Here is a 127,328-nt window from a genome sequence, read left to right as displayed (position 1 = left end):
AAAAAAAAAAAATGCAGATATGACTATATTTTAAGCTCTCAAATCATAAAATAATGAAATTTTCATTAAAATTTACTCCCCCACGTCATTCCAGAATGCTGTATGGATTTAAATACTTCTGTGAAAGACATAATTGGTTGTGAATCTGCACTTATTTAATTATTTTCCAAACATTGACAATAGGCTTTCAAAATGTACGGTGACAGCTTAGGAAAAACATCATATAATTGTGCATTACAGTATATTCTTTGACTACCGAAGTCACTATTTAGCTTTATGTGAAGACCAAATTAAACTTTATAGGAACTGTTTAACCAAGGTGGCACGGTGGCTCAGTGGTTAGCACTGTCAGCTCACAGGAAGCAGGTCACTGGTTTGAGTCCACAGTCCAAAGATATGCGCTATAGGTGAATCGAATAAACGGAATTGTGCGTAGTGTATGTGTGTGTGTGTGTGTGTGTGTGTGTGTGTGTGTGTGTGTGTGTGTGTGTGTGTGTGTGTGTGTGTGTTTAAATGAGGGTGTGTGGGTGTTTCCCAGGACTAGGTTGAGGCTGGAAGGGCATCCATTGTGTCAAACATGCATGAATTAGGGATAGGTGATATGGCATAAATCCAGTCTCGATTCATTTTTTTTCCATATTATTGATATATGTTTCAATATCAGTTGTTAATTCTTCCAGATTTAGAAGAGTACCCCAACAACAACTGAAGCCACAAATTAGAGGATCCATTAAATAGCATAAATAAGCATTACAGTGGCCAATCATTTTTGGCGGTCAAAAACTTGGTGCATGTCTAATATCAACACAGATTCCCATTGTTGCACATTTCTGCTGTGTGATTGGCTCTTAGATCAATACAGGGTAAACAAGATCCAAAGCTCTAGCTGGAATAGCTGGCGGGTCATTCCGCTATGGCCACCTCTGAAATAGAGACTAAGCCGAGGGAAAATGAATGAATGAATGTTTAACCACAAGGTAATATAGTGTCGTTACACTGTACTACTCACACTGATGTAATTTCAGTTATTAACTTATGTAGGAAATACATTTTTTTTGAATGTGCAAATGTCTGAACTGTGAATTTGCACATACAGTTGTTAGATTAACACACTGGAATTTGGTCTAAAATGTACAAAACCAGCATAAAATGCACCATGAAAGTAGTCCGAATTACCTAATTAATCTTCATGTGCATTTGTAAATAAAGCTGACAAATACTATGGGATTTCCTTTTTTTTCTCTTTGTGGGCATTTGGAGTTTCTGTGAATGCGAATTACCACAGCTTTGCTCAGTAACATTTGTTATTTCAATTCAATTAATTGCCCAGCCCTACATACAACATATTTTTATAAAGAAAATGCTGAAACTGGCATAGTTTGCCAAAATATGTACATTGAAAATTTACAAAGAAAACTAAATATTTAGAGAATTTCAAGCCTTAATTATACAAAAAAAACTATAAACACAGAAAAAATCAGTCCATAAGACTGATACCCTTTTTGAGAGGTTTTATGACAGCTTTGTGGAAAGGAAATTGATATTTTATTGGATAACTGGATAAAAAGTTGGGTCGACACAGTGGCTCAGTGGTTAGCACTGTTGCCTTACAACAAGAAGGTCGCTGATTCAAGTCCCGGCTGGGTTGGCATTTCTGTGTGGAGTTTGCATGTTCTCGCCATGTTGGTGTGGGTTTCCTTCAGGTGCTCCAGTTTCCCCCACAGTCCAAAGACATGCGCTATAGGTGAATTGAAAAACTAAATTGGCTATAGTGTAGGTGTAGGAACTAAGCTGTAGTAAAATAAATAATGAATGGCAAAAATGTCAGAATGTACGCGCTTTCACGTCAGTAAAACTTCATGTTACAAACCTGTATGATTTCTTCTGTTGAGCACAAGTATGTTTGCGAATGTGTCTTTTTTGTTGGTAATGAAGGTGATTTTTTTGAAAGTGAATCCAATGTTGTTTGGTTCTTGCTGACTTTCATTGTGTGAACAAAAAACAAACCCTTAAAACTTTGTCTTCAAAGCGCCATGTCTTGTGTTTTCACAGAAGAAAGACTAGAAGACCGATCTAAAACAACATGAGGACAAGTAAATGATGACAGATGTACATTCAGTGCATCCGGAAAGTATTGATAGCGCTTCACTTTTTATGTTACAGCCTTATTCCAAAATGGATTAAATTGATTTATTTCCTTAAAATTTTACACACAATACCCCATAATGACAATTTGAAAAAAGATTTGTGAAATTGTTGCAAATTTATTAAAAATAAAAAAGCTGAAAAATCACATGTTCATAAGTATTCACAGCCTTTGCTTGATACTTTGTTGATGCACCTTTGGCAGCAATTACAGCCTCAAGTCTTTTTGAATATAATTCTACAAGCTTGGCACACCTGTCTATGGGAATTTTTGCCCATTCCTCTTTGCAGTACCTCTCAAGCTCTATCAGGTTGGAGGAGAAGCAACGGTGTACAGCCATTTTCAGATCTCTTCAGAGATGTTCAATAGCATATAGGTTTGGGCTTTGGCTGGGCCACTCAAGGACATTTACCGAGTTGTTGTGAACCCACTCAATTGATATTTTGGTGGTGGGCTTTGGGTCATTGTCCTGCTGGAAGATGAACCGTCGCCCCAGTCTGAGGTCAAGAGCACTCTGAAGCAGGTTTCATTCAGGATGTCTCTGTACATCGCTGCATTCATCTTTTCCTCTATCCTTACTCGTCTTCCAGTTCCTGCTGCTGAAAAACATCCCCACAGCATGATGCTGCCACCACCATGCTTCACTGTAGGGATGGTATTAGCCTGGTGATGAGTGGTGCCTGATTTTCTCCAAACGTAACTCCTGGCATTCACTCCAAAGAGTTCAATTTTAGTCTCATCAGACCAGAGAATTTTGTTTCTTATGGTCTGAGAGTCCTTCAGATGCCTTTTGGCAAATTCCAGGCGGAAAGTGGCTTCCGTCTGACCACTCTACCATACAGGCCTGATTGGTGGATTGCTGCACAGATATTTCTCCTCTCTCCACAGAATAACGCTTAAGCTCAGACACAGTGACCATCAGGTTATTGATCACCTTCCTGACTAAGGCCCTTCTCCCCCGATCATTCAGCTTAGATGGCTGGCCAGCTCTAAAAAGAGTCCTGGTGGTTCAAAACATCTTCCACTTATGGATGATGGAGACCACTGTGCTCATTGGAACTTTCAGAGCAGCCGAAATTTTTCTGTAACCTTCCCCAGTCTTGTGCCTCGAGACAATCCTGTCTGGGAGGTCTACAGACAATTCCTTTGTCTTCATGTTTGGTTTGTGCTTTGACCTGCACTGTCAACCCTGGGACTTTATATAGACAGGTGTATACCTTTTCAAATTATGTCCAATCAACTGAACTTACCACAGGTGAACTCCAATTAAGCTGCTGAAACATCTCAAGAATGATCAGTGGAAACAGAATGTACCTGAGCTCAATTTAGAGCTTCTCTGCAAAGGCTGTGAATACTTCTGTACATGTGATTTTTCAGGTTTTATTATTTTTAATAAATTTGTAACAATTTAACAAAAAATCTTCTTTTTCACATTGTCATTATGGGGTATTGTGTGTAGGATTTTGAGGAAATAAATCAATTTAATCCATTTTGGAATAAGGCTCTGACATAAAAAAATGTGGAAAAAGTGAAGCGCTATCAATACTTTCCGGATGCACTGTGTTCAGACAAAAAATAAACAGCAAACCCTAAAACACCTAAAATCTTCGGCCCAATTCTGTTCTCGCTTGGCTGCAGACGCAGATGATTAACCACAATATGACCTCCACGTGTGCGAGAATGCGTCTCATCATTAAGTCCTAAGAATTGAGCCATATGGTAGATTATCTCATAGATAGCTTTTGACTAAAACGAGGTGTGAGTTTTAAGAAGAAGTGCTGCATTTCTTTTGTTCGCCCAGATTGGCACCTTCTCTGGTTCGCTCGCTATCTCAGCAGGAACGTTGAGAAACATCCTCGTACCGTCGTGATTAATTGCTCCATCAAAACATTGTGGCTCTCGGCACGAACCGCTGAGCTCAGTGCAGGCACTCGCTCAACAAAAGACAGCTTTTCCTTGGAAGACTTTCCGACATGCATTAGCCATCTTATGTTAAGTGGAGTGAATAAAAGAAACACGCTTTTGCCTTTCTTTACTCCACAAAATGTCTGGCTTTTGTTGCTGCAAGGCAAAAGAGAAACATCAACGGCATACAGGACACCTGACACGAATGAGAGCGTAATGCCTATTTAGGAGGGCCAATATAGGGCTTGTTCATTTCTAATTAAGCAATATTTACGCATGTGAATAAGGCCAACTGGCGGGATTTGGAAGGATCTGATGAATAATTCATAAGCGGGGAGAGTGTATGCATGGGGAGACAGAAGGAGGTCAGGAATGTGCCGGGCGACGGGGACTGGACTCAACCAATGGGCCACCAGATCCACTCATTCCAGCTCACTCCGACATATGCAGGGAATTAACTCGAGAGATGTCACATTGACACTTGATAGATGACTCTATTGTTTCTAATGGACTAGAATTAAATTTGTTGATTATATGGTGCACATTTGCATATGCATATACTTAAATATCTACATATGCTTGCATATTGATTATACACTACCATTTAAAAGTTTGGCTTGTGATTTTTGTATTTAATTCAGCATGACAGTAATCACATTGGGTTTTTTTCTGTTAGTCAAGGTATCACATTACAGTTTCTTGAAGACCAAGCTAGCCTATTAGAATGATTTCTGAATGTGTTCATTTAAACGTAGTATCATAAGCAGTAGGTTAAAGCAATAATCTTCAAGAAGCCATGGTGTATTTATAACAGCTAAGGGGCGTTGTTACTGTAGGCACAACACAGAGTAGAGTACCTAAGCCCCCCTGTCATAAACAAGCAGTTGTGTACCCACCTATAAATACTGCGCCATTGACTTTAGTCCAGGTTTCACAGTAGTTGGTCAATGGCACAGTCATTTTCTTTTGCCTCAATATACTAATGCACCTGAACACACCTGGTTTTTAGACCAGCAGCCCATGGACGAACAGATGGGTGCAAGTGCATTTGATTCTTAAATAAAAAGGTACTGGACGGTGGTGCAGTGGGTAGTGCTGTCACCTCACAGCAAGAAGTTCGTTGGTTCGAGCCTCGGCTGGGTCAGTTGGCATTTCATTTAGTGTTGGCGTGGGTTTCCTCCGGGTGCTCCACTTTCCCCCACAGTCCAAAGACATGCGCTATAGCTGAATTGGGTAAGCTAAATTGTCTGTAGTGTAAATGTAGTCTGTAGTCTAGTGTGTAAATGAGAGTGTATGGGTGTTTCCCAGTGATGGGTTGCGGTTGGAAGGGCATCCGCTGGGTAAAACATATGCTCAATAAGTTGGTGGTTCATTCCACTGTGGCAACCCCAGATTAATAATAATAATTCCTTACATTTATATAGTGCTTTTTGTAGACACTCAAAGCGCTTTACACAATGGGGGGAATCTCCTCATCCACCACCAGTGTGTAGCATCCATCTGGATGGTGCGACGGCAGCCATATTGCACCAGACCGCACACCACACACAAGCTGATTGGAGGAGAGGAGACGATGATGAAGCCAATTGGTGATGGAGCCAATTATGATATGGGGATGGTTAGGAGGCCATGATGGACAGAGGCCAGTGAGCAAATTTGACCCAGGATGCCGGGGTTAAACCCCTACTCTTTTTCGAAGAACATCCTGGGATTTTTAACGACCACAGAAAGTCAGGACCTTGGTTTACCATCTCATCTGAAAGATGGCGTTCACTGAGCAGTATAGAGTCCCCGTCACTATACTGGGGCATTAGGACCCACACAGACCACAGGTTGGGCGCCCCCTGCTGGCCTCACTAACACCACTTCCGGCAGCAACCTAGCTTTCCTATGTGGTCTCCCATCCAGGTACTGATCGGGCGCATCCCTGCTTAGCTTCAGTGGGCGACCATGTGAGAATTGCAGAGAGCTAGCTAAATAAAGGGACTAAGCCCATAAAAAAAAAAAAAATGGTGCTGGACGTGAATATGATGACTGCATTGGGGTGGAACTATCAAAAACACTTGTGTCACACCTATCATATTGCATCAGGTGTATTATGGGCCCTAAAAAGTTTGGCTGTGACATCTTCATCAGTTTGACAACATACATGCGCGTAAATTCTCAACACATGCAAATACAGAAATGAACTGCAAATAGCTCAGACCACAATGGAAATGTGTTGTGGGATCCCAAAAAAGTCATGTACATGGCTGATTCCAGTTTAGAGTGTTGTCGGAGATCTGAGAGGTGTGTTTTTTGTTTATTTTAACATCCTGATTGGACAGTTCCCTAGTGTTCGTATATATTTTTTCCTGTTGAGTTAGATAAGTTATCTTCATCCAGTTATTGCCCTCCATGAACTGGATTTGAAACCTGTGGTCTATGGGATACCTCAAGGGTCCATTTTAGGTCCACTTCTTTTTAATATATATACATGCTTACCATTAAAGATGGCAGTTATATCGAACCATTATTGGCTTGCTTTAGGGACACTAAGAAATGGTTATTCAGTAGTCTTCTTCAACTTCAACCGGAAATAAGTTGCTTTCTTAGTTGCAGGCCCACATCTTTGGAATCATTTACCTCTGGATAAAAAAATTTAAAAATAAATAAAATAATAATAATAATTATAATAATGTTGAAAATGTATCTTTATTCCAAAGCTTTTTAATAGTTTGTTTGTATTTTCATGTTTTATTATCAGTGTCTCATGGTTTGTATTAATTCCCGTTCTCCCCACCCCATTCCTGATTCTGATTCTGTACTTTGAGCTTTGCTTTGAAATACGTGCTATATAAATAATCTTTACTTACTTATTAAGAGTAATAATCTAATGACTTTCACAATTACCATTAAATGAAATATTTTTTTATGTTAATTGACATATTTTTGTTGTGGTCCACTTTTTACAATGTTTTTGTCATGGATTGGTCAGGCTCTCACGACCCCCACTCACGAAGATCACCATCACCTGACTTCTAATGAGCACACAGCTGCATCACATTCACGAGCACCAGATAAAAGCACAGCACTCCAGTCGCTCATTGTCCGGGCTCGTCTCGACGAAAGCGGACAACTGAGCGACCACTCAGCGTAGTCATCCTCAGCTAAACAAACGATTTACTTACCTGTTCTCTTTGTATTCCTCCTAGTCTTCCTGGTCCTCCCGAATCGTCCTGTCTTCCAGTCCTTCCAAGTCTGTGTCATCCTCTGTCAGCTGTATCTGGTGTGTGCTGTCCATCCTCGTGTATTCCTGTTACCCAGCCACGGAGGAAAAGACCCCAACATCATTCCTGATCCTCCTGGCTATCCTTCATGTGCTCCTTGTTGTCATTCAATAAACACCCTAACGTTTCCTTACCTCTGTCTCCTGTCCGCTTCATAACAGAAGCCCGGACCCATAACGACGACAACATGAGCACCCTCGATCACTTTCAAGAGCTGGTGGACCAGTTGAAGCGGATTCTACAGCCACCAGCTCCACTTTCCAACGCACCACCAGCACCGAGCACTTCCGCCTCCACAGTTTCTTCTTCGGCCCTTCCTTCCAGTCCCATGGCCCGACCAGCGCCCTACTCAGGCGGAGCGGGGGAGTGCAATGGTTTTCTGTTACAATGTTCCCTCATATTCGAAATGCAACCTTCTCTATATCCCACAGATAAGTCAAAGATCGCCTACATCGTATCACTACTCTCTGGACCTGCACTTAAATGGGCTGAGACGATCTGGAACCAAGCCGGGCCGGTCATGAATTCCATCACTACCTTCACGGAGTATTTCAAAGAGGTGTTTGGACGTTCTGATGGGGAAGTAGCCGCTGGAGAGCAGCTGTATCATCTAAAGCAAGGTACTCTATCTACACAGGAATATGCTCTCCGGTTTCGCACTCTAGCAGCTGCAAGTGGATGGAATGAGAGATCGTTGTTGACCACGTACCGGCTCGGCTTGGAACCCACTCTCCGAATCCAGCTGGCCACATTAGATGATACAATGGGTCTGGAGAGATTCATCCAACATTCTCTCCGATGTTCCGATCGTCTCCGTTCCTATCAACAGGACACCATCACCCCCTCGTCTGCACTCCTCCAATCGCCTGAGTCAACAGCCTCTCCAGAACCAGAACCCATGATAATAGAGTCTGGAAGACTGACATCAGCGGAACGACAGAGGAGGCTGACCCGGGGTCTGTGTCTATACTGCGGTGTCAGTGGACACACCCGTATGGAGTGTCCCCTTCGTCCCATTCGGACTTCAGTGAGTGTATTCAGTACGAATATTGAACAATGTAAACCACTTACTACCACCGTACAAATAACTACTGCCTCTATTTCTCTCCTTGTCACAGCCCTCATCGACTCCGGGTCAGCAGGGAACTTCATCTCCCAATCCCTCTGTCGTCAACTCCACCTCCGTACTGAGGCGTCCTCGCATATATACCAGATACAACCGATAACCCAGTGCACTCGATCTTCGACCCGTATCCATCGACAATGCGAAGACATCCTTCTTCAAGTGGGGCTGTTACATCAAGAGAGGATTCAATTTCTGGTTCTGGAGGGTGCAAATATGGACATCATTCTAGGGCGCCCGTGGCTGGTGAAGCACGATCCCATCATCTCTTGGGGCACAGGAGAGATAAAGAAATGGGGATCTGGATGTACACCTACCTGTTTTCCAAATCTCCCTCTTCAAGGTCGGAACCCCATTTCTTTGTTTGCAACATCGGTCGAGAGCCCTCCTGAGAAGCAGTCTATCCACATTCCTAAGGAGTACAGCTCCTTTCATGATGTCTTCTGCCCCAAGAGAGCTTCCCAGCTACCGCCGCATCGGCCATGGGACTGCGCGATCGACCTAGTTCCAGATGCCCAGTTGCCAAGAGGTAGGATCTACCCGCTCTCGCTTCCAGAGAATCAGGCAATGGAAGATTACATAAGGGAGGCTCTGAGTCAGGGGTACATACGTCACTCAAAATCACCAGCCGCCTCAAGCTTCTTCTTTGTGGCCAAGAAGGACGGAGGGCTGCGTCCATGCATCGACTACAGGGTCCTAAATAACGGTACAGTAAAATACCGATATCCCCTTCCTCTGGTACCAGCCGCTTTGGAACAGCTCCGAGAAGCTAAAGTCTTCACTAAATTGGACCTCCGCAGCGCGTATAATCTGATAAGAATACGTGAGGGGGACCAATGGAAGACAGCATTCGTGACCCCTACTGGCCACTATGAATATGAGGTCATGCCTTACGGTCTGGTCAACGCCCCCTCCGTATTCCAAAACTTCATTCATGAAGTCCTCCGGGAGTTTCTTCACCACTTTGTAATAGTGTACATAGATGACATCCTCATTTACTCCCGGAGTGAGGCCGAACATCGCCAACACGTTGCGGAGGTCCTACACACATTGAGAGAACATCACCTCTACCTCAAAGCGGAGAAATGCTCATTCCACCAGAAGTCGATTCATTCTTGGGATACATCATTGATCAAACCGGTATACGTATGGATGGGAAGAAAATTGAGGCTGTTCTATCCTGGTCAGAACCCACTTCCATTAAGGAGCTCCAGAGGTTTCTTGGGTTTGCTAACTTTTATAGACGGTTTATCAAGGACTACAGCAGGATTACATCACCTCTCACTAATCTCCTCAAGGGTAAACCCAAAGGACTGGAGTGGACCAAAGAAGCAGCCGCAGCCTTCCGCCTTCTTAAGAAGGAGTTCACAAGGGCCCCACTCCTGACTCATCCTGACCCAAATCTTCCTTTCGTGGTGGAAGTGGACGCATCCACCACCGGCGTCGGGGCAGTATTATCTCAACATCATGATACACCGCCCCGACTGCATCCCTGTGCCTATTTCTCTCGGAAGTTGAGCCCGGCGGAGCAGAATTACAGCATAGGAGACAGGGAGCTGCTAGCAATCAAGCTAGCCTTGGAGGAGTGGCGTCACTGGTTGGAGGGAGCCAAACATCCGTTCCAGGTGATCACAGATCACAAAAACCTCCAATATATCAAAGAGGCCAAGAGACTATGTCCACGTCAAGCCAGATGGTCACTTTTCTTCTCACGTTTTGATTTCTCCATTTCCTATCGTCCAGGACCCAAGAATCTAAGAGCAGACGCTCTCTCTCGTTTACACGAGCATCACGATCATGAAGAACTCCCAACGAAGATTCTTCCCGAACACATCTCCATTTGTCCGATCACCTGGAACGCTCCTCCAGTCGTTGCCACTCCGGAAGCCCCTGCTCCGCCGGGATGCCCTCCTCATCGGCAGTTCATACCACCTGAACACCGGGTAGATCTGATCCACTCCTTACATACCTCGCTAGGCACTGGACATCCAGGGATCAACAATACTCTCTCGCTAGTATCCCAACGATTCTGGTGGCCAAACATGGCAAGGGATGTGAGGCAATATGTTCAGGGCTGTAAGGACTGTGCCCAATCCAAGAGCCCACGTCATCTACCCGCTGGAAAGCTCCATCCCTTGCCGATTCCGAACCGTCCCTGGTCACACCTAGGAGTGGACTTTATCACTGATCTCCCTTCGTCAGAAGGTAATACCTGTATTCTAGTCATAGTAGATAGATTCTCAAAGTTTGTCAAACTAATCCCTCTGAAAGGTCTTCCCACAGCCTTTGAAACAGCCGACAATATCTTTAATCAAGTCTTCAGGTCATTTGGTATTCCAGAAGATATTGTGTCGGACAGAGGTCCACAGTTCATCTCACGTCTATGGAAAGCCTTCTTCAAGCTCCTAGGTGTGGCCGTCAGCCTCTCTTCTGGATATCATCCCCAAACCAACGGGCAGACAGAGAGGAAGATTCAGGAGGTGGGACGGTTCCTGAGGACCTTCTGCAGTGGTCACCAGAGCTCCTGGAGCCAGTATTTGGGCTGGGCAGAATATGCCCAAAATTCACTGCGGCAACCCTCCACCGGACTCACGCCATTCCAGTGCGTCCTGGGCTTCCAACCACCGCTCTTTCCCTGGGATGGCGAACCATCTGATGTCCCCGCAGTGGATCACTGGTTCCGGGAGAGCGAGAGAGTCTGGGACGAGGCTCATCAACATCTGCAGAGGGCAGTCCGTCGAAGCAAGGTAACCGCCGATAGAAGAAGGTCTGAAGAACCCAGATACACACCCGGACAAAAGGTGTGGCTATCCACCCGGGACATACGCATGCGACTGCCCTCTCGCAAGTTAAGTCCCCGATTTGTTGGTCCCTTCACCATCGTGGAACAGGTTAACCCCGTCACCTACAAACTACAATTACCCTCTCACTACCGTATTCACCCTACATTCCACGTATCACTCCTGAACCCTATCACGATCCTGTTCTTCCCTCCACAGAGCCTGACCACGAAGAGGAACCCCCTCCTCCACTGCTCCTAGAAGAAGGAGCCGTCTACGCAGTGAAGGAGATCTTGCGTTCCCGACGTCGTGGTGGCCAGTTGGAGTACCCTGGTGGACTGGGAAGGGTACGGCCCCGAAGAAAGGACATGGGTTCCCAGAGCTGATATTCTCGATCCTAGTCTCATGGTGGAGTTTCATGAGAGCCACCCTGAGTTCCCAGCGCCTAGAGGCAGAGGGAGACCACCACGGCGTCGGAGGTGTCGGCCCTCAGGAGCGGGCCCTGGGGAGGGGGGTACTGTCATGGATTGGTCAGGCTCTCACGACCCCCACTCACGAAGATCACCATCACCTGACTTCTAATGAGCACACAGCTGCATCACATTCACGAGCACCAGATAAAAGCACAGCACTCCAGTCGCTCATTGTCCGGGCTCGTCTCGACGAAAGCGGACAACTGAGCGACCACTCAGCGTAGTCATCCTCAGCTAAACAAACGATTTACTTACCTGTTCTCTTTGTATTCCTCCTAGTCTTCCTGGTCCTCCCGAATCGTCCTGGTCTTCCAGTCCTTCCAAGTCTGTGTCATCCTCTGTCAGCTGTATCTGGTGTGTGCTGTCCATCCTCGTGTATTCCTGTTACCCAGCCACGGAGGAAAAGACCCCAACATCATTCCTGATCCTCCTGGCTATCCTTCATGTGCTCCTTGTTGTCATTCAATAAACACCCTAACGTTTCCTTACCTCTGTCTCCTGTCCGCTTCATAACAGTTTTTGTGTACTTCCATATTTTGTGAGATTTTGTGTGGGCAAGCGTGTGTTTTTTTTCACTTGCAGCGTGTTTCTGCATTTGCATGTGTACTCTGCATTCATGTGTGTTTTCAAATTGATGATGTTGTCACAATTTGTTAGTGTTTTTCTATTTGCGTGTTTTTTTTTTCTTATAGTCAGCGTTAACTGAAAGATAAGGAGACATCTATTTGTTTATACTGTATGTTGATGAACTTACAACTGAAACAAAATATTGAGTTGGGGGCAGGGCTTTCTTTTTATACGTTATAAAAATAACGATAAGAGGGGCATGGTTATGAATATTGTGGCTGAAGTTGCCAAACCACAACTACAAAAGTGAAGGCAAATGGTCAGATTTGATCAGCATAGGCTCATTCTGAAAATGTAGCCCTATATACATTTCTGGAGATTGCGAATTATGTTGCCAGAAGTAAGTATGACTGCATTTCATCTTTAAAACAAACGTTCCCCTTCGGATGGGGAACTCCAATGCTATGTGGAAATTTCCACTATGGGGATTTCGTCAGAATCCAATCATCTGAAAGAGTATAAAAACGGGCCAATGAAATGCCAATGAGTTGGCAGCGTCAGCGTGCACAGCTGGCGTCAATGACAATCAGTCATGCTATAAAGACGCAGCCAGTGCCATGCTCGACATCCTTTCGCTTTCAGAGCCTTTCACGAAGCTTCTGAGAGAGTCTTTGAGGGTATCTCCAACCTGTGTCTACAGAGAGAGATCGAGAAGCAGCTTCTCCCGGTCCAGAGCGCGTATACGCAGTGGCAGATGGTCGAGCTGGGTATTTCTCCCTTGCCTGGCGTCCTTTGGGTCCGGTCCTCCAAGAGCGGTTTGTATATAGGAAAAAAGCTTTCCTAAAAGAGCAACACGGTCGTGCAGCGCGTCTTTTTCAAGACGTCACTCCGACCGTGCGTTTCTGGATGCGGTGGTTTCCTATCCCCGGATGATGGGCACGAGCACAGCGTTTCATGTCTGGGGGTCCAGCATGTAATGCGGTGCTCGCGGGCAGTGCATGCCATCACTGATGTCATGTCTGTTGCGCAGTTAAGATCGCAGCTCGCTCTTGCAAAAGAGCCACCCACCCCAGTTGTCCCCCGCACTGCGGTTGGCACTCGGGCAGATCTGAGGGTTTCAGTGAGAGTAAATCCGCCGCCCCCGGGCCGTGGACCTCTCGCTCCTCCACGCGCTCCATCCAAGCTTCAGGTGAAGAGAAGCGCTCCGTCCTTGGATGGTCGCTCTCTCACCTGATGACACCGGGGGTCAGATGTCCATCGCTGCATCGGAGGATGGGCTGTCATTGTCTGATGAGGATGCGAGCCCGCTCGCTCCCTCCCTCCGGGGTGGAGAGCGCGGCGTTAGCATCTAAAAAGCAGACATGATGGCCATGCTTTCTCGGGCTGCTTCGGCCGTGGGTCTGGTGATGGTTTATCCCCCAGCCCCGCGGCCGGACCGACTAGATGGGTGTATGTGGAGGATATAAGGAGGCAAGACCTTCAAAGCCTCCCGTCCCCTTCTTCCCGGAAGTGCACAGTAAACTCACGCTGTCCTGAGGGCACTTTTTTCTGCCCGATCTGCGTGCGCTTCCATCCTCACCATCCTTGGAGGTTGGGCTGTCAAGGTCTGACGAGGATTCGAACCCGCTCGCTCCCTCCGGGACTTTGAGCGCGGCGTCGAATCCAGAAGCAGACTTTGCGGCTGTGCTTCCCCAGGCTGCTTCGCCCGTGGCTCTGGAGATGGTTTATCCCCCAGCTCCGCGGCCGGACCGATTAGAGGGGTGTGATGTGGAGGATGAAGGCGAGACCTTCTAAGCCTCCCCATCCCCTTCTTCCTGGTTGGGCACAGTAGGCTCACGCAGTGTGCTGCGTGCGCCTTCCCCCTCACCATGCACGCTATGCCCTGGGAAGGACGATGATCACATCCGTGATCCAGGAATGCCACCTCAGGCTAAACCTGGTGATGTGCGTGACGTTGACAAAGTTCGCTTTCTTAACTCACCCATTTCCCAGGCTGGCCTGTTCGGCGACACTGGCAGTGAATTCACCCAGGAATTCACGCCGGTGAAAGAGCAGTCGGAGGCGATGGGCGAGGTCTCTATCGGCGGGATTGTATGACCGCTCCCCCCCACCGAGCCATCCACATCCGCTGCTTTTTCGCCGAGGACGCCCGCCCGCAGCTTTGCTTCGCCGCCCCGCCTGCGCCTCCGGCCACGCGGCTGCGCCGAACATCGCGCAGGCAACCAGCGTCCCCCGCCCAGGGCGCCGCTAAGTTCGGTAAAACGGACCGCGAAGCGTCCCTGAGGCGGGCCATCTGGGGAGGAGGGAATTTGCTCTTTCCCCGCTGGAGGGCGGGGCACGTTATTTAAAGGCGTAAAAAAAAAAAAAAAACGCCATCAAAATCCTCAGTGAAAGAGCACTTTTCCCCTCCTCCGGATGTGACAGCCCGAACACTGCCAGTCTGGGACGCTATGCCTTCCAGCTCGCAGGATCGGTGCATTTCGCCAATGGCTCATGGAGCACGAGAGCCCCTCCCAGCCCCTCTCCTGGAGTTTGAGTGCGAGACGAGAACATCTCCTCTCCTGCTCTCCTGTGGGACCCCAGCGCTCCCCGGATGAGCCCACTCACTCCACGCTGCCCCGCCGCTGGCACGTCAGCGATCGTGCGGGTGGGACCATTTGCGGGGGCTCTGCCTGCCTGGTTAGCGCGGGCCAGCCCATCGCAATGGCTCATCCATACGACCAGACTCGGCTATGCGATTCAGTTCGCTAAACGGCCTCCCAGGTTCACGGGCGACCAGGGTCAGTCCTGCGTCCGCCCCTGTCTTGCGAGAGGAGATTGCTGTCCTCCTGGCGAAGGATGCAATCGAGCCGGCCCTCCAGCCGAGATGGAGCGCGGGTTTTACTGCCCGCACTTCATCGTGCCCCCCCAAAAAAAAAAAAAAAAAAAAAAAAAAAAAAAAAAAAAAAGCGGTGGGCTATGGCCAATCCTATATCTGCACATTTTGAACCGCTGCCTTCACTGGCTGCGCTCCGAAATGCTTACGCAGATGCGCATCACGCGATGCGTTCGTCCTCAGGATTGGTTTGCAGCAATAGATCTGAAGGACGCGTATTTTCATATCTCCACACTTCCACGCCACCGGCAATTTCTGCGGTTTGCGTTTGAAGGTCGAGCGTGGCAATACAAGGTCCTCCCCTTCGGGCTCTCTCTGTCTCCGCGAGTTTTCACCAAGCTCGCGGAGGGTGCCCTCGCGCCCCTTCGGCTCGCCGGCATCCGCACGCTCAATTATTTCGATGACTGGTTGATTTTTAGCCCACTCTCGGGAGCAATTGATTATGCACAGAGACAAGGTGCTCCGGCACCTCCGCCCGTTGGGGTTTCAGGTCAACCGAGAAAAGAGCAAGCTCGCCTCCGTGCAGAGCATCTCCTTTCTCTGGTTGGAGCTGGACTCGATCACTATGGAGGCGCGCCTCTCACGAGAGCGCGCCGAGGTGATGCTGAACTGTCTGAGAGAGTTCGACAGGAAAAAAAGTGGTCCCCCTGAAATTATTTCAGAGGCTCCTGGGGCATATGGCATCCGTAGCCGCGGCCACGCCGCTCGGATTGCTCCATATGAGACCACTACAGCAATGGCTTCACAAATGGGTCCCCAGACGCGCATGGCACGCGGGCACACACCGAGTGACTGTCACTGCGCTGTGTCACCGCACCCGCACCCCCTGGAAAGGACCCCTTCTTCCTACGGGCCAGTGTGCCCCTAGGTCAGGCGTCCAGGCAGGCTGTCGTTTCGGCAGATGCCTCCAGTATGGGGTGGGGGGCCGTGTGTAGCGGGCATGCTGCTGCGGACCTGTGGAGGGGAACCCAGCTGCATTGGCATATCAACTGCCTAGAGCTGTTGGCAGTGTTTCTCGCTCTGCGCCGCTTTTTACCGGTGCTGAGGGAGCAACACGTGCTGGTCAGGACGGACAGCACGGCCGCGGTAGCGTATTCCATCCGGATGGGGGTATACGCTCCCGCTGCATGTCTCAGCTCGCTCGCCGTCTGCTCCTCTGGAGTCATACGCGGCTGAAGTCGCTGCTTGCTATTCACACCCCGGATGGGCTCAACCGTGCGGCCAACAGGCTCTCACGGCAGCTCCTTCCCCGGGAGAATGGCGACTCCACCCCGAGTCATGCGTAAGTATGCACTCCCCCCAGTGAGCCTACTCGCGCAGTTTCTGTGCAAGGTCAGGAAGGACGAGGGGCAGGTCTTGCTAGTTGCGCCCCTGGCCCAACCGGACCTGGATATCAGAACTCTCCCTCCTCGCGACGCCCCCCCTGGCGAGTCCCTTTGAGAGAGGACCTACTCTCTCAGGGACAGGGCACCATCTGGCACCCTCGCTTAGTTCTGTGGAACCTCCACGTGGGGTCCATAAGACGCGACGAGGAAGACTAAGGTAACCTACCGGTGGCGGTGGTTAATACCATCACTCAGGCTAGTGCACCCTCTAAGAGGCATGCCTACGCCCTGGAGTGGAGTCTATTCACTGAGTGGTGCGCTTCTCGCCGAGAAGATCCCCGATCTTGCCAGATCAGTGTTGTGCTTTTTTTCCTTCAGGACAGGTGGAGCGAAGGCTGTCGCGCTCCACACTGAGGGTTTACGTGGCCACCATCTCCGCTCATCATGATGCATGGATGGCGGCACCGTGGGGAGGCATAACCTCATCATCCAGTTCCTCAGAGGCCCGCCCCCCTCTCAAACCCTCTTGAGATCTCGCGGTAGTGCTACGCGCCTACGTGGGGATCCCTTCGAACCACTCGACTCAGTATCCTTGAGATTTCTGTCCTTGAAGACAGCTCTGCTGGTCGTGTTGGCATCGGTTAAGAGGGTTAGGTACCTGGAGGCATTTTTGGTCAGTGACTCGTGCCTAGAATTCGGGCCGGCCTACTCTCACGTTGTCCTGAGACCCCGGCCCGGCTATGTGCCCAAGGTTCCTACCACGCCGTTTAAGAATCAGGTAGTGAGCCTGCAAGCGCTGCCCGCGGAGGAGGCAGACCCAGCCCTTTCATTGTTGTGTCCTGTTCGCGCTTTGCGAATATATGTGGACCACACTCAGAGCCTTAGATCCTCTGACCAGCTCTTTGTCCATTACAGTGGTCGGCAGATGGGAAGTGCCGTATCTAAACAGAGGTTGGCCCACTGGATAGTGGATGCCATCTCCCTCGCCTTTGGGCCAGGGTGAGCCGTGTCGCCCGGGGGTGAGAGCGCACTCCACTACGGAGCATCGCATCCTCCTGGGCGTTAGCACGCAGCGCCTCTCTGACAGACATTTGTAGAGCTACGGGTTGGGTGACACCCAATACATTTGCAAGGTTACAATCTGCGAGTGGAGCCGGTTTCCTCAAGGGTATTAGGCAACCCTTGGTGATTGAGGAAACGATTCGGTTGAGGTGTCGAAACACGCTTGCTGCGCCACTCTCCCTAACCCGGAGATACGTGCGCTTTTTCAGCTTTGTCAGTTTAGTTCCCCATTTCTTTGGCGAACACTGCAGAGTTCCTCCGAGGCCCCCAGCACCTGACTCAGCGGAGGAGTCAGGTGTTGGCCCGTTACGTTGTCGGCATGCCCGCTGGTCAGCCCGCGTTCTGGGTATAGGTGCCTGCTATGTGTGATCCCCGCTGGCGATCCCATACGTTCACTCAGCCACGGTATAGTCCCCCCTTCTAGGGCAGGCTCGTGTCTTCCCTCCCCGCTAACCATCCTTATGCAAGGACTCCCCATCTCTGGGCTAGTCCATAGGTTGTCACCAGGTCTCCCCTCTGGGTAACAGGTGAGCTCCGCAGCGTCCTCCCTATCGGGACTGAACGCTTTCCCAACGTACTGTCGTATCAAAACCTATTTTACTGGGTTATTGCGACTCCCCGAAAAACATAACTGTTCTGAACAGGTAAGTGAGGGCCAGGGGACACGTTGGAAGACTGTGTCTCGGGGCGTTGTAGGTGCGCTCGCTCTACTGCGTGGCACACCCTTCGCCAGGGACGCAGTAAGGTTCTTTCGTTGTGGCGTTTTCCATAGATTTCCCCATAGTGGAAGTTTCCACATAGCATTGGAGTTCCCCATCCGAAGGGGAACGCTATGGTTACTAAAGTAACCCTTCGTTCCCCGAGGGGGGGAACGGAAATGCTATGTTCCTTCGCCACAACGATTGTCCCTTAGCTGTTGAGCGTGAAAGTCTCTTCAGCTAGAAAAGGATGTCGAGCATGGCACTGGCTGCGTCTTTATAGCATGACTGATTGTCATTGACGCCAGCTGTGCACGCTGACGCTGCCAACTCATTGGCATTTCATTGGCCCGTTTTTATACTCTTTCAGATGATTGGATTCTGACGAAATCCCCATAGTGGAAGTTTCCACATAGCATTTCCGTTCCCCCCCTCGGGGAACGAAGGGTTACTTTAGTAACCATAGCGTTACGGGGCTTGTATGTTTCTTTTCGCGCTAGCAGCTGACTGTCTTGCCAATCAGAGCTTTTTAAAAAACTATCGGTTGGGTTTAGGGAAGGAGGAGGGTGGGTCAGTCGATCGGTTAGTCAGTCGACAGCGGATCTTTTTACACAAAAAGAGCAGGCCTCTGGTGGATTTGCAAAAACAAAAATTCCCAAAAAACATAGCTCCTGGGACATACTGTATCTGGCGCTCTCCAGAAATGTGTAGAGGGCTACGTTTTCAGAAAAAGCCTGGGTTGGATTTGATTGAAGATTATCAAAGCGAATTTTTATTTCTGATGGATTAACTCGCATAAATTCATTGTTCACCTTAAGACTTACAATGTGCACTAGCAAAATAAAGATTGTAAATTTTGATTTCACGCAGATTTTAACTTGCAATGCATTTGAGCTCTTATGCTGCGTTCACACCAGATGCGGAAGAAGCGTCAAGTGAAAGTGATTTACATGTTAAGTCAATGCAAAGACGCAGCGGTTTCGCGCAAATGAAGCACTGCGAGTTGAGCATTTTGTGCTATTGACGCGTTTAACTCGCATTTCGCGCGAATCGCTCAAGTTGGACAATCAGAACATCAGCAGACATTCTGGCCGCGTTAACCTATAAAAGAGCTTTCCCTTGTAGGAGCGTCCAGTTTCCATTTTTCCTTTTTAATTTACCAACTGCATGTGTAAACTTTAAAGTGTAAAAATGCCACACAAATGAATACAATCACACTTTTTATTATGTATTTCACAACATTTAATACATACAGTACACATCTTATCATAAGCAAACAGTATAAAATAAAGTTTAGATTATATTAAATAATTAACTATATATAATTAAACTAAAAGGGTAGGCTAAATTAAAATGAGAGGGTAAACAAACAAGAGAAGTAAACAAGACGGCACTAAAATATAAATAAATAAATGTAAATATATTAAAATGCAGACACTACATTGAAGCTCTGGACTGGAGAATCCAGCAGACCGGGGAGCGCAGCCAAAGACCAGGCGTAGTTGTTGGTACGGAGAAAGCAGTCAGAGAAACAAATCCAACAGAGAATCCAGTTAAGAGATGGATCCACAGCAGCCACAACTCAAAATAGGCAGTGAAAAAGAGAGAACAGATCAGAGCTTGACACAACAGGACTACACAAATGACCACTGATGACTTGTTATTTAGCAAGAAGAAATAAAGAAATACTCACGTCTCTTCGGTCATTGTTGAATGAGACGCCGAACGGTCTGTTGAAATTTAAGCTGATGAGTAAACGTTGTACGGTGGTTGTCCATACATCCTAAGCCCAACCTAAAGCAACGACCGTTTATATGGCAACATTATGACACCGTTGTGACAACCTTCAATAACAACGTAGATCTTTCAACCTTTTTACAAGGTTGGTACAATGTTGTAGGAAGGTAATTACGTTAATGCAGCGTTTTGTGTTTGTTGGGTATGCATGGCTTCAAATTAATCAACGCTGTTTTTCAGCCTTCATAAAGCACATAAACACAGCTATTCTTGCAATAAAACCCATGTTAGCCATTTAGCGATGAAGCTACAGTCACCGGGCAGACAGAAGCCCCGCCCCAAAATGTTCACGCATCTATTTACGTGCGAATATTGCGATTTATCCGTACGTACCGCGTCTGGTGTGAACACAGCATACAGTTAGTTACAGTACAGCACCTAAGTTTTGGAACAGGGATATATTCTATAGGTGTATCTTTTATGCTCTTTGTGGCTGCAATGTACTTTGTTCCTGGTGTTTTTGTGCCCTCTGTAGGGCACCTGATATCTCTGACAGTGTTTTTGGTTGCTGTTCTAGGTCACCATCAGCCTGTGGACGTGTGCAGTTTCAGCTGTATGGGTCGTCTGCTGAGGTTCGGCTTCTCTGCCATGTTTGGTTTCGGTGGGCGGACGCTCGCTTTGGCAGAGAGACACCGCTGGATGCCACCCAGCCAGCGCCGCGAGTTCGCTCTCATTAAAACACTGGCAAAGCTCAAGTAAGCGCTCTCTCTTTCTCAGTTGTGTTGTCAGCTGTAGCTGTCTCTCATCTGGTGGGCTCCAAGGGACTGGCTGGTGCTCTATCAAATCTGGGATTAGTGTCAGAGCAGCCTGGCACAGCACACATGGGCACCGTCTCTTAGAAATCATCCTCTTCTTATCATAACACTCCATCTAACGTGTTTGTTCTCTTTCCTGGTGTCCGACTGATGGTGTTTGTGAAGACCTGAAGACTGTGAACTGTCCTTTTTAACCGCCAAAGAAGCTGACGATCATAAAAAGTGTGTATTTTCAAGTTTGTTTGTTTTTTCATCCTTCATCTCCATCCAACTTTGAACGTAATGATTTGAATGTTATTTTAAATAAACCACCCCCTGTTTAATTGGCCATTGGAAAGAGATCAGATTGCTGAAGGTCACCCAGCTAATGCTAATAAGGCGGGCTGCTTCACACTGAGAGCAACCCATACAGCTCTATTATTACTCAAATACAGATAATGGTTGTGATAAAAAAAAACATCTCTTCCTTTTACACAGAGCTGAGCAGAACGGAGATGGAGGAGACATTTGTGAGTACGGCTAAATTAGCAGAAGCTTCTTTTAGATATTAGAGTGTGTATTTGGTTCACTGGGCGGCTAATAAGTGTTTGCTATGAGAAACAAAAGGAGGTTTTCCTCAAGGGAGTGTTTAGTGGCCAAATTAAAAACCAAATTCTCCATTTGGGGTTCATTTAAATTTAAGGATGGGTTTTATTTGACTAGAGAATGAAGGACTGAAAATTATTCAGTAAAATATGCTGTAATCACAAATGACCCATGCAAAATGTAAAGGGTCCATCATCTATCAACACTAAGAAAAGTAACATATGAAACAATGCAGTTCAGCAGCTACAATCTGGATGAAAGTGCCCTGCATTGAAAAATAAAATGAAGTAATCCTAAAAATTGGTTAATTCACATTATTTAGAATAATAATTGGCAAATAATAGAGATAACATTTTCAAATAATTTAGATCAGATCAGAATATACAGGAGTTGGATAATGAACTGAAACGCCCAGTTTTTAGACCACAAATTCATTAGTATGGTGTAGGTCCTCCTTTCGCAGCCAATATATCATCAATTTGTCTTGGGAATGACAGACACAGGTCCTGTACAGAAGGATTTTGAGCCACTCTTGCAGAATAGTGGCCAGGGGCCTCATGTATCAACACTGCATATGTACAAAAACTTTGCGTATCCAGATTTCATGCTCACGTTTGGATTTACTAACAATGAAATTAATGTGAGAATGTGCGTTGGTCCGCGCCAACTTCATGTCTGGCATACGTGTATTTGTTGTGTGTGTTTGTTTTATTTCCATTAACCGCACGGGGTTAAGCCAGTCATCTTTGAGCCGTGCAATGGCAGCTGTATGGGACGGGATCATCCACATGTCTAACTGGTACATAAGGTTTCCATACCATGCAGTTGACCAGCCAAACATTAAAGCGCAATTTGCATCGATCACAGGTTTTCCCAATGTAATCGGAGAGATCGACTGAATGCACATTGCTATAAAGCATTATTTATATGCTATATAAGCATATAAAGCACATTGCTTTATAGTACTATTGCTATAAAGACAAATTTGCATACGTGAATCGGAAACATTTCCATTAAATAAATGTGCAAATAATATGTGATGCTCAAATGTGATTGGGCAGCTGAAATGCCGGTGACACTGCCTTGATAAGAGCAGAGAGGTGCTGCAATACCGCCCTAACAAAGTGTTCCTCTGATACATCTGTGTCTCCCACAGACACAGATACTACTCCAGACAGTAAAGTGTCGCCCGCAATTGAGGCAACTCTCTCCTCAAAGGGTGTTAGTTCAGCATTTCAACACTTTGATGGTGCGCCGCTGTTCTCCTCTTAACCTGCACCTTTATATCGGACCATTTCTTTTTTAATTCACTCACAGTGAGATGTTCAGACCTCACTACGTTACCCGCGTCAGCTAAACTCCCCCACTCTAATTTTTTTTTCTTTTCTTATTAATTGCGGAGGACAAACTTGCAAATAACACCGTTTATCTCCGGTCTACCTCAGATAGGAGCACCTCCAATTCACATTCTGTGAAGTTTCTCTTCTTTCTTGCTTTAGCCATTGCTTTTTCGTTTGGTTTTTACAAAGTAGAGTCATTACCATATTTATTAGGGGGAGGAGGCAGGGAGGGGTTTCGCGCTCGTGCACGTGCGCTCAGTTTCACGTTAATTCAGATGTACAAAAAGAATATGCGTGTGATTCTGCGTACGCAGTGGTTCATACATCTGATTGTTTTACTGCGTAACCTCATTTACAGCTTTGTCCGTACGCAATGTTTTAGTATGAATTCAATGCAAGTTTTTGTACATGAGGCCCCAGGTCACTATGTGATGCTGGTGGAGGAAAACATTTCCTAATTCGCTCACCCAAAACACACCAAAGTGGTTCAATAATATTTACTTTTATGTTCATCAAACCACTAGTCTTGCTGTATGTATTGCTACATTATCATTCTGATATACTGCACCGACTTCAGAATACAATGTTTGAACCACCAACACAATCTCACGGCAATTCGTAACTTTTTGATTTAGTGGCTAATTCGTACGAATTCGTACGCTCTAATTCGTACAATTTAGTACGATTTGCTCATCCGCCAATGACGGTTGGGTTTAGGGGTGGGGTTAGATGCCACGCCTCCTTTTTTAAATCGTACAATTTCGTACGACTGAACTCAAATTCGAGTACAAATTCGTTCAAATTAGCCACTAAACTGTCAAAACGTAAAATACTTACGTTTTCTCGTGAGATCAGGCTGGAACCACTGGGTGGACATGGTCCTCCAGAATGATTCGGTATAACTCAGCATTTTATAGAGTGCAGTTAATAACAGATCCTCTTTTCCATGCTCATTTTGCAGCTCTTTTACATTTCCATTATCTGTTTTACATTAAAGATATTTAATGGTCCGTTTCCACTGACTGGTAAAGGATGGTACGGTACGGGTCGCTATGGGTCACCTCTATCAGCCTTGCGTTTCCACTGCCTAAAGGGTACGAAGAGTACCCTTTTGGTGGGCATGGTGTACGACAGAAAGTTTCAGTTGACTTCATTCTTGCTAGAAGAAATCTCACTCAAAGTAAAGCTGTACAGGTCGTTCACATATTATATGAGAAGTCCTTTTCTCAAAACAGATGGTTTATACACATAAATACTTCTGTATAAATGTTCATTACTAACCTTTCTATTAACATGATTTGATTATAACTGCAGATCAATGATAAATGCAAAATAGCCTACTGTAACGGCTGTAATTATATAAAATAAACACATACAGCCCCTTAAGTCTTCGATATGTTACCAATTGCAGTTAAACTACACACAGCAGACATTTAGTCCTTATTTGGGTTCAAAAATAACAGGCAACGTGTAGCCTACAGTCAGAGCAAACCTCTCATATGTATTTTTAATCTTCATCAGCACATGTAGCCTCTTGTTAGAAAGTAATTTTGTCATTCCAAGTTCATAATAGTCCAAAAGGCGATGGTAATAGTTAAACATAGCAGTTTGATCATCTTTTAAGTTGCTGAAAGAATCATTTGCTCTTTTGTTTTTACCAACTGCTCCTTTGATTTTTTGCACTTCACTCTCAGATTTGTCAGTTTCTGAAAGGATTGGATATAAGAAGCACTTCAATAATCATGTGTACATTATTATCATCAGCTCAAGAAGTTCGTTATTTCAAATATAGATGCACGGCAAACGATCTTGAACTCCCTGAAGAAAGTGAAACTGCTCACACTTTTAGACGGCTTCGTAAAGCAAAAACAGGACAAGGCACTTTTTGGTTCTTGGCTTTGTGGCTGTACATCAAGACAACGACAAGGTTTGTTTGAGCTCGGGTCAACCATGCCTCGTTATTATATTTATATAGTATTACGATTAAATGTCTTGGCTGTATATTTAAAAATGGTGGTTTCTTTGATTTCATTCTCTTGGCTTGTGTATGCGTGAGTGACGTTTCTCTGTAAACTAATAGTGTTCAGCTACGCGTCTAGCTCTGCCTTTGGTGTGCTAGGTACCCTTTGCAAAGGGTACCCAAAAAGTGGTACAGTAAGCTTTTTTTAGGTACTTTTTGACAGTGGAAACGGCCATAAAAGTGCACCAAACCAAAACGTACCGTACCGCTCAGTGGAAACGGGCCATAAGTGCACCCATAGTGTATATACACATGCAGATACTGTAGATATAAATTCCGTCTCTCAATTGTGTGTCAGGTGAAGGTGACTGGCAAAGCAGAAATGGTCTGTTCCTCAATATCAGCATCATGGCTATTCCCTGCCTGTGCTCCATGGCCCCCAGAGGCCTGGCTCCAAACACCAGGTTAGAGACACGTTTTTATTATAGATATATTATGTTATAAATGTATATTATAATATCTGTCTGTCTGTCTGTCTGTCTGTCTGTCTGTCTGTCTGTCTATCTATCTATCTATCTATCTATCTATCTATCTATCTATCTATCTATCTATCTATCTATCTATCTATCTATCTATCTATCTATCTATCTATATATATATATATATATATATATATATATATATATATATATATATATTTATGTCTTTGGACTGTGGGGGAAATAGAGGACCCAGAGGAGAACATGCAAACTCCACACAGAAATGACAACTGACCCAGCAGAGACTTGAACCAGCGACCTTCTTGCTGTGAGGTGACAGTGTTGACCACTGAGTCACTGTGCCGCCCATCTTTCAAAATATATTATATAATTACCTACACACATTACCTATTAAAAATAAAGGTGTCAGAGGGAAACAAAATAGAACTTTTTCAGATTTTTACAGAAAAAAAAACATTTAAAGAACATTTTCATTAACAACTTTTTTTTTTACACTGTAAAGAACCTTTTGTTGAATAAAACTGTACTTCTTGGAGCCAATGTCTCTTCAATGCAATTAAAGAACATTTATTGTTGAGTACATATACTAAAGAATCAATATTAAATCAAACTGAATTGGGATCAGAATTGAAAATCTTTTTCAAATGGATTTAAATGGGTCACTCATTTCCCAATATCCTGCTCATCAGTGTCTTGAAATTCCTCCTTATTAGCAAAAATAAAACATTTGGTATCACTTTAGTTTGTCACAATTCACGCTAATAACTACTGATTATCACCTGTCTATTACTTTTAAGATATTAACTATTTATTAGCACTATTTTTTAGCACAATAAAGTATTATCTTATTCTACTGCACATCCATACCCAATACCTAAACCCAACTTTTACCTTACTAACTATTATAAAGCATCTAATTCGTAGTTTATTGAGATAAAAGTCTTATTTAATATGTTAATAGAGTGAATTGTGACTTAAAATAAGTCTTCCCAAAGATATGATGGTGACACGATGGCTCAGTGGTTAGCACTGTTGCCTCACCGGAAGAAGGTCACTGGTTTGAGTCCCAGCTGGGTTAGTTGGCATTTCTGTGTGGTGTTCTCATGGGTTTCCTCGGGGTGCTCCGGTTCCCCCGCAGTCCAAAGACATGCGATATAGGTGAATATAAGATGTGTGTGGGAATGTGAGTGTTTATGGGTGTTTCCCAGCACTGGGTTGCGGCTGGAAGGGCATCCGCTGCGTAAAACACATGCTGGAATAATTGGCGGTTCATTCCGTTGTGGTGACCCCTGATATTTAAGGGACTAAGCCGAAGGAAAACGAATCAATGAACAAAAGAAACTGATTAATGCTTAACTTTTAACAATATTAATTTTATTAGGACTGTATAATAAATCACTGCACCTAATCTGCTCAATCTACACTACAAGGAATAATTGCAACCAATAAGTCAGTTCAACCAAATTAGCCCAAGCAACCAAAAGCAAGTATTTATAGTACTATTTCTACGTAATGCAGATTCAGTGAGTTTGTTTACGTCTCATAGAGTTGCACCAATTCTTGTTCCGGTACAATCTAATCTCTGGCCTCAATCCTTCAGACGAAAACCCTAAAACAAATAGGATGGCTTGAAGTGGCTGAAGTGAGCGGGTCAGTGTGTCAGCCGTGTCTCCTGACTGCTTTCTGGCTCGTGTTCTTCCGTTTCGTGTCTGAAGAACGACTAGAGCGGGCCAGCGTAATCCTGGAGATTGGAATCAGTGGTTGGATCAGACTCGTAAGGTCAAAGCCACCTAACCGGACTAATCAGCACATAATTACTGTGATTAAAGGGAGTGGCCGGGTAGACTTAAGGGCTGAGCATCTGTCCACCCGTGTTCAACAACCCCCTCACTGTCCCGTCTGAACACACACACATACACACACACGCAAGTCCAGCCCAGATCGTCAGAAGTGGCATCTTTAGTGGGATGTCAATGCGGTCAATGGGTTCTCAGTGCAGGATATCATTTGTGTAAGAGTTGTTGGCTTGTTTTATTGTAAAAAACAAAATATCTAAGCATCCTTTAAACAAGACTAGTTCAATGTAATCAATCTGCTTAAAACATGAAGACTTTCTTTTTGAGAATATATCTTAAATCATTGTTAGTACTTAGAAAAAAATATATAGTACAAGATTTATTAATTGAAGAAAAAGTAATAGTTTACATGTTTACTTCTTAACCCTTTAACTGCCTGATCTACCAAATGGGTTACCATATTTTGACTGTTTTAAAGAATGACTGTTTTAAATAATGGTTTACACACACAGCATTGTTGGTTTATAAAAATAAAATAAAATTCAACAAGCATAATCCTGTTGCACTACTACACTTGATTTTGGTTTTATTGTAAAAAAATTAAAGACAACATGTTAAATAAGAGTCTGAAATATTTTTGGCATACTTCAAAAAATAAAGATGATTTACTATTCAAAAATGTTTTATTGTGCTAATTTTTTTTTTTAAATAAATTGGTCTTACTTTTCATATTTTCTGATTTTCATAGTATATGTATTAATTCCCATAAACCGACAAATCAACCATTTGGTAGAGGTTAATATTTTTAGAAACTATAGGATGTGTTGAAAAATAAATGCATTGAGTGTGTTAACTAGCAACATTAGGAGTTAAAATAAAATACTATCCAAACTTTTTTTTCTTGGTGGGGCAGTTAAAGGAATAAGGATAAGTTATAGTTGTAAATGAAGATTAATGAACTGGTATGATTTTATTCATACAATGGTCAGAATCAAGATGCAAACTTGGTTTATATTTACCAGTGTGATTTCTGGTCATGTCTGACCCAAATTTTTAATTGATCAGACTTTTCAAGAGCCATAGAAAAGTACTTTATAGTCCATTGGTTTAACTAGATTAAAAAAAAATTAATATTCCCCCCAAAATCTCTAGTGACAACTGCACATTGAGGTCAGATTACCAGCTCAGGTTTTTCTGTGATTTTCTTTCCCAAGTGTCAATTTAGAGAAATTGATAATAGTATAATAATTAGGATGAATATTGAGAATAGTATAATAATTAAACTTTTATAGGATACTATTTTAAATAAGGTGAAAATAAAAGGTAATAGCACTGCCCTTTTTTATTATTGGAAAAGTAATAATATGTATTAATTAATAAACATACTACAAGAAAACAAAATTGACTTTTGGGTGCTTGGACTAATTTTGTTTTTCCAATAATCCATTTTTTATTATTCATTAATTTAATTTAAATAGGGTGGAAAAGAAAAGGTAGTAGTACTAGTGCTCATTTTGCAAATTGTCGACAACATTACATAGCTGAAAATAAATAAAATAAATAACATAATAACATAATATATATATTGGTCTCATAGTCTAACAGGGTTGAGCTTATTCTCTTAATGAGTTATGGGTGTGTTTGGAGCAAAATGTGCATTTAACCAATCAGAGTCTCATCTCACAATCCCTTTAAGAGTCAGTTGCGTTACGCCATGGCGCATTTGCTATTTACATAGTGGACTTTGTAAGTGAAAAAACTGAATGCTTCACTTGCAAGAAAACAGTTTAACAGATCATCTGCAATGCAAGGATAAAGAACGAGCCTCTTCCATTTATCCTCTTTACTATACTTTTACTCTTTACTTTACTCCTTTACTCTCATGGATAAGGAAACGTTGGAAACTCACTCCACCGAAGATATCCATTAGCCTACATATTTTGTTTGTTAAGCACAAAGATTTGTTTCAAAGCTATTTCTATATTCAGTTCTATTTTCCAGCAAACTAATAAATGAACAATGATAATGAAGTGTGGTTATTAAGAGTTATATCCAAACACACGTCCTATTGTTATGCCCCATATAGTGATGCATACGTCTCTAAAACCAGACAGTTGGACAAATCTGAACTTGTTTTTATTAAAACAAATATAAATAATCATGTGACGCAGTGGGTAGCACAATCGCCTCACAGTAAGAAGGCTGGTTCAATCCTTGGCTGGGTCAGTTGGCATTTCTGTGTGGAGTTTGCATGTTCTCCCCATGTTGGTGTGGTTTTCCTCTGGGTACTCCGCCATAAGTCCAAAGACATGCAGTATAAAGGAATTGGGTAGGCCAAATTATCCGTAGTGTATGTGTGTGAATGACAGTGTATGGGTGTTTCCCAGTGATGGGTTGCAGCTGGAAGGGCATCTGCTGTGTAAAACATATGCTGGATTAGTTGGCAGTTCATTCCGCTGTGGCGACCCCAGATTAATAAGGGGACTAAGCCGAAAAGAAAATTAATGAAGGAATAAACTAAAATTAAAATGAAAAAGTCCCCAGAGAAGAGACTTGGAGGTAGTAGTTTTTATATTTATGTAGACAATAATAATTTTTGTAGCATTTTAATCCTTTATTTTTTTCATGTGTAAAGATATGTGTGTATTGCTGTACATCCTGTGTGTATTAAGCAATGTGTAAGTGTTTGGACCTGCATAGGCGCATAACTAGACTTTAGACCAGCTTTTAGTTGGTCAATGGTACGGTCTATTTCAGTTACTCAAAGTAGCAACGCGCCAACAATGCGCATTAACACTCCTCCTTTCTAGACCAGCACACCCATGAGTTCACAAAGTGCACAAATGGATTTGCTATTTGAACAATGTGGCACAAAACATGAAAATTACAGTTGTGCTGGTCTGAAAATAGCAACAAATCACGCCAAACGCATCTTGCGCCTTATTGAGCTGGGTATATAATAGGGCCCATTCATTTTTTCAACCTCCTTTTCACAATTTCAAAAACAGTTTATGATGTTTTAAAGTCTGTTGGTTTTTACGAGGGCACATGTATCATGTTTACATTGTAATACCCATGTCATTATACACATTTTTGATCCAAGAAACCATGTAATCAAGCATGCATGCTTATAAACTATAACAGATTAAATTAAGCATGTTCTGCCTGGACATATTTTTACCTTCAAGCTCTACTTTACATTGTCCACTGATGTGTAGATATGGGAGAATCTCAAGTGTGAGCCACATCTATTTATAGACCTGTAGTTTAACAGACAAGACACTGCTTTTATTAAATAAACAATTCCCCTTTCCTCTCGGCCATACGAAAAGATTCTGAGCTTATAATGCGACATTGTCTTTCTGTTTGACACAGATTCAGTGTGATCTGCGTACTGAACAAATGTTAGAGAGATAGTTCACCCAGAAATACAAATGATAATTTACTCACCTTCCACTTGTTTTCCAAAGCTGTTTGAGTTTGTTTTCAACTGTTGAATGAAAAAGAAGATATTTTGAAGAATGTGAAAAATGCATAGCCATTGACTTTTTGTTTTGCTACTAGTATGAATATCAATGGCAATCAGTTTTGTGATCAGTAGTAAAGCAAAACACTTACTGTAAGGATAGGAATCACTTGAGGGAGAGCACATGGTGAGTAAATAATTTTTTTTGTGTGTGCGAACTATCCCCTTAAATATAACTGTATCCTTTTTCTCACACCCCATGATGCTTTATGTGATTTATAAGAACAGCTTCCATTAAAATCATCATAGTCTCATTCTGAAAACGTAGCCCTATATACATTTCTGGAGATTGCGAATTATGTAGCCAGAGGTACGTATGGCTGCATTTCACCTTTAAAATGAACGCTACAGGGCGGTATGACGCTGTTCCTTTTCACGCTTACCAGCTGACCGCTTACCTTCATATGAACGGCTTTCCCTCTGTTTCCAGTTTGTCCAGTAGCTCGCCATGTACCTCTAGGGAGAGGAGTTGACGTAGTTGAGCGGTTCCAGTAAGTAGGTAAGACAAAAACAGAAGCCAAAACATAAAATAAACAAGTAAATAACAGGGTGAGAACGTGGTCAAATCTGAAAACGTGGTAAAGATCAGGTGAGGGCTTTTCTTTTTCTGGGTTCCTTTTTAAAACTGTCGGTTGGGTCAAAGGAAGTTGGTGTATAGGTCAACCAGTGCTTTTGAAAGCACTATTTGTTGGGTTTAGGGAAGGAGGAGGATGTGTCAGTCGATCAGTCAGTAAGTCAGTCAGTCGACAGCAGCCTCTGGTGGATTTACGTGAGAACAGCAGGTGCAAATGGCACTCGCGAGAGAAATTTGAGATGTCAAAAGATACACAGCGCCCTCTGGTGGATTCGCGAAAACAAAAACTGCAAAAAAAGCCTGGGATGTATTTGGCACTCTCCAGAAATGTATATAGCGGTACGTTTTCAGAATGAGCCTGATTAAAATATAAATAAATAAATAAATAAATAAATAAATATAAAAATCTGTGTTTTAAAAACCTGGGTCTAATTCAGTTCATCATTTGAATATTAAAAGCAACCTATTAGAATGAACAAATTACTATATTTATAATAAAATTACAATAAAAACTCTGAATGAGTCTTTCCGCAGCACTATTACATTCTTATATTGAATATTACAGTACTGTAGGGAATTCAGAGAAAAAAAAATTGTCTCAAGGAACGAAACTGAAAACTCAAAAAAGCTTTTGTCACAGATATGCTTGTGATACTATTGTCACGACTTGCTCTCTCACAAAGGCACAGGATCGCAGGAATTATCAAAAAACTCATTTATTTACAAACTGAACACTCACAAGGAACAGTGGAATCACATGCAGGACGACAGAGGAATTGACAATTCAGGAAGACATATAATAACAGATGCTGGACTGAACAAAACACAGGACATGATTAACTGATTACATACAGGGGTGACACACAAGTGAAATTAAAGAACACCAAGAATGGCGGGAAACAAAACAAAGGGATCACAGCACATGGGGATGTCACATGACAAACATGGAGCACATGGAACAACAATAACACAGAAATCACATGAGAGACACACAGAACCCTGACAAGTGTCAGGTTAACATACAAAACATAACATTATTTTCATTCGGCTTGGTCCCTTTATTTATCAGGGGTCGCCACAGCAGAATGAACTGCCAACTTTTCCAGCATATGTTTAACACAGCGGATGCCTTCTAGCTGCAACCCAGTACTGGGAAACATCCATACACAACTCATTCACACACATACAGTACGGCCAATTTAGTTAATCTAATTCACCTAAACCGCATGTCTGAGCCACCGTGATTCAACGTTATTTTCATGATACCATAATAAAAACTCAAACCCAAATGTATCACTAACTCAATTTTCACTATGCAAATGGATTATTTGTATCGCAGCCTTACTATTTATCATGATTTGTTTCAGATTTTTTGAATGGATGTTTCCCAAACAGGAAGTGCAACCCATAATTTGAGATGTGATAATTCAACGCTATCTCACAGCAATTCGTAACGTTTTGATTTAGTGGCTAATTCGTGTAAATTCGTACAATCTTATTCATACATTTTAGGATGATTTGCTTATCCCCCAATGACGGTTGGGTTTAGGAGTGAGGATTGGTGCTATGCCTACGTTTAAAAATCGCACATTTTCATATGACCAAACTCTTACAAATTCATACGAATTAGCCACTACACTGACAAAACGTAAAATTGTTATGTTTCCTTGTGAGATCAGGCTGAATAATTCATCAAACGCATACAAAAACAAACTTTTCCTGTCCAATACAGGCTGAACAACGGCAGTATGGCGCTGATATCAGTTGGCAACACCTCCAGGTCAGAGTTCATCAAGCACTTGAAGAGATACAACAGCACAAACAACCAGGTGAGGGAACTTCCGGAACCCACATCAGGCTGGAGATCCAGCCCACGCAAATGGAGTTAACAAACCTCACCAGCTTAAGCGGAATTAGCATACTGTCAAGTCAAATTAGTCACTGATTGTCAGCTTCCCACAAAACACTTTTCAGGCTAATACAGATTAGCCCATTTCAGAGCCGGTCTCTTCTTTTTTCCCTTCTTAAGCAATCCAATCTAGAGCTGTTTGTTAACCCACATTCTATAAATAATCAGTGTGGGTTGCGGCGCTGACCTACTGCTCTCCAGTCTCGTTTGAGATGTCATTGAGCAGCAGAGCAAAGCCGTGTGTCAATTTCAGGCTCTCTCTGCTGTACTATTGCCTGTTTTGAAAGAGCTTTGTGTGTGTTTACCTTGTTTACATGATGTAGAAGGCCATGAAGAAAGTCAAGGGTGTTTTAAATGTGTGTGTGAGAGAGAGAGAGAGAGAGAGAGAGAGAGAGAGAGAGAGAGAGAGAGAGAGAGAAAAGTGATAGAGAAACTTTGACTTTAAAAAATCTTTAATTTACATTAAAGTCTCAAAAGGCTAAGTACAGTTTCGACAAAATGTCACAAAACTGTCCGATCACCAAACATCACTAATCGAATATTAGCATGTCCTCCTCGCATAAGGTACACATAGCATAATCATCACACACTATTTAGGTTTAAACTCAAGTAAATTCCCTGTGAGTTGTAAAACTTACATTACCCTGATTCTAATCCTGGATTGAACCAAGAATTTTAAAAAAACTCTTAGAAAAAACAAAAACAAATCGAAATATTTAGATTTTCCCCTTCAATATCTACCCTGTGAGTTTTCCAAATTGATAGTTTTGCTTGATTAACAACAGAATTTGTGAAGATACACCCCTCTCTATGTTTATAAGAGAAATAGATGGAAAGAGAGAGAGAGAGAGAGAGAGAGAGAGAGAGAGAGAGAGAGAGAGAGAGGAAATGAATATGATATTACAAGACTTTACCACATTAGAACAAACACAATACGACTATAAATAATTCACTTCAAGTTACATGAAAGCATGTGCAATCCATAAGAAGGTAAACACCACACCATTTTCAGTCAAACAGCACTAAACATTGTTACAACACCAAATATTTTCAAAAGTGGCAAAATCAGTTGTTATCATTGCTTGTACTAGGGGAGCGCGGGGCACAAAGTAATGCGGGGTTAAATTTAACTCAGAGTTTTAAGGTATTTGCTCAGAGTTAAGCATGGCATGCTTCCCAGGTTTTCACCACAATGTCGCAGACGTCTTCCTGCAAATTATTGAAAAAGTTCAGCAAAGTTTGGATGAGAAACACAGGAGAAACCATTTTTGCAGCATAAAAGTATTTTTTATTACAGTCTATATATTTTTATTTTATTAAAAATCTGTGAAAGTATGAATGTAAGATCTTATATTGTTGTGATCACCGTCTTCTAGGCTATAGATGAAACCATTTTGAAAGATGTAAGAAACACAGTGACTGCTATTTTGAGGAAAACATGACACAGTGGGGTTAGTTGTAACAGGGTGTTACAATTAAGCCACACACTGTTGGACACCAATAACATGAACAAAATAATGTTTTGAATTTTGAGTGTAATGTTGAGAACTTTTTAAATAAAAATGTTTTTAATAGTAAATATTGTTTTAATAGAAAAAAAATACTTTATTGTTAATAATGCAAATAAATGCATTGTATAAAAATTGATAAATGGATAATAATGCAAATAGATTCAAATGTGTTTATCCAATAAACAAATAAATAAATAAACACACTGTGCTATGCAGAATAAAAAAAGAAATGAGCCAATTACTGAGGAAATATAGCTACTATTTAAAGTAAACTGAATTTAAATTAATTGTGTGTAATCTGCCTTTGTAAACATGTTACAACTAACCCCCTGTCTGTTACAACTTGCCACGCAGGTGGGGTAAATAGTAACATTTTTACTCCTGGCACTTTTGGCAATACTGCACAGAAACCATAGGTCCGGCGATCATAATTCCAGTGCTCATTTGTAGGAGAGGCTTGTGTGCTGTTGATTAAAAAAATATGGATTGTCTAACCCTATTACTTTGTTCATTATTTGACCAAAACCAAAAAGTGTTACTTTGTGCCCCGCTCTCCCCTATATTGGAACATACAACTACCTCTGTTCTATGTTGTGTTCCATTTTCCTTATTTCATTCATATAAACAGCCAGCTTAGCCTGTCCTGGCCTATTACCAAATTCAACAAATGACAAATCTTTTTTATCTTTACGTACTTAAAACCAGATTAAAACAACATGCATGCTGACTCGCTGCAGTCTGTAGTATGATGACATACTGGATAAGGTGCAATATGTATTGGACATGCATGTGCGAGCTGTTGTTGCTAGAAACGAGAATTATTTATATTAATTATTAAATTACATAGAGTGTTATTAACCTCTGCACCTACCCCAAACCATATGATTGTTGTCTATACCCCAACCATCATAGTAGCATAGGCGTTACAATGTTCACTACGTATTGTACCTGATCCAGTACATTATCATGCTACAGGCTGCAGTGAGGACATCTTGGGCTTATTGGAGAAATGTGCCCTAGTGTACATTTTTGAGAACCGAGAAACATGTGCGGGTGCAGATACAGTTGAAGTCAGAATTATTAGCCCCCTTTTAATTTTATTTTCTTTTTTAATATTTCCCAAATGATGTTTAACAGAGCAAGAACATTTTATTTGTTTTATTTCGGCTAGAATAAAAGCAGTTTTTAGTTTTTCAAAAAACATTTTAAGGTCAAAATTATTAGCCCCTTTAAGCTATATTTTTTTTCGATAGTCTACAGAATAAACCATTATTATACAATCACTTGCCTAATTACCCTATCCTGCCTAGTTAACCTAATTAACCAGGTTAAGCCTTTAAATGTCACTTTAAGCTGTATTATTTACTGTCATCATGGCAAACATAAAATAAATCAGTTATTCGAAATGAGTTATTAAAACTAGTTTGTTTAGAAATGTGTTGAAAAAATCTTCTCTCTGTTAAACAGAAATTGGGGAAAAAATAAATAGAGGGCTAATAATTCAGGGGGGCTAATAATTCTGACTTCAACTGTACATAAGGCTGAATTTTATGTGTAAAACAAACACTATGGGGCAAGACTGCTCACTGCTTACCTCCATATGGATGGCTTTTCTGGCTCACTCTGAATGGTTCAGGGTTCCAAGAGTCTGACGAATGGCAGTTCCAGAAACTAGAAAAAACGAAACGTTGATGCTAGAATGAAGTCTGATTCTAGTTTGCTTTTGAAAACACTATTGGTTGGGTTCATGGAGGTTTATATCAAGCAGATATATCATGCACAATGATCAGCCAACCGGCTTCTCTCATGGATGCACACGAGAAAAACGTTAATATGCACAGAAAGGTACACAGCGGCTTCTGAAGTATTTATTACAAATGGCATGTGTGAGAAAATGTACCCTAGTAAAGTATTTGAGATTATCAAAAATGTACAGTGTGTACACTAGTGGATTTGTGAAAACAAAAACTGCAAGCAGGCGTAGTTCAGGGTACATATTTGTTGTTTCTAAAAAAATGTATCCCTGGGCACATATTTTTAATGAGCCTGGGTTGACAAAGGTTTCAAACTAGTAAATTATATATATATATATATATATATATATATATATATATATATATATATATATATATATATATATATATATATATATATATATATATATATAAATATATATATGAAAAATAGTTTCTCTCTCATTGCAAAAAGGCTTTTAGAAGATATAGAGCTTATTATGGCTAAAACAAGTCTTATTTCTATAATGTGAGACCAAAAAATAAATTACATTTACAGATATATTGGGTAGCACTGCATGGTTTATGAATCCCTATACACTGAGTTAAGTCCAACTTATCATTAAATCAGAAATATCATCAGCAGAATCATTAAAATAAGGTTTTAACTCAAATAGGGGAGCAAAACTCATTGTTGTATGTAATGAATAATGAGGATTTGAGAATTATTTGAATGATATCTTTTAAAGAGTTTTGAGAATTATATCTTTAGAAAATTGCATACAGCATTGCAAATAAAAAAAATATTTTAGAATTTTTAATATACTATGGTACTGTAAACCAAACAAAACAAACTAAAAAGTTTAATAAAATGTAAAATTTTAAACAAATATTGTAGTATGAGCATTAAAAAATCTAAAATATTCTCATTCATTCATTCATTTTCTTTTCTGCTTATTCCCTTTTAAAATATTCTTATAGTAATCCAAATTTTGTTTATTAAAATATTGTTCTGTTTATTTATAAGTCGTTTAAAAATGCTTAGTTTCTTAGTATAGGCTACATTTTGTGAACAAAATTGACTATTATTATTTGCGGCGTGATGGCCAGGACATGTTTTATATGCTTAAAGACCAGTTACTAAGAGATTTATAGTCAAATAAATTTGTACTCATCACCCCATAAATGCAGAGAGCAGGAAAAAAAATCACGCAGCTGATGCACATTCCCTGGGTCAAACTTAACATCTTGAGGATTTTGGTCAGAGCGAGTTTTACATAATCAAAATGCTCATGCTATACATATATTAACATTTAATTTTCATTTAGTTATAATGTAAATTATTATGTAAATGATCCTTACATAATATCTGTGTTGTGGGGTATAATAATGAATGATAAGCCATTTGTTTCAATTGATGTCGTACCTGCTTATTTGAATAAAAGGAATATGCAATGGGTCGAAAGCCTAGTTGTGGCCTGATTCTGTGTCCAGGTTCACGCCAGGTCAAACTGAAACACACAAACATACACACGACTGAGGTGGACAGTTAAGGATCAGTTGTTCGTTACTGCCTCCTTGTGGTCCTGTATTAAACTACAGCCTCAAACATGGCAGATGTTGGTGACTAGAGCAAAACAGCTGCAAGGAGAGCATTGCAAAAGCCCAGAGAGCAAATACATTCTGAAACATAAGATGAAAACAAGTTTTAACAATCTATAGAATAGAAAATACAGTGACAGAATGATACAGATCAGATATAGATGAATAATTGTCCATAAAAAGATAGAGAGAGTGATGGAATGATGGAGAGAATAAAATAAGAGAACAATAAATGTCAGGCATAGATAAAATGAACATTAAAAATATGGAAAAATATAGAAAATTATGAGATGATTTAACAAATTAGGAATAACTGACAAACAGCAGAATATATACAGACAGACAACAGACAGACAGAACAGCAGATTAGACAGACAGAGAGAGTTGGTGTGAATAGTCTGCTAACTGTTGGTTTGTCCTCCTGCAGTTTGGTTTCTCCTTCATTGAGACTCACAGCGTGAAGGCGGTCAGACTCCGGCCAAGCTCTCAGAGCAGCTGGACTGATGACGTTTCAGAGGAAACGAAGAGAGCGATTCAAAAAGCACACCCATCATCTCCTCTGAAGGAACGTACCCCTGGAACATCGACGGAGATCTGCTGGACGTCTCGTCTGAGCTCCTCATCAGGTCAGCTTCTCCAGTCAAACAGCAGACACACATACACAAAGATCAGTCAGGACAGACTACAAGTCTGACTAATAATCACAACAAATTTATTGCGACACAATTGCAAAAGGCGTCGTGCTGTTTTAAACATGCAAATATAGCAATATCACTCATTCATTTTCTTTTCGGCTTAGTCCCTTTATTAATTAGGGGTTGCCACAGCGGAATGAACCTCCAACTTATCCAGCATATGTTTTACTCAGCGAATGCCCTTCCAGCTGCAACCCATCACTGGGAAACATCCATAAACTCTCATTCACACTCATACACTACGGACAATTTTAGCTTTCCCAATTCACCTATAGCGTATGTCTTTGGACTGTGGGGGAAACCGGAGCACCCGGAGGAAACCCACGCCAACACAGGGAGAACATGCAAACTCAACACAGAAATGCCAACTGACCCAGCTGAGACTCGAACCAGCGACCTTCTTGCCTACCCACTGCGCCACTGCGTTACCTATAGCAATATCAATAAGGACTAAATCACCATAAATATATTACACAAATACACAGAATCAGAACATTTCAACTGTCCACAGAATAAAACAGATCCCTATTTAGTATCATAACACAGTAATCTGAGACTCTCACTGGACATTTTTATGATTTTTCAGTCCCTTTCAAGATTTTTAACATTTGTGGTTTAAAATAAACGATTTTCACTGCAAAAAAATGCTCTTCTTACTTTTTTTTGTCCTGTTTCTTGTCCAAATATCTAAAATTCTTAAATCAAAAAAGCCTTTTTTAGACTAGTGAAAACAGGTCTAGTTTTCACAGATAATATATAAAAATTAAGTCAGTTTTTCATTAAAACAAGCAAAATAAATCTTTTAACCTCCTAGGGCTTGAGTGTCCACATATGTGGACAGCACATTTTAGCTCTTAAGTGGCTATTTAAAATACTTTAAATGTTTTACATTTTGTTACAGACATACGATGTCATCTTGCAACTCTTTTGCAGCATATGAAATGTCCCAAACCCTATTTTTAACTGTCCAGAATGGGAAAAAAATGTTGTTTTTACTCTTTGATAGTCAAAGTTATATGTTAAATATGCATTAAAACAGTCAGGAAAAAAGTGTTTCATGTAAATTTGGACCACGAGTCCACATCTATGGACATCATTTTTCTCTAAAAGTACATCATATCAAAAGATGATACTTAGATTTTGATTATAATTAGGCAAGGCAAGGCAAGTTTATTTATATAGCACATTTCATACACAGTGGCAATTCAAAGTGCTTTACATAAACAGGAATAAAAGAAACAAGTATAAGAGAAATAAAAACAAATAATAAAAATGGTAAAAATAAAATAAAATAAATGAAAATAAAAGCTGATAAAATTTTTTATAAAAGAATTAAAAAGAAGAGAAAAACATAGTAGTTCGATCTGTCGGACGTAGCACAGTGCTCATTCAGTAAAGGCACAGCTTAGGTTCCAATAAGCCCAAATAGCAAAGAGAAATAAAAATGCATGTAAAAAAACACCCTGGGCCCGAGGTTAAAGCAAAAACAAAGTTATTTCACTTACTCTACTGGCAGATTACTGGCTTGATTTTAAAGAAAAAAACCACTTAATGTTGACATTATTTCTGAAAAAGTAAGAATAGCATGCTTTGCAGTGTTGTGACTGCTTTTCTCAAAACATATGATATTGTATGCTTCAATTCTTGTGTTTAGCTGTGAAAATGCATAAAATCCTTGAACATTTTCCTTTTTTTTAATCTCAAGAATTATTGGAGGGACTGAATTTTGCTGCCCTAAAATGGCAGATTTTGCATTGGTTTTCTCAAAATATGCAGCTATTTTTATGCAGATATACACAAACAACATTAGATGCATATTATACACAGAGAACCATTGAGAAACTCTACCCTAAAACCTACTATATCACATCTGATACACCAAGGACACTAAATGATAAAGTAAAGAAACTCTTCAATTAGCGAAATCATTAGAATTATATAAATCATAAAGTATATTTATCAAATATGCTTTTTTGTATAGTAGATGTAATTCACTCCCCCACATTTAAAAGTAGCACTTGATTAAAATGTGTTTGCATAATCAAACTAAGCATTTACATCTCATCTTAGTAGACACAAATTATTAGGAGATTCTGAGTAATTAATGACATGTTACGCATTATATGCAAGTACTTTGCTGTACAGCGGTTGGACAATGAAACTGAAGCGCCTGGTTTTTGACCACAGTAATTCATTTGTATGGTGTAGGGACTCCTTTTGGAGCCAATACAGTATTAATTCATCTTAGGAATGATGAATACAAGTCCTGCACAGTGGCTAGAGGGGTTTTGAGCCATTCCTCTTGCAGAATAGTGGCCAGGTCACTATGTGATGCTGGAGGAGGAAAACGTTTCCAGACAAACTCCTCCAAAACACGCAAAAGTGGCTTAATAATGTTTAGGTCAGGTGACTGTACAGGAGATATTCAATTTGACTTTCTTAATGTTCATTAAACCACGCTGTCACCAGTTTTGCCATGAAACCTCCAACACTAAATTAGCCAGTGTTTCAGTTTCATTGTCCAAACCCTATATATAAATGCACCATTTTTTAATACTCAGTTTGAGTTTCGAAATTAAGCTTTAAGTTAAACTACTTAATTTAACTTTTTCATTTAAATCAACATTTTATTTTCCTTCCATTTTTTCATTATGTATCACATGAGCCATTTAAAGCTGGTAACATCACATCACGCCTCGAAGGCTGAAAGTCTATGGTGAATCTGCTGCCATTATAAATCACAGGCGCCTCTGAATATTTGAAATTTGCATTCAATTCTGAGATCGTACAATCGAGAAATCCTGAAAGCACTGGCTAACGGTAGTCAAGACAGCCACTGTGTGAATTCAGCAGATGAACTTCGGATGACCTGCGCAAACACAAGCCATGTTGTTTTAAAACACTCCAAACATTATATGAGCAGCATGAAAGTAAAGGAGTAAAGAGTAAAAGTAAAGTAAAGAGAAAGTAAAGAGGCCGAATGGAGGAGACTCGTTCTTTATCCTAGCGCGGCAGATGGTCTGTTTAACTGTTTTCTCACTAGAGAAGAGTTCAGTTTTTCAACTTACGAAGTCCTCCATGCCGATAGCAAATGCTCCATGGTGCGACACAACTGACTCTTAAAGAGAATGGGAGATGAGTCTCTGATTGGTTTAATGCACGTTATACCATTCCTCTTGCTAGAATAGTGGCTAGGTCACTATGTGATGCTGGTGGAGGAAAACATTTCCTGACTCGCTCCTCCAAAACACCCCAAAGTGGCTCAATAATGTTTAGATCGGGTGACTGTGCAGGTCATGGGAGATGTTCAACTTCACTTTCATGTTCATTAAACCACTCTGTGGTAAACTGAAATTTTTTTTTCTCCTTCCATATTTTCATTATGTATCACATGAGCCATTTAAAGCCTGATAAAATCACATGACATCTAAAGCTGAAAGTCTATGGTGAATCTGCTGCCATCATAAATCACAGGCGCCTCTGAATATTTGAAATTTGCGTTCAATTCTGAGCTCGTACAATCGAGAAATCCTGAAAGCACAGGCTAACAGTAGTCAAGACAGCCACTGTGTGAATTCAGCAGATGAACTTCGGTTGACCTGCGCAAAACACAAGCAGTGTTGTTTTAACACACTCCAAACATATTATGAGCAGTACTTGATAAAAAAGCTCAATTCATCTTCTTAAAGCTGCAGAAAAAGCGACAGAAGAATAAACAGAAGAGTGTGAGGTTCTGAGAAAGAGGGAGGGAGGTGTGCGGTTATCAGATAAATCTGTGTAATGTTTAAATGTCCTGACAGAAGTGTTTATTTTCCAGAGTTCACCCTCAGCTCCTCACACTCTTCGGATCAGACGTGGAGGAGGCCGAGGAGACGCCGGTGAAATGCAGCTGTATCTGAACACACACTCACACACGCACGCACAGAAACTGCACAGAGAAATGCTTTAACATGTATAGAGACCATTTTATGACAACACAAAAACACACACAGTACATTCCAGTGCATAAAAACTTAAATTAAACCAAAGTACATTTTTTTAAACATAAATTTGTATCATTTTTAAAAACTTAACTTAATAAAAATACACACAAAAAAAGCAATGTGCTTTTTATGCATACCATTCCCTGAACTGTAGAGACTTTATTTTTGTTTTGAATATTGTCATGTCGTCATATAAAAAGAGCAGTGATAAGCAACCCATCTAATGTGCTTTATCAAATAAAAAAAAGACATCCCACATTTTTAGTTTGAATTCCAACAGGATAGATTGTGTTTACAATCTCATTCATACACCAAAAAATCAAGCGATGATTAAATAAGCTGACATTTGATGTGCCGATTTTAGAATAATGAATTTGAAAATGTCACCAGTTTTATATATATATATATTTATATATGTATATATACAGTGCTCAGCATAACCGAGTACACCTCCTTTTGAAAATGAATATTTGATTAATTTCTCAGTGAATACAGGCAAAGTATTTTGGTGCATTTAAACTAAACAGATTTATTAAACAGATATATTTATTAAAATAATATTTTAGTCACCAAACATATTAAGAAATTGAAGGATAATAACATTTAATTCAGGCAAAATATTGCAAAAATTAATTACAACCTACAAAATTTCGACAAAAATTGTATTTTTTTTCTATTTTAAAAATTAGTATTTAATATTTTTCTATAGCCTATAAAATTGGCTGTAGTTTTTTTTTTTTAACTTACATTATCGTAAGTTAGTTTGTTAGATGAGATCCAGATCTGGCTTCAGTATAGACTAATCTAATGTACACAATATTGTATAGCTTATAACAAATATGAATTTAAAGGAGCGATTTCTGAGGGGTGTACTTATTTATGCTGAGCCCTGTGTATACTCTACCGTTAAGTTTGGGGTCAGTAGGATTTTTAAATCTTTTCAAACAAGCTTCTCCTGCTCACAAAGGCTGCATTTGTTTAATCAAAAATACAGTACAAAATGTAAAATTGTGAACTGTTATTAATACACTATAAAATAACTGTTCAATTGTAGGTTATCATTTAATTTAACATGTATTCCAGTGATTTTAAAGATGAATTTTCAGCTTCATTACTCCAGTCTTGATCCTTCAGAAAACACTCAAATATTAATTATTATTACAATTATTATTAATTGTATTAAAAGCAATAATGACTGGAGTAATCATTTCATTTAAAACTACATCCAATAAGAAAGTAGTTATTTAAAGTTTTAATAAATATTTAACAATTTAACTATTTTTTTTTGCATTTAACAAATGCTGCCTTGATGAACAGAATCCAAACTTTTCACCGGTAGTGTTTATATACAGTAGTCAACATTTAAAGTGGATAAAAATGGACAAGAATAGGTGTTGTTCAATAGTTTGGGAACAACTTTGATGAAAGATGTCGATCTTCAAATGTTGACTACTGTATATTGCTATAAGTAATGTTTAGTTTTCAAGTTTTATAACAGCACCCAAATTCATTCAGTATGTGATGACATTTAACATCATAATCAAGTTTGGGATATAAATCTAACCATCAAAAAAATAAATCACATTTTATATTTCTGAAATTTCACTTCATTGTTTCATTTCTTCTAAAAAAGAATCTAAAATGGCAATGTGTCCAATTTTGTTGTGTTCAAATTTTGTATTTCTAGATTTTATTTCAGTAAACAAGTTTATCTTTTAATGCTTAATAACACCGCACCAAATCATTCTGCATATGATTAGCAGAAAATAAATTTATAATACAATTTTTCCTTTAAAAATGATCTGTGAAATTATTTTGCTGTATCAGTTTACATTTGCAGCTTCAGCTTTGTTTTCATTCTATTTAGTATTCATTCATTTTCCTTAGTCCCTTTATTAAGCGGAATGAACCACCAACTTATCCAGCATATGTTTTACACAGCGGATGCCCTTCCAGCTGCAACCCAGTACTGGGAAACATTCATATTCACACACTACGGCCAATTTAGCTTACCCAATTCACCTATACCACATGTCTTTGGATTGTGGAGAAAATGGGAGCACTCGAAGGAAACCCACGTGAACATGCGGAGAACATGCAAACTCCACACAGAAATGCCAACTGACCCAGCCGGGACTCGAACCAGCGACCTTCTTGCTGTGAGGCAACAGTGCCAACCACTGAGCCACTGTGTCACCCCTATTTAGTATATTTTTCAATTAATTTGAGCTGCTAGCTTTTGTAAACGTATGCATTGATCATTTAAATGTAAGTATTTTACCACCTGAACACAAAAATGGGCAGTTTTTTTCCAGCATGTGCACATCCTGTTTGGGTTTCTATACTCGTGAGAGGTGACGATCTGTGTGTATTTGTGACTGTAGTGTCACACAACTGAACACACACACACATATTCTTCAGCGATGGCTGGCATCCAGACACATGCCAATCTTGTCAAGTCTTGTGTAGCGCAGCACAGACACACAACAGCAGCCTCCTTTGCTTCTTCTCCATGGCACCGAGCCAAAGCACGCAGAAAACCCTCGCTCCTCCATCTGGCGTCTCCGTTCCAACTTCTAACTACTCCACTCAACAGAGAGCATTTGGGAGGAGAGAAAATACGTGCCGTTTCCTTCTTTTTTCGTTGCAAGGAGAACCGATACCGCGACGACGCAAAGGTGTGAAAACCCCAACCGAAGCAATGTTCTGCTTGAGAAAGGGTGACGGAAAGTGCCAGAAAATCCTGTGTCACCTCTGTGGAGGGTACACTAAATCACGGGCATTAAAGAAAGAGTCTCTTTTCAGATACACACAGGCATAACCTTAGCGAGAAAAGCTACAGCAGTGCAGGTTCTCCTTTACAGCAGGCCAGCAGCCAATATGTTCAGTGATCGGAGGAAAACACTTAAAAAGGCTCCATTACAAAACCTAGTGAGCTGCCTTGTTGTCTACAGCCTACATAGGTTGCTGCTTTATTTTTAAGGGAGCATCCTCTAGCGGATTCATTTTGTAGTTAAAACTGATACATCTTTGAAGACAGGCTTTGTTTCGTGTCATCTTCATATGAAAAGTAAATTGGGAAAAAATGGAGAGGCACTAATGAATTTACTGATTGCAAATGGATTTAATGTTGCTATGGTAACAACAACAAAAATATAGTTGAAGTCAGAATTATTAGCCCCCCTTTGAATTTTCTTTTCTTTTTTAAATATATCCCAAATTATATTTAATAGAGCAAGGAAATTTTCACAGTATGTCTGATAATATTTGTTCTTCTGGAGAAAGTCTTATCTCGGCTAGAATAAAAGCAGTTTTTAATTTTTTATGAACCATTTTAGGGTCAAAATTATTAGCCCCTTTAAGCTATTTTGTTTTGACTGTATACAGAACAAACCATCATTATACAGTAACTTGCCTAATTACCCAAACCTGCCTAGTTAACCTAATTAACCTAGTTAAGCCTTTAAATGTCACTTTAAGCTGTATAGAAGTGTCTTGAAAAATATCTAGTCAAAATTTATTTACTGTAATCATGGCAAAGATTAAAGAAATCAGTTATTAGAAATGAGTTATTAAAATTATTATGTTTAGAAATGTGTTGAAAAAAAATCATCTCTCGTTAATCAGAAATTGGGGGAAAAACAGGGGGGCTAATAATTCTGACTTCAACTGTATATATCCATCTAACCATTTATTGGGTACTCATTGAAATACTAAGCACTCATTTGCTTTCTACTGATATTAAAATATAGGCATAACTTATAAATACAAAGTGTTATTACATGACTTTTATGACTTTAAAATATACAGTTGAAGTCAGAATTATTAGCCCCCCTGTTTATTTTTTCCCCCAATTTCTGTTTAACGGAGAGAAGATTTTTTTTCAACACATTTCTAAACATAATAGTTTTAATAACTCATTTCTAATAACTGATTTATTTTATCTTTGCCATGATGACAGGAAAAAATATTTGACTAGATTAAGTTAAATCATCTGCCAGTGGGGGGAAAGTAAATTGAATAAACTTCTTTTAAATAAGTTTATTTAGCTTGTTTTAAGGAGAAACTCACTTAATTTTGACTCATTTTTATTGAAAACAAAACTACATTTTTTTACTTGTCTAGAAAATAATTTTTGATTTGAATTTGGTGTTAATTTTGATACTTGGACTAAAAACAAGACCAAAACCTCAGAGTAAGTTTTTGCTGTGTGTTCACACAAATCTGTGGACATGACTACAACCAACATGATATTAGGAGGAAATGTAACTATTTTACATAATGTCAGAAAAGAGGCTAATTACTACAAATTCCTAAGATTTAATTTACACGAAAATGTACACATTTTAAAAGGAGTTGTGCCCTCAACTCCACCCTTAAACCTAACCATCATAGTATGATGAGCAAATCGTACCAAAATGTATGAATGAGATCATACAAAATCATACAAATGAGCCAAACATAGGCTCATTTTGAAAACGTAGCCTTATATACATTTCTGGAGATTGCGAATTATGTAGCCAGAAGTACGCATGGCTGCATTTCGTCTTTAAAGCAAATGCTGCGGGGCGATACGACGCCATTCCTTTATACGCTTACACGCGTATGGACAGTTTTCCTGCTGTTACCGGGAGCTCGCCAAGTACATCGGCGAACTTGAGACGCAGAGAGAAATTGATCATGACGATTGGGTTTGAGTCTGTCGAAGAACGGTTCCAGAAAGCATGTAAGACAAAAACAGCAGCCAAAAAATAAAATAAACAAGTAAATAACAAGGTGAAAATGTGGTAAAATCTGAAAACATGCTAAAAATCAAGTGAGGGCTTTTCTTTTACTAGATTGCTTTTTAAAACTGTCAGTTTGGTTTAGGGAAGTGGGTGAGTGGGTCGATCGGTGCTTTTGAAAACACTATTGGTTGGTGTTAGGGAAGGAGGAGGGTGGGTCAGTCGATCGGTCAGTCAGTCAGTCAGTCAGTCAGTCAGTCAGTCAGTCAGTCAGTCAGTCAGTTGACAGCGGCCTCTGGTGGATTTACGCGAGAAAAGCAGGCACGAATGAGAGAAATTTGAGATCTGAAAAAGTGTACACAGCGGCCTCTGGTGGATTCGTGAAAACAAAAACTGCAAAAAAAGCTCCCCCAAAAAAACGTACCTCCTTGGGCGTATTTGGCGCTCTCCAGAAATGTATATAGCAGTATGTTTTCAGAGCGAGCCTGAGTTGAATGAGCCACTAAATCTAAAGCTTAAGTTGCTAATACTATTGTAAAATTGTGTAACTGAAAGACCATTAATAAACATTTTAATAATGGTAAAAAGCCTACCTAGAAACTCTCCAGAAGATTTTATATTTACGCCTTCACGTTTTAATAATGCTCCCTAAATAGGCAGCACACTAGGTTTTCGAATGGAGCCGTAATATTCTATAGCGACAGTACATTCTGAAGTCTTTTTTTTTTCTCCATTGGGCTCGATGTCCCGAAGCGATTCAGTGAGCACATGTAGTATGATCCATACTCTAAAGTGCATTGCCTTTATCCTGCTGACCAAAAAAGCAGATTGTCTTCAGGGCTCTGTGATGAAGGTTTCCCAGCCGTTACAGTCAATGGCTGCAGGTTGTCATGAGTCAGAAGAGCTTTAGACCTTTCTATTATGACTGCTTTTAAATGTGGTGTAAATCCTGTATTATGACACGCTTTCATGCTTGGGCACATAGTCCCAACTGTCCCGTTGAAACTTCTCCTTCAATGTCCGTTTGAAGAATCCAAGCTGATGAGAAAAAAACAATTATTGTCAATAAGCAAATGTACATCTCCATTTTACACTTTGTTAATGTAGTTGTGTGCTCAAATCAACTAGGTCTGACTGACTATTGATTGTGTGATATATGCTAGAAAGCCTAATTTTAAGAAATAAAAACATCGATGACTGTTCTGTAACACTTTATTGGAAGGGGGTGTTCATAAGACTGTCATGAAACCTTTATATACGTCATGAATGTGATGAGATTTCATGCATGCTTATGACAAATGTAATTAAATGCCATTCGCTCAGTTATGACATTTCAAATGCAAAGATGACATTGTTTGTTATGAAAACTTCACATAAACAAATACACTCACTGGGCACTTTATTATGTACATCTTACTAGTATCATGATGCGAATCTCCCATTCCACCACATCCCAAGTGTGCTCTATTAGATTGAGATCTGGTGACTGTGGAGGCCATTTGAGTACAGTGAACTCATTTTCAGTAACTTTGTTGGAATTGGGTCCAATATACACGTAGCTGATTTAGAGCTATTTATAATTTTGTCTAGCTCTTCCTGTTCTATGATTTTAAAGCACTGTAGGTTATTTAGATTCAGAGGCGTGTTTACTGGATCTGAAGTATAAGGCGGTGCAGAAAGTTTAATATCTCCTATTTTCTGTCTAAAGCCTTCTATTTTATCACTGAAAAAAAAAATTCATGAAGTCATCACTACTAATTTGCGGTGGAACGTTTTGTTCCAAAGATGACCAATTATTTGTTAATTTAGCGATGGTGTTAAATAAGAATCTAGGATTGTTTTGATTATTTTCTATCAGTTTGCGGAGGTGCTCAGCCCTGGCAGATTTTAAAGCCCTCCTATAGCTGGACATACTGTCTTTGTATGCAATTCTAAAGACTTCTAAATTAGTTTTTTTCCATTTACGTTCCAGGGCACGGGTTGCTGTTTTGAGAGCGCGGGTATGACTATTATACCACGGTGTAGTTTTATTCTCTCTAGCCTTTTTTAGTTTGATGGGTGCCACAGTATTTAAAGTGCTAGTAAAGATGGCATCCATACTGCTGGTTACTACATCAAGGTCATTTGCGTTTGCGGGTGCATTTTCATGGTGAATTTAAAGGTGAATTTTCATGTTCAAGAAACCATTTTCATGTTCTATATATATATATAGATAAGCAAACTTGAAGCACGAGTAGAGTAATGACAATTTTAATGACGTATAGTTTGTTCTACTAAAGAAGTGGTCCGAAAAATATTCATGGGGCAATTATGATGGCTGCATGACAATCATGTTTATGACAGATTTATGACAAGTTAAGTGTAACTTGAGTGTTACCAAGTGTTACCCTTCAAATAAAGTGTTACCGATTGGGCATAAAAATTCCCCTATTATGCTTATTTTGCAGATATTACCTTTCATGTAGTGTATATAAGGCTTATGATTAAACAACCATTTCAGAAAACCAAACTCAGAAAAGAGCTGATGTGGTAATGTATATTATCAGAAAATGTCATTGTTTTTTGACCTTGGATGAATGATGACCTCCGAAACAAAATCTTTAAATTAGCATAATAGTGGCACTTTAAAAGAAATGTTTACCCCAAAAATAAAGATTTACTCTCTATCAAGTAACCTTTATGAGTTTCTTTCTTCTTTCTAGAACAGTGATTCTTAAACTTTTTTCACCAAGTATCACCTCAGAAAAAAATGTCCACCATAAGTACCAGTATAAGTACCACCATAATGACCAGTATTGAAGTACAATAGCGTAGTAGGCCTAATTAAGCAGCTACAGCTCTGCACTGTTCAAAAACATGGCAGATTAATTCTTCTTATTAAGAATATTTATTATTGTCAGCCACTTTAAACATTATAAATAGTTTGAACAACACTGCACTGTGCTTACAGGTAAAAAAATAAAATAAAAAATAAATGTTTAATTAAAATGTGCTTTTAAAAGGTAATTAAAATGGGCACTGTTCTTAAAAAGTAAAAAGAAAACTGCTGTACTTAAATGTTAAGTATTATCATATAGTAGCCTATTCATCAAAACCTGGAAATGTTCCTTGGACCTCATAAATATAGGTTATATTCTCATGTATAAACTTCTTGAGAAATTTTTAAATATACAAATAAATCATATATACATGCAACATATATCTTTAAAATCTAAACATTAACTTGTATTTTAAATATATGAATTGGATTTACATACCTAAACTGAAAATTAGATCTGCTTACTACACATTAGAGTAGGCTTTGTGTGTCAGAAAAGCAAGTGATTAAACCATACCTGTCAACATTGGGATATAAAAATACGGGATACGCCCCCAACAACCATTAAAAATATGGAGAGGACATTAGCTTCAAATGGTAGAATACACAACAAACATTAGACAATTGAAAATAAAATAAAAGGTTTAGCCTATTAAAATGAATTTATTAATAAAATCAGTGTTATCGTACGGGTCAAAGGGTTAAAAGTGTGTTTTTTTTTTTTACTTGAATTATTCAGCGATTCCTCCGCGTACCACTAGAAAGAAGCCTGCGTACCACTAATGGAACGTGTACCAAAGTTTGAGAATCACTGTTCTAGAATATACACTCCAAATTATTTATTTAAAATGAGCTGCAACAGCACAATTCTTGAGATTTTTTGGGGGGATAACTTAACTGTTTTATGTTCAATCCACTTAATGGTTAATATTTAACTTAATGGATTTGTGTTGGGACAGCATGAATGAATTGTGTAGAGCCCTGCATTTTTAAAGTGTATTTAGAAGAAAGTTGAAAACCTGTAACCATTGACTTCCACAGTAGGAACAAAAAGTACTATTGAAGTCAATAGTTACAGGTTTTCATCTTTCTTCAAAATATCTTATGTGTTTAACAGAAGAAAAGAAACTCAAACAGGTTTGGAACAATTGAAGGAAGAGTAAATGACATATTTTTTTATTTCAGGAGTGAACTATGCCTTTAATTCATAATAGATAAGCAAACTTGAAGCACGAGTTGAGAATACAGTTTTGAATTGAGCGAAGCATCATGTGATACTGTACATACCTTCCATAAAGTAAGAACAAGGAGTCCAAAAATGATCAGTCCAACAATCAGACTGGATACTATAATAAATATGCGCACAACTGGCCCAGGATTATGGCTGTACAGAGCCTCCACCATCACCTGCACCAATGCAAACAGTCAAGTAAATATCAAGCATCATAAGATTATTATTATTATTTTATTCCTGGAATTAAAGTATCAAAACTTACTCTAGCAGAAACGTCCTCCTGTAGTAAGAAGGTGTTTGCATCCCTCACTGGTGAAATAAGGTCTATAGATCCATGAATCATCATGACGGCGTGTCTGCCCTATAGGACATATGCATGTATTAAGATCATGCTTTTAATAGTTGTTTTTTTTCGGGGGGAGAAAGCATTTAATGATTTTAATTGTACGATTCAAGCCTGCTAAAATCTAGCTATTTCACTTTATGGGCAGATTATCTTAAAAATAAAATAAAATAAAATAAAATAAAAAATAAAACTATAAAATTTAAATAAAATAAAATAAAAAACCTATAATATAAAATAATTAAATAAAACTGTAAAGTAAAATAAAAAATATAAAAAATAAAACTACATAATAAAATAAAATAATATAAAATAAAATAAAATAAAAAATAAAACTATAAAATAAAAAACTATAAAATTAAATAAAAAACTATAAAAGTAAAATAAAATTAAACTTTAACGTAAAACTTAAAATGTAAATAAAACCATAAAGTAAAAAAAAAACTAAATAAAAGTAAAATAAAAGTATAAAGTAAAATAAAAAATATAAAAAATAAAACTATTAAATAAAAATAAAATAAAAACTGAAACTATAAAATAAAAAATTAAATGAAATAGAAAATAAATATATATAAAAAATATAATAAATAAAACTATCAAATAAAAATTGAATAAAAAAATAAACTATAAAAGAAAAATTTAATCAAAAAATTAATTAAATAAAAAAACTATAAAAATATTTAAAAAACAAAACTATAAAATAAAAAATAAAACTTTAAATAAAAATAAAATTGTAAAATAAAAAATTTAACTATAAAATAAATAAAACTATAAAAAAATTAAAAACAATAAAATAAAAAATTTAATAAAAAAATAAAACAATAAAATAAAAAAAATAACAAATAAAGAAATAAACTATAAAATAAAATAAATAATAAAGCTATATTAAAAAAATAAAACCTAAAAAAATATAAAATCAAAATAAAACTATAAAATAAAATAAAAATAAATAAAAAAAAATAATAATTGGCCAAATTTTGAAAAATACAGTACAAACTGCAAAGCAAATAAATAAATAAATAAATAAATAAATAAAGCGTTAAATATTAATATTTAACTTAATATTTTTATGGAAAACTGTAACACTTTTTCAGCATTTTTTCACTCACCGGACTCATCTGGAGAACCCTGGGATTGAGCTCCACCTCCATATTGATGGTCACCTCCTTTCCAGCCTCCAGATCCCCGAAGTGGCACTCCACACTCCTACAGGTCTGGTCTTCAGGACCACAGAACTAGAGAAAAGCCAGAGCTTTTAATAACATTCACTCCAAACACTGCAGAGCTCTTTAGTATAAGGGTTACTCTACCATTATGCGTTTGCTTTTTGGGGAGAAAAAGAATACAAGTTCCTGAATCACAGAAGCCTCCGGAACATCACAGTCATCAATGATGTGAATAGTATTGTTCCTCTGGAAGCAATGGCCAAGAGTTGACTGCAAGACAAAATAAAAAATAAAAAACATTTAAAAAATTGACTTATAAAGGGATAGTTCATTCATTTACCCAGCACACACTGTTTCTTCAGTTTTCTTTCTATTGAAGGATGTTGGAAAAACTGGTAATGACTTCCATTGTATTTTTTTACTCCAACTATGGATGTGAATATTTTTCACACATTATTCAGCATATTAATGTTTTGTGTTCAATGGAAGAAAGAGCGCATTAACGATTAGAACCACTTGAGTGTCAGCAAATGGACAGTTTCATTTTTGGGTCCCTTTAAGTAATGGGAAACAACATACATGGGTCAAGTATTAAGACTGATTCACCCATTTGTGCATTAGAATGTGTTCTATCTAATCATTTTAGCATTTATACACTATTATTATGAAGCATTACTTAATTTGTTCCATGCGCCGTGGAGGATGTCAGAACTGTTAAGGTAAGGTACAATACGTTTCAAGAAAGTATAAGTTACTTAATATGTTTTGAAACTTTTTAAAGTTGTGGTTTGATTTGTTTATTACCAATAATATTGGTTGTACAGTAGCTCTAAAAAGTTATGGTTTAGTGCAGGGGTCACCAATCTCGGTCCTGGAGGGCCGGTGTCCCTGCAGGGTTTAGCTCCAACTTGCCTCAACACACCTGCCTGGGTGTTTCATGTATACCTAGTAAGACCTTGATTAGGTTGTTCAAGTGTGTTTAATTAGGGTTGGAGCTAAAATCTGCAGGACACCTGATGACCCCTGGTTTAGTGTTACAAACTTCAAACCTAATTACTCATTTGATATCCAATTATCAAAGCAAGTTGGTCTCAGTAGTGTCAGATCTGCCATGAAATGTCTGTAAGTTGACTAATTCTACATTTTCATCAAAATTTTTCACCTGTGCACTTATTGATGTTATACTTTAAAGCATCATTCAATAGTATTATTCTGCATAAAATCGCATTAAAGGAGAAGATAGTGAAAATGTCCTCACGATTTGCTCACAATCAAGTGGTTCTAATCATTTATGAATTTCTTCTGTTATGATATTCTGAAGAATGCTGAGGGAGGAAGCAGCCATTGACATCCACAGTGGAAACATTACTATAGAAATAAATGGCTGGTTTCCCCCATATTCTTCAGTATTTCTGCCTTTGTGTTCAAAGAAGAAAGTCAAACAGACTTGGAAAAAGTGAGGGATGAGAAACTTCTAGTTGAAAGTTTATTTCCATGATTCAAAACAACATTTTCAGCATTATCACTTTCAATTGCCTTAATACTCCTTCAGAAATAATTATCATATGTGATTTGGTGCTGAAAAACATTTTGTTTTATTATTGATATTAAAAATAGTTACGGTGATTAATAAGCTTTTAATAATGGGATTTTAATAATATACATTCACCGGCCACTTTATTAGGTACGCCTTACTAGTACCGGGTTGGACCCCTTTTGCATTCAGAACTGCTTTAATCCTTTGTGGCATATATTCAACAAGGTACTGGAAAATTCCTCAGAGATTTTGGTCCATATTGACATGACAGCATCACACAGTTGCTGCAGATTTGTTGGCTGCACATCCATGATGCAAATCTCCTGTTCCACCACATCCCAAAGGTGCTCTATTGGATTGAGTTCTGGTGACTGTGGAGGCCATTTGAGTTCAGTGAACTCATTGTCATGTTCAAGAAACCAGTCTGAGATGATTGGCGCTTTATGACATGGTGCTTTATCCTGCTGGAAGTAGCCATCAGAAGATGGGTAGACTGTGGTCATAAAGGGATGGACACGGTCAGCAGCAATACTCAGGTAGGCTGTGTTGGTGGTCAGTTGGTACTAAAGACCTAAAGTGTGCCAAGAAAATATCCCCCACACCATTACACCACCACCAGCAGACTGAACAGGTTGTTTTTCATGTTGTTGATGCCAAATTCTGACTCTACCATCTGAATGTTGCAGCAGAAATCGAGACTCATCAGACCACGCAAAGTTTTTCTAATCTTCTATTGTCCAATTTTGGTGAGCCTGTGTGAATTGTAGCCTCAGTTTGCTGTTCTTAGCTGAAAGGAGTGGCACCCGGTGTGGTCTTCTGCTGCTGTAGCCCATCCGCAGGTTGGACGTGTAGTTCAAGAGATGTTGTTCAGAGATGCTCTTCTGCATACCTTAGTTGTAATGAGTGGTTATTTGAGTTACTGTTGCCTTTCTATCATGTTGAACAAGGCATTTGCACCCACAGAACTGCCACTCACTGGATATTTTCTCTTTTTCAGACCATTCTCTGTAAACCCTAGAGATGGTTGTGCGTGAAAATCCCAGTAGATCAGCAGCTTCTGAAATATTCAGACCAGCCCGTCTGGCACCAACAACCATGCCACGTTCAAAGTCACTTAAATCACCTTTCGTCCCCCATTCTGATGCTCGGTTTGGACTTTGGTCTTGACCATGTCTACATGCCTAAATGAATTGAGTTGCTGCCATGTGATTGGTGATTAGAGAAATTTGCGTTAACGAGCAGCTGGACAGGTGTACCTAATAAAGTGGCCGGTGAGCGTAGATTGTAATAAATATTATATATTGATATAAACTTTAAAAGAGCAGCATTTCTTTAACAGAAATCTTTCGCAATGTTATCGTCTTCATAGTCATTTTTAATTGATGTACTGCATCTTTGCTCAATGAAAGCACTCATTTCTCTTTTAAACAGTAGCGTGTGTGTGTGTGTGTATTCACCTGTATATCTGTAATCCTAATTAACTGGTGTTTGTACGGCACTAGCATCAGAGGCAAGCTGATCTTCACTCTCGCATCACGAGCTTTACTAGGTCCAATATTCATCACCTGCAAGTTCACAGAGATTTGAACCAAACAAACCATGTTAAACGATTCATTAGTGTTTAATGACACTGTTGTCTGTCTGATGAGCACTTAAATACCTTGTACGTATAATTGAACTTCTCAGGATAGCAGTCGACCGGCACAGACTCCTCTTCTCCAATCACAAATAAATTCGGAGAGACAAATCTGCAGATGAAGGGAACATGTTAGTCTTCTGGCGTCTGCTTTAGATGAATGAATTCCTCGATTCATAAACAAGACAGAAAACTCACCCGTGAACATTCATATCGACAGCATATCTCAAAGGCAATGTAAGAGCAGCCACGTTGTCATACTGAAGATCTGCATTCTCAAAGTTCTCACTGAAAAACACACAATTGATTGGTTCATGCTCACTATTGATTAAATTTACATCAGCTTCAAACAGTATCTGGATGCATAAACTTATTAAAACTTGTATTAATCATATATATATATATATATATATATATATATATATATATATATATATATATATATATATATATATATATATATATATATATATACACACACACATTCATACACACATACATATACACAGTTGAAGTCAGAATTATTAACCCCCCATTAGATTTTTTTTCTCTTTTTAAAATATTTCCCAAATTATGTCTAACTATGTTTTGAAAACGAAAAAAGCAGGGAGAGTAAAAAGAAGCTGTTTTGTGACTTCACAGCTTGTCAGCACACAAAATGTGGGATTATAAATTTATAACCCGAAGAGGCGTAAGGTCTGTTTAACATGTATGTTGTGAAATTTGCTACATATGTTTGTAATAAGGCAACAAACACATGTAAACTGCTGAATATAAAAGTGTTTAGCTCTTAGCACTTAGCTCTTACTGTCTTTTTCTGGAGTGAAAGAATGCTAATAAACTTAAAACTCATGTTTATGAAGAGGTTGATATTAATTCATTTAAAGAGGATATATTGGGCTTTTTACACTTGTGCTTTTCACCTTCCAACAATGCATACATTTCATTGTCCAAACATTTAAGGAAAGTATGCTTCATTACATACTTATTACAAACAATAAATTTGAGCATTACTGGATATATAAAATTTTGACTAAATAAATTGCTTAAATTGACAAAAATATACTACAATAACAGAAATTACCAAGTTTAATGATGGTAAATGCCCATATTTAATATAAATGCTAATTAAATGCAAAGTTTTTTTGAAAAATAAATATTAAATATCAATATTTATTAAAGTTTCATATGTCACAACCATATAAACTCAAAAAATGTTTAACTCCTTATTTAAAATGAGCTGAGACAACACGATTCTTGAGTTTGTTTGTTTTTTTGGGGTTAATTGTTTTATGTTCAATATGTTAATACTGAAAAAACCAAAAAAGTAAACTTATTTCATTTAAATTTGCACCACATGAAGGGATTGTGTGGAACCCAGCATTTTTACAGTGTATTTTAATGTGGCAATTAATAATTGAGTTGCATGATACATTGATTTACAACTTATCTGTTTGTACATTTGACAAAACCTGCATTTGACAGTTGATGTGAAAGAGAACCACATACAGCCGCCTTTCTGTGTGTCTGTGAGTTTAATAAACTGTACATCAGGAGTCTAAACTAACTATAAAAACATGCATGTGCTTGGTTTATTGTTGCTGGAGTAACTTAGGCATGAGCTGTAAATGCTCCGCCCTCTTCTGGAAATGGGGTGGGGAGAAGCAGTTCATTTGCATTTAAAGAGACACATCAAAAAGTGTTTTTGCTTCCACCTAAAAAGAGGCATTAACGCCATCATATAATTAATGATCTAGTATTTTGAGATGAAACTTCACAAACAGAATCCCGAAACATCTGAGAGCAGTATCTTTCATAAAATAAAAAAACGACCTCTTTAAAAATGTAAGAAAACGACTTGAAATACTTAGCCTTTGATAGCCTATCTAATGAAATGACATGCTAATTGGAGTTTAAATTCTTTTTTGGAGTCATTGTATGCATGTAAAAGATGTTTGCATCTTAATGACTTTAATTATTAGCATACAACCCTAATATACCCAAGATTTCATTATAGAACCTAATTATACAGACAATGTGTGTTGACATCCATTCCTGTGTTTTTCTCGTTTCTAACAGTAACACTGCATGCACACAGACCTTTGAATGCACTGTTTTAATGCCTGTTTGTCCTTTTGCGCTCCGACGATCAATTTACGGCCTTGAGCGGTAGCAAGATGTTCTCCACAAATGTTTACATTGGGCTCAGATGCGTTTGTGTAAACTCTCCATTGTAATGAATTCCTCTGATTCTCTTACCTCGTAGCGTTAATGTTAACAGTAAGGTCTCCCGCGCTGCTGTTCTGCATCACATCCAGCAAAAAGGTGATGTTGAGCTATAAAAAAAGAGATGTTTGTGAGAATAGATGACAAATACATTCATTTGTCTTCAATTGCTATAGAAATTCACCTTTGAGAAAGGAGGGATGTATAAATTCCCAACACTGCAGTCCAGTCCGATGGCCAGTTTATTCTCTTCCACAATTTCACAGCTGACGTATTTATCCTCCTGAAAATTATATCATATTATTCAAGCAAATGTGAAGGCATCTGGTGGTGTATAAGAAATTATGAACTGTAGTGGCAAAATGAAATTACCTCCAGCACTTTGATGAAATGCAGATTGCTGGGGAATCTTAAGTGAAGTTTGGGAAGAAAAGCATCATCTCCGGTGTTGAGCAGTGTGGTGTTTAACATGATACTTTTGCCATTACCCAGAGCAAAATATGGCATTTTGTTGTACGACCTGTTGGGAAAACCGATTAAAATTAGATCAGTTAGGTCAGATTTCATTTCAAATTTACTTCATGCTTTAATCCATACAATTCAGTGCAGGTTGGGTGAAGAGGAAGAATCAGAAAATAACTAATTACTAAAACGCTAGGGAAAAATCAGGGATTTCCTTGTCTATAAAAAATAAAATTAAATTAAATAAAAACATTTATGAATAAATAAAAAATATATAATATAATAAAATAATTAAAATCAAATCAAATAAATATATAAATAAAACTAAACAAAACAAATAAAAATAAAAACAAAAACAACAGAACAAAAAATAAATAAAAACAAAAACAAAATAAAATAAAAAAAATAATTAAAATAAATAAAAAGAATAAAAATAAAATAAATAAATAAAATGAATGAAATAAAACAAACAAAAAATAAATAAATAAATAAAAATTAAATAAATAAAATAATAATAAAATAAATAAATGAATAAAATATAATATAACAACAAAAATAAAATACATAAATAAATAAAATAAAATATAATAATAAAAATATAAAATAAATAAATAAAAATAAATAAAATGAATAAAATAAAACAAAAAATAAAAAATAAACAAAACAAATAAAATAGATAAAAATAAATGAATTAAATAAATTAAATAAATAAATAAATTAAATAAATAAATAAAATATAATAATAAAAATAAAATACATAAATAAATAAAAAATATATATTATAATAAAATAAAATACATAAATAAATAAATAAATAAAATAATAAATAAATGAATAAAATCAAATAAACAAAATAAATAATTTAAATACAAAATAATAAAAATAATTTTTAATATTTAAATAAAAAATAATAATAATAATAAAATAAATTAATTAAAAAATATAATACAATGATAAAAATAAAATACAAAAAATTAAATAACAAAATAAATAAACAAATAAATTAAATTAAAAAATATTTTATAATTGGCAATTATTTCTGTTTTTTTTTCTGTTTAATTATTGCTATAACTGCCCTAGATAGATTTAAAATATTCTATATTTTATTTTAGATGATTTTACCTCCAGGTTGTGTGAATATACACTATACACTATTTCTCAAGCTCAATTTATTAATCTGAGGTGCCTATATAAAACTGAAAATTAACCTGTTAATTATGTGTTTGATGTACAAAAAAATCATAATCCTTTTTAGTACATTATAATTAATATAATTAAAATATTGCAGTAACTTTGCAACTTCAATTTAGTTTAATATAAACATTTAACAAAATGTACTATTTTTAAAGAGTTTAAATAAAGCAATTAACTAAATGTTTAATTTTGCGATCATTAAAACTGTTTATAGTTTATTGTAGAATGTTTGCAAGACTCATTTGTCTAGAATTAAAAGAAAAAAGGTGTGTTATCCAGTTTTCCCTGCATGTGTTTGCATAGCTTGTGAACTGAGGGCTCAAGCCTGATGTTTCTCATCTAAAGGCACCAGGTGCATCTGGGAGAGTGACAACACACACACACACACACAAACACACACACACACACACACACACACACACATACACACACACACACGGCTTATGAATAATCAGATCATGTATTATCACCAATGGGTGAGGGGGGCCCATAAATTAGTTTGCATACGGCTCCGAACATGATCCAAAATGCTAATGTGCACACTCACGCTTGCGCCTCAATTGGGTGAGTCCAAGAAATGTGATGCATAAAATGCCTCGATATAAAGCTTTGGCTACTGTGCTCGCTGCTTTAATGAGTGTATTCATGAGGAGAACAGATAATCTGGAAAGTCCTCCTGTTAGTCACGAACAACACCAGCACAAGCTGAAGATTTACTGAGGCAGTAGTTGTTCACAACGCACTTGAAAAGAAAAACAAGTCAAGAACCGAGAAGTATTAAGCTGTTGCTAAGCTTAAGTTGTTGATCAACGATATATATGTACTGTACAATATCATGAGTTACTGTCATAAAATAATAGCAGTCTTAATGAAATAAATACTTAGCTGGTAAATATCCTAATCAGATTGTATGTCAAAATAGAATGATTAATATAAGAAATTCTTTCAGAATTCTTTCAAAATTTTCTTTGAGACAATTAAACCAATTTGAAGGCGGTTTTGTATAATAAAGACATTAAACATACATATAATTGTAAACTAATATCTGAATAGTCTTAAAAGGATAGTTCACTCCAAAAATAAATAATTCTGTCATCATTTACTCTCCCTTTACTTGTTTGAAACCTTATTGAGTTTCTTTCTTACTTTGAAAACAAATTTCCATAGGATTTTATGTCTAGTTTAAAAAAAAAAGAACTTTTTTTTTTCTAAATGAATCAATTGTGGGGCGACGCGGTGGCGCAGTAGGTAGTGCTGTCACCTCACAGCAAGAAGGTCACTGGTTCGAGCCTCGGCTGGGTCAGCTGGTGTTTCTGTGTGGAGTTTGCATGTTCTCCCTGCATTCGCGTGGGTTTTCTCTGGGTGCTCCGATTTCCCCCCAGTGCAAAGACATGTGGTAAAATTGTCTGCAGTGTATGAGTGTAAATGAGTGTGTATGGATGTTTCCCAGTGATGGGTTGCAGCTGGAAGGGCATCCACTGTGTAAAACATGTGCTGGATAAGTTGGTGGTTCATTCCGCTGTGGCGACCCCGGATTAATAAAGGGAATAAGCCGAAAAGAAAATGAATGAATGAATGAATCATTTGTTTTGAAAAATAATGATCGCTACCTTCTGGTGCTATATGGTGAAACTAGCCATTCATTCATTCATTCATTCATTTTCCTTCGCCTAAAAAAAAAAAAAAAAATTAAAAATGTAATAAATAAATAAAATAAAATAAATAAAATTATAAAAATAAATTAAAAAATAAATATAATAATAAAAATTTTATTTAAAAAAATAACAAAATGAATAAAAAAATTTAAATAAATAAATAAATAAAATCCCCCCAAATATAGCTCAGAATTTGATGCTGATGCACTTCTCCCCAACAGAATATTCCAAATTAATCTAAAGTTATAAATTCTTTCCAAATAGTTATTCAAGTCATCTGATGAACTTGTATTCATATTGCAATATAAATCGCAGAAAAAAAATATTGTTATGTTAGATTTTTCCAATATCATGCAGCCCTACCGCCAACTATTCCAGCATATGTTTTACACAGCAGATGCCCTTCCAGCCGCAATCCAGTACTGGGAATGAAACTAGCCAATAGTTTAATTATCATTAATTATCAATATTGAAGAATTCCCCCAATTACTGAGAGATAATTTTTAATGTGCATTTTGGAATATTGCATTTAAAAAATGCTTGATGGAAACGCCAAGATGTGCATACATTTAGAAAATGTGCGTAAAAAACATATGCGCACAACTAAGCATGATGAACTTAAAAAAACAAAACAGAAGCACAGTTACAGAATAACTTCAGTATGTGCATCAAAAAATAAATGTGATTTTGTTATAAGAGACCATGTGATGATAAAAATGGGTGCGATAGACAGCATTAACGGACAAACCAGAACAACCAAAGTGCACAACATCTGAAATGTTGTTCATTATTCATTCATTAATTCATTCATTCATTCATTCATTTCCTTTTTTGGCTTAGTCTCTTTATTAATCCAGGGTCGCCACGGCGGAATGAACTGGCAACTTATCCAGCATATGCTTTACACAGTGGAAGCCCTTCCAGCTGCAACCCACTACTGGTAAACACCCATACACACTCATTCTCATTCGCCAGCTTAGTTTATTCAATTCACCTATAGCACATGTCTTTGGACTGTAGGGGAAACTGGAGCACCCGGAAGAAACCCACAGTAACACAGAAATGCCTACTGATCCAGCTGGGACTCGAACCAGAGAACTTCTTGCTGTGAGGCGACAGAGCTGAGCCACTGTGTCACCCGTTTATTATACAAGAAATATATAATTTATTATAAAATAAAAAAGGCTCACGGTAGCTTCTCCTAAAGCAGCAAATTTCTTTTTTTATATATATATATTTGTCACCAGTTTATCAGGAAGTGATGATTTTGAAATGGTGCTTTATTGGTAAATCTCTTATGAAATATTCCAGACTTGCGCACAAGTTTAATTTGGAATTTATGTGAAACATAGCTATTTACTTCTAAAGAGTTTTTTTTTTCCTACTATGGATGTCAGTGGCTGCTTTCCCCCCCCAAAAATCTTCAGATTATCTTGTTTTGTGTTTAACAGAGAAAAGAAATTCATAAAAGTTTACAAAATAGTGAAGAAATTATATTTTTAGTGAACTATCCCTTTCAAAGTACAACCCTCAGCCTTGTTTACTGAAATATTTATTACAGTCAAGTGACTTTATCATTAAATTTACAAACATCTGCCAAAAGGGGTCAGAAATATAAAATATTCCTTCTATTTTGTTCTGACGCCACTTTTTTTCTTGTTTTATACACAAACTTACAACAAACGCAGTATTGACTAAAAATGATCTCTCAAAATTTGGGGAAATTTCTTTAGTAATAATAATAACAACCTGTCATAAATAAATATGACATTAGAAGCATCAGTAGATGGTGACTGTCTTGTTCATTTAAATGATGACAAACAAATAATTCATTGGTGCTGATCGCATTGTGGCCAATGTGCTGACATGTAGTGAAACTATAGACTTTGTATTTCCTGGAATTTCAGTTTGTGGACTTTTCCCGATCCCACCTATTGTCCAATCAAAGCAAAGGCAAAAACCCTGCAAAAATAAATCTTTCAAAAAATGTATAAATAAAAATGTAGATTTGGGTTACACAGTGGCGCAGTAGGTAGTGCTGTCGCCTCACAGCGAGAAGGTCGCTGGTTCGAGCCTCGGCTGGGTCAGTTGGCGGTTTTGTGTGGAGTTTGCATGTTCTCCCTGCATTTGAGTGGGTTTCCTCCGGGCGCTCCGGTTTCCCCCACAGTCTAAAGACATGCGGTACAGGTGAATTGGATAGGCTAAATTGTCCGTAATGTATAAGTGTGAATGAATGAGTGTGTGTGTGGATGTTTCCCAGAGATGGGTTGCGGCTGGAACGGCATCCACTGCGTAAAAATGTGCTGGATAAGTTGGCGGTTCATTCCGCTGTGGTTTATAACTGCACAAAAATCAATACGGAAAATCTTATCCTATGTTAAAAAAAAACAGTTAGCATAGGCCAGTTAAATAACTTACTGTGGTAAAACCAAATGAGCAGAAACCTGGAGGTTGGTTGAGCAGTTTTCCCAGGAACAATATCTAGCAAAGATAGTCTACAAAAAAAGGGAAATATTTCAAATCAGGACCTTGTGATACAAACCAAAGTTTTAGTACAAAAAAACAACTAAACAAAGACGGACAAAAAGCTGACCTTGTTTTTGACGATGTTGTCCAGTTCATCCTTCTGCTGTAAAATGGGTTTAAGGGCAGGCAAATTCCCCAAGTCTCTCTGCACCACACGATGGTCTCCAAGTTCATATTTGACCTCAAAATGAATGGGTGTGAAGATATCACGAACATCTTTCTGCATAGACATACAAACATAACCGATTTGATCATTGACTTGAAGGATTCATTCAAAAACAGATTTATTCAGTGAGTACGTTTACATGGACATAGATAATCTGATTTTAATGCAATTAAGACAATACTCTGATTAAGAGTCTACAATGTAAACAGCGATTTTTGATTACCTTAATCCATTTAAAGTCATAATCGATCAAATTAACACGTGGAGTATGCCTATTTTAGTCATATTATTGACATGTAAACATTGCAAACTATTACCGTCATGTAGGACTTTTTGCGACAGGATAGTCTATACACACACGGCTGTTTGACACTATACTCTGCACCTGCTGAGTCCGTAAAGGACCACAGACACCAGCATTGCAAAATGCAGTTTTTTTTCTGCCCTTCGACATGCGCTATCAAATTCCATTAAAACTACACTCGTCCACCAGTCCTTACTTCATACTCGCATCCAATACCTCAGTTTGTCACGGAGACATGCATGAAATGTTTCTGAATGAAAGTGAAAGTAACAAACTGCAGTTAAAGTCGACAAATTAAAAATTAAACACCCGAAATTACATGAAACTCCAGAGGAAACATATATAGCGTGGTGACACAATGACATTAATCAAATTATGTGCTATATCATGTAAAACGGGATCATGAAAGGAACATTCAAAAGGCAACTCATGTAAACACCTTAATCATATTATTGTTTTATTCAGATTAAAGCAAATAACTTGATAACTGATGTCGATGTAAACTTAGTCAGTGACAAACCATAAAAAAATTAAAATAAAATTCACTATAATAAAAAAATAAATCACAAATGTACTCATCTGGCTTTAAACTACTTTTGCTTGTGACAGAAGCAAGAGTTTAAAATTCAACTCACCAAGTTTTAACTTTGTTGAACTTTGAATAAAATCAATATCACTTTCATGATATTGTTCACACATTAATATTAATATAAACAAAAACCCACAAAGGAATATCATTATTTTTCATAACTGAAATTATACAGTCATTCTAACAGGATTCATGCTTGAACACAGAAAAAAAGGTTTGAGAGCGAAAAAGCAAAGTAAGTGACGTACTTGATGTCACTGCACACAATAAATATAGCACATCCCTATCTGTTATATTATTTCCCTATATTTTTCATCAAATAAATGCAGGCTGGGTGAAATTACAGTTGAAGTCAGAGTTATTAGCCCTCCAGAATTATTAGCCCCCAGTATATTTTTTCCCCAATTTCTGTTTTACAGAGATTTTTTCAACACATTTCTAAACACAATAGTTTTAATAACTCATTTCTAAGAACTGATTTCTTTTATCTTTGCCAGTACATAATATCTAACTAGATATTTTTCAAGATACTAATATTCAGCTTAAAGTGCAATTTAAAGAGTTAACTGGGTTAATTAGGTTAGTTAGGCAAATCATTATATAACGATGGTTTGTTCTTTAGACAATTGAAAAACATATATTGCTTAAGGGGGCTTATAATATTGATCTTAAAATGGTTTTTAAAGAAGTAAAAACTGTTTATCGTAGCCAAAATTAATCAAAGAAGACTTTCTCCACAAGTAAAGATATTATAGAAAATACTGTGAAAAATTCCTCGCTCTGTTAAACATTTAAGAAATATTTGAAAAAGAAAAATAGAGTCATAAAAACTGTACCAACCCTATCTATTCTTCATCAACTGAAGCGTATGTGGTCTAATCCAAGGTTATAATGCTTAACGCAAACGAACAAAAAAACAAAACCGTTAAATGCAATAAAAATTAAAGTCAGAGTTAAAAAATAGAACTAACTAAATCTGTATTTGTAAAACTGAAACAATAATGGGTTTTATTTCTGTATTAGTGATTGCGATTGCGAACTGCTCGTTCTTTTTAAACTAATCTTCTAAGTGAACTGGTTGAACTAGTTCACCAAATCGAACTGAATCATTTGAGACGATTCGCGTCTCCAGTAGGCACTTATCCACAAACAACTTTCTTTTGGCATGCCTGATACCCCCCTTTGACTCGAAATAAACCAATATTTACAAAGTTATTCAGTTACTAGAACAGTACACACAGATCAGATTTGAGAAGCGGTGAACCGATAATACGGTGCATGCATGATTTTGTGAACCAACCACAAACTTAACAACTGCAGCATGGGTAAACCGAGGGCTTAAATAAGAGGATCTTGTAAAACTTTTATTTCACAAGAGAAAGTCGTAGTTGACTTTAAATAAATGAATCGTTCTTCAGTTGGGTTGCAAAATATAATTGTAAGAAACTTATCAGATCATGGTAAAATTTAACCGACTGAAATTATTATTGCTGACTACATATTTTTGATATGTTGAGTCCAAACTTGGGAAGATTGTCACAAAAGAACTTCCCATCACTACTGTATCTAACCTCAGAAGCATTCTTGCACACATATTTTACTTAAGGCTGCTATCATGTGGATTTGAATTTGAGGATGGGTGGATGGTAGTCGTAGATGGTTTTTGTGTCAAAAAATGTAGACTTTGGTTGGGTTTTTATTATGCAATATTTATTCTGATAATTTTGAATCTTGCACCTAACAAATATCCTAATTTACAAAAAAAAAAAATTAATCAATACTGAAACTAATAAAAACTAAACTAAAACAAGCAATTTCAAAATATAAAAACTAATAAAAACTATTAAATCTACTTCCAAAACAAAAGTCAAAATGAAATAAAAACTAAAACTAATGAAAAATCCAAAACTATTATACCCTTGGTCGAATCTGATTAGTCTACTCTTTTTTTTCCCCCATCTTAATTTTCCTCCCTTCAGCTCAGATAATGAATGCAGGTAATGCTTGTTCTGTCAGCTGTGATGGCAGTCTCTAATTGGGCTTTCAGTGGTTGGGAGTTGTCCTGTGGGGTCTCTCGGGCCCATATTTCGCTGCAGGGGAGAAGTGTGACCGGGGTTTTGGAAAGCTTTTCCATGGCCAGTGTAAATGAGCTGGACCACAGCCACATTAGCGGCCTCAGAGAGACACTCGTTTCAGCTGTAAAGGCTAAACTCAAAGTCATCACTGTGAACTTTTGTCCTTTGCTCAGGATGTGGTTTCTGAAATCAGTCATACATGCACAAGTCTTGTGCATCTACTGCTGTGTCGGACCTCATGGGAACAAGCAGACACAAAATTAACACTTGTCAAGTGCCAAAAGGAGTAAAATCTAGAGTGAAAATAGAGTTGAATTTTTAAAAAGATTTTTTTAATTATTCTAACCAGTGCTGTGCTAGTTACTGAAAAATAGTAACTAGTTACAATTACTAGTTACTTCATTCAAAAAGTAACTCAATTACTTTATTGATTACTTTTAATTAAATTAATTTAATTTGGTAACACTTTATTTTGATGGTCCATTTGAGTATTAGTTACGGTGCCCAAAAGAAAGCACATGCGATTTCAAAAAACACCAGCTTATAGAGAAACGATCTTCATGAATTTGACAGTACACGTGTTGCAAATTCTCACAACACAAACAACTTAAGAAACGCGATATTATAGTGATGTTTCTTAATTTATAACAAGAAAAATCTCTCAGGTTACTCACATGTAGGTAGACAAATAATATTTTAAAGACCATGCAAGTGAATTCATCAGCAAATTGTGGTTTACCCAGGAAGCAATTATGTAGTTTACACAAATGTGTCAAAGACAGGGTGTTTTCTTCACACCTTCGCTTAGCTACAAGTACATTTAGCTCAAAACAAGAACTGAAAGCACTACGCCTTCCTTCCACAAAATGAGAACAGATCAGAAATAAAAATGTTTAGACAAGGGAAATTAAGGTTTACTTGTACAATTGCACAAAGCTGGCCTTCATGACACACAACCTTCTAAACTTTACTCCCATCTGGGTCACGGCACCAAATGTACTATTTCCGGCTTTATAGACCCACTCTGAGGGTATTCAAATCAGTGATCAGGGGAGTGAGATTTACTTGCACAGTTCTACTGTAACTAACTGGCCTCTTACGCTTACATTTGTTACACTTTCCACCTGTGGAAGTCAGAATTCTAAGCCATCCTGAATTATTAGCCCCCTGTATATTTTTTCCCCAATTTCTGTTTAACGCAAAGAAGATTTTGTTCACATTTCTAAACATAAAAGATTTAATAACTCATTTCTAATAACTGATGTATTTTATCTTTGCCATGATGACAGTAAATATTATTTGACAAGATATTTTCAAGTTACTAGTATTTAGCATAAAGTGACATTTAAAGACTTAACTAGGTTAATACGCTTATTTTACGCGGCCGCCATTTTTAAACATGAAAGCAAGGCTGCGGTGGGAAGAAACCCGGAGGTATAGGATCAGCACTGTAAACATTGCAGCAACATGCTGTGTAATACAAACCCCCAGCTGTTGCCATGACTTCAAAATGCAGATATGGTGTAAACATCACTTTAATATCATTCAGTTCAGTTTAATTTAAATAATTAAAAGCATATTAGGCATCAAGCAACATTACAATCTTTTTCAGAGTAATACATCCAAGTGTCTTCCTAGGCTTCAGTTCACGGCAGCAGGTAAGCTTTCCTGCTTCAGTCTATGTAACCCGCTGAGTGATAAAACACTGCAGTCCTCTATAGCACACCCTCGTGTTGTCTGTAATAGTGTTGTCCCGGTACTGAAGTTTTAAAAACGTCCAATTCCTGCTAACATTTAAGCACCACAGAGCGCGCTCATCAACATCGCTGATTAGCCATAAAGGTCATCAGCTCACCACTCATCACCGAGTGCAAACACAGATACATGGACATTGGAGCATTTAAAGCCGTGAAGATCAGTTGATTCATTAGCGGATCGTCATCTGTGTTTGTGCTCGGTAAACATCAGTGAAGTGCGGTGAACTGATGACCTTCCCAGCCAATCACAGTCATTTCTGTTGAGCACGTGAAAACAATGGCAAATCAGCGCTGTTTAAGAACGCCATCAACAGTGCTTAAATGTTAACGGGGAATGGACTTTTTTTTTATTTCAGTACCGAAATTCAGTATCGTGACATGACTAATATAGTGAAAGAATCAGTTCATTAACTTGAGCTAGATAAATGGCATGTAAAATTTGTGTTTGGGAAAGAAAACGTTAGCTAACTAGTGCCATTTCCTTTAACTTAGCTGAAAATGTGGTCCAGTATCCCTTTTTATTTTCACTATTCATTCAGAACGGACCTTTGAGTCAATTGGAAGGCAGGGAAAGTATAAATTTGTGTCGATTTCTCTTCGCTGATAAGATATACAGCCAGGTACACAACATTACTGTGTGACTCAGGCAAGACTTCCAGGTTTCTTCCCACCGCAGTCTTGATTTCGCCGTGTAAAATGGCGGCCGTGTGAAATCAGTCAATTAGGCAAGTTGGGGTAATTTAGCAAATCATTGTATACTGATGTTATGTTCTGCAGGAAATCCAAAAAAATAAATATATATATATATATATATATATATATATATATATATATATATATATATATATATATATATATATATATATATATTGCTTAAGGGGGATAATAATATTGACCTTAAAATGTTTTTTTATTAAAACTGCTTTTATTGTAGCCAAAATAAAACAAATAAGACTTTCTCCAGAAGAAAAAGACATTATAGGAAATCCAGTGAAAAATCCTTGCTCTGATAAACATAATTTGGGAAATATTTAAAAAAGATTTTTTTTTTGATTGTCATTTTCTTCTAAACTCCAGCAGCCTAGGTGTGAGAAACATTAATATATTGTCTATATGCATTTCCTGACCATCAGGTAGGTTCCTGAATGGCCAATTGGATTAGGACCTATGCATCTGAATTGGTCCTTTTATGTTGATGAGATTAGGGCTGGGGAAATGCCACTACCTGGCTGACTCCTTTAGATTTGTATCCACCTCTATGTATCACTGCCCCCTCATAAACATACATAAAAGATGGGGCAACTGACTATTCAAAAATTAGACTCTTGTAAACTCTAAGAGACTATTGTAGACTCTTGTAGACTTGTTAAAGATGACTGTTTGACTGCATCAACCAACACATTCTTACTAAGAATTCTGTTAGAAAGAGTCTCCTGGTCTGGGTTCTGAAAGTTCCTATACACCCTGACCATCAGTCCCATCCAGATCATGCCACCAGTTCTACTCAACCTGCTTCAAGCTCAATTTAAACTTGCATTACACTTGCATTATCTTCTTTACATTAGTGCCCCAAAGACTCACTCCAATTCGGGTCAATGCACCGGTATAACCCTTTTGATTTTACTCAACCTCTACAGAGCAGACTCAAATCAGTGCTTGTTGATTGGTTATTAAGGTGTAAATCATCCAGTTATCTATTACGCATTCATTAATATGGACCCTTCTGACACCCAATAATAAGACAATTTCTAAGGGGGTCTTTCAAGGTGATGACAAATACATATTGTAGGTAAGCTCAGACATGGCACTTACTCATACTCCACATATGAGCAAGGGTCAACTAGCTCCTCTGTCACCTTCCTAAAGAGGTCCACCTTAACTGCTTTGTCTTCCAGTTTTTACTCTTAGTGCCCATTAATTAAGCTCTAAAAATATCTTAGACAAACCAGCCTCAAACCAATGATCAAGAGAGTAAGATTTACTTGATTTCTAACTAGCTGGCCTTTGTTACACTCCCCCCATCAAAACCACTGTCCAATCCGGGTCACGGCACCAATGTAAACCCTTTAGTTCTACTCAACTTACTCTGAGCACTTTTTCAACAGGCATTTAAGGGATTGAGATTTACTTAGACAACTCTTACTAGATAGCCTCTGATAACCCTCAGAATCTACCTTAACCCATTCTGAAAAGGATTCATACCATCATTTAAACTATTATGTGAATGGTTATGGTATTGGTACGTGATCCAAGTTTGTAATTACACTCTCCTTACCCTTCAGTCTTTCAAGGACTTTCCAGGGAATAGCAGATATATATTGTAGGTGAGCTCAGACATGGCATCTACACAGACTCCACAAAACACAACATGGGCCAACAAGCTCCTCTGTCACCTTCCTAAAACACAGCACAAGGTGTCCGCCGCATCTGCTTTGTCTTTCATTTGTTACACTTATTGCCCATTAATTAAGCTCTAAAAATACCTCAAATGTAGCAGCCTCCCCATTTGACAGATAATCACACTTGTTTATGGCCATCGACTCCATCGGCGGCCATTAATAACGGCGCAGCCATACACAGGCCTCCATTAATTACTGTGTAAAACATGAGCTGGATCAGATGGCCCTGATTACAGTAGGAGACAGAGGGAGAGACGTCCAGAGGGGCCCACCAAACACCTGGAACATTCACTCATACTCACGGAGCCGTCTATCTGCACTTTATCAACCTTCTAGGTCTCTTTCTGTCTGTATCATTCATCCTCCCCCATGCCGTCCTGCCTGGCTCTTCCTCTTGTTCGCCAGCAGCGACAACCTGCTATCGACTCCAACAAACTATCTGTAAGAGGCTCTTTATCATCCTGGCCTCCCGCATGGAGTCATGCTGTAAACCTAGAGAGAGTCACACCACCTGGGCTCTCAGAGGCTGATTAACTTGAGCATGAAGAGTGGAGTGACGTGGGCAAATCACAGCTGTGAAGTCCACCAGTTTGAGACTGAGTCAGCAGTTTTGATCTGAGTATCTAGATGAAGTTTGTAATGCAAGTGCATGTGGAAGATCAAAGAAGATGTCAGTACACACATCTGGCTTTTCATTCATATGCTGAACTGTTGGGGGAGATTTCCTGCAAGTGCAAACTCTATATTTATGATGAAACTCCAGGAAGAAGAGACTTTCAGTTTCTTTGTAAAAAATGCAGCATAATGGATGGTTTAAACTTATTTTAAGAACAATAGTTCCCCTAAATAAACAAATCTGTCGCAAATAGCATGTAGAATTTTTGTAACCTGGCAATTTTATGTCAGTTTTTTTTTATATTCATATATATATATATATTCATATTCATATATATATATATATATATATATATATATATATATATATATATATATATATATATATATATATATATATATATATATTCATATATATTCATATATATATTCATATATATATTCATATATATATATTCATATATATATTCATATATATATATATATATATATATATATATATATTCATATATATATTCATATATATATATATATATATATATATATATATATATATATATATATATATATATATATATATATATATATATATATATATATATATATATATATATATATATATATATAGTTGAATTCAAAATTATAAGCCGCCTTTTGAATTTCTTTTCTTTTTTTAAATATTTCCCAAATGATGTTTAACAGGGCAAGGACATTTTCACAGTATGTCTGATAATATTTGTTCTTCTGGAGAAAGTCTTACTTGTTTTATTTCGGCTAAAATAAAAGTAGTTTTTAATTTTTTGAAAACCATTTTAAGGTCAAAATTATTAGCCCCTTTAAGCTACATATTTTTTCAATAGTCTACAGAACAAACCATTGTTATACAATATCTTGCCTAATTACCCTAACCTGCCTAGTTAACCTAATTAACCTAGTTAAGCCTTCAAATGTCACTTTAAGCTGTATAGAAGTGTCTTGAAATATATCTAGTCAAATATCATTTACTGTCATCATGGCAAAGATAAAATAAACCAGTTATTAGAAATGAGTTATTAAAACTATTATGTTTAGAAATGTGTTGAAAAAAATCTTCTTTCCGTTAAACAGAAATTGGGGAAAAAAATAAACAGGGGGCTAATAATTCAGACTTCAACTGTATGTATATATAGGAACGGTGCATAGGTCATATTGGAATTGCTCCATTTATTATTATTATTAATATTCTCCGGAATGAATCGCGATTTTGAGGGTCTAAACAAGCCCGAAAACTCTCGAAATTTTGCAGATGCCCCAGAAGTGGTGAAAATTTACATATGTTATAGGTTTCTGAAGTGAGTGTGGCAAAATGACTCGTTTTATTATCATAATCCTTTTACACTTGTTTGTATCCGCTTAATAGCCAAACATCCATGATTGATTAACCAGTAGAAAATCTCCTCTTGCCCTACACGTTGCCTACTTCTCTTTGTATGTGCGCAAGAACTGTCAATCTCACGAGCTCTGCAGATACCCACAGAGACTCAACTTTTTGGGCCTTAAAAATGCGTCTGTCTGGGGTTTTTAAATCTCCCTAAATGTTTGGGAATCTGCTTTTGGTTTCACTTTCTAAGCCCTCATATGTGTTTTTGTGGTGCATTTTTATTTTAAGCCTTATTTACTTTCACTTGGCTTCACAGCTGACAGCGCATGCACAGCCGCAAGACTGAGATAAGCATATCACAAATAATTAATTATTTGATATAAACGACTCAGATAACATATTCTATATACTCAGAGAGGACGAAATTACATCTAAACTGGCAGCAAAATATATGTACACCATTAGAAATGGTTAACTCATTTGCCTTATTTAAATATTATACATTTTTATTCTTGTAATTATTATACTTTTTGGAATTTCGAAGTTTTTATTTCTTTATGTAATTTAATTCTCATTTGCTGTATATTTTTTTTATCTGGTGATGTTGATGACATATTTTATTCATATCTAACATGCTTTGGCAATACTGTACAAAATGTCAGCAGCAGATTTTACCTGCCAGTGGGTGCACATGGCTCCTGAAAAGAATAAAAGTAAAACAAATAGTGGATTTATTTTTTATTTCAAGTCTTTTTTTAAACATTAACCCATTGAAAAGAAACAGTGTATAACAAATAAAAAGTTAAAATCACTTTTTTTGTCGCATCTAGGTAACCATGTGCCGTGGGTAAAAGTATTTCAAACCGGCTACCACCACAAGTATATTTCAAACCTGTGGAAAACACTGTGTATATATATATATATATATATATATATATATATATATATATATATATAAGTTAAGTTAAACTAAAACTAGATAATCAGAAATATTTAAATATTATTAAATTTAAATGTATTAAAAGTATTTTAAAATGTTTTTCAGTATCATTTCATAATGTTATTTCGGTTAAACAAAATATTTTAGCTTTATGCTTTTAGATTTAGTTAACTACTGTTTGTTATCCAAGATGTGAATTATAGAGAAACACTGCCTGAAACGTAATTATGTATCGTAACACAGGTAATAAACATGAACAGAGTCTCTCACCTTCATAAAGGCCTGGTGAAACACACAGGTGAGCTGCTCATGCTTGGCCTTCACTCTGCCTGCTGTAACATTAGATGTTCCATTTCCACTGAAATAAAATCGAGAAGGGAAACCCTCTTTGTGGTGAACATCAGCTGTAAGGTTGTACTTCAGCTCTGCACAGAAAGAAAACAATATTACAATTAGACAACATTAACAATTTAATTTAACAATTTAATTCCTCAGAACATAATATCACTCACTCCCTCCCAGCTTATTTCTTTATCAGGGGTCAAAAGTGATTTCATTTATGACCTAAATTATTCATTTATACAAAAAAATTATAAATACATATATTTTTATTGTGTCATGGCCTTTGGCAAAGGTAACTTGCACTTCAGTGATGGCACCAGTAATGCTAAAAAGTACATAAAGATTTTGGAGCACAATATGCTGCCTTCTCTTTCAGGGACACCTATGGTTATTTTAACAAGACACTGCAGAACCATATTCTACACACATTACAAAACCCTAGCAGCGGAGGAAAAGGATACAGGTACAGTTGAAGTCAGAATTATTAGCCCCCCAGTTTATTTTTGTCCCCAATTTCTGTTTAAAGGAGAGAAGATGTTTTTTCAACACATTTGTAAACATAATAGTTTTAATAACTCACTTCTAATAACTGATTTATTTTATCTTTGCCATCATGACAGCACATAATACTTTACTAGATATTTGTCAAGACACTTCTATACAGCCTTAAGTGACATTTAAAGGCTTAATTATGTTAACTAGGCAGGTAAGGGTAATTAGGCAAGATATTGTATAACGATGGTTTGTTCTGTAGACTATCGAGAAAAATAAATAGCTTAATGTTTAAAATGTTTTTTTTATTTTATTAAAACTGCATTTATTATAGCTAAAATAAAACAAATAGAAAGAAAAAATATTATCAGACCTACTGTGAAAATGTCCTTGCTCTGTTAACATTATTTGAGAAAAAAAAAAAAAAAAAAATCAAAGGGGGTTGAAAAATTCTGGTTTCAACTGTACTTGACTGGCCTGTCTGCAGTCCCGACCTGTCGACAATTAAGAATATATGGTGCATTTTGAAGCACAAAATGCAAAAACAAAGACCCCGTACTTCTGCCCACCTTAAGTTTGCAGGAAGAATAGGACAAAATTACACCTGAAACACTTAATCACTTGGTGTTTTCAGTCCGTAAATGTATTTTATGTAAGTGTTGTGAAAAGGAATGGCAACATTACAAAGCGGTAGATGCTTTACTGTTACAACTTTTTTGAAATGTGTTGCAAGAACCAAAATTGGAGCAGGTGTTTATTTTGAAAATAAATAAATAAAAATAATGAGGAACACATTAAATAATGTTTGTTGTATTTTCTGCAATGAAATACAAGTCAATGTAAACTCAGAAATCACTACTTGCTTTTTTTATAGCATTTTATTGCGTTTTTTTGGGGTTGTATATTAATATTCTACTATAGTATTTTTATATATAATGATAAAAATAATATAATTTAAATTTAAACTATTGAAATAACAGTTCATGCTTAATATTTTTGTGTAAAACATTATAATATTAGTTAGGGTTCTTTAGTTTATTAGTTCTTTACTAGTTTTGTTTAAAAAACACCTGTACCATTATACATGTTTAATTGATACGTTTGATTTAATAACTCTGTACGAAAAAAAAATTGTACAGTATTTAAATGAATTAAAGAAATATGTAAATGTTTTTTATTTAATATATTACTGAGCCAAATTTCCTTAATCACAGCATATATTTAAACACATCATAATACATCACAAAACATCATAATATACTGCAAAGATTTTTTTTTTCTGCTGCAAACTCAGTAACAACAACAATAGCATAAACGGTTGTATATTAAATAACACCTGTTTTCGATAATCCAGTTATTACAATATTTTCGGTAACACTTTATTTTGATGGTCCATTTGAGTATTAGTAGACTGTCTGCTTAATATCTGTTAAAACTGCTCCTACAACAGACATTTAACTGACTGAAATTTTGCAAGTACATATCAACCTACACTAACCCTAACCCCAACCTAACAGTCTACTTATAATCTAATGAGAATTAGTTGGCATGTAGATGCATTGCAACTTAAATTCAACAAACGGACCAGCAAAATAAAGTGTGACTGAAAACATGCAAAATTGAATATAACTGCTTTGACTGTGGCTCAAACAATCAGAATCCACAGTCAAAGCAGTTACGAAGATCCTTTACAAATCTAAACAACGTATCTCCACTTGTCATTGCACCTAACAGTTTCTTCTCCATCTTAACTTGTATGAGACACACTCTTAATGATCACACTCTTAAATAACCCTGCAGTCCTGTTGCAATCAACCAACTGCATTACAAACGGTTGAGCGAAAGCTCTGCTCTACTTCATATCAGTAGGAAGATTATTAGTATTTGTCATCAAGCAAGGCTCTGTTGTTTACTTTGTGGTCAGCGAGTCTGGATCTATCAGTGAAGGCAGCCTTGACACACACCCCGAGTCCTCTAACTGCCACAACAAAAGACGGGATGGAGAACAGAGATAAAGAGCTGGGAAAAAAAAGTCTGAAACACAGCGGACTGCCACATGCTGATAAGACAAGCAACACACGGCCCGTCGCAAAACAAAGAGCCAAAAACCTTCATCCTTGAACACAGCGTCCTCGACTCTAAGAGCACGTGTCGAGAGCTCAAAATATCAGAGGCCAATTACAGAGCTAAAAAAGTCAGATAGCACCAGAGGAAGGTAGTTAAAAAAAAAAAAAACAGCTTGCAAGAGTCTAGGCCTTTTTTATTGCACAAATTTCAGTACGTAAGGATCTGATAGAAAGGATAGAAAGGATAGAAAAAGGATAGAAAAAGAATGCGCGTAAGTCAAAATATTGACATTGCGTGTAAAATTATAACATGCAAAATCAAGAATTAGAAACGAGATGGTGTACCAAAAGTTAATGAGTGTAAATCAAAAATGAAGACGTGTTTAGACAAAATCAGTTTTGTGCGATTATACAGTCTTTTCCACCTTCGCTGTTGCTCCCACATTCTGCGCTTGCGTTTCCAAAACATGCAATGTGAGTTTTATTTAAATCACAGGGGGGCTTCAGTGTCCTCATTGGTCCACTAGTCAAGATTGACAGTTGCTCTTCTGGCCAATCAGATGAAGGGGAGTTGACGTCACTCTAATGCAACTAGTGGCTGCTCAGTGTGACAGAGATTTCATATCAATATAAACATTTATACTGTATCGGACACATGTTATAATTTTGTGCGTTATAATTTTACACACGATGTCAATATTTTGATTTACACGCATTCTTTTTCTATCCACGACCAGGATACTTTAGGCAGGAATTAGATCCCATAAAAAAGCAAGACATTTTTAAATGTATATATTAGAGCTGTTGCAAAAAAAAAAAAAGTTTAGCTTTTTTACAGATGGCGCTCTATGCTCGTTTTCAATCATACACTCAAATGCAAATGAGGAGGAGCTCTTGTGTTTTCGTGAGTCCTATAATTGGACTTTTATGTCATGAGATTGATGTAAACACAGCTCACTGTAAGCACTTGTTATTTGCTTGAACCTTTCCAGACATTATTAATAATTCATTTTAGGTTCCAGTGGTATCTGTAACCGTACGTTCACACCAAAAGTGACGAGAGCGTCAAAGTAGCCGGAAATCATTCATTTTCAATGAGAGCCGGTGACGATAAGCGGCAAGGAGCAGCGCGGCGCGTCTTCAAGGAGAGTTGAAATCAAGTTACCTTTATGGTAATGAGCTATGACGCGGTTCGGTGGCAAGCAATTGGAATGAAGAAGTCCACCGCTTGAGAGGAGTTCAGAGAACACAGTCACTGTGAACTTTGGTTCCGACCACAGTTGTTCCCAAGGGTTTGATTATTGCAGTGGCCAGCTTTCCAATTATTTGCAATGTTTTTTTTACAGGAACATGCATTAAATAAGTTACTGGCGTGTTACTGATGTGCATTAATGTTGTATATATTTTCTTTAAAAAAGCAGGAATCTCATGCGACAGTACAAAACAGTATTGCTGCTTCAGGATATTTCAGACATGTGGACATATTGTATAATCAAGTGGAGCAAAGCCACACCACATGCAACTTGATCTTCCATTGTTAAATGAATTTGAAAAAAGTGAGCAACATTTTCACGCTAAAAAGGAATGTAACTGATATGATATGCTGCAACGGCCCTTGTAAATACGAGATTAATGTAGAGAATTTTGACGCTCTCGCCGCCGAAGCTGAATGCAGACAGCGTTGTCTCCAGGGCGGCCAGAGCGACCTGTGACGCTCTCACCACTTTCGGTGTGAACGCACAGTAAGGAATTAGACGCAAGCAGAGTACAGCTGATTGTAAAGCATAGAGAGAAATTTGCTGTTAAACACTAAGCTCAGAAACCATTCAAGAGAGAATAGCCAAAAAGAATATTTTGGTAACACTTTATAATAATTACACACTATGAATCATTTATTAAGCATTAGCAAATAGTTCATTCATTATCTGCTAAGCAATAACTCTACATTAACAGATATAAGTAAGCCCTTTATAACTGCAAATACAAATGCTCCATCCTTGACTTAGAAGCACATATATAATGTGCTTAATGATTGCATTTTCATACTTTGCTTATTATTATTTTTCATTACTAAATTAAGTACTGCATCATTTACAATTTGAGAGATGTTTCTGGTTTTTAAAGATTATTCTGAATGCATAAGTAAATGATTAATAAACTACTCAAACGAACATTTATATATCTTATCATTCAGGCACATACTAATAGTCAATAGTCAATGCTTTATTACAGGGGTCACCAATCTTGGTCCTGGAGGGCCGGTGTCCCTGCAGGGTTTAGCTCCAACTTGCCTTAACACACCTGGCTGGGTGTTTCAAGTATACCTAGTAAGACCTTGATTAGCTCATTCAGGTGTGTTTGATTAGGGTTGGAGCTAAAAACTGCAGGACACCGGCCCTCCAGGAACAAGTTTGGTGACCCCTGCTTTATTAGGTCAACTTCATCCAGTTTTGTGACCTATTCTAAAGTAATGATTATTTATGCTTTATAAATCTCTTGTAATTGAAAATCAAAGGCTCAGTTATATTCTAAACAGGAAAAAAAGAAAATAAACTACTTTATTTAGTCCTTTTCATTTTAAGATTCACAATTGTAACCGTATCAAATGAAAAATAAATCTTCGCTATCTTAACTAAAATAAAATTACTGTGCAGTTTAAACATCGCTAAATAACATTGAAATGTTGTATCATAATATACTGTTAATATATAATGTTCTTGTTTTATCCAATTTTATGTTATGACACTTATTCTACAACGTTTAAACTTTACAGTCATTTTACTTTTTAGATAAGATTGTAAAGATGTATTGTTCATTTAATACTGAGCCTTTAATTGTCATTTATTAGGGATTTATAAAGGATAAATAGGCCTCACTTTAGATTAGGTCACAACACTGGATGAAGTTGAGTTAATAAGGCATTTATTAACATACAAAGTAACCATTACTATATGCCTAATAAGATTAGGTTATAAGCTACTTACTAACATCTATTAATGTGGAGTTAATGCTTAACTAATAATGAATTCACTATTTGCTAATTTAATTAAATGATTTATAGTGGGTAGTTATTATAAAGTGTTACCAATATTTTTTACAACAGCTAATGTATTGTACAGTACATATATAGTGCCAATGAATATTGACCAGCATTCATTATTGTTTTAAAAACCAGTGGAAAATTACCAAAGAATGCTCTCATGTGATGCATGCCATATATTCAAAATGTTTGCACGGTATGCAATACAGTTTGGTGAAATACAAACCAAATTGCACAACTCCACATTCAATTGGCTCTATTAAGTGTGGCTTTTCGCTCTGAATTGTCGAGAAAAAGCACACAAGTTCAGTGTTTAACCTTTGTGTGCTGTTATTGATGCTTTCATCCACTCTGGGCTGATTTTGAGTCTTAATTTGGCCACAACTTCCTCTGTGTTTCAGCAAATGGAATGATTTTTGGTGACAAATCTTATTTTGACACATATTTTGGGAAAATGCTTTAAATATTTTAAAGAAATTCAGCAATAGACAATGCAAATTGCCTACCCTTTCTTTATGTTGGTGGCTGTTTTTGCCCCATTGACTTTCATTATAATGATAATTATTTATTGCAAAGCCATGACCCTAAATAATCATGCATTCTTGATTATTGCTGGTTTTACCTGTTATGAGCAGGTTTTACTGTTGATCATCAGTGTATGTGTGTGTGCGCGTGTGTGAGAGACATTATTTTGTAAGAGTGCACTTATCTGGATATGTCTAAGAAAATCAAAACAACCAGCTCAGCTCTCACAACATAAGTGTATTTATGCACGCACACTATTAACTGCTGTTTTACTCCATAGAACTCTATATAAAAACTAGAAACATTTTTGAACAGGCCTATCTAAAGGGTTAATGCTGAAAACCGATGATCAACAGTAAAAATGGCACATTTTACCTCTTCTCAAAAGGGAAAACCACCAACAATCAAGGACGCACGATAATATGCTGTCATGGTTTAGCAATCAAAAATGTCATTATAATGGAAGTCAATGGGGCAAAAACAGCCACCAACATAACGAAAGGGTAATACATTTGAACAGTACACAAGGGTTAAAAAAAATTCAGATTAATAAAAATATATGTTTAAAAAAACACACAACACCAATAAATTCACATAAAGTGTCAGTGTAGTTGAAAATATTGATTTAAAAAGTCTAGTTGAATCAAACAGTCACGCTAACAGTTTCATGAACAATGCAATCACACTTGACATTTCAATGATGACTTGTTTTTTGTTTTTAAGAATATTAATGGTGGCTGTAATGCACTGACATAAAACATTATAAACTCTAGCAGTTAGATTAAAGTCAGAATGACATTTGAAAGCTGAACTCTTAAAAAAAATGACCTCTGATAAAAATGCAAATGCACGTTATTTGTCTCATTTCTAATAATTTTGATTTCTCAAAACAGACTGTGTTTTTCCTAGGTTAGTCGAATCAAGGAGTTTCATGAATGTGTAATTGTGCAGAATCAAGGTTAAGGTTTTTGATGAATTATACATTAGACTTGACATTGCTTTACGATAATGGCTTTGGTTGTAATTCACTACTATAAAAGAGAAGCAAAAGCAAAACATGTTTTACAACTCACTTTCATAGTTTCAAAAAAAAAGGCATGCAGCAATTGAACATCAATTCAACATTTTAGGTCACAAACTACATTTTTAAAGCAATCAAATGAAGAAAAACATTATTATCTCCATTAGATATTAGTGTCTTACCTATGTTTCCTGGGATTTGTTTTCCTCTGACCCTAAAGCACACCCTGACTTTGACGCAAACAGCAGGCTGACCATTTTCAGTACACTGGGCTAATGAACGATTCAAGCTCTCAGGCAACAACATGACAGCGTCCACCTTCACCACTGGACGAGTCCTGAAACAACCATAATGATTGGAATAAGTGTCAGATGAACAAATGAACACATAATTTATGAAATATACAGGTATAGTGTATGCTGGGGCTAGTCATAACAGAAGTAACAACAGTCATAGTTATTTTAGAATCTGAAAAATGCTGAAACCTAAATATTTTACCCTCTGAGGTCGCCTTTTTTATCAAGATACTAAGGCTGTGTCCGAAATCGCATACTTCCATACAGTATACTAAAATCAGTATGCGAGGTGAGTAGTATGTCCAAATTCAAAGAATTACAAAAACAGTATGTGAGACCCAGATGACCTACTACTTCCGGCGAGATTCTGAAGTTCACATCGGATGCACGCTACGCTATCCCATGATACAGCGGGAGAGAAATTATGAATGGGAGTGAAGCGGCGCAACTCACGCGGGTAGATCACGTGATCATGACAAAATGGTGGATGTAGTACGTCTGAGTTGCATCTATACTGCTTACATTCATTCTGTATAGAACGTACTACTCGGCTGTTAGAAAAGTACATTTACATTTAAATGCAGTACCTACCGAGTAGTAGCCGATTTCGAACACAGCCTAAGAATACTCTGTTGATGTTGGTCACACAAATAAGTGTTATACGCCATTTGAATCTGTTAGGTGTCTACATTTTTGTGTACACTCACAATAATAACAAAAGTCTGTGCTTTTGCAAAATAAGGAAATTAATTTGTCTCTCCGCAAACTGTTTTTAGAAACGAGTCACTAAAATGAACTGAAACTCTGCGAAAACAAGACACACACACATGAGACATTTATCTATAGAAAGCTTGAAGTGTCTTCTTTTAAATTAAATAAGACATGTTGAAAACAAATATTGTTTGATAAAGTAATCAGTATGAAACCAACACTATGGCTGCGTTCGAAATCGCGTACTACTCAGTAGGTACTACATTTGAATTTAAATTTACAACTCGACTAAAGTAAGTTCTATCCAGTATGAATGTGAGTAGTATGAATGGAACCTGGACGTACAACATGCGCAATTTTGTCATGATCACGTGACCTACCCACGCCAGTTGCATTGCTTCACTCCTAATTATGAATTCTCTAGTGGGGCATCTTGGGATAGCATAGTGTGCATCGGATGCGCACTTCAGAATCTTACTGGAAGTTGGAAGTCATCTCCCGGACTCTGTTACTTCTCCCATTCTGTTTTTTGAATTTTAAGATTTCAGACGTACTACTCGGCTTGCATACTGTTTTTACCGTACTATATACAGTAGTATGGAACCTTAAACACATAAGAAACTGACAATGTATAGAATTGTAAAGCATTTCAATTTAGTCATGCATGCCAAATCTTAAAATCTGATGTTTTCTTAAAGCCAGAAGCATGTGTTTGAAAAATGCATGTGCTTTTTTTTTTACCTGAACACCACAGCTGAGTCTGACAGGAAAGCTCCCACTGCAACATCTGGGTGACAACATAAAATACCCATAAAACACCCTGACCTGGTTATTCCTTAACACATTCTCTCACAATTTACTGCTTCACTGACATTCTTTAAAATATTAAACATCTAAGTCTATAAGCAAGGTCTCAGTCACTGAAACCGATCGTCATTTAACTATAGTACACTGCAAAAAATGCTTTTCTTACTTAGATTTTTTGCCTCGTTTCTAGTCTAAATATCTTTTAAGAATAAGTTTTTACTTAAAACAAGCAACATAATCTGCCAATGGGGCAAACCTTTCACCTTGTTTATCATTTTGACAATATTATTTTGCTTATCCCATTGGCAGATTGATTATCTTGTTTTAAGGAAAAAGTCACTTAATTTTGGCATATTAATATTATAATTTTTTATATATACAGTTGAAGTCAGAATTTTTATACCCCTTGTTTATTTTTTTCCCCAGTTTCAGTTTAACAGAGAGAAGATTTTTTCAACACATTTCTAAACATAATAGTTTGAATAACTCATTTCTAATTACTGATTTATTTTATCTTTGCCATGATGACAGTAAATAATATTTGACTAGATATTTTTCAAGACACTTTTATACAGCTTAAAGTGACATTTAAAAGCTTAACTATGTTAATTATGTTAACTAGGCACGTTAGGGTAATTAGGTAATTTATTGTATAACGATGGTTTGTTCTGTAGACTATCGTAAAAAAAATAGCTTAAATGGGCTAATAATACTGACCTTAAAATGGTTTTAAAATAATTAAAAATAAAATAAAACAAATAAGACTTTCTCCAGAAGAAGAAATATTATCAGACATACTGTGAAAATGTTCTTGCTTATTTAAATATTTCCCAAATGTTGTTTAACAAAGATAAAAAAAAAATCCAAAGGGGGGCTAATAATTCTGAATTCAACTGTATATATAATAATTTTTTAGGGGTTTTTAACCTTTAATGGATGGAACAGTGTAGAGAATTTACAGGAAATCATGGGAGCAGAGAGAGAGGAAGGCAGGGTTTCTGCAGGTTTCAGACTTTAAGTCTTACAAAATTTAAGACATTTTTAGGAATTTAAATTTTAGACTCATAAATGGCACAGATCGAAAAATGTTTTTTTTAATAAGAATTTAATATATTTAATAATACAATAATAATTTAATAATAAAAAATTCATAGCAAAATGTTTTAAATATTGTGTAAAAATACACAGGCTCTACTTGTATCCATACACTTTTTTTCCAACTTAAACTTTCTTTAAAAAAATTGCACAAATTTTTTAAAAGTTAAAAAAACATAATAAACTAAATCTATGCACAGCAATCTTTCCAGGTCGGTGTTATCAGCTGTAAATACATGGAGCACTTATAAACAAATATTATGGTAAGGACAATCATTAAATCATTATGATAGAATTAAAAAAATGAAATTTTAATGAAATTAAAAGTTTTATTGAGATGGATTGTTGGTGATTGTATGGGTTTTGGCCAGATTGGGTAGCAATACATGAACAAAGACAAATTAAGACCTGTTTAAAAAATATTTAGGACCTACAACACAACATTTCAGTAAATATAAGACTTTTAAGGCCTAAAACTGGAAAAATCTACTTTGCACTGCGGCACATGGTCTAACAGGGTTGAGCTTATTCTCTTAATGAGTTATAGGTGTGTTTTGAGAATAAACCAATCAGAATCTCATCTCCCATTCCCTTTAAGAGTCAGTTGCGCCGCTCCATAGCGCATTTGCTATATTATCTCACTTCACTAGCAAGAAAACAGTTAAACAAACCATCTGCAGCACGAGAATGAGCCTCCTCATTCTTTACTTGTACTCTCTTTTGTGGATAAGGAAATGTCTTCTATTTTCTAATTTCCAGCAAACGAATAAATGAACAATAACAACGAAGCGTGGTCAAAAAAAATATTTACATTTACATTTACATTTAGTCATTTAGCAGACGCTTTTATCCAAAGCGACTTACAAATGAGGACAAGGAAGCAATTTACACAACTATAAGAGCAGCAGTGAACAAGTGCTATAGACAAGTTTCAGGTGTGTAAAGTCTAAGAAGCAAAGCATTAGAATTTTTTTTTTTTTTTTTGAGAGAGAGTACAGTTAGTGGTATAGCCAGAGAGGCAGTTACAGATTAGGAAGGAAAGTGGAAGTAGGAAGGAAAATGTACATATATTTGGAGTTATTTCCAAATACACATGCTATGCCTATATGGTCCAAAACATGACAGGTGGGCAAATCTAAGCTTGTTTTCAATAAAACAAATATAAATGTATATAAAAAATAATACTATTACTAATAATAACATTATACAAAAGCAAATTGTCATGAATAAACTGAAAAAGCCCCCTGAGATGAAGAAGACATGGAGGCAGTGGTTTTTATATTTATGTAAAAAATAATAATTTTTGTAATATTTTATTCCTTTAATTATTTTACATTTGTAAAGATATTTGTGTATTGCTGTACATCCTGTGTGTATTAAGCAATGTGTAAGGGAGGCGCACAACTGACACGCGCTGGACTTTAGACCTGCTCTGAGCTGGTCTATTGTGCAGTCTGTTTTGGTTCCTCAAAATAGCAACGCGCCAGCAATGCGCCTTAACACACCTCTTTTTTTAGACCAGAACTCCTTTGGGCACACATATGAGCGCAGATGCATTTGCTATTTAAACAGCGTGATGCAAATAGAGAAACTGACACTTGCGTCAACCTGAATCTAGCAAGTAACAATTTGCTTTGCGTCTTGCGCCAGGTGTATGATAGGGCCCTAAGTAAGAAAAGTATTTTTGGCAGTATGGTCTCATAACTTATATACGTCAACTGCGTCTAACTTATATACAACTTAAATATAGAGAAATCCAATGGATATTTAGCATTTTAAAATTCAATTGTCAAATATGTTCAGGCAAACTTCAGAAGGTTGCTTTCTGTACAAAATTTTGCAGGTAATCTTTAATTATGAATAATTTTTGCATAATCTTCACAGTATACATACAGTAGTATTGAGCTTTTTTTAAAACAGCTTGGAGTGATTTGCATATTTTCTGCCTTAAAAAAAGTTTACTATTTCGAGACAGGAAATAGAGTCTGAGAATGAGAAGTGCAGACACAACTGGCTGGATCTTGACTGACTGAACTAAACTTAAACTCTGAAAGCTGGACTGACACTGTTTCAATTTACTATAATCTTCTATTTGAAGCTGCTTTGACACAATCTACATTGTAAAAGCGCTATAGAAAATAAAGGAGAATTGAATTGATCTTGACCTTTCAAAAAAAAAAACTAATATGACAGAGTCAGCTTAATTTTCTCTCTCTTCTCAGTTTCATCATATTCGAGAAGCACATCACAGCCAACGCCCACAGCATATAGTATTTCAAGAAAAGCACATGCAGTTTTATTTCCTCTAAAAAGGTGTTGCAGTATGTCCACAGACACAGAGCGGATACATAGACTTGTTGTTCTTCATTTGTGCATGTTCAGTGCTCATATCTGGATTTATTCACCAATATTCAGGATTGAAAATAAACTTTTGGGACTAGTGGAGCTGCGCATCGATGGATTTCCTCTTCAGTGTTTGGACTTTGAGCAGTGAAAATTAAACCACACTGAACTGAATTAAACTGAACTTCAACTCTGAAAGCTTGACTGACACAGTTTCAATTTAAAATCATCAACAATAAAATCATCTTAATATTACTGTTAAAGGGATAGTTCCCCCAAAATTGAATATACATACACACACATATATATATATATATATATATATATATATATATACATATATGACACATTTCTTTTTTAAAAGCTCAGCATCTCTAATCAGCATCTTTTAAAATCTCTTGTAACATTTCATGTCTTTCTGATAAACTGAATGTTTGCAGAATAGTTTAAGCTGAACTGATGCTGTTCATGTTTCCTGTTCTCAGAGGAAACATATCCTATTCATGTTGCTGTGCTAAAAGCGTTACCTGGGTAATTGTTGCTATCAATATCCACTCCTCCAGATACCGATTGACCAAACATCCTGAAGTTGTTGCCCAACAAAGAGCCTGTTATTCTCTGCATTGAAGAAGACACAAAGACAGCATTCAGACTCAGAATTTGACATAATAAATAACAATGAAACTGTACTGTACTCCATGAGACATGCAAATTATCCTATTTATGCCCATTTTTATACTCATATAATTAGTAATGCTTTCCTCTAGCTCAAACACCAAGTCATGAGTTCAATTACCAGTGATACAGGGAATGCAATGTTTCTTCAGATAAACAAAAACATGCATTAATTCCAAATGCATAAATATAAAGTGCAGAAGTAAACAGATTTGGTGACACAATGACAAGCTACAAAAGATGTCCTATAAAAGCATATATTGTAAAATAAAAGTGGAGCTTTAGAGCTTTTTGGTGTTTAAGTCAAAGTGACTGCCAAATCCTACTTTGATTTGGTTTCATTACTTAGTTTATTAGAATACTTAATTCCAATTGGTTGGTTAAAGTTTGTTTTGTTACAATATACAGTGCTCAGCATAACTGAGTACACCCCATTTTGAAAATGAATATCTGACTAATTTCTCAGTGAATATAGGCAATGTATGTTGGTGCATTTAAACTAAACAGATATATTTATTAAAATAATATTTTAATCACCAAACATATTTCGAAAATGAAAGATAATACAATTAAATTCAAGCAAAATATTGCAAAAATAAAATTACAACCTACAAAATTTCAACAAAATTTTTTAAATTTTTATCTTCTCTTGATTTTTCCTCTTTGTTTTTTAATTTGTATTTATAATTTTTCTATAACCTAAAAATTTGGGTGTACTCGTTTTTGGACCGTTATCGTAAGTTATTTAGTTAGATTAGCCCCAGATTTGGCTTCAGTACTGACTATTCTAATGTAAATGCACAAATATAATATCGTATAGCTTCCTATTAAAAACATAAAAAATAGATTTGTAAGGGGTGTACTTATATATGCTGAGCACTGTCCATTAGCAATGCTCACTTTTTTTAAAGTATTATTTTCCATTGTGATTTTGTGAAAAAAAAAGTGTTATATTCCATGAATATATCCAGCCATGAGGTGAATACAGTATTACAAAGGAAAGATATATCTGTAAGATAGAAAACTTTTAATGAGATTTAATGGCTTTAGTGAGGTATAGATTTAGCTTGATTAGAGTATAAAAATAAAGATGATGTTCCATGAAGATCTTTTTGTAAATTCTCTACTAAATATATCAAAACCCAATTTTTAACAAGTCATATGTATTACTAAGCACTTCATTTAGACAACTGAAGGGCAATATTTTTCAGTATTTAATTTATTTTTGAAACATCAGATTCTAGATATTAAGTTAATTAAATCTCAGCCAAATATTGTCAATTGTAACAAAACATAACAAATCATACATCAATAAAACATATATATATATATATATATTCAGCTTTTATACGATGTATAAATCTCAATGTCTATAAAAAATAAATAAATAAAAAAAATGCACTTATTACTGGTGTTCCAGGGTCACATATATAGTAGGCTTACTGAAATTCCTCTATTTACCAATTACTTTAATAAAAGGTTTAAAGGGATAGTTCACCAAAAAAGTGAAAAATTACTCACTATTTACTCCACCTCAAGTGGTTCCAAACATTTGAGTTTCTTTCTTCAACACAATACAATATATTTTGAAAAATGTTAAAAACCTGTAACCATTGGCATCCATAGCAGAAAATACAATACCTATGGATGTCAATGGTTACAGGTTTCCAACATTTTTCAAAATATGTTCAAATTCAAATTTAAAAATTGTGTGTTCAACAGAAGAAAGAAAGCACAAAGGTGAGTAAATGATGACAGAATTTTCATTTTTGGGTGTACAATCCATTTAATTCCACAAAGCTAATGGAAAAACTTAATAGTTTCCTAAGTTATTCTTTAAAACTAATTATATTTAGCTTCCAAAACCCACCTGCATATTTTATGCGAATGCTTTTAACTCACTACACATTTAATGCATCGATTTTCAGTGTGTTATATGGAAATTAATCCTTTAAAACTGTTACTGTAATAAAGTGTCATGCTTAACAAAACCACAATAACTGCTTCTAATCACTACTAGCATCCTGTATATACTCTTTTTGTCTCATTAGTTAATACAATTACAAGATCTACGTAATAGTTTGACTATTAATTGTACTCCCATGATTCAGGTTTGTCTTATCCTGATGTCTTCATGAAACCTTATGTTGAAGGAAAGGAAATGACTGGTAATTAGACTGGCTTTTCTCTTGCAGACGAGAGATGAAAGACTGAAAACAATAGGGCTGTTTTCACAGGATGGGAAAAACAGCTCAGGTCTGACCTTTCCCGCCTCCTTTTTATACTTCCCCACCCAAAATATCAGTTTAAAAGCAGATGGAGAACGTACTTGAGAGAAACTCTGTGCAACGCCACTTCTTCTGCCATTGTAGATATATATAGCACCACGCAGATCATCCTCCTGAGGGGCTCCGATGGCCACATCTGAAACACAAGCAATGTAACATTAGCTTAGATTTTTAACTTACTAAGAGCAGCCCAAACAGAAAACCCTCTCTCTCTCTGTTTTGATCATATAGTCTGCGTTTAAAGTTTTTATCAATTGCTTTTTGTGTTAATATAGCATTTACCAATATTTAAAGTACTAATTCTCTTAACTAAACTTTTAACACAGCAAAACACATACAGTACATCACACAATTAGCCAAATAGTTCATTTTTCTCATCAAAACCACATACACTACCTGGCAAAAGTCTTGTCACATATCAGTTTTAGGAACAACAAATAATAACTTGACTTCTAGTTGATCATTTGGTATCAGAAGTGGCTTATTTGAAAGGCAAAGACCTCTAGATTACGCTTATTTTACCAAAATAAAATGTCATTATGCCTTTTAATTAGGACAGTAAGGTTGGACTTTGCTTAGACTAAATCTTGTCACTTAACAGAAGTAATGTAGAGTATAGAATATGAAGTAATGGTGCAGTACAAAATAATTAATATTGTGTATGACTCCCGTGAGCTTGGAGGACTGCATCCATACATCTATTAATAACTTATTAATAAAGTCATCTGGAATGGCAAAGAAAACGTTCTTGCAGGACTCCCCGTGTTCACCAAGGCTCTTTGGATTCATCGTCAATGCCTCCTCCTCTATCTTACCCCAGACATGCTCAATAATGTTCATATCTGGTGAGTGGGCTGGCCAATCCTGGAGCACATTGACCTTCTTTGCTTTCAGGTATTTTGATGTGGAGGCTGAAGTATAAGGAGCGCTATCCTGCTGATGAATTTGCCCTCTCCTGTGGTTTGTAATGTAACAGGCAGCACAAATGTCTTGATACCTCAGGCTGTTGATGTTGCCATTCGCTCTGCAGATCTCTCGCACACCCCCCTACTGATTGTAACCTAAAACTATGATTTTTCCTTCACCAAACTTGACTGACTTCTCTGAGAATCTTGGCTCCATGTGGGCTCCAAGAGGTCTTGTGCAGTGTTTGTGATGATCGGGATGCAGTTCAACAGATTATTAATCTTTAAAAAAAACAAAAAATCTACTAAGTGCCACTTTTCCAAATGATCAACTAGTAGTCGAGTTATTATTTGTTGCTCTTACAACTAGGATTGACGACAAGACTTTTGTCAGGTAGCGCATAGTTAACAAATTTAAAGATTGAACAAAAGTTAACAAATGATAAAAACTGAATTTGCTCAAACATTTCAGAATCATTATTTCAGTCTCCAGTGTCACTGGATCCATCAGAAATCATTCGATCATGATGATTTGGAGCTCAAGAAACAACTTAGTCACACTTTATTTTAAGGTACAATTCTAGTAATAAACCATTTACTGTGTCTTTAGTCTCTATAAACTTGTACTTTGCTCCATAATAAAAGTTATTAAGGTAGTAGGGTTTAGATATTGGGTAGGATTAGGAATTTAAAATAAGCTAATGAAGAATTTGTACTTTATAAGTGGTAATAAACAGTTAATATCTTAATAATAGGCAGAAAATAAGTCACTAGTTAATAATGAGATTTGGTACTTGAACTGTTACCAACATTTTACAATAAATTTTCTTAAACTTCCTCTGTAATGAAAAGTTCAACAGAAAAAATAATTTTTTTTTTTTTTTTTTTACTTTTTTCTCTTACATTTTGTAACATTAAATCAATTGAATGTATCCTTGCTAAACACAAATAATAATCAGTTAACAAAACTGACTCCAATCCTTTGAATGGTAATGTAAAATCTTTTTTTAAATCTATTTAAACACAGCACTGCATATATCAAACCATGTATAAGAAACTATTATTAATGCACTAAAAATGTGTGTACAGTGGTCCCTTGTTTTTTGGCGGAGTTACGTTCTAAAAATAACCCACAATTGAAATCCGCGAAGTAGTCAGCTTTATTTTTTACAGTTATTATAGATGTTTTAAGGCTGTAAAACCCCTCACTACACACTTTATACACTTTTTTCAGACAGACATGACCGTTTTCACACTTTTCTCTCTTGTTTAAACACTCTCAAAGTTCACACCTTTGTAGAAAACTAAGTACAGTATTGTAGAATAAAACCAAAGATCAACACCATTTGATCTTCATTTATTTATTTTGGCGCCCTACAACCGCTTAACTTCTTCCTTCCATTAGCATGTCCAGAGGTTAACTTGTTGTGCCATGGTTAGCATCTTCCTCTGCCTTTTGTGTGCTAACGCAGGTGCTTTTTGACAGTGCAGAACGTTTTGTCCACCTTGTGGGGAGAAAACTTGTAAACATACACTTTAGTCACACTGCTAGTGATCAAAGATTTAAGTAAATTTGGCAAGCTGAACTCATTCTCTATTGTACAGGAGACACGGCACAGAGATTGATGGACAATTGTCACAGGCTCGTGGCACGCATCCCCCTGCCCCCCTTCTTATGAGATATGTTGGAGCGATTTTTATTACCAGTAGATCATATTTACTCATAAGTATACATGTAGATATGTGACAGAATTTCCATAAGCTACAACTTAATATGTAAAAAGCTTAATCCAATGTTTGTGCACCTATTAATTAAATCGTATGTGTGCATTATTATTTTTGTTATATTTGAAAATGTAAATACAATGAATGAATGCCTAGTTTGAACAACTCTAATAAGTAATAAAGTAATAAAAAATAAGTAATAAATAATGTGATATCTGGCCCACTTTACCATAAAAACACCTTGTTTCCCCCATAAACATCTGTATTTTTGAGTGCTAATGTTAATATTTAGAGAATAACTGCTAAATTCTGCCAAAAACTCACCATTTGACAGAAACAACACTGTATTTTTTATGTTTAATGAAGTACAGAGTAATTACTCTAGACATCATTTGCTCAACAATCTATTTTCAGTTGATAAAGTATTGAAAATTTCCTGTTAAAAATGAAATATTGAGTATTTTTGTGCGGGCAGACATAAACAAACATAAACAAGTGCATGGGGTTATGATGTAAAATACACCAAATACTATAAACCATTTTTAATTACGACAATATTTTTATAAAAATGGGTAACACTTTTATTTAAAGTGATGTAGTTACACATGTTCCATGAACTAAAAATAGTAAATGCAATGAATTATGCATAATTACACGGAACTAACCCTAAACCTAACCCACATTCAAACCTCAACCACAAAGTAGTACATGTAATTAAATAATATTACTTAATAGTTACATCCCCCATCAAAAAAAAAGCGTAACCTAAAAATGTGTTAGACTGTAACAATGTGATACTTCAAGTATGTATTACAGTTTCCCGCTTTCAAAGAGCTGCTTTACTGTGGTGTTTTCACAGAAACTTTATAGTAACTTTTTATCTCTAACCATTTTCTATTTCTAAACACACCTTCCAAACTTCTCTTCAAATCTGAGTCAGAGAATAGCCCATCTACCCATTAAAACCACTCATGGTTTATGTGGTAATGTTAAAATGCAGCCTCGATGATCGGTTTTTAAAATGTAAAGTAAACACGACACAGAGCAAGGAAGTGAAAAACTGAGGTTCACCATCTAACCTTGCCTGAGGAACAAACAAACCCCAATGCTGCCATTTAAAATTCAGATAAATAGATTTTAGGAGACTTGGCTAGTCAAAGTAATTTATTAGTAGAAACATCACACAACACAAACATACCTGGATATCCGTCATCATCAATATCACCAAGGTTTATGATGGTCTCTCCAAATCGTGCGGCATAAGAGTCACTGCCGACTAACTCGAAGTCAGCCTCTTTCAATTCAGCCTGAAAAAGAGACAAGACATTTTCAACACAAGCCTGTTATAGTTAGCAGATACACAATCTGAAAACACTACAATCATATAATGTATGCAATTCTTGAGTCTCTCAACTCATTTAAATTCACAAGTTTTACACTTCCCACACATTGAGTCATGTTTCCATGGTTTATTTAAAGCAAACGGCCTGTGAACCAACCATTTTGTGCAAAAAATGATGCATGTACTTTAAATGTTGACAAGAGTGTGCAACTTTTGTTTCAGCTAACTAGTACTGAGGAAAACAAATGAAGTAAATGGAGATAGTAAAGAGCTAGAAACACTATGTTTTTTTTTTTGGTGCTTGGTGATTAATTTTTGTTTACCTCATGAAAACTATAAATATGCTATGTTAGCATGGCTTTTGTGATCTTGCTGAAAAACATCCTTTACACAGAACATTCAAAACAATGAGATAAGACAGCCGAAAATATGCAGATGAGTCATTTTATCTTATGTATTGCAGAGGACTGTAAACACTGTTGACGCCCTAAAATGATCATTACAGTTATGTATAAATGGGTGCACCTCATAAAAAACTGCAAAGAATAATATTCTTTCAAATATCGCATCAAAAATAAAAACAATAAAGAAACATTATTATTATTTTAATAAATTTAATACATTTATATTATTATTGTTATTATTATTATTATTATTATTATTATTATTATTATTATTATTATTATTATTATTATTATTATTGTTATTATTATTATATTAGAATCAAAAATCTAAATATCTATCAAAACAAGCATTATATCTACATTTGAATGCCCAAAAAAGTGTTGACTTTAAAGTTTCAAATAACATTTTTGAAAATAAAATGTCAATAACATCACATACTTATTTTAATTAAAGTTAAAATTAATGAAGATTTATATTAATGTGATGTATAATGTCATATACTAATAAGTATCATTTTAAATATGTCTGACAATATTTTATACAACAAACCACTGATATTTGTAAGCATTTCATTAAATCATGATAAAAATGTAGTTTGGGTGATAAAAAAGACAGGACACATTCTAATGTATGGCAAACAGAAAAGCTGTTGACACATATACATAAGTTACATGCATACATATACTAAATAAGAATAAAAACACATTTTAATGGTTCTAAATGAGTGCTTGCATGAATGAATGAATGAATGAATGCATTAATGAATTAATAAATGCATGAAAGAATGAATAAATCAATGCATGAATGACAGCACAATTGAATAAATGAATGAATGCATGAAAGAATGAATGTATGAATGTAAGAATGAACTATTGAATGCATGAACTAAATAGTGAACAAATGTATGAATGAATGAAATAATTATAAAATGAATGAATGAATTAATGTATGAATTCATGAAATAATGAATGAATGAATGAATGAATGAATGAATAAAATAATGAAAAAATGAATGAATGCATGAATGAATGAAAGTATGAAATAATTAGTGAATGAATTAATGCATAAAATAATTATTAAATGAATGAATTAATGCTTGAATGAGTGAATGCATATAATAATGAATAAATGAAATAATTAATGAATGCATGAAATAATGCATGAATAAATGCATGCATGAATGAATAAATGAATGCAAGAAAGAATAAATGAATTAATGAATGCATGAAATAATTAGTGAATGAATGAAACAATGAACAAATGAATGACTCAATCAATAACGAATGAATGACTCAATCAATAAAAGAATGAAATAATGAATGCATGAAATAATTAATGAATAAGTGAATGCATGAATTAATTAGTGAATGAATGCATGCAAACAATTATAAAATGAATCAATGAATAATTGCATTAATAAATTAATGCATGCATGAATGAATTAATGAATGAATGAAAGAAAGCATGTAATAATTAGTGAATGAATGAATGAATGAATGCACAAAATAATTATTAAATAAATGCATGAATGAATGAATACACGAATGAATGAACGCATAAAATAATGAATGAATGCATGAATGACTGAATGAATGAATGCAAGAAAGAATGATTGACTTAATGAATGCATGAAATAATTAGTGAATGAATGAATGAATGAATGAATAAAAGAATAAAATAACGAATGAATCCATGAAATAATTAATGAATGTATAAATAATTAGTGAATGAATGAATGCATACAATTATTAAATGAATGAATGAATGAATGAATGAAACAAAAATACAATTTTAGGATAAAATGTTCTTGTTAGATTCATATATAAAAAAACACCAATAAGCGCACATCAAAGCAATTAACACTGCCTCACCTCTCCCTGGTTAATGTAGACATACACCCGTCCCTCCTCCCGCACTGAGCTGAACATTGGTGCTCCAACCAACAGATCGGAGAGTCCGTCTGCGTTCAGGTCGACAGCACAAACACTCGCCCCATAATAAGAGCCAAGCTGTAAACAGGAACAAACATCACTATTGTGTTCGAACATCCTTCAGGAACACTTAAAATTCTTGACATTTCTTACCGTCTTGCCCTTGGTTTTGTTAACAATTTTCAAAGTGTTGCCCTCAATCCTGAATATGTAGGCCTGGTGAAAAAGAAGGAGAGGACAAAAAAAATAGGATCATGAGAATGGGTGGAAAAAACACACAATGGATTGTATACGCTGGCGAATGTTGCGTTTCCGTGTGTTTCATCCCAAAAAATGCATGGCAGCTCCCTGATAACTCTTTTTCCAGTCGGTTTCTTGGTAAAATCATCAGAAACACAAAACTCATAAACACTGCAAACTCAGCACATCTGCAAATAAGAAAAAACCTACTTCCTCTTCCACACAGATGGAGGAAGAGTTCAGTTTAACTGATTTACAATTTACAACTGCCTCACAGAGTGGATGTCAAGACAGCAGAAATAAATTGAATACACAACATGCTTGGCATTGCTGGTATTTAGTATGGAAATAAACAGAGGAAGTTTTTTACGCTGTAACAGGCACTGTTTAAATTCACTTTTGTTTTAGCTTTCCCTGCACAATCTAACAGTACAGGGTCTTCTTACTATACACAACGCAGCAACACGTGTTAATAGGTATTTTACTTTAAGTTTATATATATATATATATATATATATATATATATATATATATATATATATATATATATATATTTATATAAAAGTTTTGCAATAGCGATACGTAACACTAAAAGATATCTGTGAATTTTCCATATTTTGTGATTCATGTTTCTATTTTTATTTTTCCCCATTTATTTATGCTTTTGAATTGCATTATGGGACCTTAATCTTTCTTCCAACAACTTTTAATCTGTTTGTTTTATGATTTAAAGTTTGTATTGATTCATATAATGCAGATGAATATCAAATACAAAATTAACATGAAAACAAAACAATACAAAATACCTAAATACAATAAATAAAGAACATCATATAAATTGAGTAAGTAAACCAAAACACATACAAGAAAAAAAAGGAGGGTGGGGGGTTGCTAATATCATAGCCTTAATTAATATTTTGTCTCGTTACCTGTTTGCTAGCAATCTTTGTTGATTTCAGAAATGCAGAAATTTTTCCCATTTATTCATTCATTCATTTTCACCCGCTCGGGTTGCGGGGGCAGCAGTCTTAGGAGAGAACCCCAGACTTCCCTCTCCCAAAACACTTCCTCCAGCTCATCCAGGGGGATGCCGAGGAGTTCCCAGGCCAGCCAAGAGACATAGTCCCTCCAGCGTGTCCTGGACCTTCCCGGTGGAACATGCCTTGAACACCTCCCTAGGTAGGCGTCCAGGAGGCATCCGAAACAGATGCCCAAGCCACCTCAGCTGACTTCTCCCGATGTGGAGGGGCAGCGACTCTACTCTGAGCTCCTCCTGGGTGACAGAGCTCTATATATAAGGGTGTGCCCTGCCACCCAGCAAAGGAAACTCATTTCGGTCACTTGTATCCGAGTCACTTGTATTCGATCAAATCTCATGACCATAGATGAGAGTAGGAACATAGACTGACCAGTAAATCAAGAGCTTTGCCTTTTGGTTTAGCTCCTTCTTTGCCACAACGGACCGGTACATCGACTGCATTACTGTCTCACATTCCATCCTTCCCATACTCGTGAACAAAACCCCAATATACTTGAACTCCTCCACCTGGGGTAAGAACTTTCCTCCAACCTGGAGGTGGCAAACCACCTTTTTCTAGTGGAGCACCATGGCATCGGACTTGGAGGTGATTATTCTCATCCCAGCCGCATTACACTCAACAAACCGCCCCAGTGCATGCTGAAGGTTTATGTTCCATGAAGCCAACAGAACAACATCATCTGCAAATAGTTGGTGACAAAGGGCAGCCCAGCCGGAGTCCAACATACACTGGAAACAAGTTTGACTTACTGCCATGCGAACTATGCGAACCAAACTCCTATTCTCTTCATACAGGGACGAGACAGGCCTTTTTTCCACATTTATCGAAACAAAAAAATGTCAATCCTGCCATGTAAACGGTAGAAGAGTTTTTCAAAAGCTGCAACTCATCCTAACTCTGAGATCCACTCAAAGATCGGAGGTCTACTTGAAGATTTCCATTTTTTAACAATCACCTATCTGCCTTGCATGTGACAGCTCTGTATCCACTGGGATTCAGTTTTATTCATGTGGCTTAAGGATAGAGGTCACCAAGTATGTATAAGTTTGGGCAAAAGTCATACTGGGTCTGCAATAAGTTTACAAGGTATTCATGCACCTCTCTCCAAAAATATTGGACTTCTGGGCATTGCCATAATACATAAAATAGGTCACCTGCTTCTTCTTGGCATCACCAGAATTCTGTATTGTTTTTGAAACCTGCTCTTAGGAGTTCAGTAAAATCTATGTAAAATTTGACACCGTAGAAGACGTGTTCTAACTAGGTATGGGCCGGTAAAAGATTCTGATGGGATGATAACCTTGGATAAAAATATCACAGTTTTACAGTATTACGGTATAGTGATTACTGCTCCAAAATAAGTTATTTTTAGGTTGCTTTCACATTGTTTTGGTGTGAATCCGAACGCGATTGCTGGATTCACATTTGCCAAACAAACCGGTTCTGAAACAAAAATCTAGGGGTGAAAGCACCCTTAAATTTACCCTCCCCCCATTGAACACTATATAATTTATTTCAAGAAACATTCAAAATATTTTGGAGCAGTAGCTTTTGATGTTACCCTAAAAAAAAACTAAATAAAATAGATATGAAAACAAAAACAAAACAAAAAAAACACTTTGGCAGTTTTAAAACCTTGACTTTTCCAAACTGCAGTATACCTTGAAACCAGTCATCGTCCCATGCCTGGTTCTAACATCTCTAGACATTAATATTGAATTCCCAGCAATTTTTCCCCAGTTCTAATCTTCAAATGTGCATCCCAAATCTTTTTCCCATATTATCTTAACTGCAGAACAAATTTTTGACTCATTTGACTAGTGAGTAGTACATAATACTTAGCTTCATGGCCATCCCTTATAATATTGTGGACCATGTTATCGATAGTTTTACCTTCAGGAGAATTTTATTAACATTTTTAATAGTTTAATGTAAAATATTGTCTGCGTTGGTGTTGTATATTATGACACAAAAACCTTGTATATTTTCTGTTATTTACAGACGTATTTCTCTATATTAATTTGTTATACATTATATTATTTCAAGCCGCTAAAATGTCATTAAAAGTTACTGTTAAACTTACGAGTTAAATTTTCAACATCAAAAGTGGACAGAGCAGAGATCAACATCCTATAATGCAATTCACAACCGTAAATAATTGGAAACACTTGGTAATCACAAAATACATCATTAACAGATTTTTTTTTTACTGTAGAGAGTTATTTTAGTTTATATTTCTGCAACATCTTGGTTGAACAACAGCATAAACTACTATGAAAATGATAATCTGATCAGCTGAGTATGTGCTTCATTCAGTGTTGAATGCTACCAGTGTGAGTTTGATTACCATGTTACATGACATTTATAGCAATTCCGAAAATGGCAGCAGTTTACCTCAGATCTTAAAAACAAAATAACTACTGGAATCTACTAATAACACTGGAATCTTGTTACATCTCGTGTTGACACAGTGTATGCTAGAGAATTGGAACAATAATCTACTCCACAATTTGATCTGTGGCAGGGTCATTACAACCGTAAACATAGTAAAAATATCCCCTCAATGACTAGAAATGGACAAATTAGCCACCCTAAATATGTGACCCTGGAACACAAAACCAGTCATAAGTGTCATTTTTTTTTTTTAAATTGAGAATTAATGAGCTTTTCATTGGTGTATACTTTGTTAGGATTGCACAATATTTGTTCGTTGAAAATCTGGAATCTGAGGGTTAAAGAAAATCCAAATTTTGAGAAATATCGCTTTTAAATTTGCCTAACTGTTTGTTTAAATGCATATTCCTAATCAAAAATTGAGTTTTGGTATGTTTACAGGGGAGGACATTTACAAAGTTAATGGTGGAACATCTTCTTTACTAAGTAGTCTAATGATTTTTTGCATAACAGAAAAATGTGTATCATGTATTTTTGCCTATTGCCAAAAATATACCCGTGCAACTTAACATTGGTTTTTGCAATCCAAGGTCACATATTCAAAATTCCTGCCACATTTTAAAGCACTATTTATTACACTTTTTACATTTTAAACAAAATTGTTCAAAAATTACATGTTAGCCAGGCTTTCTTTAATCTCAAAGTGCTCATTTGTCAAAATTATTGAGTTTTCCAATAACAGTAGGCCGGATTTACAAGTCACCAAAAGCAGAGGCAGATTCCCCAGCAAATGTTTAATACTGAAAGAGAAGTATTTAAAGAGAAGTATTTCGAAACACTCAATTTATGGCAACTGCAATATTTAGTAAAGAAAACTAAACACCTTTTTTTAAACATTGACTTTTTAGTAGCACTTACATTTTACAGTCTTGTTTCACATCTACATACTTTATAGGTATCATTGTCATAACATAAATTCGGTAATAACTAAATTTACACCTAACCTAACTGTATATATTTTTCATCTATATATTCTGTTATTTAATGTGAAGTACATGTACTGCAAGTAAAACAGGGTTGACTTTATTCTTCAAATTTTGAATTAAAAATGATAATATTGTATTATTTAGTTTTGTGATTCATATTTATCTTGATAAAACAGCATAGCACATGGTGACTTAACCTGACAATTAGGCATACAAAAGAGTAAATGTTCACATTTAGAAACTTTAATTGTTCAAAATGATTACTTCCCAACTAGAACTAGCTCTAGAATCTATCTATAATCCTTTCTAATCTATTTAAATAAAAAAAATATTGTTCCTCCCCAATACTCAAGTGAAGGTTAGAGCGCTGATATGTGCTAATAATCAGAGAGGTGAAAATGATGATTGTGATGGTGTAAACCCTTACTTTACCAGTCTGTTCGTGCTGAGGAGCACCGCCGACTATCTCAGTGCTTTGAGGATCTAGAAAGTGTCCAGCACTAACAGAATAACCTGATGGGAAAAAAACATACTGTAAATACTGGTGAAATGTACCAACAACCTATTTAATGTCTTAAAAGACTAAAATCTGGTCAATTGGTAACTAACACGTAATTATTATTAGAAGCTACAGCTTTCTAATTAACACTTACATTTTACATGCATTTAGTTAGAGGTTACAGCACTTGTTTACAATGTATACAATGCAAAAATCAAGAGCTAAAATGAGGCAATGTTGAAATGCATGTTATGGATGGGTTGCCAAGACATGAAAAATAGTAACACTTTAGCCACGTCATATTGTGCAACAATTAAGACATTTGCAGGTTGTGCAACAGCATCTGTTTCCTGCTCAAATTCAAAACATCATAAGCCTTTATATTTCCTGCAGTGAGTCTGAAAAAGCTGATCATGTTGCTTAGCTCCAAAAGGAAAAAGAACTTGTTTACAATCAACAACATTTCTAAATAACTAATAAACAAACTATACAAAAGATAATAATAACAATTATAACAACAACAACAATAATAATAATAAATATTAATAATAATAATAAATAATAACAACAATAATAATAATAATAATAATAATAATAATAATAATAATAATAATAATAATAATAAAAATAATAATAATAATAATTAAGGTTTGTATAATTTTTTATTTTTAAAACTGACTATGTTGGCTTTCTTGTAAACTAAAATGAATGATTTGAAATGCTCTACACAGCAATTAAGATACACATATTGGGTTACATTTTTTTTTATTGAAACTGGCATGTTTCTTTCAGTACAGTATTTTCTTTTTGTACTTGTTGCAGGGCATTCAGAGAATATCTCCAAGACAGATTGTTGTTGCTTTAGAATTTTAATAGAATTAGGTATCTTAGGAGTCAGCAAAATTAAGTTGACTATCTTTCCTACATAGAGACTAACAAAAATGACTAACGTCACCATTTTGTGAACTCACCCAAATAACTGCCATAGAGAACATCACTGTCATCATCCACATAAGCAGCTGATATGTTGCTTGTGGTGTTGAAGACCAGAACAGATCCAGTCCAGTATGAGGTACCAGGAGCTCCCATAACCATCAGATCCTGCAAACACAATGTACTGTATAGTTCAAACAAATCAACTCAACTGAACTCGATGCAAATTCAATCAAATGCCATGGAAGCTCCGTATACCTCTGTGAATGAGTTTGATATTCCCGCTTGGCATGACCCGTAACCTTCACCGAACCTTCTTTGATGATCTAAAGTGAAAAAAATAAACCGAAAACTAGTGTTGATGGACTTTTAAAGAATGACACTCGCTTTTAACTTTTGGATTTCAATACAACAAGTAATAGACATCTGTACCTTTATAACAGGGGATAATATGACTGGCGTGTTTCAAATCTGGGCTGAATCTGAAGCAAACACCATGCGGCAGCTTGTTCTGATTGTCTTTACTGGAATAGAAAACATTCTTCCACCGATGTCCACATGCCTAAAATTTAAACCAGAAGATATTCGGGTGGTTATTTGGAGGACGACTGATAATAGTTCTGAAAAACTTCCAAACAATCAATTTTGTTGTTCAATTCCATTTTCAACTTTCTCTTTGACCTTTATTTTCACATGCATTTACTTACAACGAGCTATTATAAAGCCTTAAAGACGTACCAAAACATGGCCTTTTGAGGCCTGCCGGGACAAACTCACACCCAGCCACTGGTTATCATTCTCTGCCAAGCAGTGTCTTCCACAGCGCTGCACACCTCCTGAAACCATTTACAGACATGCTCTAATTATTGTACAACAATCAATTTGATTAGGGAAAACTGCGCAAAACATTAGAGGCATGCAGAACAAATGTTCTCAAGAAAATTCACACCTGTCGCCCAAGCATCAACACAGGATGACAAGCTTGTGGTCTAACTTGCAAACACAAGGCTACAAATATCTCCAAAAGTATCGAGTGTGGAAGTTTTCTTTTCTTAGACATGGTGTTAAGCGAACTGAAGATGTACCCATTTTCTTTCACTCTTTTTTTATTTGAGAATCATCCAGACCTGTTAATTCAACAGTAGACTTAATATTATCAAAAGGAAATATAGATCTTGATGTTTCAGGAGGAAAGTATGAGCAGGGTTTGTCCAAGCAAAACTTCACAATGAAGTCTTGTAGATGTTTGTTGGGGAATTGTGGTTGCTAAGTTTTTACTTCTTTTTTCTTTAGGGTAATGGTTGCTAGGGTGTTGCACAGTGGCACAAATAAAAAGAACCTCAAGAGCCAAGTCTAATTTCTAAATTTAGCTCATATCTTTGAATGAAAGTATTATATTTTCAAGCCAAACTTGTACGTAACATTGTACTTCGATGGTCCCCTTTAGACATTCTCTTTTCTATGTCTTAACTTTGTCAAATACAACTCATTGAAGTGTCAGTAGACTGTCTGCTTAACACCATTTTAAAGTTCTGCATTGTAACTTTGACTATAAAGTAGACTATAAAATATAAAGACTTCACAAGTGCATATCAACTTCTCAAGACCAACTCAAATGCGAACAGACACAAATTTAAACTCATAACAATTCATGTGATTTGCCATTTGAACAACAACTGTGTTTTGAGAGCCTGAAAATACACACTCTTTAAAAATCTATTTAAACATTTTGAAAAAGACACTGTTATAATATCAGTGAATACTGTGACTTTATGTGCACACCTATTACATGTTTTTCTGTAGCTGTGAGTACTTGATTAAGCCTCTTATAAAGAAATCACAACTGCATCCAAGCAACTTAGCTAACAATAGGCCTATTTCAAATTTTTCATTCATGTCTAAAATACTAGAAAGAGTTGTTTCTGCCCCAGTATGCACCTTACTAGAGATGAACATTGTTTTGTGAAGTGTTTCAGTCAGGTTTCAGGCCTCATCACAGTACGGAAACCACATTAAGTGAAAATAACCAATGATTTACTGGATTTGGATGAAAAGGACCTCCGTCAACAACTGGTCTGACATGCATAATATAACATGCATAAGAGAGATTTTTCCTTAGAAACACAAAAATAAAGATAAAAATAATGACTGACTAATCGTACAATATTTTAGTTGTACTGGCAAATAAGTAAAAACAAGGCTCATTTGCCTAACACAAAACTGTCACAAAACCCAAGTCCCAGTGTTACTTATTAGGGCTGCACAATATTGTAAAAATCTGACATTTCAATGTTTTATTTTTCTGCAATATATATTGCTATATGCACATAATTTCACAAGATGGCTTAAATAGCTCTTTTTGATAAGACATCACCCGATGTCTTACCAAATAGAGCTATTTATGCCATCTAGTACAGAAATTAAATAATCAGATGTAAAATAGCACTGCATAGTCTTCATTGTACAAATAATTCAATAAAAATATTTTTATTAAATTTACAAATGATACAATTCCTTACTGACTGAATGCTTTAAACTCTCATGATTAGGCATGAGTTTCACGGTATGAGTTTCACGGTATTGTAATTACTGCTTTAAAATATATTCTATTCGCCCACACACACACACACACACACACACACACACACATATACATACATATATATATATATACATATATATTGAACACAATATATTTTATTCTGAGAAACCTTTACAATTTTTTGTAGCAGTAAACATTCATTCATTTTCTTTTCCGCTTAGTCCCTTTATTAATCAGGAGTCGCCACAGCGAAATAAGTCGCCAACTTATCCAGCACATGTTTTACGCAGAGGATGCCCTTCCAGTCACAACCCAACACTGGGAAGCATCCATACACTCAATTTAGTTTATTCAATTCTCCTATAGCGCATGTCTTTGGACTGTGGGGGATTCCGAAGCACCCGGAGGAAACCCATGCGAACACGGGGAGAACATGCAAACTCCACACAGAAATGCCAACTGACCCAGTCGGGGCTCGAACCAGCGACCTTCTTGCTTTGAGACAATCGTGCTACCCACTGTGCCATCGTGACGCCCAAGCAGTAAACATTTCAGGCTAAATGAATCTTCAGCTGTCTCCATTAGTTTCAAAAACACTTATTTCTTTACAATTTAAAGCTTTTCTTTTTCTTTGGATATCTTTTCTGCTGGAGATACTGTTGTCCTAAAAAAAAAAAACTTAAATATAAAAATCTTACACATACCTTAGGAACGGCATAGCAGAAAATTTTGGCGGTTTTAAAACCTTGACTTTTCCAAACTGCGGTATACCTTAAAAAAAATGCCTATCGTCTCATGCCTACTCATGATATGCTTATACAGTCACAGGCCTTAAAAACACAATACCATTATTTATGCTAAAAATCTTTAATGATTCCACAAATCTAAGGTTCTGAAACTTTTTTTTAAATGTTGAGTTCCACACAATTTCTCCATATTGTCCCAACACAAATTGGTTAACTTCATCATTGTTACAAATTTAAGTGGATTGAAAATAAAATATTTAAGTTGTCCCCTCAAAAAACTTAAGAATTGTGTTGATTCAGCTCATATTAAATAAGTAGTTTGAACAAGCAGCAAAATTAATTTTTTAAGTGTATTGTGGATGCACACGTTGTGATATCAATGCTAAAATGATATATTCTGCAGCCCTATTACTAATAGCAAACAGTATGTCTAAATGGAACTATCAAAATAAAAGCTAACTAATCAAAACTCCTGAACAAAATAAATAAAAATATTAAAAAATAAAAATAATAATGTCCACAAAATAGCACAAATAGTGCAAGTAAATTACATACTACTGTTTGAGGGCTAATGGATTTTTTTTTTCAAACCCCTAACCTAAAGTATCAGCAATAATAGTACTTTCCGACTAGGCATGGGCCAGTATAAGAATCTGATGGTATGATATGGTATGATAACCTTGGATAAAATTATGATTGGATATAATTGTGATTCTTGCTCTAAAATATATTCTTTTTAAGTGTCTGGGTAAAAAACAAAAACTTTTTTTCTCTTTTGAACACAATACACTTTATTTTGAAAAACATTTAAAATATTTTGGAGCAGTAAACATGTCAGGCTAAATAACTCAAATCAATTATTGACTTCAGCTATCTTTATTTGTTTCAAAAACACTGATTTTTTTACAATTTAAAATGGCATCTTTGGATATTTTTTTCTGCTGGAGATACGGTTGTCTTAAAAAACAAAACAAAAATTTTTTTAAAAATAAAATAAAATACACACATACCTTAGGAACGGTATAGCAGAAAATGCAGACGGTTTTAAAAACTTGTCTTTTCCAAACCGCAGTATACCTTGAAAATGGTTATTGTCCCATGCCTATTTCTGACACATTAACTCTATGCAAACTTCAAACACGATCGCAAGGTCCAAGCATGGCTTTTGGTGAAAATAATTGGCTTAATGGCATTTTCCTTGACTAAACAGAGAGATTTTATTTGCGAGCTATAAATATCCCGTAGCTTGACCTACTAAGAAGCCTATCGCCCATCCCTTGTTTCGGATTTGGGAGTATAAGCATCCTCTTCCGGACAGGAGGAAACCCTCCACAGTCTGGCTGACCCTGCATGGGGAATTCATTCACAGGACGTTTTCACAGTCAGGGGTCTAGAAAGCACACACGGGTCCAGTCAGAGCGCATTCGCAAGTGTCAAGTCTAAACAGCATGAAGTGGTCAATTGTAAATGGTCAACTGTATAGAGTTTGCCAACAACAAACAGACGGGAAAGGAGAGGGAGAACATCCCTGTGGACAAAGTGGGATGACTTTTATGAAGAGCATTAACAAGCATTGTTACGGTAAATAGACTTTTAAATAGACGGCATGTTAGGGTTAATAGACTTTCAAATAGACAATAAAATAATTTTAAAGTACTTCATAAATATCATAGCGCGTGTATGTATTTTCTGAGACTACTAGTGAAACTGCTTCTATTTCACATGTTTTGATTATATTATCCGTAGTGCTGGGCAAAAATATATTCAATAATTAATTCATCAAACTAAATGTTTGTTTTGACATTTTACATGTGTGTGATGTGTTTATTTATTATGCATATATAAATATACACAGACATGCATATATTTGAGAAAATGTTTATTTATATTAAGATATAAAATATAGATGTATATGATACAAATTATATACAGTTGAAGTCAAGTCATTTCCCAAATAATGTTTAACAGAGCAAGGAGATTTTCATGTCTGATGTCTGATAATATTTGTTCTTCTGGAGAAAGTATTATTTGTTTTATTTCAGCCAGAATAAAAGCAGTTTTTAATTTTTTAAAACCCATTTTAAGGTCAAAATGATTTACCCATTTACGCTATATTTTTTTCGAAAGTCTACAGAACAAACCATCATTATACAATAACTTGCCTAATTACCCTAACCTGCCTAGTTAACCTAATTAACCTAGTCAAGCCTTTAAATGTCTCTTTAAGCTGTATAGAAGTGTCTTGAAAAATATCTGGTCAAATATTATTTACTGCCATCATGGCAAAGAGAAAATAAATCAGTTATTAGAAATGAGTTATTAAAAGTAGTATGTTTAGAAATGTGTTGAAAAAATGTTATCTTCGCTAAACAGAAATTAGGGGAAAAAATAAACAGGCAGGCTAATATTTCTGACTTCAACTTTTAAATATCTATGTAACAAAATTGTTTTGTAGAGTTTTGTCTCTCTGTGTGTGTGTGTTTCACATAAAAATAATAAATATACACACATACACACACACACACACACACACACACACACACACACACACACACACACACACACACACACACACACACACACACATAATAAAATATATGTCAAAACATATTTTATTTTGGATGTGACTAGGTCCACACGGAATCTGCAGATTTTCCGCAGATTTTTAGCCCATCATTAATTCTGTTTATTTGCTTGAGTAAATGTGTGTAATATCTATATTTATTCAGTTTTTAAATTAATTACAGTAATTAATATTTTGCCAAATATGAAAATGTTCATCTGATTTATGTACAATACAGTTTGTACAGTAATATTTTCTGTCTTTTAGTAGATATATTATATGAGAGACTTGCTTTGTTTACCAAATAAAGTGAATCTAATTGGATTTGCATTTTAAACATTAAAGTTAAAAAGATATTATTTTTTATTTCATATATTAAGGTTTTAGTTATGATACTTTTAAAATAATTCAGCAAAAATCCGCAAATTTATACCAAAATTCTCCGCAGAAATAGCAAAAACCATCTGCAAATTCCGTCTGGCCGTAGATGTGACTAATCACTATTAATCTTTGCCCAGCACTATTAGTAGAAAGTTGTAAATTGTAAAACTAACTAAGTAACTAAGTAACTAACTAACTAACTAAAAGGCCTATACATTTCAGAAATAGATTTGGTTGTAATTGCTTTAAGCTGATGATCAGCTGATGATTTGAGAATGATCCAAAAGGTGTCTTGTGTTTAACACTTTAAGGTGCACTACTTAGCTAATTGGCTTGTAGTTTATATATTACATGTTCTGCATGATTCACTCCCCTACAGAATCATCCCAGTCAATCAAAATAATGCATTCGGTAACATTTCAGGGACCAATTCTCTCCATAAACTAGTTGCTTATTAGCATGCATGTTATTGAGATATTAGCTGCTTACAACGCACATGTTCTATATGATCTTATTCTACATCCCTGATCCTACCCAATATCTAAACTACCTTAATAACGACAAAGTCAAAATTGTTTGCTAAGAGCAAGAACTGAACCTTAAAAATAAAGCGAGACCACAAATTCTTTCCAAGTATAACAAAAGTATAATCGCAATATATTTCGCAGAAAAAGAAAATACTGTAATACCATGTCAGATTTTTCCCAATACCTTATAACTTTTAAACACAATTCTACCAATCAGCTCATAGGTGCAGTAAAACATCAAGCAAGCAGAACGTTTGATAATGTAATGGAGGGAAAACCTACCGACAGGGAGCTGCTCACACTGGCTATTCAACATACTGCAGTTGTAGATGGCTCCAGGACTTTTGGTGTTAGGATAAAAGCTGGAATTGGCCACAGGCGCTCCAACTAACAACCTGAACAATAAATATAACATTTAAAAAAAACGTACTGATTTGATTTATCAGTAAATCTGGGTAAATACTGGTTTATGTATGTATGTGACTTTTGTGATAATGTGTAATAAGATGTAAATATAAAATCAGGATTGTTGAATGAATGATTCATTATAAATTATGAACGGAAGGAATGGATATTAGTACAATGTAGTCTCTGAATTAATGGAGGTTTTAAAAGCAGCAAGCACAGATATGAATGGAGCATTTCAGCCATCTGCTGTTATATGTTCTAAAACCATGAAGTCAGGGTCAGTTGACCAGGACTTGGGGCAAAAAACATGCTCATGTGAGATATGCTCACATGATCTTCTCCAATATTTCATACATTTCACAATATTCCACATAAACATGTCTGAATATGACTTTGAATGAAACATTTTGGATTCTCTCAAACAATGCATGTGAAGAACCACTCCCTTCAAACTGTTATAAAGCCTTCTGTCAGTATTAGCCAGTGAACACTTGTATAAATGTATGCTTGTAGACTATTTAAAGTGTTAGTTCACACGAAAATAAAAATTCTGTCATCATTTTACTCGTTTCAAACATTTATGAGTCTCTTTTTTCTATTAAACACAAAAGGAGAAGTTTTGAAGAAAGCTGGAAGCCTGTAACCATTGACTTGCATTGTATTTTTTTCATACCAAGCCAATAGTTACAGGATTTCAGCTTTCTTTAAAACATCTTCGTTTGTGCTGAACAGAAGAAAGAAACTCATAAATGTTTGGAAGGACTTGAGTGTGAGAAAATAGTGAGCACATTTTAGTCTAATTTCTGTGTGAACTATCCCTTTAAAGTTCATTGTAATAGTGAAAGCTACAATACTTACTCTGAGAATATATTTCATTTTATTCCCTCAACTGACACAAAACAGTTACACGAAAAAAAAGCCCTCAAACATGAAGAAAACGCCCCTTACTATTGGTACAATCCGCGCAACAAATATTAATTCAATAAAGTTGCCTCAAAACTCTTACCAGGAGTTCTCATTATGCTGGTGAAGCAGAACTGAGTATCCGAATAATGATCCGTTTGGTCCGTTAAAAACTAAAGGATGCTCCACATCCAGATTGTAGCAATCGCACAGAATCAACAGGTACCACAGTATCCCAAATCCAGATGTCCACTTCAGCAAATCTCCACTGAGTTGTGATGAAATCATCTCGTCATCTGTCAGAGCACCACAAGCAGATTTCAGCAGAGAGCTAGCGCTGCCTTCAAACAAAAGTGCAAAGAGTTCGGCTTAACTTTTAGTTGATGTATCAGGAAGTTGTCATTGTAGTTGTGAACTCGAGATGTGCGCTCGCCTGTTGCGCTCCCGCACCTCTTCTGCTGGAGCGCGCCTCGTGTTTCATGACGTCACGGCGCTCAGAGTGAAGGGAAGCCTTTGAAGTGGGAGCGGGCGCGTCGCAGGGGCGGGAACGCGCTCTGAGCGCCGGACACTCTCTGGGGGAGAGCGCGTCATCTCTGGAAACTATAGAAGAAAAAATGAATAACGCGATGAAGCTGCTAACCGTCATACTTGTTGCAAGTTCTGTGTGACGCCAAAAGCCACACTGGACAGCTCGAAAAAGTACAGCCTTGTTTATACTGTATTTTACGAGTGTTTTTTTTTTCCTAATGCATGCTCAATCACTTGATTCGACACAAGTCAATCAAGAAAGTTAGTTAATAATAGTAGTAGACCCTAGAAGAAGAAGAAGAAAAAGAAGAAAACAATAATAGACGACAAATAACTTAAGTCTTAATAAATCTGTCATCTGTAGTTGTATTAGGTTATTCATTCATTAAACCATTCTCCTTCGCCTTAGTCCCTTTTTTCATCAGGGGTCGCCACAGCGGAATGACCCGCCAACTTATCCAGCATATGTTTTACATATGGGCTGGAGGAAACCCACACCAACATGAGGAGAACATGCTAAATTTACACAGAAATGCCAACTGGCCCAGCCGGGGCTCAAACCAGTGACCTTCTTGCTGTGAGGCGACAGTGCTAACCACTGAGCCACCATGTCACCCTGTATTAGGTTAGTTAGCATTAAAATAATTTTAGGAGCAATTTAACCTAGTATTCTTTCACAAACAGAATATTTGTAAAAAATAATAATACAAATAAAATTTAGCAAGATTTTCCAGGTTACATGGTTAACTTCACACAGAAAATCCTAACATTTTGTTCATACGTAAACCTTACATTTATAGGACATGGAAGCAATTATGAAAGAATGCAATGGGTTTAATGGACAGTTGCTCATGTCTTACAACAGTAAACAAATACACACTAATTGGTGCTTCTTAAAAGCTTAGTAAAAACAGACATTTCTGGGTGATCTCTGTGTGTCTGTTGTCTATCTAAAAATATCATCATGATCAAGTTTCATTTTGACGTCAGATTTAGCTTGATATTTTTAAGGCATGGTTCACACACATACACAAACACATTTCATCACTATTTACTTACACTTAAGAGGTTCTAAACTTTGATGAGTTTCTTTCTTCTGTTGAACACAAAACAAGATATTCTGGAGAATGTTATAAACCAGCTGCCATTGACATTCATAAAAGTAAACATCAAAGTAATTCATATTCATATCAAAGTAAATGACTGTTTTTTTCCAACATTTTTCAGTATATAATCCTTTGTGTTCGAAAGAAAAACAAACAGGTTAGGTTTTGATAAATGAACACAATCAGAGTTTGAAGCTGATTTGATCCAGTGTAAAATCAAGGAGTTACAGCCAACACTTGATGGTGTCATTTCCAACATCCTGGAATTCATTTGACCAAAAATCTATATGGAACACAGGTCATGCCATTTTTTAAATATATTAAATTATTAAAAAGTGTTATTTAGTAAGAAGTGTAAATCTGTAGTCAAGTGTTAACATGTTTTATTAATTAAAATTATTAAAAATGTGATATTTTTTCTATCATTCTTGGAGAGTTACCTTGTGCAAGTTATTTAAACTATCAATCATGAGTATTGTAATGTTTACAACATTACATTCATTTTCTTTTCGGCTTAGTCCCTTTATTCATCAGGGGTCACCACAGTGGAATGAATCACCAACTTATCCAGCATATGTTTTACCCAGCGGATGCCCTTTTTAGCTGTAACCCATCACTACGAACAATTTAGCTTACCCAATCCACCTATAGTGCATGTCTTTGGACTTGTGGGGGAAACAGGAGCCCCCGGAGGACACCCAAGGCAACACGGGGAGAACATGCAAACTCCACACAGAAATGTCAGCTGGCCCAGCCGGGACTCGTACAAGTGACCTTCTTGCTGTGAGCCGACAGCGCTACTTACTGCGCCACCATGCCGCCCGCTTGGTAGACTACAGTTTAAAAACAATTAAATACTCTGTTAAATTGTTAAACTTTCACTCTTTACTCTAGAGTCAGGAAATAATCAACTCTCAGTAGTGTAGAACAGTTCTTTTTTAACTCAATACAGTGCAAATATAACTCATTTATGGTGTACAAGTATCTCTCTTAATGTGTTATTTTAACTCTGAAAATATTAGGACAATATGTTCACTCATTTTGGAGTTGATTGGAACATATTTAGAGTTGAAATAACACTGCTATTTTTGATATATAGATGATTTTGATATATATATGCTTATTTATATATATATATATATATATATATATATATATATATATATATATATATATATATATATATATATATATATATATATATATATATATATATATATTTATTGCGTGTGATTGAATTTTTTATGTATCGGGTGTTTACTGCAATGAAAAAAAATACTTTTGGTGGGAAATAAGATAAAAGAGTCAAATGACAACAGCCAATCAGAGTCAGAGTATCTGCTGAGGTTTTCACTCACTCATAGTGTTTTACAGACTGAGGGCCCCATCATACACACTGCCCAATAATGTGCAAGACGTGTTTGGCATGATTTGTTGCCATTTTCAGACAAGCACAACACTAAGTTTCACGTTTTGTGCCACGTTGTTTAAATAGCAAACCCATTTGCGGCACTTTGTGAACTCATGGGTGTGCTAGTCTATAAAGGAGGTGTGTTAAGGTGCATCATTGGCACGTTGCTATTTTTAGGAACTAAAATAGACCGCACCATTGACCAACTAAAGGCTGGTCTAAAGTCCAGTGCAAAGCGCATTAGTTATGCGTCTATGCAGGTCCAAAGGCTTACACATTGCTTAATACACACAGGATGTACAGCAATACACACATACCTTTACACATGAAAAAAAATATTGATATATATATTTATATTGATATATTGATATATATATATATATATATATATATATATATATATATATATATATATATATATATATATATATATATATATATATATACATATATATATATATACTGTATATATATATATATATATATATATATATATATATATATATATATATATATATATATATATGTTACAAAAATTATTTATTTCTACAAAAAAAAATATATATATATATATATATATTAAAAGAAACACTACCTACATGCTTTTTCATGTCAGGGGACAGTATTATTTATTATATGCATATTTATATTTTCTTTAATTAAAGCAAGTTTAGATTTGTCCACCTGTCAGGTTTTGGAGACGTATGCATTACCATATGAGATAAGAATAGGACGTGTGTTTGGATATAACAAAATATTGTTCATTTATTCATTTGCTGTAAATTAGAACTGAATTTAGAAATAGTTTTGAAACAAATCTTTGAGCTTAACAAACGAAATTAAATACGTAGGCTAATGGATATCTTCAGTGGAGTGGGTACAACACCGTTTCCTTATCCACCAAAGTAAAGGAGTAAAGTAAAGAGAAAGTAAAAAGGCTAAATGGAGGAAGCTCATTCTTTATCCTCACGCAGATGATCTGTTTAACTGTTATCTGTTATAGTGAAGCATTCAGTTTTTCCACTTACAAAGTCTGTCATGTAAATAGCAAATGGGTCATGGTGCAAAGCAACTGACTCTTAAAGGGAATGGAAGATGAGACTCTTGGTTTGTTAGACCATGCGCTGGGGCGCAGTGTGTATTTTTCCATCCTTAAAACAGCAAAAGCGGATTCAGAAACGTCCTTAATGCTTTTGCGCTTAAGTCTTTGTGCCTAGATCGTTAAAATAAATGTTTGCACCATGACACAGTTTTTTTAGAATGAATTAGATCTAAAAAAAATATATATATAACCATTTATTTCAATATCATTAAATAAATGAATGATTTAAAATAGCTAATGAAAATCAGCATTTTCTTGGGAAATGTTTTATTATAAGAAAAATCATTATCGCAATACTCAACAGCAGTATCACATGTTTTCCAGTACACCCTGTGGTGAAAATCCAGCTAATAACTGGGATAACTGGACATTTTGATTTTATTTCTACATTATAAAAGTAACCATGGGTCAATTTAGTCCCCAATACTGTTCTAGTGTTTATGTAATTAAAGTAGAAATTATATTTGTCCTTAATTTGACTGAACCTAAAGGAAATTTAGGAAAGCAACTTTTTTCACAGCGTTAATCTTTTTATTAACCCATTCATCCAGCAATCTATAAGTCTCACGATCCATCTTTACCATCACAAATCCCCTTACTTTACTTTGATGAGAGCGTTATGAGCATGACAACGCAGATTATTATTACACAGACACACGCAGCCTTATTAAACATGTGAGTCTGAATTCCCCCCGAGTCCTAACAGTGAGCTGCACATGTGCTGTGGATCAGGAGCTCAGTGTGAGTCCAGGGACTTAATCAACTCTCTCAGACGATCTTTAACCACATTTGTGTGTCACTTTTTTTTCTGCTCTGAGACTCACAGTTTGTGTGCGTGTTTCTTTCAGGACCTATCAATAGTTACAGCCGCTCTCTCCTTCCTCCATAGGGAAGAATCCACAGAGAGCCTTTAATAAGTGTGAAAGGGAGGCTTGTGTTTTTCTTGCCGCTTTTTTGGAGAATGAGAGGCAATGAACGTCCAGCCAGCTGCAGCACTCGCTTGAGTATTTAGGATTTTAGGGTTCACTTTTTAAAGGGATTATTGTATTTTATTTTATAAGCAGAAAAAAATTAAGGGACTACCTAAAAAACTCTCAATTTCACCAGAATCTATCTATCTATCTATCTATCTATCTATCTATCTATCTATCTATCTATCTATCTATCTATCTATCTATCTATCTATCTATCTATCTATCTATCTATCTATCTATCTATCTATCTATCTATCTATCTATCTATCTATCTATCTATCTATCTATCTATCTATCTATCTATCTATCTATCTATCTATCTATCTATCTATCTATCTATGTCTGTGTATCTGTCTGTCTGTCTGTCTATCTATCTATCTACGTCTGTCTATCTATCTATTGAATAGGTCTATCTGTCTGTGTGTCTGTCTGTCTGTCTGTCTATCTATCGAATATGTCTGTCTGTCTGTCTGTCTATCTATGTATGTTTGTCTGTCTGTCTGTCCGTCAGTCCGTCTGTCTATGGAATATCTGTCTGATGTCTATTCGTCTATCTATCTATCTATCTATCTATCTATCTATCTATCTATCTATCTATCTATCTATCTATCTATCTATCTATCTATCTATCTATCTATCTATCTATCTATCTATCTATCTATCTATCTATCTATCTATCTATCTATCTGTCTATCTGTCTGTCTGTCTGTCTATGGAAGATCTGTCTGATGTCTATTCGTCTATCTATCTATCTATCTGTCTGTCTGTCTGTCTATCTATGGAATATCTGTCTGATGTCTATTCGTCTATCTATCTGTCTGTCTGTCTGTCTGTCTGAAGATTATATTTGATCAGAATATCAATGTTATGACAACAACAAAAAATGCTTTAATTGAAAATCAGGGTGATTTCACTGCATATGGCTTTCTTGACTATTTTAAATCTTATTTTTTGAATGAATATATGAATGAATCTAACATGTCTTGAAAAATTCTAAAAACAACTCCACATTTCAAATCTTTGGCTTTTAATGACACATTTAGTTGTTTTTTTTTTTTTTGAAAGAAATGTCAGCAGTTTACGGCATTAAAACAAAAACATACTTAAACACATATTTATACGTTTTAAATACAAATGTAATTTGTATTTTCATTTGGTCTGCTTAAATATATAAATTTTTTCAAACCCCATCTTCTGAATCTCAAACTATCTGGTTCGTAATAAAGTAATTATGTTTTTGATGCTCTCGGCCACCACACAAAATATTCTTACAATCTGAAATAGCAGATTTTCCTTAATGTCATTTATTCCTATGGCATCAAAGCTAAATTTTAAGATTATAAGAATAACAATCTCATTTGCATATTTATGTTTAAAACAGGTGTGCTGCATCATATTTAAATGAATAAATATAAAGTTACAATATACAATATGTATGTTAATAAAAGATACTTTAGACCAATATGTGTCTATATTAAATGCATCCATTAATTTATTTTCTATATAAATATATATATATTGGCTATTTGCTTGAAAAAAAAAGTGAATATTTGGGAAACCTTTTCAATTTTTATTATTAAAAAAAAAATTCACCTATAACATTTCTGGCTGGCAAATACTTCGGGGAAAAGGGGAAAAAACATCTGCTCTGTCCGAGAGCATGGCCCTGATATTTTCACCCTTGCTGAAGGAGTTTATGAAATCAGTTTTTGTATAAACAAACAATCCTTACAGCGTGTTGCCGGACATAAGCAGCCTGATTTGTGGAAACTTCTGGGAGGTCTAGAAAAAGAGAGAGAAATGGAATGAGCAGAATTTTCAGAGGGGTAATAGTTGTTAAATTCACTCACATGTGTGAATGTAAAGAGCAGAAAAAAGGAGCAAAGGTCAAAGAAGGGATGAGTGACTCTTCATGGGTATTTTGCATGGTCATTGCGCTGCATACTGCTGATGTTTGCACAAGACACCATGAACAACGCATGGAAAACTCATGCACAGATACATATATGGTTTCCACATTGAGCAAAAGCATTTCACAACTTCATGTTTCCCTCAGCATCATTTCATACTGTAAACATGAGAAAATTTTGAGATGTGGAATTACTACACTGTAAAAAAATCCTGGTTGCCTCAAATTTTTAAGCTGAATCAAATTAACCTTATGAGTCCATTGAACTTATATTATGTTAAACTGACTTAAAACAGCTTGCATAACTAAATTAAGTTAGAACATGATTAACTTAGTTTAATAAGTTCCAATGAACTAAAAACATGTGCTGTCATGACTAATTGACCATATAGTTTTTTTTACAGTGTATGAAACCATAAGCAAGATATTTGTAGGCTTATGTGGTCATTGGCTCTAATCATAACATTACTCTGTTGCCAAATATTAATGGATTAAATAAATGTTAAACTTGTTTACTTAACTTACTTACTGTACTTACTTTATTTACACTGTAAAAAGTGATTAGTTAATTAAAGAGAGTAAACCAATTGCCTTAAAAGCAACAAGTTGAATTTACAAAAATAAAATAAACCCATTGTAACTTGGAACTGTCAAGTTGACTTAATTTTTCTAATTATGCAAATTGTACTTTTTTTTAAAGTCAACTACTCCCTTTTTACAGTGTCAGACTATTTTAGCACGTCTGTTTTCAAATAATTACTGTAATTATCACAACATTACATATTTGGTGCATCATGAAGTCTATAAAATCTACAGTTATAGTCTGTATTGAAATTAGAAGACACACTGGAGTCTGGAAGAACAGATTAATTTCACTGTATGTCATTTTGTTAGATACAGAAATGCTGGAAGGAAAAATAAAAACAAATATAATAAAGGTGTATTGGAAAAAATTGATTAGTTTACTTTTATTAAAAAAAAAAAGTGACAATGGGTTTACATAAAGTCAACTTGTTGCTTTTAAGGCAATTGGTTTACTCGCTTAAAGTAACTAATCACTTTTTATAGTGTACCTAACTTATGTACTTACTTAACTTACTAATTCATTTAAGTCCACATGGAATCTGAGTCCGCTTGTTAAACAAACAAGTTGCTCTAATTAAATTTGCATTATAAACATAAATAATTGCTGTTTTTTTTTTAAAGGAATTTATTTAATAGTAGCCACAAACATCCATCCAATGAAAGTAAATGGCTACCGGTTTTCAATATTCTTCAAGATATTTACTTTACTTAAGAGTAAATGCACTGTAAAAAAAAATTCTGGGTTCCACACAACCAATTTGTGTTGGCGCAACATGAAGGATTTATTCATTCATTTTCTTTTCGGCATAGTCTCTTTATTAATCAGCGGTCACCACAGCGGAATGAACCGCCAACTTATCCAGCATATGTTTTACGCAGCGGATGCCCTTCCAGCCGCAACCCATCACTGGGAAACACCCATACATTCTTGCACTTGCACACATACACTACAGCCAATTTAGCTTTTAAATTCACCAATAGTACATGTCTTGGACTGTGGGACAAACCGGAGCACCAGGAGAAAACCCACGCGAACACAGGGAGAACATGCAAACTCCACACAGAAATGCTAACTCACTCAGCCGAGACTCGAACTAGCAACCTTATTAACTTATTAATTTTGACAAATTTAAGTAATTGAACAATGAACATAATTAAACATAATTGTTTATTGTTCAATCTTAAATGTAATTAAGTTGTGCCAAAAACAACTCAAGAATTGTGTAGTTTCAGCCCATTTCAAATTAGTTAAAAACATGATTTTTTTAGTGTAAAAACAGAATTACATTTTTTGTATGAACTATCACTTAACCAGTACAATTCATCCCCCCAAAAATGAACTATATGCAAACAATTTACTCAAATAAATTTCAATAGTTTCTAACACAACAAAAGATTATTTTTTTTAAATATTGGTCACCAGACTACTGACAGTAGCTACTGAGTTCCATTGTTAAAAAAAAACAACAACAACAACTGGATATCATGAATTGTCTGGTTTACAACATTCTTCAAAATATCTTCTTTTGTCTTCATTAGAGGATCATTAGAAAGTTAATTCAACCAAAAATCAAAATGACCATCATTCATTCATTCATCCATCCATTTTCCATTGGCTTAGCCTCTATTACAGAGGTTGCCACAGCGGAATGAACTGCCAACTTATCCAGCATATGTTTTATACAGTGGATGCCCTACCAGCTGCAAGTCATCGCTGGGAAACACCCATACACATTTACTCACACACATCCACTATGGACAATTTAGCTTATCCAATTCACCTATAGCACATGTCTTTGGATAGTGCACTGCACCACCCTGACGGCCAAAAAATTAAGTTGTCCCCCAAAAACTTGTGTAGTTTCAGCTCATTTTAAACAAGCAGTTTGAACAAACAAAATATGTGAGAACAGTGTGTGAGAACAGAATTAAATAACCAGTACAATTCAGCCCCCCCAAATAAAAACAGCACACCATTTACTCAAAAATACTGTAAAAAAAAAAATCAAAACATGAAGTAAAACAGCAAGACTAAACCATATATAATGTAGAAAATGTACACTCTAAAAAATTATATGAACAATTAGTCATGAAAGTATATATAATGTTTTTAGTTCATTGCAACTTAATAAACTTTTTAATAAAGTTAATCGTGTTCTAACTTAATTTTATAAGGTACGCAAGCAGTTTTAAGCATACCCGCCAACACTCCCGTTTTTCCCGGGAGTCTCCCATATTTCAGACCCATCTCCCGCCACCCTCCTGTTTTGTTATTTCTCTCGTAAAACTCCCATAATTGCAACCGTAGCTAGTAACGCCACAGTACACAGTACCCGGTTGCCCAGTTTTATTCAGACACCTCACCCCCAAACCTAACATTTGAGACTTTTGCAGTCTATGGAGGATGATAGAGCTCTCTGATTTCTTCTAAAATATCTTAACTTGTGTCACAAAGTTAAACAAAAGTCTTTGGTTATCCATCACTTAACCAATACAAATATTTGCAGGTTCTTTGCAACTCTCACATGGTCGCTAACTGAAGCTAAGCAGGGCTGTGCCTGGTCAGTACCTGGATGGGAGACCACATGGGAAAGCTAAGTTGCTGTCGGAAGTGGTGTTAGTGAGACCAGCAGGGGGCGCTCAACCTGCAGTCTGTGTGGGTTCTAATGCCCCAGTATATTGATGGGGACTCTATACTGCTCTTTCGGATTAGACGTTAAACTGAGGTCCCGACTCTCTGTGGTTGTTAAAAATCCCAGGATGTCCTTCGAAAAAGAGTAGGGGTTTAACTCTCGCATCCTGGCCAAAATTACCCACTGGTCTCTCCACCAATCAGCTGGTGTGTGGTGTGCGATCTGGTGCAATATGGCTGCCATCACGTCATCCAGGTGGATGCTGCACACTGGTGATGGATGAGGAGATTCCCCCCAATGTGTAAAGCGCTTTGAGTGTCTATAAAAAGCGCTATATAAATGTAAAGATTTAATATTATAAAAGTACATGCATCAATATGCAAATTTTGGGCTATATTAAACATTAGAACTAAACAAGTCTTTGCTGTCAGGGAGATTTCCATGCGCTGACCTGCAGGTCAAGACCTTCCAGTGATTCACTACCGGTCAGGGAAAACTGACCTTGCTCAAACTGCCCAGATGGACAACAGAGCATTCTGCAGATCTGCATGTTCAAACTATTACATATATTGATAATAAAAGCCACACATAATTAAATAAAGAGTCATCACAGCATTAAGGGATTACTTTACATCTGCAGATTAGTCAGTGTAATGCACGAGTGGAGGCTTTCTAAAATATGACCCAAATTCCTCTTTTTCTGAAAGCTCCTGTTTGGAAGAGGTGGCGGGCCTGTTATCTGATCCAGAACACAGAAAAGTGAAAAGAGAAGAAGAGATCTGTTAAGATAAAAGCAGGATTACACTGAACTGTCCCGATAAGAGTCCTGACAAAAGAGTCATTTTGCTCTCTTTTGTGCTGTTCTGGCCTCTGGGAGCATAAATAAGGCTTGATGAATTGCCTTTAACATCAAAACGTCCTTGCTTTGTGAAACACATCGTGACCCTGAAGTGTCTCTGGAGCTGCGATGGGAAAGCAGTGTTGCTAATCAGCAGCCGACATGAAATCTGCTCTTGCCGAGCTTCAAACGAGTTTTACAGATTTAGAGAAATAAAAGGCCGTAATATATTACCGGAACTACTAGGTACTTGCATAAATTACAAGGGTGTACATATTGTATTGCACTGAGTTAAGACAAACAGGTAAGGTTAGGGTAAGATTTGGTGGTACAATATTGGTGGGTTTAGAATGGGTTAACGGTGTAATTATAAATGTAAATACAGATATTAATTGCATCCAGACAATTAATAAAATATATACAATGTAAAAACATGAATGTACATAATAAGCGCATTGCACCAAATTGTTCTAATGATTAAGGTCACTTTTGTAAAGTGGGACGACACTAACATAAAGTAGGACGACACGGTGGCTCAGTGTTCAAGTCCCGGGTAGGCCAGTGAGCATTTCAGTGTGTAGTTTACTCACATGGGTTTCCTCTGGGTGCTCCGGTTCTCCCACAGTCCAAAGACATGCGCTATACAGTAGGTGAATTGAATAACTAAATTGGTCGTGAGTGTGAATGACTGTGTATGGATGTTTCCAGGTACTGGATTGCAGCTGGAAGGGCATCCTCTGGGTAAAACATTTGCTGGATAAATAGTCGATTCATTCTGCTGTGGCGACTCCTGATGAATAAAGGGACTAAGCCGAAGGAAAATGAATGAATAATATAAAGTGGGACCAAATAAAGCTCTGTAAAAAGCTGCTATCATTACAATACTACTGTAGCAGTAAAATCCAAAGCTAGAAAAGATTTTTCCTATAAGCAAATCATTTTTTATATTGATTATTTTATTCAAATGTATTACATACCAACATAATCTTGTCAGCCAGATAATGTATTAAAAGACTCTTGAGGATAACCAAATACTCATTAATTGTTATTTTAAATCTTTATAATTGGCCACTATCCCTCAAAGCCTTATTTTGAAGCCATACGATGCAAGACCTATTTAAATTTTTTTTAAACATAATAAAATTTAATATATTCATTCATTTTCTTTCAGCTTAATCCCTTAATTAATCTGGAGTCGCCAGAGTGGAATGAACCGCCAACTTATCCAGCACATGTTTTATGCAGCGGATGCCGTTCCGGCTGCAACCAATCACTGGGAAACATCCATACACTCTCATTCACACACATACACTACGGACAGTTTAGCTTACCAAATTCACTTATAGCACATGTCTTTGAACTTATGGGGGAAACCGGAGCACCCAGAGGAAACCCACACGAACACGGGAAGAACATGCAAACTCCATACAGAAACGCCAACTGACCCAGCTGAGGCTCAAACCAGCGACCTTCTTGCTGTGAGGTGAACGTGCTACCCACTGTGCCACCATGCAGCCCAAAATGAAATGTATCTAAAACATATTTTAGAAATTACAGATAACAATAAGCATGTTGTTTAATGTTCATTTAAATATATCTGAATAATAAAATAAATATTAATCCTATTGTTATCTTCACTAAACAATATCTATGACATTTTAAAATGAGATTTAACTTGAGATTCACTTAATGTGCTTTTTAAGCTCGCTTAATAATTAAAATTAAATTAGTTTCTTTCATAAATTTTATTAGATACAAAGAAAACAAAGTCATCTTGTTTTTGATCTAAATATTAATAAATATTAGGATTCATAATAAATGCGTTTCATATAAATAACTATTGCTTTAATAAACATTTTTTTTTAATTTTATTGACTACCAACAAACCCCTGAATGGCTTAGCTTCCCAGTATTTGAAGGAGCTCCTGGTGTTTTATAGTCCATTATGTTCATATGCTCAACTAATTCCGGACAATTCTTGCCCCAGAGCTTAAAAAAACAAGAAATAAATAAAATGACATTCTTTTAAATTAGTTTAAATTAGTGGTGGGCCGTTATCGGCATTAACGTGTTGCGTTAAAATGTTAAAATTAAAGCGATAAAAAAAATATCGCCGTTAATCTATTCTCAAAGTTGGATTGGGAGCTGGGTCTATTCTACGCAAGCTAAGATGACTTTCACCTTAATATTTTAGCACGGATGTATACCTGACTGGTGAGCCATCTGACAAAAAAGTGCCCTTCTTAATCAAATCAGCAGGATGCCTGACTTTAACTGCAGTTCGGCACTTTCACTTTAACTCATGAACATTTCATTCATGCCGCTGTGACAAACTGGGGTATTAAACGCAAATAAGGAGCGAGGACTGGTGAGAGTGTTATGGAATTTAATAACGCACGCCAAATGGAAAGAAAAAAAACTTCCGCATTTCGCGATGCGTGAGTGTCTGTGCGGTCCTTTACTGACAGCCGCTTGTATGGATCTTGTCTGAAAATATGGTAAAACGTCCTACATAACGTTAATAGTTTGTCAGTAATTCCACTAATATATGCATATCCACGTCTTAATTCCATATCTGTTTAGTTCAGTTACGACTTTAGTCGCATTAAGGTATAAAAAAAAAATTTTTTTTTTGCTGTTTACATGGTAGACTCTTAACCAGAGTATTGTTTTAATCATGTTAAAATCATATTAAAGTATTGTTGCCCATGTAAACATACTGTTTGACACAGTCAGGGCACTGTGAACTTGCCTTTGCAAAGCAGCATTTTCTGGATGTAGGTACATTTCACAGTTTGTGATGCATTTTGGAAACAGGAGATGAGCCCCTGGTGCAATGCGTCACCTGGCTTGAGAAACCTGTTCTCAAAGACTTATTATTTGCGTAGCACACATATTCAGAATGCCTTCGGCAGAATTCAAATGAGCCATTTTAATCTAGATTAATCTAGATTAATTTCGAGATGAATCTAGATTAATTTAGAAATTAATCTAGATTTAAAAAACTATGCCCACCTATAGTTTAAATATATTCTCAAGTTCAAAAGCAGTCCAGCAAATATTAATAAAGTCTGCAGATTTCTTGCTGATCGGAGTCTTCAAATCTCTCAAAGTGTCAGAGATTGTGCAGGAGTTTTTGGCAGATATTACTATCAGCAGAAATGCTAATGGGATTGAGTTCTCTTACCTACAGTATATGCAGAGGCAGGAATGTGACCTCTCAGCGGGACAGAGACCTTTTGCTACTGATCCAGGCACTCCTGTCCCACCAGATCAATACCTTCATCACCTCACAATCAATGACGGGTGATCTGAAGGATACTGAAAAACACTTTAAAAGAGGTTTGCTATTAAAGTATTAATGCTGTTTAAATGGAGAAATGTGGATGGTCTTAAAGTTAATATAAATAAAGAGTAATTTTGTTTACTAAAAGAATTAAACTTACTTTTATATGTAAAGAAACAGTAGCAAAGATTGGAATCAGTTTGTTTCTTTTATAATAATACAAATCCACTTGGTTTTGACATTAGGACACTACTTTCAAAGCATGCAATGTAAAAAAATTATTATAATAATACATAAAAATGTAAATTTAGTCATTATTTACTCACCCTCAAGTGGCTTTAAAGTTTTTACCTCTGCTGAAAGACAAAATGAAGATATTTTGAAGAAAGCTGAAAACCTATAACCATTTCCAAAGTAGGTAAAACAAATACCATGAAAGTCAATGGTTACAGATTTTCAGCTTCCTTCAGAATATCTTCATTTTTGCTACAGCAGAAGAAAGAAACTCAAACGGGTATGGGACAAGCAGAGTGAATAGGGTATATGCTGAAGTATGCTAAAGGACTTTTAATTTGTCAGTAACCTGGGTTAAGCTCTTCCAGTGAACTGTATGCCATTACAAATTCGGCACATTTAAGGTTGGTTTTCTTTAAAAATCAGCGATCTCCACTGGCTGAGTGATATCCTATATAAAGTGGATCTCAGATTGCACAAGAACCACTGCATTAAATTACATTTTTTTCCTGCCATGTCTTTAAAATATGAACATTTATTTTACCCCAGCTTCTGCGCTAGCCTGCCGGGCGCGTACGAGTAAACAGCTTTTTGTCTTGTTTTACTCTTGAACACTAAATTAATGCTGAAGTCTATTTAACTGATTATTTTTTTAATTACGTTACAACATCGATGCTGTAAAAGAAATTGTAAAAAATGGAAAAAAAAAAGTCACATTAATTGTTCACCGGAAGTTTATCAGTATGGGAAGAAACACTAGCTCCGCATATACCCTATTAGGGCAGAATTTAACTATAGGCTAAGGCTAAGTCATTGGACAACAATGGTTTATTTTCAATAGCCAAACGAAAATGTATAATAATTTCTTAAGGGGGAAAATATTATTGAGCTTAGAGGTTTGAATTTTGTAACAAACTAATCAGACATTCTGCAGACGAAAAATATTGTAGAAAATGCTGTTAAAATGTCTTAGCTCTGTTAGACTTCATTTGGGAAATATTTCAAAAAGAATAAAAAAAAAAAAACTTTACTTACCTTTACTAATAATTTTGTGTTCAACTGCATATATTTATCACTTCCCCACAAATATGGTAAGAATTACACTAAAATGTATTGTATAAATGGGTATAGACAAAATTATGAGACACCTGACAACAACATCCTTTTTCCCCCCAAATTTAAAATAGAAATATTTTCAAGATTTGTTTTGTTTGTTTGTTGTTGTTTTGCATAAAACAGCAAAAAGGTGCCATGTTTACATTCATTTTGAGGCAACACAATACCAATCATTTGACTACAGAAGAGTTAAGAGTTCAATGTTTGGTGAAATAACCTTTATTTTCTATACCACATCTCAACAGTTACATTAACTCAAACATTTCTCATAAATGATGAGTTTATCTGGACAATAAGTAAGATAAATTTAAGTAATAAGCAAACAATAAAAAAAAAAAAAAGTAAACTTGATAGTAAAAAGAAGTAAACAATGTGTGGAAAATAAATCCATTCATTTATTTATTCATTTTCTTTTCGGCTTAGTCCCTTTATTGATCAGGCGTCGTCACAGTGGAACGAACCGCCAACTTATCCAGCATATGTTTTACACAGCGGATGCCCTTCCAGCTGCAACCGATCGCTGGGAAACACTCACACACTCTCATTCACATACAAACACTATGGACAATTTGGCTTACCCATTTCACCTAAACGGCATGTCTTTGGACTTGTGGGGGAATATGAGCATCCGGAGGAAACTAAATAACATGTTTAATTAAATAAGATTCATTGATGTTTCTCTCCTAACGAATTTTGAAAATAAATAAATACAATCTGAGATGAATACTTACATGAGATAACAGAAAAGCCCATTAGGTCACTGATAGAGAAACTGAAGAGCATTCCTCTAAGTCTCTGGAAGTGGTGTGTGGGAGGTCAGTGGTGTTCCGAACAGATACTGTATGATATGATAAGAGGAAGCATCATTATCAGTGACGCCACCAGATCATCTGTGAAGATGAAGCCCAGCTGTGAGTCTCAGGGGTTCCTCCTTGACCCTCAAAAACAGACTTAAAAACAGTGTTTGAAAACACTCATCAAGCCAAACTCAGTGCTTACACTTACCGCTTAACTGGAGCCAGATTTCCAAATGTTGACAGAATGAACCATCACAATTTTATTTGAAAAAATAAAATTAGTTTTTAAAATGAAGGATAGAATTGATTTATGTCTTTTATACAGTTGAAGTCCGAATTATTAAACCCTTTGAATTATTAGCCCCCCTGTTTATTTTTTTCCCCAATTTCTGTTTAATAGAGTGATTTTTTTCAACACATTTC

At 36.3% G+C, this 127,328-nt stretch overlaps 2 protein-coding genes across 2 annotated transcripts; one reads left to right on the top strand and one right to left on the bottom strand.

Moving 5' to 3' along the window:
- Positions 1–20,552: 20,552 nt before the first annotated feature.
- LOC130235299 (ceramide kinase-like protein) lies at positions 20,553–42,641 on the top strand. The gene is made up of 6 exons (XM_056465843.1): positions 20,553–20,715; positions 20,941–20,997; positions 25,019–25,124; positions 32,789–32,885; positions 38,239–38,437; positions 42,324–42,641. Exons 3-6 carry the CDS (start codon positions 25,069–25,071, stop codon positions 42,386–42,388), a joined length of 417 nt encoding a protein of 138 aa, XP_056321818.1. The 5' UTR covers positions 20,553–20,715; positions 20,941–20,997; positions 25,019–25,068; the 3' UTR covers positions 42,389–42,641.
- itga4 (integrin alpha 4) lies at positions 42,502–110,819 on the bottom strand. Its single transcript, XM_056465842.1, has 28 exons — positions 110,490–110,819; positions 109,358–109,470; positions 103,055–103,152; positions 102,749–102,878; positions 102,575–102,642; positions 102,355–102,484; positions 101,312–101,397; positions 96,378–96,440; positions 96,165–96,302; positions 93,745–93,853; positions 89,958–90,052; positions 87,481–87,571; positions 83,450–83,495; positions 81,884–82,038; positions 74,486–74,640; positions 64,078–64,230; positions 63,903–63,979; positions 58,546–58,693; positions 58,358–58,456; positions 58,207–58,283; positions 56,146–56,235; positions 55,972–56,059; positions 55,769–55,876; positions 52,919–53,044; positions 52,718–52,843; positions 51,528–51,626; positions 51,319–51,438; positions 42,502–48,251 (listed from the first exon to the last, which is right to left on the bottom strand). The coding sequence occupies exons 1-28, from the start codon at positions 110,672–110,674 to the stop codon at positions 48,168–48,170; spliced, it is 3,057 nt and encodes a 1,018-aa protein (XP_056321817.1). The 5' UTR covers positions 110,675–110,819; the 3' UTR covers positions 42,502–48,167.
- Between the last annotated feature and the right edge of the window lie 16,509 nt (positions 110,820–127,328).

Source organism: Danio aesculapii, chromosome 9 (genome assembly GCF_903798145.1).
Source record: "Danio aesculapii chromosome 9, fDanAes4.1, whole genome shotgun sequence".
Taxonomy (NCBI): Eukaryota; Metazoa; Chordata; class Actinopteri; order Cypriniformes; family Danionidae; genus Danio; species Danio aesculapii.
The sequence above is the reverse complement of the archived record's forward strand: the minus strand, read 5'-3'. Positions and strand labels throughout refer to the sequence as shown.

Bases quoted from the DNA above. Each gene is read 5' to 3' on its own strand.
- LOC130235299 (XM_056465843.1), top strand. From the start codon at position 25,069: ATGGCTATTCCCTGCCTGTGCTCCATGGCCCCCAGAGGCCTGGCTCCA. The intron at 25,125-32,788 runs GTTAGAGACACG...TGTCCAATACAG, and splicing joins GGCCTGGCTCCAAACACCAG to GCTGAACAACGGCAGTATGG. The intron at 32,886-38,238 runs GTGAGGGAACTT...GTCCTCCTGCAG, and splicing joins ACAACAGCACAAACAACCAG to TTTGGTTTCTCCTTCATTGA.
- itga4 (XM_056465842.1), bottom strand. From the start codon at position 110,674: ATGATTTCATCACAACTCAGTGGAGATTTGCTGAAGTGGACATCTGGA. The intron at 96,303-96,377 runs GTAAGAAATGTC...TCCTGTTTACAG, and splicing joins ACAAAACCAAGGGCAAGACG to CTTGGCTCTTATTATGGGGC. The intron at 82,039-83,449 runs GTAAAAAAAAAA...TGGTTGTTTCAG, and splicing joins GACTCAGCTGTGGTGTTCAG to GACTCGTCCAGTGGTGAAGG.